Genomic DNA, 144,179 nt, shown 5'->3' on the forward strand with positions numbered 1-144,179 from the left:
TAGAAAATAAAAATGGCTAATAGTACAAATATAATGTGCAAAATGCTTATATTGAGTAATTTAAAGTAGTTCACTATACAAATAATTTAGGCCAACTAAAATATTACAAAATGTATTTATAGTTTAAACTTTCAATTATTTAATGTAAAAATTATATTTGATTTATGGAATTTGAACAGTTGCATTTTGCAGAATTAATTCCATTTCATAGTCACAAATGTTCTGCTGTTGTTTATGTTCTTTCACATCGCTTTCAGCTTGAGTTCTTTTCAATGTGTTGCTCTGGTTACCAATAAGTTTACACACCTGTTCCCTGTTTTTGTTAAAAACCTGTTTTCAGTGTATTTAAACTGTTTTCTCAGATCAGTATTCTGCATTAACCCTTTAACTGGGATTGTAACCACTTACTTAATCTTTGGTCCATAGGTTAAATTCAATTCAATTCAATTCAGTTCAGTTCAATTCAATTCAATTCAAGTTTACTTGCATAGTGCTTTCCCCAATAATTTTTGTTCCAAAGCAGCTTTTTAAAAGGTTCAGTTGACTATAGGCTAAATATATATAATTGTACAATATATGGTATGTATTTAAAAAAAAAAAGGTTGTATGTGTGTGTTAAAAAGAATACCAAAATCTGTATTTAGTCAAAGAAACATGATGGAACCTGGTAGTCAATGTGAAGAGTACTTAATAAAGTTCTTTTTCTGTAGAAAACAAGTTCATATGTTCAATATGACCCCCTCTAGACACTCGAGTGACATCAACCCGAAAGTTGTGGTATTCTTATTGAATCACTGTAAGTGATCTGATCATTACAGTAAATAAAAACAGTTTGTGTATTGCTTAAGACTATCCTCAAAATCCTCACAGGGTTGGCATCACCTACATCCTGTTAGGGTTGGCATCATCTCATCAAGGTTAGTTTATCATTAAAACAAAACATAAAAATGCCAAATAGCTTAGAGTGGTTTAAGGAACAATTTTAACAGATATTTTTTTTTTTAAATCGTAGTGGAAGTTAAAGGGTTGGTATCAACAATGTATGCAAATTTGCTTGGTGTCAAAATGCTTCTGTATTCCACATTAGTTCTGCCACAAGCTCCTCTTTAAACTGGAACTTCATATGCTACTTTAGATGTATTTGTCACTTTTCATGGTTGGGGAAATCAATCAATGTAATATTTATTACAAAACCGTAAAACGTGTCCCATTTGTGTCGAAAATGTACAAAAAATGAATATGATTCATGCAAATTAATTTTAAAAACTCTTCATTCACTAGTATACTGAAAGTGATTCGTCGGATTTACTATTTTTAAGGTAATTGGTTGCAAACAATATAGCAAAAATAAACTTGAAAATAATTTAAAGAATAAACGTAAATCAAGTTGCGCGCGCGCACACACACGCACACACACACACACACAGGTGTCCTGTCCGCGCAGGGCGTGACCGTGGGCAGAGCAGCGGTGCAGGTTAGAGAGAGAGAAAATGAGAGTGAGAGAGCATGCGTGAGAGAACAGCTCTTTCAGAACGATTATAACGAGAAAAGAGAGGGAGAGGGAGGAAGACAGATTAAGCAGACTGAACACAACTGTTGTTTTAATCCTCTGAGCGGATAGATTTAGATGAAAAAACTACTGGTTTGGAGGAGAGCAGCCATATTGCATGGACCTTTGGTGGAATAACAAGACTCAGTGTCGGAGCAGGAATCCGCGGAGTTCAGGAGCAAACAGCTAGACTTCGCGAGCCGCTCCGACGCTACTTTCACCGTGTTATTTTCACATTTCCTATTTATTATTTATTTATTTTATTTTCTGGATAGTGTTAAACAACAAACTGAAAGATGAAGGACCGACTGGAACAACTAAAGGCGGTAAGCGTGTATTTGAATTGTCTTGTTTAGTAAACGCGATAGAAACGAGCGTCTATTCATACTCCTCTAAAAGTGTATGGGAATGTCATTACATAATGGAGTTTGAGCAAAACCTTCGTGTCCTGTTATGTGCAGCGATCACTGTGTGAATGAGAAATAGTTATAACTTTTCCGATTCTGCTACTTATAGCAGGAGAAATATGATGATACAGAAGTTGAACAACTCACTAGAGTGTGTGTATGAAATGTTCGACAAGTGTTGCCATAATAAGATGTGGCGTAAGGAGTGAAAGGAGGACAGCAGATAGTGTCGGATGTGGTCATCTGACTCATGGAGGGGGTCACGGTCCTCTGGAGAGATGGGGGATGGGAGATGAGGATGATGATGATGCGGACCGTCATACTTCTATTAAAAAGAAAAAAATAGGCGTACTTTTCTGTTCTGTAGCCACACTGATAAGATCCAATGTTCTGTGTTATTTTTTTTTTTACCTTGATTGTAAGGTTTTTAGGCATGTACCATGGTGCTTTAGTTTTATTTTAGTTTTAGTTTTATTTATTTTTATACATGTGGCATGTGTTTTGTCAAATTCTATGATCAATTAGTCATGAAAGCATATGTTTTGAGGCCTATGTTTGTAACTTATTAAACTAAGTTAATCATATTCTAACTTTAACTTTATAATTCACGCAAGCTGTTTTAAGTCACTTTAATATAATATAAGTTCAATGAACTCATAAGGTTAATTTGATTAAGACAACCAGGATTTTTTTACAGTGTGCCATTGTTTTTGGCCATTTTATTTTGTTATATAATTAAAATTTCCAAGCATTATACATATAACCCAGTACAAAATGTTTTATGTAAATGTAAAACAGTATGACCATTTGACCTGTACACAAAACTCAATATGGTTTCTGGGCGTGAGTCATCATGATACTACCCAATTTCTTGACCTGTATCATGTTTTACAGAAATATAATCAAAGACTCCCTTGGGCATGTATCATTGTAATACAATAGATTTTTTGTATGAGATGTTAATAGACACGTGTTTCAATCTAAAATCATATAATGCAAACCCACCAGCTCTTTGGATATATATAACCTCCTTAATACCCCTTTTCTTGATGTGTTTTAAAACATATGAGTACTATATCTTGGTTTTTGGGGTATGTGTCTGAATGCTGCTATGTTTTTTTTTTGAAAGAATGTATCATGTTTTTCAGTCATATCCCAATGCTGTTATTTTGGGCTAGTGTCATGGTACTACCAGGTTACACATGTTAAACAGTATTTACTGGACATGTATCACCATTATGCCACTGTGGTTCTTGATATGTTTTTAGCATTCACCTGACTAATAATTGCTGGGTTCCACACAATTGCTTCATGTTGTCCCAACTCAAATCAATTAAGACAACCTAAACGTTTTTACAAATTTGATTGGATTAAACACAAAACAATTAAGTTGTCCTCAAAAAACATAAGAAATGTGTTGTTTCCACTCAATTTAAATAAGTAGTTTGAACAAGCAGCAAAATAATTTTATAAATGTACCCAATTTTGTGATATGGCCATATATTTCAGACATTTAACCCAATACTGCCTAGGTTTCTGAGTCCATGTACATTATTTTGGTACCTACCATGTCTTTCATCTCAATATTACATATTATTATGCTGATACCATGGTACTGCCATATTTATTGAACCAGTACTGTGATACTGCCATATTCATTGATTTGTTTTTGAAAGACATAGCCTGTATACAAGCAAATAGCCACAATAAAACATCCATTAAAAAGAATACCAACCATCAACTATTTATAAAACAGTATATTTTAATGCAATCTTACGTGTTTGTGACAGATTTAATTACAATTTTGTGGTTTTAACATTCCACAAAGAGAAGGCCACAAAATACCAGGGGAGATCCAAAAGGACTGATACAGTTTCTTTTTAAACTGATTCAATTCCCATTTAAACTGACAAAATCAGTGTGTTTTCTATAGTTATTTCTTGTATTTCAGACACATATCTTCATCCTGCTATTTATAGCCCTTTTCACAGCATGTTTTCCAGACATTTATTTCAATACTACAATGTTTTGCTCATTCACAATGGTACTACGATGTGTATTGGCCATGACACCTTAGCTGACTTCTTTGATCTGTTTTAACAATTTCTTGTCATATTTTCAGGTTAACCGAAGTATGCACAAAAATATGATATGAGCATTTAATACTATAATACTATGGTATAACCACCTGATGACATTAGCCATTTAACTGCCCTATTAAGAAATAAAATTTGGATTGCATTTCTTAACTCTTAGGGCCCTATCATACACCCGGCGCAAGGCGCGACGCAAATGTTGTTTGCTAGTTTCAGCTTGGCGCAAGAGTCGTTTTGATGTTTGCATTTACGCTCATATGTGCACCCATAGGCGTTCTGATCTAAAAAAGGAGGCGTGTAGAGGCGCATTGCTGCCGCGTTGCTATTTTGAGAAACTTTAAAAGACTGTTCTATAGACCAGAACAAAGCCGGTCTATTGTCCAGGGCAGAGCACGTTAATTAGCGCCTCACTTACACATTGCTTAATACAAAGAGGATGTACAGCAATACTTAAAATATCTTTACATATGAAAAAAAATTAAAATATTAAGGATATATAGGATATAATAAAGATATAATAAAGATATATATATATATATATATATATATATATATATATATATATATATATATATATATATATATATATATATATATATATATATATATATATATGATATGATATAAAGGATTAAAATATTACAAAACATATTATTTTCTAGACTACGTAAATATAAAAACCATACTTCCATGCCTTCATCTTGGGGGGCTTTTTCAGTTTATTCATAACAATGATGTCAGGTTTTAGACCATATGAGGCATAGCATGTGTATTAGGATATAACTCAGTTTTTTTAACACACTTTGTTATTATTGTTCATTTATTCGTTTGCTGGAAACTAAAACTGAATTTAGAAATGGTTTTGAAACAAATCTTTGCGATTAACAAACAAAATTAATTATTTATAGGCTAATGGATGTCTGTGCATACAAGAAGTCCACGAGAGTGAAAGCGAAAGTAAACAATGAGGAGACTCATCTCTCATTCTCACGCTGTAGATGCTCTGTTTAACTGTTTTCTCTCTAGTGAAGGGTTCAGTTTTTACACTTACAAAGCCCGTCATGTAAATAGCAAATGCGCCATGGCGCGACGCAACTGACTCTTAAAGGGAATGGGAGTTGAGACTGATTGGTTTATTCCCAGAATACACCTATTACTCATTAAGAAAATAAGCTCAATGCTTTTAGACCATGCGCCACGGCGCAAAGCGGATTTTTCCGTCCTTATATTAGCAAAAGTGGATTCTGACACGCCCGTAATGCGTTTGCGCCCTGCGCTTTGCACTTTGCGCATGGATTGTCGAAATAGAGCCATTAATGTCACTAGTTAACACACTCAATGCATTTTTTAACATACTCAACACATCCCATAATTTCTAAAATATCAACCTCTACCTAATGGCTGATATGTGGGTTTACTGAAAAAGTACCTGAATTAAAACATATACTATGAAAAATCTGAAAATATGAAGTCTTAAGACCAATTTATTAAAAAAATTATCAAAAGAAAACATTTTTGAACACTAAATCATCTTTATTTTTTGAAGTATGTCATAAAATATTTCAGATTCTCATTTAACAGGTTTTCTGGTTTGTTTTTTCACAATAAAAGTAGTGCAACAAGATTATATTTGATTGATTTTTTTTTTTTTTTTTATATTTTTTATTTATTTATTTATTTTTTTGTAAACCAACAATGCTGTGTGTGTAAGCCATTATTTAAAACAGTCAAAATATGGTCAACCATTTGGTAGAGCAGGCAGTTAAAAGGCTAAGGCACTGGATATATTATGTGATATGTACAGTTGAAGTCTAAATTATTAGCTCCCCTGAATTATTAGCCCCCCTGTTTATTTTTTTCCTAATTTCTGTCAAACGGAGAGAAGATTTTTTCAGCACATTTCTAAACATAATAATAACTAATTTCTAATAATGGATTTATTTTATCTTTGCCATGATGACAGTAAATAATATTTTACTACATATTTTTCAAAACACTTCAAGACACTTCTATTCAGCTTATAGTGACATTTAAAGGCTTAACTAGGTTAATTAGAATAACTAGGCAGGTTAGGATAATTAGGCAAGTTATTGTATAACTATGGTTTGTTCTGTAGACTATCGAAAAAATATATAGCTTAAAGGGGCTAATAATTTTGATCTTAAATGGTTCATAAAAAATTAAAAACTGCTTTTATTCTAGCCGAAATAAAACAAATAAGACTTTCTCCAGAAGAAAAAATATTATCAGACATATTGTGAAAATTTCCTTGCTCTGTTAAACATCATTTGAAAAATATTGAAAAAAGAAAAAAAAACATTCAAAGTAGGGCTAATAATATTGACTTTAACTGTATATATATATATATATATATATATATATATATATATATATATATACATACATACACGCATACATACATGCATACATATACAGTTGGAGTACTGTAGGTAAGGCTGAGTTTATCCGGGTGTGTTGGACAGGGTGTCCGATCTTATGGGCAGGGTCAGAGGTGAGGATTTGTTTCTCTGGCAACTCTGTCCTAGTCCAACATTTCCTTTGTTGACTGTTCCCCGAAGCAGTCTGCCAGGCAAGAGGAACTTGTGTGCGTGTGTTTATAGCCGTACCTTATTTACATTAGTCATTGCTTTGTTTCCGTGCTAGTTTGCATACAGAAAATCTCGCTTGCTCAGTTTTTGTGTAGTCTCTTGTTACTGGTTTCATCTGTCTTCCTTTCTTAGTTAATGTAAAATAATAAAATTTTTACACGTTCTGGTATTTTCTGAAGCAAATCCTGCTGACACAATGCCTAAGTTGGGTGGCTGCCTAGGTGTTGCTATGTGGTTTCTAGGGTGTTGTAAATGTTTTTAGCATACCTTTGCATCAAGATGTGTCTGGGTAGATGCTAGAGTGCTCTGGTAGGATTACATTATGTCATCTTCGCATTGACCCATTGTTTTATCACTTCTGTTTTTTCATTGGTTCACAGTCACTGCCTTTTTTTCTTTAGTATTCTTTTTGTCATTAGTTATTTTGGTCATCTGTTACTCATAGTTTTGTATTTAAGCAGTTGATTTTTTTTGAGTATTCCAATACTTTTTTTATATTCGACTGTTCCAAATTTATAGTGTTTTTTGTTTTTGCCAAACTGCATTTGGGTTCTTTATACCATTATCTTTTTCTCTGTGCCAACAAATATTACAAAAACAAACAAAAATGAACTGTACATGCAGCTGGTTGTTTAATAAAGTCTGACAGGGTTATGATTCTTTATTATGATTCTTTATTTATTAATAACACTTTTCCATTATCAGTTTTTGCTTAAGAGAAATTCCAGCATTATGGATGTGAGGGTTAGCAGTAAAAACTCCAAACATAAATGCACAGAGAAAGGGTATGTTAACATTATATTAAAACATCTGTTTATATTTTCAAAAACAACTAACCACAGAGTTAAGGGATCAGAAAAATATAAATCTGTAAACATTTTTAATATTTTAAATGAGCAAAATAAACAGGTTATGTATGTGACCAAAAAAGTTTGCAAGATTACAGTATATACAACATACTTTGTAGAAATTCTATGAATTAATCTGCACAACCCAAAAGAAACAATGCTAATGAAAATGATGAGAGTTGGCTCACTATTGAACAAAAATCATTGATTTAATTTTACTTTACATTTGTGCATTTATGAGAGTAAAAGCATGGTTATGGATGTCACAGCTGTGAAATTGCCACTTATGTGACGTTGGTAAATCAAATATAATAGTTTGAAAACATTTATAGAGACATTTTTGAGTATTTTTACAAGCCTACACAAGAAACTTTGGAAGCCTTTCGCTATTTTGGTAAAAACACATTTTTTCATGGCAAGGTTGACATTTGAATGGAATTTCTCTTAACCATTTCATTCTTTGCTGATCCGGGCCAGTCAGCACAGATATGGCTTAATTTTCCATGGTGGTAATAACAATGGAACTCTCTATAAAGTCATTCAAATGCGTCAGTCATCGCATTTGTAACATAAGTGTAGTATAAAAAGCAATATGCATGATGATTAGATATTTCTGTTTTAGGGACTCCTTTTTTAGGGTTGTGCTTAGTTGAATAAGAAATAAAAAATATAAATAAGTAATACAACTGCAACCGTTCCCCAGTGGTTTTCAAACTCTTAAGCCAGCGACCCCCAATGTAAGATCGTCAAGAACTCGCAACCCCCCACTACCAAACAAACAATAAAAATAACTTATTTTAAGCTGTTCACAATATTTTATCTATATTTACTATACATTACAGTGCTCGAAATTAACATTTTGCTTGGTAGCGCTGGTGCTCCTATTTTTAAAAATTTTTGGCGCACCAGCCAAAATTTTGTCGCAACCACCAATTATGAGCACCGTTACTACAAGTTTTGTAAACAGATTTATTGCATTTGAAATCAACGCTAATCAAATCTAACAAGAAAAAAAAAATATGCATGCGTGAGGAAAATATGTCTCAATAAAATCCCGTTATCACAAGAAAATACGGACCGCTCACCGGCCCGGCACGCACTACTTGACATGAATTCATTAATGAATCTGTTAACGATAACTGAGCTGTTCTCACAGGTGGTGTTTGATATTGCACAGATGCTTTTGACATATACCTTATTATTTGCATATGTAATTTTAACAGCAATACCGTTTTTTTTATGAGCTGCAATATTAGTTTAATCTTAGTCAGTGCAAGCCCTTTTGCGATTGTGTACGTGGTTTTAAATTTTACATATAGCTGCCACTTGATTGGCTGACAGCATCTGGCGATTAAATGAAGGATTAAACAGAATCTTTAGATGTGTAGATGTGGCAAACAGTTACCTGAAATGTCCGTCCTACTGACTTTACAGTGAATGCTTTAGTTATTTTCATGGCGGACTTAAAGCCAATGGAAGTCTTTTATCCACTCTTCGAAAAATGTAGATGGTGGATTAACATTCACCACATGATCAGTAATCAGATGTGCCATTATTTGTAGCTTTAGGTGGTTTCTAAAACAAAATCTGTCTGTGTTGTTTTCATTCTCTCATCTTCAGCACGTTACATTTTCACGGTTGTAGCTCTGCTCTCCCTGTCATCTGACTGCAGAAGACGTTGACTGAGTGATTGACAGCCGATTTTAACCAATCCATTCACGTTCAGTTCTAGAGTAGTGGGCCAATAAGAAGTGCGCGAAGACGGGCAAGCATTGCTGGGTATTTTTTACTGCAGCAAGTTGACATGTCAACTGTTTTAAACTGTTCCTGAGCGCTGTTTCAAGTGCAAAGATGCATAATGCCTGAATGTGTCCTAAATACTTTATGAATTTAGTCAAAGTAGACAGTTTCGATGACTCAGGGAAACTGTTCACAGTTTCCCCAACATTTTTAGATTTGCGAATAATACATTTATCCATCTCTGCAGTTGCGGTTTTCACATCCAGATGTGTGCTGCTGACTGCTGTATTGATAACTAGCGAGTTATTCGACTGCACAGTTATGATGTTCCATTCACTTTTTTTTTAAATACTAACTTCAGTAATATATACCCCCCCCCCCCCCCCCCCCCAGTTTGAGAACCACTGCCGTACCCCACTGTTTCTAGAACTGTTTGGCACAATAGTGGAACAGTGGCTAAGATGGTCGCTTTATGGTGTGGCAATGTATTATCCTATAGGGTATTTATTTTGTCTGATTGTGACTTTATTTAATCTGATTGGCTGAGGGACCTTTCTAGCCATATGACTTGTTTAGGCAATGTGGTTGTATAGACTTTGCATTTGCAGTTTATAACTAAATAAAGCTTCTGCAAGAATATTTGTTTTAACAATTTCAAAAATGTGAGCACCAGGACAACAGTGGCAGTTTAGCACTCATGAACCCTTTGAGAGCAACCTTACCACAGACACGACATCTGGAATTTACCACTGAGTTGTTTAACTGCTAAAATACACACTTCATAATCCGTGGTGTAAAGTAGCAAATTATAAATACTCAAATGACTGTAATGGAGTAGTTTTTCTTAGGAATAGTAATTTGCTAAGTACTTTTAAAAATGTGTACTTTTACTTTCCCTTGGGTACGTTTTTAGTGCAGTATTGGTACTATTACTTCACTACCTTCCTTCAACCTGCTACTTTATTTGTCTCTGAGGATTGGCCAAGTAGAAAAATCAGTCCTGCGATTTCTGTCCAATCAAATCGCACATAGAAAGTAAATCGCATCATACTGAACAACCTCAAGACATGGGCGCTTTATAAATGCACAAACCGAAAAGCTGATATGTTTACATGCAATTTGTGTGTGTGTGAAAACGTAAAATTCTGTAGTGCAGGGGTGTCCAAACTCAGTCCCGGAGGGCTGGTGTCCTGCAGATTTTAGCCCCAACTTGCCTCAACTCACCTGCAAGGATGTTTCTAGAAAGCCTAGTAAGAGCTTGATCAGCCAGCCCAGGTGTGTCTGATTTGGGTTGGAACTAAACTTTGCAGGACACCGAACCTCCAGGACCGAGTTTGGACAGCCCTGCACCACAAAATTTTACGTTTTCACACACGCACAAATTGCATGTAAACATATCAGCTTTTCACTGCGTAATACTCACTACTCTTGAGTCCTTTTAAAAGGTCTTTTCACTCATACTTTCAGTAATATGATTTTTCAGTATTCTTTCCAACACTGTTCATAACATATACTAGTGTTTAGTCTCATGAATCAATTGTTTGTTCCAGGGCAAAATGTTATGTGTAAGTTTGTAATCCTGTGAACCCAGAACGTGATAACGTGTTTCACATTATCATCCACATTCTCAATCTTATATTTATATCTATATGTGGAATCCTCATAACTGCTTTGCAATATCCACTTTGCTGCAGAATTTAGCGTTTAACCCTGCTCAAACTAACACTAGATACAGATGGGGTAAAGGTGGCTTTTTGACAGCTAGACAGTGACTACATTTACATACACATCAGTAATCGAATTATTTGCTTTAATCTAAGACAATAATATATGATTAAGGTGTTTATAAGTTTCTTTCTGAATGTTGCTTTCATGATCCTGTTTTACATGTTATAGCACATTGATCGATTAACGGCATTGCATCACCATGCTATCCACATTTCCTCTGGAGTTTCATGCAATTTCGGGTGTTTCATTTAAAATTGTTCGACTTTAACTGCAGTTTGGCACTTTCACTTTCATTTAGGAACATTTCATGCATGCCCCCATGACAAACGAGTTATTGGATGCAAGTATGAACTGTATTTTAATGAAATTTGATGCCACACGCCATATGGGAAAAAAACCTTTGCATATGCGATGCAGTTGCCTGTGGTCCTTCACCTTCACTTGGTAGGTGCAGAGAATAGCGTCAATATCCTATAATAGGTCTCAAAATGCGCCAAAAATCCTACACGACGGTAATAGTTTGGTAGGGTGTTTACATGTCTGTACTCTACTTCAATAATGCGATCGGCCTACTCCACATATCTTAATTTTCTTAAAGTTCAATTATGACCTTAGTCGGATTAAATTGATCAAAAATCACTGATTACATGGTAGACTCTTAATCTGAGTATATTGTCTTAATCGTATTAAAATCTGATTATTGTTGTCTATGTAAATGTACTCACTGATAAACAATGTGCAGACACAAACTTTCTAGCACTCGCACACTGTCCATTTTAACGTGCAAGATGCTGTAAAGAGCATACACTAGTTTTAGTGGCCAAAAACTATTTACAAAATGACTTTTGGATTAATTTCCTTTAAAAACTTAGAGATGTGGATTTGAACGGCAGTAAAATTGCCAGACGGCCATGGTGTTTTCAGAAAACCAGTAGGTAATTCAGTCGAGATTATTACCTTGGTGGTGAAAGAAAAAAACACTCTGGATTTGGACAGATATTAGGGCTGCACAAAATATCATTTTAGCATAGATATCGCAATGTGTACATTCACAATAGTCACATTGCAGGATCTGCAATGTTGAGTTGGGTTTATAGTTGATCATAGTTTATAGATGAAGACTGTACAGTGTTATTTAACATTTTACATGTACATTTGATTATTCAATTACTGTACCTGAAAATCTGACTTCTGTTTGACTCGGAAAGTCATAAAGCACTGCATTTTTCACCTTTCTCTTTGCTCTTTGATCATATTTATTCATCCTTGCAATATGTTTGATTCACTCCGCTACGAAATTATTCCAATCAATGTAAATGATAGAGCTCGTGATCGCATTCATACACTGTAAAACTCAACAGTCAACTTTGTCAAATGAAATGAGTGTAGTTAACTTAAAATTGACTGAAAGTTAATTCTACTCATTTGAAAGGAGTTTTGAACTCAGTGTCGAAGGTAATGAGTTAATAAATACCTGCAGTTTTATACAGTTTGTTAAAATCTGTTTCCTCAAACAGCTTGAGTTACCTTAACTTATTGGGTTTTACAGTGTATCGCAATATATTGCAGAAAAATAAAATATCGTAATGTCTGATTTTTCCAGTATTGGCCAGACCTAATGGATATACATTAAAATCACAAAAAAAGATGTATGTATGTGTCTGTGTTTGTATGGATTAATGTATGTATGGATGATGGACGGATGTAAATAAGATAAGATTTATAAGATGATAAAATATTTAAGTTAAGAATTTTTAAGTTTAATTAATTGTTTAATCATTAACATTGCTGCTGCTACAGCTCAAATCCTTCTCTCTCAGCAAACTGAATGGAACTAAAGCATGGCCCCTATTCTGTGAACCAAAATGAACCATGGCATTGGTGCATCATTGCACCTCTACTCCCCACATTATCTTCATTTTATCCAGTTTTTTGTTAGTTCCCTTTTAGTCTTGACTGTAATCAAAGGAAAATCCCTTTCAAAGAAAGTCTGTTCACTCCGCAACCATATTTGTGATGCCTCTGGGCAATTCATCTAAAACTAAAGTATATATGAATGGGAGAATCCTGAAATCTTTCAAACTGTTCAGGGAACTCAGAGTTAAATGATATACTTCGAATCTGCACCAAAATCTAAAGTGACTTGTCCCATTATTGTTGTTGCTTAAAACTTAATTAGATTTCAAGAGTTCATACTTAGATATTGCTTGATAATAATAGCAGGTTTGGCATGCTGTCCCGGGAGAGTACCATGAGCTCAGAGATAATTGAGCCCAGGGCTCCCGCCTGGTCAATGAGCATGTGAGGGGGTTTGAGATCAGGAAGTTCTCGAGAGCTCCCCGTGGTATAGGAGGAGATGGGGTGGATAGGGGGGATTCTACAAAAAAACGAAGATGAGGGAGTAATGCTTGTCAGGCTTTTTATAGTGAGTTTGGAATGATCTGATTAGCTTGCTAATGATTACAGATGAGAGACCAGCTGCAATCAATCATATCACATGCTCCTCTCGAAATTAGTTTGTGAAACTTCACTTAAAACATGCTCCAGCTACTATGTGTGCACAAATATTGCCACGACACCAATCTCCTTTACTGCTGTTTCAATAGTAACCAGAGGACTAGGTTACAAACACTGGAAGAACAAAGACACAACTCAGAGCAAAGACTAGAGGATGACACTAGGACACAATGTGGATGTGATTTGGTGTTCTTTCTCCTGTCAAATTCAACACAGACACACAGTATACGCCAAATGACAGTGCACCTGTATAATAAAAACTCAACCAAAGATAGGCTACAGTTTTTTTGACACAAGAACATTACCACTACCATCTACCCATCCTCAAAATCAAATACAACAGCCCACAAGATAGCAGCCTTAAGTAAAATATGTGTGTAAGGCTGCTTCTGATGTTAAATACATGGGAAGTTTGTATTTAATGCATGGGAAGTTTGTGTGTATGTGTGTGTGTGTGTATATGTGTGTATATATATATATATATATATATATATATATATATATATATATATATATATATATATATATATATATATATATATATATATATATATATATAGCCAAGAGCATGAAGTGACTGTAAAGCACATTCATTTAACTAACATATAAATCACTAGGATTAATCTTAGCCCAGTTGATCGCCTGCTCTGGAGCAGCAATGAATAAATCTCTATAGTAGCTTAATTTAGCTTAATTTATCCTGCTTTCATGCAACTGAGTCAAAAATTCAGCCAGGATTCAGCCAGGATAGCCTCAAGATTCCAACTTAATCCCTTATTTTGTGCAATACCCCTCTGGCTGTTATGTTCTGTTTGGGATCTTAGTGTATTGTTCTAATAACTGAATAACTCCATATATATTGGTTTGTTTCGAGTCAGAGGGGGTATCAGGCATGTTAAAAAACAAGTTGTTTGTGGATAAGTGCTTAATGTTACGGGAGTTGCGAATTGTTTCAAATGATTCAGTTCGATTTGGCGATCAATTTGAGTTAGAAGATCTGGTTAAAAAGAACGATTCATTCATGATCGCGATCACTAATACAGAAATAAAACTCATGATTGGGCACATGTTAAATTAATACTTTTAAGTGTGTGCTCGGGTCGTATTTAAAATCCCCTAGAAATCAAAACTAACCCTTGATTTTGTTAGCTCACATTGCTAGTTTTGTGGTGAACAATTCATCTGTGCATGTCATTAAAAAAATTGTTTGCCCTTCTTATCTTTAATTGAAATCTGCACTTCCTGTTTGTTTTCAGTTAAATTATCAGATTACTTGATTTTGAGGTAATGGGCAGGGCTAACATATTTAACCATACTGGTTCAACTGTGACAAACAGAAATGGTGAGCAGGAGGTGTTTGTTAGGTTGTAATAACTCTTCTAAAACCCCTTTCCCAATCTTTCTGAATGAAATGCCTATTTTACTTCGTTCATTCAGCCTGTGGTAGAAAAACAAGCCACACCAACTGTTTGCTCATATAAAATTCTGTTTCTCTAGGAACTGCTTCACAATATGAAAAAAACGACGCAGCTTGCGGTTCATTGGGACATTAATGTTGTCACTGTGCTGCTGTCATGTCCAGTCTTTGTTTTTGTCGTGGTAGAAACAGAGAGGATGACTGGAGGAGGACCGGCTTGATCTGGGCAATGGCATCAGGAATACAGAATCTGAGGTGCCGTCAAACACCTGGCGTAAAACTGGTAGCACAAAGATTTACTTCTAAAAGGCTTATATTAAATACATTTACAAAGACTAAAAGGAAAGATGTTTTTGTATTATGTATGTACACAATACAGTTTCAGTTAGTTTTTATTTTGGTTTCAGTTAACGAAAATGTTTTTCAATTCTAGTTTTCGTTCGTTTTTGTTAACTATAATAACCCTGACCCCTTTCCCAGGGAATCACGTGGCTGATTCAGAGCTTGCTATTTTAACTAGAAAGTGGGACTTCCTTTGCTATAGCGGCGATACTGAGTGTTTGCTGTCTTCGAATTGTTTTTAGGTGCGTCCTAAATCGCATAATTATGCTCTATTCTATGACATTTTCTAGTATAAATAGTATAAGTAGTACGTTCACACTGAAAACTCTTAAAAATAATAAGTGCACTTTAAATACCCGGATGATGCACTTATACAACCGTTAAATTGAAATGTTGAACACATCATGCGCTCAACGACTGCTGCTTTGCTCACATAGCGGAAGGGGCGGAGCTTTCGAGCACTAATATTGGATAACTTCATTTATTTTGGATTGTGAAAGCAAAATTCTCCCTTGAGAGTGATTATAGCGCCTCCTGATGGTGAATGCGGTTATACTCATGGCAGGTGTTAGGTCATTTATTTCACTAATTTGGCAACCGTTAAACAACATCTGGGAAACGGTTTAAATTTCCACTCAGTAAAAAACCCATTACTGTTCCATTTGGGATGACACTACATTCATATACTATACTGTTGCTTACATAGTGAATAAGAGCATAGTGTATAGTGTGCCATTTGGGACGCAGCTTTTGTATATCTAACATCTTGGGTTTTATACAGTCTGACAATGATGACATTTGAGATGCCACAGTGTAACGGCTTAGGGATCATGTTCTTACAGTCTGACAAGAAACAATCATAAAGAACCAGCTTAACACAATGAAGCTTAATTTTAATGACATAGCAACGTTTAATTCCCAGCGCTAAGTACCTGTTCAAATCTTTAACCCTAAGTGTGAGGAAAGGTGTTAGCGATGTTTGTCTTAGCAAACACCAGCACTAACAGCTGTATGGGGATGACTGTGTGTGACCCTCTGTGCTATAGGAAATCCTGTGAGAGACAAACATCTTCAGTACTAATCTCTAAATGCAAGAGTTTGTCTTTCTGTGTTTCTCTGTAATGTTTAACTTGGTGTGGCTGCGCTGTTCTTCTCTTATTTGTGCAAATAAGGCTATGCTAGGCTAGGCACACACACTGGTTTTCTTCTTGGAGGAAAGGAACAGGAACACTGTTAACAATTATTGTAATTTCTTTTCTGTCCTTCCTGGAAACTGCCTCATGTTAAGAGTGTTAGTACGATGACGACGGAAAAACACTGTATAACAGACTTTACACTTATGGGACAACTTTACTATACTCTCTATCCATTAACTTAGCAAGAAACTAGTTTCTCTGTACTGATCGCTCAGCAGGAAGTCTCTTGTGGGCTTATCTTTATACTTCAGTTCACTGCTTTTCCAGCACATTGCGTTCGTGTATGTGTGAGTGTTTGACCTTCAGAAAAACTTGCTGGGTTAGCAACACATTGTTAATACTACAAATATACTTGAAAAGAGAGCAGAACTCTTTGTCAGCAGGATAGATAATATTACATATTGTCATGGGAATAGTTTCACTGAATTTCTTTAGCACAACCTCAGTAAGTGCTTGTTTCTATAGTATTGCTGTTTTTTGTGCTTAGTAAGTTTGCACATACAAAAAGTATGATGGTAAATATGGCTGTGCGTTTGGGGAAAATATCTAATTGTGAATTTTTTATTTATTTTTATTTTTTTTTATTTATTTATTTATTTTTATTATTATTAATTTATTTAATTAAATAAATTTTTTTGACAGATATTGCTATTGCGATTTTTGATTTACGAATTAATTTTTTAGTCATACTCCAGCTCAATAATCTGTAATCCATGTCAACAACTCTGCGACAGCTCTTAAAAATTACCTGTTTTTGTTCTGTGTTTGTGACGTTGATACCAAAATATTCTCATATTACCAATACCGTTTTTCTTTGATATTAATTAATCTATTGATGCTTCTGAAGCAACAGATGCCACAGTCAGCACTTGTCAGCGATTTACTGTTTGTTTTCTTTTTTTATTGTGGCCATAGTTCGATTGCGCAATTCTTATTGGGCAGAAGGAAAGTGTGCTCACTCAGTTGGCTAGTAAGTCTGTCATACACAGCCTGCTGTCACGCATTGGCTCTGGATGGGGGAAATTAAATATATATATTTCATATTGCAGCTTCCTGCGATTTAACTAATCACAACATTTCAAATTGCGTTTGCATTCATCGATTTAACAATAGGCAATACCAATAATAAATGCTAATTATACAAATAAAATGTGGGTGCTCAAAGAATTAAGAGCTAGAGTAAGGATGGAGGAGGGGATTTTAAACTCGTTTTTATTTATTTTTTATAAAAATAAATGCCTGTAATGTGCAGATTCAGTATGCCAGTCTGGATTGTTGCATATAATCATGTTTAGTACAGCAGCTTTGTTTCAATCCACCTATTTTTATCCACATTTTGGATATGCACATATAAAAAAACTGTTGATGGAAACAGCAAGATGCGCATAAATGTTGAAAATGCACATAAAAAAACGTATGCGCATAACTGAGTAGGATAAACTTCTTAATATATAAGAAAAGATGCGCATAAACTATGATGGAAACACTTTTACCGAACGAATTCCAGTATGCGCATTAAAGTCATAAGAGATCATGTTATGATGAAAAAAATGTGTGCGAATGGATAAACCAGCAGGCTGAGCACATTGTAAAATATCTGAAATGTTGTTTTGGTCATTCTAAAACGCCTTAACCATTTCAGTATTAGTGTTATTATATTATTAACCACCTCCAGAACTGTCAAGAGCGTCTGTGCTCCGCGTCTTATGCCTTTAAACTCCACCATGCATTCTTTGCGCGTCGGCAGACTGTCTTCTGAGCTGCAAGTCATTTATTAAATAAAGAAAAGATTGATGTAGCTTCTCCTACCACAGCAAATTCTGTTTTTACTGTTGATATTTGGCGCCAGTTAATCAGGAAGTGGCAATTTTGTTCTCTTTGACTTAATGGATGGAAACGCTGTTTTATGCGCTTGTCTTATATGGAATATTCCTGTTTTGCACATAAATTTAATTTGCATCTTTGGAAGAAAATGTAGCTAATGACAATAAATTCACACTTGAGCTGATGCTGTTTGCTTACAGGGAAGAGGGAGGACCTGTGTGTTATTTTGTTCATCAAATCAATTCTTTTTTTTTTAATGCTGTAACCTTTGGTTGTTGGTCTCAACAGGGAAGATTGACTTTTGACAGATTCCCAACATTTGATATGCACCATTAGAACATCTACAGAATGAGTTGGATTCACCAAAGCTCTCTGAGGTGAAGAAGGTGGTGGAGGTAGCGGTTTTTAAAGTTACAGTATGTACCCAATAATAATCTTTTAACAATTGAATCCTTTAATTAACCTTTATTACCAATATTTGTTTGCTGCTGTGAATCCCTACATGTGTAATAAGCAATGTGTACGTGTGTTTCAGGCCAGTCTTTCACTAATGCGGTATTTGTATGGTAAAAATAAAAATGCGTAATTGACGTTAGAGCAGCTTTCAGTTGGTCAATGGTACAGTCTATTTTAGTTCACCTCAAAATAGCAATGCACCAACAATTCCCCTTACCACACTTCCTTTTCAGACTAGCCTGTGGCCACACAAATAGAGGCAAATGCATTTGCTATTTAAACAACCTGGTGCAGGATGTGAAAATGAAACCTGTACCTGGCCTTGCATTGTGCTGATTGTGTATGATAGGCCCCAAAAGTGTGATATTTGTAGTAACCGATTTGAACTGGTTGAAGTTCTTTATAAGCATATTTCTACTCAGAAATAATATGGGATTGAAACACTGCTTACAAACTAGACAGTCATCTAATCAAAGTCAATAATTTTCCTGATAAGTGTACACATTTGCTGGTTGATGGGTCCTCTGTGTCTCTTTGACCTTGTCCATTTCTAGACTATTGTCCAAGAAGCACCTATAACCAAAAGGGCAGAGAAACTGTGAGTTTCATTCATGAAGATGATGTCCGTTCCAAATTACCACCATCATTGGGTCACTACTCCTGCACAAGAGAGTAAAATTACTATTAGCTCAGTTTGAACATGGTGACAATACTTCAGCCCAGTTAAACCATGTAAACAAAAGCCACTGAAAAACATTTCCATCACAAACACAAAATCAAGAACAGTCCAACAACAAATTAGTGGTTTTGATTTACCCAGGTAAGGCATCTCAAAACTCCTGATATAGTTTACATCTTCTCTTTACGGAGTATAATCAAATGATGGGTTCACAATTAAAGGTGCAGTAGGTAATCTGCCTAAATGATAATAGGTTAGCATAATATCTTTGAAAACACAGTCTTTTCCCTACCGTCTAAAGCCACGTCACCTGAAATCACAAACGTTCCCATTAAAGATGGCAGTAGACAACCCACTAGATCATGTCATTTGCCAGTTGGATAACTTTATAATACTTTATAATACTCCAGTTACCAATGAAAAGCTGTATTATATCTAGCACGTTTTCAGCTGTGTAGCAAGCAAAACTTGCAATGATGTGCAATATTTCATGTCTGCAAGGATCACTGGTCTCACTCTCTCATGTGCTTTGTCCTAAAGAGACTACTGTATGCTTAGTGGTTGGCTGGCAGCGTGCAGGAATTATATTTATTACTGAGCCATACTTGCATGCTATTTCAGAGCGAATATTCAAAGTAGCATGGTAAACAATATTGGGAGTGTGTCAGAGGTTGTTATTGTTCAAAAAAATGAACCAATGTCAATATAAAACCAACTTCAACTCAGTAAAGCAGGGAAATAGTGCTATTTACTTATGTTTTGTTGTTAAACTAAATAAAAATCTACATCATTGATGCTGTAAAAGGTCATTTATGAAACTGTAAATAGTCATATCAATCTATCGCCGGAAGATTTCAGTGGCTGAACAACACTTCTGTGTATATAACCCATTCGTAAAACAACACAATGTACATCAGCTTTGGGTGACTAAAAAAGTTTTGAAACCGAACATTAGCTGTCTAAAAGAAATACTTCAGCCATGCTGTCATCCTTCCTCCAGCGTGCAAAAGTCACTGCAATATTGATTCAGGATTTTAAAGTTTTGATTCAGCATTTGTTTTTACCGCTGTCTCTCTCTCGTATGCAGGTAAACGTTGCGCACGTGTACGCGCAAACAACAGATCTGTGTGAACAGGGGTGCAGATGTACAAATCTACATTTGTTGACAGACAGTTTGGGCTACTTATCAGAATTATGGGAATTATTGGCCTGACAAATTTTCATTGAATGAACATTTTTTTAAAGCCTTATGCCTTACCCAGAATATAAAAAACATATAAATACATTTAGATCATTTACTTTAATCATTACTATTGAAATGTGAAGAGACTATCAACCAGCACAACAACAAATTTTTCTCAAGACAATCACCTACTGGATCTTTAAGGCAAAGTGGACATGTGCATCACGTCACTTGCTCTTGATTACACGCAGGATGTTTCTTGCCTCTAGCTAATTTTCCACTAGAGTTTGATATTTGGAACTCCCACACATTCACAAATGTGTTTTGCAATTGACTTTATTTGTTCATCCCATACAAATTCCCCAGTATTTATGCGCTTGCAATGACTTGTATGTAATCACTAACCTGAACACTAGAGTTAGCATGTGATATGAATCCAGCAAAAGATTATTTCAGTGCCATATATTCCTTTAGAAATCCCTTTGGTCACTTGTGTCAATCCCAAAGGTCGCTTTGTGCCAGCAATGCAAAATCTTGGGCTGTGGACAATGTGAAACATGTATTGTTCTCTGGTGAGTCCACCCTCACTTTCTTTCACACATCTGGGAGAGTTACGGTGTGGAGAAGCCCCAAAGAAGCGTACCACCCAGACTGTTGCATGCCCAGAGTGAAGCATGGGGGTGGATTAGTGACTAAAAATCCCTCTGGCCATTGTGCAGGGCTTGTATCTCTCATTCCCAAGACGAATTGATGCTGTATTGGCCGCAAAAGGAGGCCTTACACCATACTAATGAATTATTGTCATCTAAAACCAGGCCTTGCAGTTTCATTATCCAACCCCCATTTATGTATGTAGATATATAATAGAAAAAAAATTGTTAATGTAGTATTATTTTAGCCAAAAAAGCTAAATGTGTCATTTGATCCATTGGAAATGCTGAATATATAGTTTCACTGTATTCAGTTCACTGAAATTTGTGTGTGTGTGTGCGCCGTTTCTGCGGTGGAGTCACAGAGCCACAAGTTGATGACTGCAGAGAAATCCTTGAGTGGTGTCATAAAGAAGGTGTGATTTTACTCAGACTTCAACCCTCTTGTCTCCTGACTCGCATTCAAGTTATAATGCTGTCATGTGCAGAGCTCAGCTCTATGACACTGTTAATGGGTTTAATTGCTGTTGTGTCATTTGAAAGCTTTTAAAATAGAAAACAATACTGGTCTCCACCTGCTACTCATAAAACGTCACAAGGCACACCTTTCTTTGCTTGTGATATAAAAAGTGCTGTGCAAGTCACATTGGTAGATGGCAATCTACTTTAAAGTCCACATAAATTTTACAATATACACAACTTGCTTGCTTATTTTGTTAGGATTTTGTGCAGATTGATGTCCTCCATTTACTTGACTTTACAGGCAATACAGATCTTGATTTAACAGTTTTCTAATGCAGCGGCATCTGTTGTTTCATGGCAGCTTACATTTGTGTTTTGTCAGCAGAGGCCTGTAACACCGGATGTTCATGAAACAATATTTTTAAAAATCATATTCTTAAAAGAGCAGTTTAATAATAAAAAACGTAACAACTGTAAACAGTTGAATGGGTATTTGCTTGTTTCCATGGTGGTGGAAGTTATAAAGTTACAGTTCAGATTTTACTGTAGTTTTATGTCATAATTTTGGTTGATAAGTTAACAAAAAAGCTTTTGTACACTTTAAGAATTTGATTCTTTAATACTGAAATAAGCCATTTGAAATGTACACTAATAGTGCTGCGCTGTTGTTTATCATTTTTGTTAATATTTAGATCTGCATAGAGCAGCATTAATATATGTTCTGCATCTTTGTTTATAACTCTATCCTTATCTATAGACATAAGGATTTCCTTCTCATTTGCATGAAAATTCCTCAAAGTGTTGTGTTATAAAACTAGAAAACAGAATCGTGCGCACATCTGAGATTCTCAAAGGCAGGTGCTCAATCAAAAACAAGCACAGTGGAAAAAGTCAAAAGAAAATCGGCACACTGCCACTTTAGCTCTCACATTTTTTTTTATTGTAACAACGTTTCGACCTACTTGGCCTTCAAACTTGAAAGACATTCATTTATATTGTTTACTGTTATCCTCTCTACATGTCCTATCTGCAGTCTTTAGCAGGGAATTTCTGCTGCTCAGAGGCTCGCTTACCTCTTGAGAAGAAACGTTCCCAATCCCAATTGACCTTTCACAAACCTTGCTCCACTTATCAATGTCCAACAAGTCAAGATCAGCTTTGTGCTCTCCTATCAATTTGTTCTCTCTCTGGAGAAATAGTGAATAATTTCTGCACAAACTACATACTGAATTCAGACAAAAGTAGACATAAAAGTCTGCAATATGCATATGAGGGAAATATTCAGGATGTGAGCATATTTAATAAAGACTGAAGTTATAGCCTACAAGTATTATAATGGTCAGGTTTGGATCATTTTAATATACTTCAAGTGTTACAAATTAATTCCCTAACACATGCAGGTTAATGGCACGCAAATGGTGGCATCTAAAACAAGACAGTAATGCATCTATGAAATTCTATGAGACAGAAAAGATTGATTAATTGTTTATCTGGATTTCTAGGCTATCTAGTTTAGGTTAGCTCATCTACTTTTTTTTAGTATAGACTAACTTTCATATATATTTCATTCATAAGACTTGCCAAACAGTCAAAAACCATGCTCTGACAGATCAGCAGGCACATTTGAATGTGGATGTAAATATGTGCATTTGAGCGTATTCACTGATGGTGAAGGTGATTCGAAGTTACCGGATGAGTCTAATTTATCGTTTTGGATGAGTCGATTTTAGTGATCATTATTTGATGGTTGTTGTCTCGGGAGAACATACAACATACAATAAGGGTACTTATTAGAAATGCTTCAACTGATCAGCCGGTGATTGGTATCGGACGATAATCACATTTCATGACTCGATTGGTACTCGCTAATCTGGCCGATCCCATGAACTGATCACAAGTGTCTGTTCACGTGTTTACAAGCAGAGGATTGCTTTTCTGGAATCTTTGTACATATAAGAACTGAAAGTTCTGTGTTTTCAACAATATTGCAAGTTCATTAAAACCTGGCTGGAAATATTAGGAAAAAATATATATTTATGAATATTTAATAATATAACTTACCATAATACACTTATTGTAATAAATGTTTAAATAAAAAGTAGTTTATTGGCCTGTCTTCTTTTATTAAAAATGTAATGGATTTCTAAGTGTGCATTTTAATTTCTTATGCATCAAATATGGGCTCCAAACTTCCAAATTGTTTTGTTAGTGATTTTTCTTACCAATTTTTGTTTTATCTGTTTTATCTATTATTTTCTATATGCTGCTTCTGATCCTGACATGTCCACACTTAATGGTTATAAGACACATGTTTTAGGAATTATATGCAACAACTTTAATTTATTCTCTCAGGTAATGCATGATCTCCACTTGAGTATCATACTTTGAGTGAAAATGTGCTTTATGCATTATAAAGCTTAGGCCGATCTGACAAGGAATAGGTATGCGTATCAGTTGCATCCCTAGTACTTACAAATCCTTGACCATTTTACACTTATATTCCCACTCCATTTTTAATGTTTTAAGTTTGATCTAGTACAAATTTATGATGATGTTTTTACTGCATGTTTAAGTGGACTTTTTATTTTTGGTTATTATTTGTATTAAAATGATCACAGAATGTATACAAGAAATGTTTTGTTTCAGGGTGTCTGCGGGGTCTTAAAGTATTAAAGTCTGATAAATCAATGTAGAGAAATTTAAGGCCCTTAAAAGTATTAAAAAGTCTCAAATGCTATTTTGCTAGGTATTAAATGTTATATCATTTTTGATTATGCAAAGTATGGTTTTATGCTTAAGTTTGCCCAAAGAGCATAGAATCACCAAGAGGCGACACTCGCTATTTTGTTGCTATTTGGGAAACAGATGCTAGTGTCACGCGGTGGCCATTTCGGAATGAAAATTCCAATAGGAAAACAGCACGGATAACTAACATTAGACCAAATGAATTAAAATATTGAGTTAAATATGAGTTAAAATGAGCACATTCCCTTTGAAAAGTAACATTTTAAAACATTTTAAAACAATATCCCAATGAAAAATTTTCCAAAATGTTGACGACTAAGTTTAATACATCTGATATCTAAAATATCTGTTTCACATATAACATAAAAATAAGGTTAACAAAATAACTTAATTACTATTTTTTGTGTTTGTTTGTTTTAAGCAAATTAAGCAAAAACTAGTATACACAACAACAACTATATTATCTGGTAGTTTGTATGGCCTCCATGATTTGTAATGACAGCACTAAAATCATAAATAAAAATAAATGAAAATTTGAAGAAAGTAGCTTTTTAAAATAAAAACTTTATTAGTCTTTTTAACAGACATGTACTATTATAATATATATTCCAACATGTTAATCTGTTATCAACATCCCATTTTGAAAGTCATGTTAATTTAATTTAACACGTCCGTATTAATATATGTTATGCCAGTGCTTAAACTATTAAATTAAAGTCATTTAAAGTAATTTCACCTAAAAGTGACAGTTTCAAGAAAACAAGTATAGTTAATATATTAAACATCTGTAAAATAAACTATTAAAAGTGCTGATAATTACCAGTCTATGATTGTAAGTGTTGTATTGTCGTCTTTCAGGTTGTATTTCAACTTTGATGCACTTTTTAAATGAATAAATAAAAAACAAAGCAGCTGCTTGCCATCGCGAGATCCAACGGCCGGCCGATCGCTTTCACTCCAGAATGGCGGAATCGCTGGGCACTGTAGTTGCAATGGAACGTTCTATTGAGTGTCGCCTCTTGGTGATTCTAAGCTCTTTGGTTTGCCTGAGGCAAAACTGCGAATCTCTCTTAAGTTTATCGTCTTTTTTTATATTTATTTTGTGTTGTCACTTGTCACTTTGTGTACACTGGAAGCTTCTGTGGCCAAAACAAATTCTTGTGTGTGTGAAGCACACTTGGTAATAAAACTGATTCTGAATATCAGGATGCTGTGTAGTTTACGAAATCAATGAAATCCTTCTAGATTTGACATCATGCTGCATGATTGTTTACTGCAGTAACCAAGGCAACACTATTATTTCTGCAGTTCTATAGACGCCAACCTGATTTTTATTCAGTATATGAATAATGTTTTAGCTTTGGATTAGTTTCTTACATTAATATTTAGTAAATATACTGTAAGTTAATCTCTCCAGTGTTTCTGGTTGAAAAGTGGTTATAAGGTCTTAAAATGTATTGAAAGAGTCTTTAAAAAGGTCTTAAAAGGCATTGGATTTCAATCTCTGATTCTGGTATACTCTGTGTTTTGTGCTTCTAAAAAATGTTAGAATTAACAAAAATATATAATAAGTAAAAGCTGATGAGTGGTTATGTCAAGAGAAGGGTGTAAAGATGGCATGAGATCATTAAATGCAAAAATAACATTTCCTTGTGGGTTTACATGGTATTTCCTGATGTTCTTACTCATCATTTCCCTTAACAGCCTATATATATATTTTTTATTGCCAATGTGTGAACAGCTTCTCATGAAACTTAAAAAATGAGACTGATTTTTAATGTGACTCAGGATGAATTAGCTAGTATAATCTGAAGAAAACTGTGACACACAAAATGAAGGCTCAATGTACAGAATAATGCAGAATGAGCTGTTCTGTATTGTAATGTCTGTATAATGAAGAGACGATTGATTCATTCAAAATGTATTTGCCGCTTGTTAAGTCATGACCTATGAAAAACTGTTTCCGGGTTTAAGCTGCCACTCATTTGAATAGAGAAAATATTCATTTATGACCACTTTTTAGTCATATTACACATTAAAGCGAATTTTTATAATAAAATAACAGTAATAAATAGTAATAAGTAGATAGTAAAATAAAACTGCTTTTATTCTAGCTGAAATAAAACAAATAAGACTTTCTCCAGAAGAAAAAAAATATTATCTGACATATTGTGAAAATTTCTTTGCTCTGTTAAACATTGTTTGGGAAATATTAAAAAAGCAAAAAAAAATCCAACGGGGGCTAATCATTCTGACTTCACTACATCACTTTGTAAACATTTATTATTTCCATTTGTTTAGTCTCCCCATTCAGTTTAATAGAGTGTTTGGACCCGGAAGCTGCTCTACGTGACGTCACAAACGGATAGAATTATTTATACCATGATTATAATAGCGTAATTTGAATGAAGATATGCAAAATATTTTATTCATCCAAGTCACTCCCAGTAGCCTGGGTGGCATCTGAATGTTCGTTAACTGGATATTTATTTATTTGTTTTTACTTTTATCCAATTAAAGATTGAAGCTCATTCAGTCTCATGTGTGTTTGTGATTAAAGTAAAAACTCATGGCTGCTGTTCAAATAATGGCCACCGGTGTCGCTAGTAACAAGGGTTTCTCAATTCTGCTTTAAATAAATAAATTCTCATCTCTGTTAAAGCTTATGTTTCTGGCCTGTGCACACACCACTTAGGCTTCCTCTGTTCAATAATTCTTTCCTTTTTGTATGTTTCAGACGTGCGATCATGATGACGAAGATGTTGAGATCGCCGTGGACAATGCTGCTTTTATGGATGAGTTTTTTTCCCAGGTCTGAACTTCTGTATATTTTACAGCTGTATTTGTGTATATACACGTCTCTTTAAATGCTTTAAATTTAAACAAGCTTTAAATGTGTGTCACTGGGGTGTTGTGCATTTTAAGGGATCTTGTTTTTTTTTTTTTTTTAGATTGAAGACATCAGAAACAGCATTGATAAGATCGATGAGAATGTGGCCGAAGTGAAGAAACTTTACTCCGTTATTCTTTCTGCGCCAACGTCAGACCAGAGTAAGACACACACACACACAAACACACACTCAATGTGGGCATTTTGACCAGTTTTACACTTACGACCTATACGTTACCAATAATTAATAAACAAGATAGACAAGAATTTACAGACGCTTGTTTTCACCACAGGAAACAGAAATGGCATTTCTGAGTTTTATCTTAGATTAATTCAGATTACTGAGACTGTGTTTTTCTTAGAATTGTGAATTAACACCCCACATTTATGGCTAGTTTAGGTTTATCTTGCTGTTTTGAAAAAAAAAAAGTCAGAAATGCAAGATGTCAATCAGAATTGGAAATGCATTCTCTTATTTTTTTACCTGTGGTGGAAAAAGACTTGCATAAGTTGAATAATCATCCTTAGTGTCCCACCAGTGACAATTAACCGACAATATAAACAAGCGATATTGCGTTATACAACAGTTCGACAACATTATCGTTTATATAAAAAAGAAAAGCAAACACAGAGAGTCTAAAAATGCTTTTGTGTATGGTTTCTCCACCATTCCTTCACATCTGCAGCTGACGTCAGAACAGCAGAAGCCGTTACTAATTCACCAATGTCACTTTAGAGCTAGTATTTTGAATGATTCTCTGGCGTAATATCTGAAGTAATGACAAAACAGGTGATTTTGCTCACATTTTAAGATTATAAGGCTAAACAGCATGACATGCTATCAGTCTAGAAACATTTCTCAGCATTTCTCTTTTGCAATTGGGATATCACAATAATTTTACCCAAAAAAAGCCAAAGTAGCGCAAACACTAGCAGATTGCTGTTGTGTTTGCAATAAGGAAAAAATCTAAACACATGCAGGCAGTTCTCCTTTTAGTTGATGTAGGGATTGTTAGGATATGAGTTAGGTTGGGTTAGAGTTTGAATTATTTTGGTTTACAAGTGTTGTTAGCAATATTGTCTGAATTGATGAAATTGTGAATGTTGAAAAGTAGAGGTTTTAATCCGTTATGCCATTCCTTCTGGAAAGGACCTCAATGGTGATAGTTTTGATTTTCAGCATGATAATGATCTGCAAATTGCAGTGAAATCCTATTTGGAGAAAGAAAACTGTTGATGAAACACAGAGAGTCATGAAATGACCTCCACAAAGTCCTGAATATTATAGAGGCTGTATGAGATCATCTGGATAGAAATAGAAAGATTACACACTCTAAACCTAAAGAAGAACCCTGGAAAGTGCTAAAAGAAGCCTGATATAATGGTGCAACCTCTGAGCAATAAGATATTCCTCTAGGAATGTTTAACAATGACAAAATCTACACAAAACTATGATTAGTCTTAGCTTTTTACCTTCCACCATTCATATACCTACATTCTAACATCTGCTTTCTTCTCCCTGAACAGAAACGCAGGATGATTTGGAGGCGTTAACTAATGATATCAAGAAAATGGCCAACAATGCTCGGAACAAACTGAAGAGTAAGTGCTCTTACACGTATTCTGGCCTACTTTGTGGTTTTCTCATTAGATCAGAGAACTAGGGCACGCAGTCCTAGGCTTGGCTTTGTAAACAGTTCTGACCCAGAAGTATATGAGTCATTTATCCACCTTTACAAAAGCAGTGTTTACCCTGTGTCCGCGTTATTGTAGTACAGAGAAACTGTTATAGTTTCGTTTAATATATCATATTGGTTGTTATTTCTGTATTTTAATTATATTTGTAAAGTTTTATTATTAATTTTAAATGTAATTTTCATAAGATTTCTGTGTTTATGTAGTTTTTATTATTTCTTTTTAGAATTTAAATGTAAGGCTGCGTGCGAAATCGCCTTCTACTCAGTAGGTACTGCATTTGAATTTAAACATACTACTCGGCCATTAGAAAAGTGTGTTCTATACAGTATGAATGTGAGCAGTGTAAATGGAACTCGGACGTACTACATCTGCCATTTAGGTCACATGACCTAGCCACGTCAGTGGCGTCACTTCACTCCTATTAATGAATTCTCTCGCGATGCATCATAGGATAGCGTAGCGTCCATTGGATGCACACTTAAGAATCTCACCGGAAATAGTAGGTTATCCGGGTACTTCCCACTTACTGTTCGGACGTATTACTCTATACTGTAGTATGGGAGTGTTTGATTTTGGACGCAGCTTTAGTTTTAGTTCTTTTAGCACTTCAAGTTTAAAACCTTTGACTTTGACAGTGGCGTGGAGGAAGCTATCCCAGAACATTTGGTAAAGTTCTAAAAGCTTGAAGTTTAAAGGTGCATTGTTTGATTTATTTTAATTTGTTGGGATGTGTTAACATATTGCTAGTATTTTTATTAACATGTTGCTAGTGGGATTTTATGTTGTAGATTATTGTTAACTTAACCACATAACTTGTTTCTAACTTGTCGATAGCATGTTTTAGGGCATTGACAGCATGTTTCAGAACATTACTATGACGTTTTAGAATGCTAAAATGTTTCCAGCAGAAGGTTGTTAGCATGTTGTACCACATTGTTGTCTTGTTTTACCACATCAGTAGCATGCTTAACATGTTGCTGAAATCTTTTAACATTGTTCAAAGGCCCAAGTTACTTTTTATGTTTTGCTAATGTCTGATATTGTCAGACTGAAGGCCAAGTTTTTCTCTGTGTGAATGAATTCTCCAGGCAGCTGATGTTGTTATGTTGTCACATTAAGTGTGGCACAAAAGACTGAATTAGATTTTAGCTCTGATCAGCCATAGCATCCAGTCTGAGATGCATTTGTAAAAATGATTACACTATGTGATTTAATGTGGATTGAGTCATGTATGAAAAAATGTATTTTTCTGCTGTTCAGACTTTCCTATGCAGTAACGTCAGCTGCAAAAATCAGTGTTCATATTTTTTCATCATTAATTTTTTACTATGTGTCTTTAGTATATATTGACAGTAGTTTTTATGACCCCATGTGGTGAAAATCCTGCTCTTGATGTAGTATATATGTCTGCTTGGTGTTTTTGCTAAGTGCAAAGTCATCCAGCAGCAGCATTTCAATGTATTTTCTTGTTGAAACTGCCAAAGACCAGATTTGTGTACTTTTGTGCAACTCTAATCTGCTTTTAACTATAAAATATGCAAGTAGTGTGTTCATATAGAAAATTCCAGTAAGAAAAAGAAAAACTTACTCAAGTGATGCAGCTTTTATTACATAGTGGAAGGGGCAAGATTTTAGACAATAAATGACAAATTAACCTTATAAACTTATGGTTCAAATACTTGACGGTTTAGTTTATAAGTGCATAGTGCATAATCAGGAGCAGCCGTAACCTAAGTGGTTTGATAGTTGGAGGTTTACAGGTTCAAGTCCAGGCACTAACAGGGTTTGAATGTGGGCCGAGTGAATAACAAGCACTCTCTTCCACACTTAATACCTTGGCTGAGGTGAGTCCCTCGAGCAAGGCACAAGGGTTGCCAGGTTTTAGCAGCGACCCTAGCTTAGTGGCCCAAAACCAAGTACAATAATATCAAAAATAGCCCAATAACATCAAAACTCAAAATATACCTTAGCCTATTCACAAAATACATATTTTACATCTACATTTATTTGCTTAATATATATAAATTGCAACTTGCCGTTGTGTAAAGTTTACTTCTGCTAACTCGGTGAAAGTGGAACAGGTAGAGCTGGTGTAATTGGGTTCAGATGAGGGCTAATTTGCATATACATGGTTCCACATATACTTAATGAGGTAAGGCACAGTGTTATATCCAAACCATTTTAAAACAAAGAAATTCACAGAATAAAAGCATAAAAAATATGTAATTTGGTTATTTTTTGTATTTGTTTCTGGTCAGCAATGATGATTTTTTATGCTTTTAATATGAACTATAATTGTCCTGCCCTGTGTGTATGTGCCCGCACAGCCATTGAAAGGAATCTTGAGACAGAAGAAGTGGAAAGAGTATCAGCCGACATGAGAATACGTAAATCACAGGTGAGTCAACATCCTGCTCAAATATCACACACAAAAGCACATTTCCCATTAACTCTGCCCTCATGTTTCTCCTCCAGCACGCTGTTCTTTCCAGAAAGTTTGTTGATGTCATGACCAAATACAATGAAGCTCAGGTGGACTTCAGAGAGAAAAGCAAAGGTCGCATTCAGAGACAACTAGAGATCAGTAAGGGAGCTCACTCGTGTCTGACTAAACACCAGCACACAAGACTATGCTTCAATACAACACGTGGTTGAACCCTGTCAAACTGACACTGTGTTATTCCCCTTTTCTGCCTTTGACTTGCTTTTGTTCTGCTTCTCGCTCTAGCCGGTAAAGCCACAACTGATGAGGAGCTGGAGGAGATGCTGGAGGGAGGAAATGCAGCTGTTTTTACAGCAGGGGTAATGAATGCACCAAGACCGACCATTCATAACTTCTCTGGTCTTCATAACACACTCTCATTGACACTGTGTGGGATATGTAATCTAATAAAGGGGTGTTTGTGACACCCTTGTCAGCTAAAAACAAATACATTTGATCTGTTTTGGCTTTTAAATGGAAAATTTCAAACGAAAATGTAATTTTATTTACTCATCATCCACTTGTTTGAGTTTGTTGAACACAAAACAAGATAATGCTGGAAAAACAAGCCATTGACATCCATAATCGGAAAAAAAGTATGGAAATCAATAGCTGTAGAGTGTAATGAACACATTTAACATGTTATTTAAAGGCACAGTTCACCCAAAATCTGAATTTCCTCACTCAAGTGGTTCTAAACTTGAATTTTGACAGAACAAATTAATTCATAAAAGTTTAGAACCACTTAAATGTGAGGATATTTTCATTTTTGGATGAACTGTCCCTTTAAATGACACGATCATTACTCTCTCCCGTAATACTTTATTTAAATTAATCTGAATATGTATATAGGCTAATCTTACGAGCTACTACAAACCATAGATTTAAAAAAAGAAAAAATAGGCTACTATTTTAACAGGGTTTAGTCAAATTTTGCACCCCAAACATCCATGACAGATTTGAATGGGCTAAATGCACAGCTAGTGTTTTTCAGCCAATGATGAACTTCCTTTGTAAGCTTTATGTGACTATTTTCAACTTCATAAGGTTCTTTTTACAGCAAAATCATTACAAATATAATCAGTTAAATAGGGCGACGCAGTGGCGCAGTAGGTAGTGCTGTCGCCTCACAGCAAGAAGGTCGCTGGTTCGAGCCTCGACTGGGTCAGTTGGCGTTTCTGTGTGGAGTTTGCATGTTCTCCCTGCGTTCGCATAGGTTTCCTCCGGGTGCTTCAGTTTCCCCCACAGTCCAAAGACATGCGCTATAGGTGAATTGGGTAAGCTAAAATTGTCCGTAGTGTATGAGTGTGAATGAGTGTGTATGGATATTTCCCAGAGATGGATTGCAGCTGGAAGGGCATCCGCTGCGTAAAACATGTGCTGGATAAAATGGCGGTTCATTCTGCTGTGGCGATCCCGGATTAATAAAGGGACTAAGCCTAAAAGAAAATGAATGAATCAGTTAAGTAGACTTAAGCTTCCACTTGGTTAAACTGTAAAAAGAGATGACCGTTTAAACGCAGATGCCATCGCTAGCGCAGAAACTCCACTGAAAATACTGGGGTAAAATTATTTTCCATATTTTAAAGACATGGCGCGAAAAAATATAATTGAATGCTGTGCTTCTAGTTTGGTCTGATACCCACTTTATATCGTATCTCAGCCAGGCAGTGACGAACGCTGTTTTTAAAGAAATCAGATCTAATCGCAGCGATTTTGTATAGGACGAGAATTAACCGGAAGCCCTGGGGCTGGCTGGCTGAAATTAAAAGTCTATGTGCATATACCCCATTGAACAATGTTGGCAAGTAATCATGGAACCAACCTATGTGAATTAAATAAATAAATCATTTTAAAAGCACAGCCATTCAAAACGAAGGTCATCCATGCTTATAGTAAAGCAATCCTCAACAGAATAGTTTGAATAGTCAGGTGGAGATTAATCTAAACACAGATGTTGGATAGCAGTCATGCAGTGAATGTAAATAGTTGAGACAAAAATTAATAATGACATTTGCTGAAATGTGCACCACTTAACATAAAAGGAGCTTTTTATCCACCCAAATCACAAGCTATAGGAAAAGACAAATGATTTGGTTAAATATTAGGGAATGCTCAAAATTAGACTTTGTTCACCACTAAATCATAATGTTCACCACTAAATCGTTTTTACTTAGAAATGTTGACTCTGGTTGACCTGTGAATTCTCACAACATTCAGTATACTGCCATAAATGAAACATTTGGGGGATTAATTGTTTCCTGTGATTGTGGTTACTGTGTAAATACACTCTTATCTCATAGTCTAAATGCAGCTTCAGCAGAACTAACTGACCCACAAACTTCTTAATGCACACACCATATTTATTTTCATATAAAGTAACAATCCAATGCTAATAGTTGCTTTTCATTTAGATATTGTTGTAATAACTATCACTCTAAGGCAATCACTAGTTAACTGGGATTAGAAACAGTGCAAATTATATGGGGGCTTGGTGGGTAACAATTGTACTAAAGTTTGTACAAGTGTACAGTATCTTTTTAAAAGTTTTCATTTGTATGTAAAAGGTCTATATTAAAGTATATTACATAAAGTATATATTAGTATCTGGAGTATACATCTTACTCCTAGAAATATAAAATAAATGTCATCTTTGAATTCCTTTGAAAATGTACCTTCTGTGTAAAATGAAAAAAATGTAACCTTCCATTTAGAGTTATATAATTACATTTAGATTTTAAAAAATATATTAAAAAAAATAAATAATTATATACACATTATATAAATATGTATGTATATATATATATATATATATATATATATATATATATATATATATATATATATATATATATATATATATATATATAAACACATGTTTACAAAATAACTACTAATGCGTTAGTTAATGCACTCTCAGCCACATGAACTAATTTTCATTAACTAACCTTGACAAGGATGAATAAATGCAATAATAAATGTATTGTGCATTGTTTGATCATGTTAATAAATACATTAACTCTGTGTTCTCTTTTCTAAAGTGTTACGGTAAATATCAGAAGTTGATACATGCTTTCAGTATCACCTTTGCTTAAAATGACTGTATCAATGTAAATGTTGGCAGTCTGCTACAACAAGAACAAGCTCTGAGGGAGTAGAGTAGTATCATGGTCTAAACATAGACTTGAGAAACACTCTTTACTTGATTTAAACACCCCCCCCCCCTTTTTTTTGTAATTTTTTTTTATTTTGTTGTTTTTTAGGAAACGGGTTGATGTGAGGGAGAATAGTGTGTAAAATGTTTCCTGTGTCTACATGATCGTTATTCTATAACTGTGTAATCTTTTGTAACATGTGAACTGAAAAAAGTAATAAATATATTGTACAAAAAAAGTCTTTGTATGAAACAACCCTACTCCCAAAAAAGTTTGAGCTTACAGGCATATTGCAATGACAACATGAATTTTAAGCTATTATGGGTCATGTCAAACCATCAACAGTTAAACCCAGCTAACTAATAACTGTACACTGTAGAAAATGCTGGGTTTCACACAATCAGTTTGTGTTGGGGCAACTTGAAGGAATTAAGTTTACTTATTAGTTTTTACAAATGTAAGTGGACAATTAAGTTGTCCCAAAAAATTCTCAAGAATTGTGTTGTTTCAGCTCATATTAAATATAGTAAAGTAGTTGTAAAAGTAGTTTGAACGAACAGCAAACATTATTTTTTGAGTGTACGAAGAATAACCCCCTGAATGGTCTGCTGTTTGTGTTATAGATTGTGGATTCAGGGATCTCCAAACAAGCGCTTAGCGAGATCGAAGCACGTCACAAAGACATCGTGCGTCTGGAGAGCAGCATAAAAGAGCTGCACGACATGTTTGTGGACATCGCCATGCTGGTGGAAAGCCAGGTAAACTCCATCTTTCATCACAAGCACCATCTCCATCCTTTCATACTCCCAGTGTTTTTCGACTTCCCTTTCATCATCACACATTTCTTTCTCTTCCTCTTCCTCTCTGTCTCTAGCACCTTTTTCTCCTTTCTTCCTTGTTCGAACTCGCTCTGTTGCTTGCTAAGTCATATGCAACTGGTTGGAGTGACTTCCCATCAGCCCCTTCTTTCACACGTGAGTGCTCTCTGTGTTTACAATGACTTTTTCTTCCCTTCACTTTTCCTCTCATTCATTTACATGATTCGATGACAAACAAGATTCACCCATTACATCATAATGCATCATTTGTTTAAAATAACTCAAGTCTATGGCTCTTCTAAAAACCCTGTGAGCTGCCCATCTGGTTGACATTTTAAGCATCATTGGTAGAATGAAAGCTGCTCCAAAAAAGTTTAAATTATATTGCTATGATTTGGTCAAAGCTAATTCAGTATTGCATTTGTTATTTAAGGATAAAGGTTGGCAGTGTTAATTGTGGTGGTTTGAGAAAGCCAACATACTTTTATACTACATAAACTTATTCTTCCGTCTTCTTTTTCTTCTTAGCCTATTTTAAGAACATTGATTAGACGTACAAGTGTGTGGTTGGAAGCTTGATTCCGAGGCCCCGCCTCTGTTGCCTCTGGCTCCATCAGGCAGTCCTTCTGCGCATGCCCAGGCTCTAATTTCAACAGTGTTTTGTGACAGTTTGTGACCGTCATGAGACGTTTTGCCTTCAAAGCATTCAATGGGCAAAGGCGCTGTTGCGTCGTCCATATTTTTTAAAGTCATTGGTTTAAACTTTTGATGTTGACAGAACACTTTTCTAGTGTTATTCAGTGTAAATACACTAGATGGATGTGCATAAGGAGTTCATGAGTAGTTAAGAATGGGTTAATGATTATGTGCCCCTCCCAAGTACAGTCATGACATAATTATATATTAACAGCTCATGAGTTCATGATGGTTAAATGAAGCATAAACTTATGTGGTAATCAATGCATTAATTAACAAACAATCATGTAACAAGTAATTAATAGTAATATTCACACATGAATTCATGTGACGCATGTTGTAGTTAAAGTCAGCGATTGGTGCACGCCTTAACTCATCATTAATTTATAATAAAGTAATGTTTAGTTTACATATGAATGCATCATTATTCATGTACTGTTATTGTAAAGTGTTACCCGTGATTCTTTACTTAATGTTAAAAAGAACAGCACTTATTGACAAGTAGGGTTGCACGGTTTACCGGTACTATGGTAGTATCGTGGTACTATTGCTCCAAAATACTGGCGATGTCAGTGTAGTTTGTAAACTGTAGTATCGTCATTAATGGTTTATCTTCAATACATAATGTTGCATGATGTGGAAAAGTCACTAAAATGCTCACGCGCTTGTGCAACAATAGACCATTTGATTTTAATAGTCTGTGGAGCACTTTAAGGTTGTAAAACTGTGTAGAATTCACACCTTTTATGGTAGCCTATTGCACGTTTTCTGACGCTTTAGTTCGAACGCACATCTGAATCGGTTCATTTCTGTTCCTGTCAATTTAGTTGCTACAACAACTGCAACAATCTCTTAAAAAGAACAACTCACAAAGTGAAATTTTTAGGTACATTGGATTCTTACCTGATAAGACTATTAAAAAAACAACAACAACAACAAAAACAACAGAAAAAAACCCCAAAAGAGCAACAAGAAACATTGAAACAATTTTTGCCCACTTCATACAGCCTAATTTGCCCTTTTTGTAACGATTTCGTTTGGTATAATTTGTATCTTTATTTTAATGTATTTTTTGTTGGTCAGTTATCTACAAAATAAACAAACAGACCTAAATGCATTTTAGGTGATGTGCAAATACTATTTTCAATAATCTGGGAATTATGAATCCAATTCAAGTAGGCCTATTATAACATAAAATATATTATTTCTGACCATTTTCTTTATTTCACATAGTTGAGTTACGAAATACAGTACCGCAATACTACTTGGTATCACAATACTTCGGCTGGTAAAGTATCCTTATATGAATTAATGGTATCGCAACAACCCTATTGACAAGGATTATGATCACTTATGAATCATTCCTGAATGTATGTGATAATATCATACAAAAGACAAGGGAAAATAAAAAAAATTCAAGCATAAGTGACCATTAACTAACTAGGTTGCTGCTCATGAGGTGTATTTCAAATCAATCACTTATTATGTCAGTGTCAGCTGGGTTTCTCTCTATGTAGACTGTAACCACTGAAGCAGTTCACTAGGTTTTGGAAAAGAGCTAAAATAATATAATAAATCCACATGATTTTTAAAGGTCTGATACCGTGTTGACCAAATTATTTTGCTTATTAACTGCTTGCTATGGAGACAAACTGAAAGGTAAGACATGTGGCTGTTTGTCGCAAATAGTCAACAAGCTTTCTTTGAACATAGTTCATTGCTGTGCACCGTCATTGTGTTATTATTAAAAATGGCATTTCCTGTGTTGTCCTGCATGCTCTGGTGACATTTTCTGTTGACCAATAGCATTCAGCAGTGAGTCTAACTTCACCCTTTTAGTGCCGAACTGTTGTATCAGGAACTCTTACGAAAAAGGTTGCCAAAAAAGTGGTATGGATCTGTTCACTATTTTTGTAGCTTTGGACAGTGGAAATGAAAATAAATGTGCATCTGATATAAGTGAAAATTATTCTGACTACTGACCTCACAGAAAACATCAAAAGATCAGAAACAGGGTGTCCGCAGGGTCTTAAAAAGTATTAAAAGTTGATAAATGAATGTAGAGAAATTTAAGGTCCTTAAAAAGTATTAAAAAGTCTTAAATGCTATTTTGCTATTTTGCATTGCTATCATTTTTGATTTTGCAATGTATTTTTCTATGCTAAAGTTTGCCTGAGTCAAATCTGCGAATATCAGGATGCTGTGTAGTTTATAAAATCAATGAAATCCTTCTAGATTTGACATCATGCTGCTTTGTTTACTGCAGTAACCAAGGCAACACCATTATTTCTGCTGCTTTATTGGCGCCAACCTGCTGAATTAGCTAGATTTAATAGATTTTTATTCAGTATATGAATGATTTTTTAGTTTTGGATTCGTTTCTTACATTTATATTTAATAAATATATTTTTTATAAATATAAATAAATATATTTTTTGTAAATTAAAATTTTGCCAGTGTTTCCAGTTGAAAAGTGGTTATAAGTTCTTGTATGGCTTAAAAAAAGGTCTTAACCTATTGAATTTCACTCTCTGATTCCTGTATATACTCTGAGTAAACAAACAGCCATACACCCACCCATAGACTTTCTAATGAAAGCATTTAGACTAGTGGTTGAATGTTGTATAGAAGAGAAGAATGAAAGCACCACAAATAAATGTGTACGTCCTCCTTGTTTACTAGAGATCCAAATGACCAGAAACTTTAAAACAAAGTAAAAAGGGAACAATCAAAATTGTAACCATCTGTTTTCATACAGCTAAAGTCAAGTATTTATAAACATTTCGTCAGTTATTACTAGGCCAACGCAGAATCTGCGCGTGCAGAAGTCCACAGATTTCCGCAGATTTTTAGCCCATCATTGAGTCTATGTATTTACTTGTGTAAATGTGTGTAAATTTATATTTATTCAGTTTTTAAAGTAATTTCACTAATATTATTGTGATTATAATAATAGTAATATTAAAATGTTTATATTATTTATTTACAACACAGTTTGTAAAGTAATATGTTCCGTCTTTTAGTAGATATATTATATGAGAGACTTGTTTTGTTTACCAAATAAGTGGATCTAATTGGATTTGCATTGTAAACATTAAATAAATGTTAAAAAGGTATTATTTTGTATTTCATATATTAAGTTTTTAGTTACGAAACTCAAAATCTAAATCCACTGATTTTGTAAAAAATTCTCAAACAATGTCTGCAGATTCTGTCTGGCCCATGTTATGACCCGGCTAAAATACAATTGGACTTTTTAATATTGGATCAAGTTGTCACAATATATGGGTTGTCCTGCTGTTTAACTTGTTATTGTAAAAATACCATTTTTGACTATTAAAGCAGTTAAGCAAATTAGCCCTGTGCTATGGGTGTACATCTTCTTTCAGGGTACAGAAGCCCAGTCTTTGTGTTTTCATCATTGTGTTTGCTTTTATGTTTCAGGGCAACATGGTTGATAACATTGAGGTGAATGTGGGTAAAGCAGTCGATCACGTTGAAGCAGCAAGGGATGAAACCAAGAAAGCAGTCAGGTATCAGAGTAAAGCGCGGAAGGTACGAACCACACCTGATGCTCTGTCTGACATTAGTCTTTGTGGCTTCTGCTGTTTTCTCTCTTCCTTTTTTCTCCCCCCCCGTTTCCTCTTTTCGCTTCTCTCTTCATCACCCAAAATCATACAAAGGGTGGCATGATTGAAAGGATCGAGAGCAACATGGACCAGTCAGTGGGTTTCGTGGAGCGAGCCGTTGCTGACACTAAAAAAGCAGCTAAATTTCAGCAGGAGGCTCGGCGTGTGAGTTCAAGATAAATATGAGGCCTCGTCCTTCTGTCCCACCCTTTCCCAAAGCCTCTCCTTACTGTGTCTGAACACACTGACGTCACACACAAACAAACAAAGTGATTATTACTAATCCTGATACGCCCTGAAACTTCCCATTACAGGATTTCAGAGAATCTCAGCAGGTGATTTCAAAACAAGCCACATATCTTCCCTTTTCAGGACATATTAATAGCAAGAATAATGTTCGACAAACTTGACGCGGATACTCTGTGGTGAACTGTGTGGAAAAACTGTGATGGTATCTAGTGCTGTTACTATAGTAAGAAGTTTAACTTGTATTGATACAGATATACAGTAAACACATGATGCATAGTTGGGTGAACAGAAGAACCTGGAAGTTTTCCAACACTAATAAGAGCTGGATTTATTCATAGGCATGTGCTTATGCTTGCATATTCAGGGGCCAGTTACAACGAGGACACACAAACATTGAATTATTATTAATAATAAATACCTAAATAAATAAAACAACTTAAAAATGCTTTCAGGGTAGAACATATTGTCATGGATCGGTGGATGTGGGATTTGTCAATTTATCAAAACTCCAAGGCACTCCAAAATGTAGTATTAAAAAGTCTTTATAATTACATGGTTTTACATTTTTTTAAATCTATGCCTATGTCACAAAAAATATGAAACTGGTACTTCTTATGAGTACTAGAGGTGTAACAGATCACGGTTGATCTGTGATTCGTACGGATCACAACCCATGGTTTGGAACACACATGATCCACGGATTAATAATTTTTTTTACTTGTAGATTAATCCTTAATTTGTAACAATCGTATGTATGAAAGCATTTAAGCTTTTCTTTAAAATATGATGATGGAAGAAGTTGTGGTAGCTTATGTGGTAGGCTGTGGTAGATGGTGATTTGCATATATTTATTAATCCTTCAAATCGCTGCATTCAAATCTGTGTTTGAAAAACGCAAAAATCAAGAAAGAGATTGAGTCTTTAGTGTTTTTAATTAGTTATGAAGTTACAGTCAAATAACACAGAAGTACTGGGATGACAGTTTATAGTTTAGATAAAACCACTGATGTTTATGGTAAAGATTACAATCACCGTCATGTGAATTTAACGACGCTCAAAAATGAAAGTTGTAGGCAACAATTACATTTATGTAAGCAATAAATGGCAACAAGCAGACATCAAAAATATGTCACTAAATAATCCTCCAAAAATGATCCATCTGGCAATGAAACATGACATTTTATGAGTGAAGAACTGAATCATTTATTGAAAATTAGACTAAAAATAAATATGGTTTGTACAAATTATAATGCTAGATTTCTACATTTAGCGTTATCAGCAACAGTAGTAGTAAAAGTTTTTTACAATTTATTTTATTTAGATGATTATTTCTTCATTTTATCTTTAATATTTTTTAAATATGTAATGGAAAGCTAATGACATTGGCTGATCCGAAAATGGTCCGATCCATGGCTAAAAACAACATAATGTGATCCGAACTGTGAGATTTGTAACTACTAATGAGTACCACACAAGAGCATAAAACATTAATATCTAAACCAACCTCAATTGCTTAATTCACAGTAATTTATTGTGAAAGCCTCATCTGGGTACATTTGTGCATAATAATCTAAATCTTGCTTTGGCTTTGAAGCTACTGAGGATGAATTTGAATTGGCATAACTGAGTTTTATGTACTCCTTTATGTTTCGTATTACATTTTAAGTCTCTGATTTATCAGAGCAGCCAACTATTCTAGCATATGTTTTACGCTGTGGATGCGCAATCTAACACTGGGAAATACTCATCATTTACTCATTATTTAATATATAGTGATCATTTACTCAGACTTGTGTTGTTGCAACCCTGTAGAGTGCCAAAAAACCTGATGAAATGTGTAAAGTATTTAAAGCAGTGCAAAGTATTTCCTTTATTTGCTTCTTTCTTGCTTTCCTTCTTTCTTTCTGTGCTTGCTTGTAATGAATGTCATTGAAGATTTTCCATCAGAGATAGTTTTTTGGTCCAGATTTGTGTCTGTATTAATTGTTTGTTACTTAAATAGTCAAAGTAGATGCTCTAACAGTGTGTTATCTGTGTGTTTCTTCACAGAAAATTATTATAATAGTGTCTGTGGTTTTGGTGATTTTGGCCATTATTGCGTTGATAGTGGGTTTATCTGTAGGTCTGAAAAGATGATACTGGTGAGTACATTTTAGAGGAACGTGTGTAACATCTGGGAAATGGGTCTGGTGTTAGTGTATTATCCAGACATGGAGCTCTGGATATTAGTTGGTTTTCTCCAGTCTTCCTCTCAGATGTTAAAGATGCCGGGCTTTGGGGTCTCTTTGGGATACAGCCAAACCAAATCTGTTGTGGGTTTTTTTGTTTTGTTTATTTCCAGTTTTCTGTGGCTACATACACGAGGTAAAGTTTCACGAGTGACAACCGCATTTAAAAATAGGATTGAATCTCTTAGATGATCATTTTGGTTGTGCACGTAAAAAAAGACTTTCTCCTAAAATTGCAGTGATTGAAACATGGTTAACAATAGCTATATTCTGGAATTTGTGCATTTTATATAATTTTTTTTTATCATCAAGAAATATTACATTGACCAAAGACTTTTTGTGTTTTATGTTTAAATGGATTCTTCCTCTAAGGGCAGTCTTAAACGGATAGTTCACCCCAAAATTAAAATGTACTCTTTATTTACACACCCTTGAGTGGTTCCAATCCATTATGAGTTTCTTTCTTCTGTTGAACACTAAAAAAAAGAAAAGATATTTGAAGAAAGCTAAAAACTTCAAACTCAAACCATTGACTTCCATAGTAGGAAAAATACTATGGAAATCTAAATAGTTACAGGTTTTCATCTTTCTTCAAATGTTCTTCTTTTGTGTTCAACTGAAGAAAGTCAGTCAAACAGGTTGGGAACAAATGAGAGGTTTGTGTAAAGTATCCCTTTAAAGCGGGGGTGCCCAAACTTGATTGGGTTTTGGGCCAAAGGTACAAAATTGTATTCACTAATGGCATTATTATTTTTACATTTTATAATAAACTTATTGCTATGAAAACATAAACAATTCCATTTATAACACAAAAAAAGTTCAATGCTGAAAACACTAGTGAATCTGCTCCTGTTTTGATTTTTTTCGTCGATGTCTTCTGAATTACGTTTTATCCATTGAGTGACAATGTTCATTTAAAATAAAAATCTTTTAAACTTTTAATTAAAACATTTAATTTGAGTAAAAAAAAGTTTGTAGCTAAACTATATGACAAACAAATAATTACATACATTACATTAAAGTATAAATGGCAATTTCTATTAAAAGCATTCTGTCCAACCCATCCCCATCATTCTCCCTCGCTTCTCAGATGGAAAGATTGGTTAAATCAAAGATTACCATGGGCCAACTTTGGCCCACGGGCCCTAGTTTGGGCATCTCTGCTTTAAAGTGTTGTCATGAAATGTAAATCAGATTACAGTTAAACTTTTATGGATTATATGATTAATTACATATGACTATATGATTAAATACAATGACAATAAATGATTAAAATTCTCCATTTATATTTCTCCTTTTCATTTTCCTCTCTAAAAGGCTGATTGTATCATATAAAGTAGCTTCGAATATATTTGCAATTTAGATTGGCCATGTAAATGCCATGTAAATTTATTTTGTATCCGTGCTTCAGAATTTAAATAAGGGGAAGGAAAACGCCTTGAAACTAATGAAAATAAACCAATATGAAATGAATAATTACATATAAACGCATAATTAGGACATTACTGAACATTGTTGATAAACAGATGTCTTAATAATATCCACTGACATTCAAGTACACAAGTTTTTTTTCTGTTTTTGTCTGCCCCTTGTGTTTAATGGTAAGTTAAAAGAAAGGTTACATAAAAAGTAATCTAAAAGTAATCCAAAATTACATTTTCTAAAATTTGGGTAACCTACAGCAGTCAACATTTGAAGTGGATCAAAAAAGACAAGACAAAGACAAGAAGAGTGGGTGTTGTTCAATAGTTTTAGGACTACTTTGAGAAGAAAAGTTGTGATTACATCAAATGTCGACTACTATAGATTACATTACTAATTACAGTTTGTAATCTATCATTAGTAATGGACTACAATTGATGAATACTCCATAACACTGGCCTAAACTTACCTCCTCCTGTGTAATTCCTTACACTTTTTATGTGCCTACACATGTTATTAAGAATTATTTGACCGGTTTGGCTCTAATACGCACTTCCTTTAATGTTTGTCTTTTCATCGAAGAGTTAATCTGAGTGTTGAATGCGGTTGTCACAGTGTACGTGGCCTGTGTGTTATGGTTCAGCTAGGCTCTGCTGGTGAAGGATTTAAGTCTTCAGATGTTTGCTGTTGGATTAACAGATCCCGTTTTGTTTGGTTTTCTTGTAGAAGATGATCATAGTGGGTGTGGTTGTTGCTGTGGTGCTCGTCATCATCCTCATCATCATCCTCACGCAGGTCTTATGATAACCTCTCCCTCAGCGGCTCACCATTTTTAAAGCTTATCACCTCCACTTTTCATCCTCCCTGTTTGTCCTTGGAGTTATGAATGAAAATGGCCGCCCATTCACATATGGACTCTCCCTTCATCAGCACAGACCAATGGGAAACGAGTTTCTCTTCTTCTCCTTTTCATCCTCCATTTTACCTTAATGTTTTAAATGCCCTGCCCACTCCACACATGGCTCCTCCTCTCTTCAGCACAGACCAATGGGGAACAGGATCATCTCCTTTTCATCCTCCCTGTTTTACCTCAGGGTTTTAAATGCAAATGCCCCGCCCCCTCCACATGTGGCTCCTCCCCTAATCAGCACAGAACAATGGGAAACGAGTTTGCTGGAACTCTAGTGATGGTCAAGGAAGTAGTTTTTTTTATTATGTTATGACGTGATGGGATCTGTTTAAGGAACTTCCACTACACGCCAGGAATGGCTCTTCAAGGAAGCTTATTTTATTGGACAAATCACAAAGCAAAGAATAAGGGATTTTATAAGACTTGCATAGAAAACGTAACTTCCATTTCAAGCCTAAATGTTTGTTGTTGTATAGTGTGTTCATCAATAGCTGTATTTAGTGAAATGTTCATGATCAAAAGGGCTCAGAGATGATTTTAGCTTCTGTGACCTTGTGAAATGAACTTAAGCTAAACATTGATGGGTCATCCAGAGTGGAAGAAACACACAAATGTATGGATTTTTAAATAATGTTAAAGTTATGTATGGGAGATAAAAACAGACGTAAACAAATGAATAAATAACATTATATATTTTCTAAATATGTGATATGGATTCGTGGAGATTTTTGTCTGAAAAAATGTTGTTTTGCATGTTGATGTAATTTTTTAAAGGGGTGGTCCACTATAATATCATATTTCAAACTTTAGTTCATGTCTAATGTAGATGTGTGAACATAAACAACATCTCTGAATGTAATATGCTAAAAATTCGATGCTAAGGGAGACATTGGCTTTTACAGAGTTAGCTTAGCAAAGTCTACAGCGAACGAAATTTGGGGACTACAAAAAAATACATCCGGGTTAGTGAGATCACAAACGTTTCAGGTTACGCCCATTCCCAATGCACATGTACCAGAGAAGAGCAGAGGAGCTCCAGAGGAGCAGTAGTGCTGTGATGTAGCAGGGAAAACCAAATGCTCCTACTTGCACAGAGCTTGTTCTGTTTCTGTATTTGGGCTTCCAAAGGACACAACACAAAGAGAGAAGTGCTTACAATTTGGTTTTAAGTATGTTAATTAAAGAGAATTTAAAAAAAAATATAGCTAGCATTTGACAAAGGAGAGCTCCCAGTTCAGTGCTGAATTTGGCTAAAAACTCCTCCAACCGATGAAGCTGTTGATTGTGAGCCACAACCTGTAAGTATTTTATTTGTTAAAATGTATCTATTACACGCACAGTTTCCAGTGTTAATAGTATGTTGTAGCAAGGATGTAAACAGCAAGAAATGCTGTTTGACACAGCTAACAATTTAGCTACAAATTCATATTTATCTGTCAAACCGCTGTAAACACCCACAATCTTCAGCAGCGCTGCAGTGTCTCTCTATGTGGGGCTTCTATGGAGCTAATAATAAGCGAAAACAATCTGAATTTCAATTGTGTTAATTTGAATTATTGACAATTGTAATTTAATAAATCAGAATTTTTATATGCTGTTAAAAATGGTTTTGCATTTGAATTTCCTAATTTGAATTTCATAACTTGAATACTGAACATCTGAAATTTAAGACAACTGAATTTTTCAAGGCTGAATTTTTATAGATGTATTTTTAAACTTCAGATTTTTTTTTGCTATTTTTAGTTTTTATTTATTTATTTATTTATTTTTCTTTAGTTTTTTTAGTAATTTGTTTTGCGTTCTGAATTGATAGACTGCAGATATTTCACGATCTGAATTTCTGGTTTTGAATTTTAGGATATTGAATTTGATGTTCAGAATTTTTTTTTTTAATTTGAAAACTGGATATCTGCAGCCTGAATTTCAGAACATAAAATAATATGAAGTTTAAAAATACATCTATAAAAATTTAACCTTGAAAAATTCAGTTTTCTTAAATTTCAGATGTTCAATATTCAAGTTATGAAATTCAAATTAGGAAATTCAAACGCAAAACCCTTTTTAACAGCATATAAAAATTCAGATTTATTAAATTACAATTGTCAATAATTCAAATTAACACAATTGAACTTCAGATTGTTTTCACATATTATTAGCTCTATATTCTTCAGCGTCAACACTTGAAAGAGGGTGTGTCTGAAGTTGGGGCTGACGTGATAGTCATATCAGCATCAGCCAATAAAATTAGTCTGAAATCGACTATTGTCTGAGCTGGAGTATTTGCATAAAGCTATCTGATTGGCTGATGCATCCATTGGCACATGAAAAGAGAAATTACCAACTTCTGCAGCGAGCAATGCCACTGAAGCGGCACAGAGGGATCCACAATGCAGTTTGGCAACGCGTGCTTGAATGTGTGTGATGCTTCTCCTGGTGACGTGGAGCCGATCTGTGAATCACAGCACATCCTGTTAGCTGACCAATCAGAGCCTCTTGAAGGCCCTTCGGAGGAACAAGGAAATATGACAGTCGTTTTTATGTTAACTAAGTAGCTGTCTATAATCAAAGTAAGATATATGAAAAAATAACAGGATTTTTTACAAATGAAGCATGAGAACACATTGCTTTGCATATTATAAACACAACCAAGCCTTAAAATACACTTTAGACCAGCCCTTTAAGTGTGCTTTAATTTTTGTAAAGGTTAAAAATGCTTAAACTATTATCCTCAGATAGATAGATAGATAGATAGATAGATAGATAGATAGATAGATAGATAGATAGATAGATAGATAGATAGATAGATAGATAGATAGATAGATAGATAGATAGATAGATAGATAGATAGATAGATAGATAGATAGATTTTATTTATTTTATGTTCAGAAGTACATTTTAGTTTCAATAAAAGCATAATTTATGATGTGTAGGGTATATACTATTTAAAGTTTTATACATTAAAGTTATAAAGTGTTTAAAGTTAATAGTTAAACCACTCTATACTGAGTGACAGAGGCAGTTTAAAAAACTTTGTATCTTCAGCTGTCTCAAGACATTATAGCAGTTTTAGTCTGAACTGAGGCGATTTCAACAGGTTAGTGATTTTTTTAAATTTAATTTTTATGTATGCTCTTTCAGCAGAATCATGCTATTAGGAAGCACTAACAGTATAACTTCTTGTTCTTGGTTTGTAATATGTCAGTGACACACATGCTGACAAACTGTTTAAGTAAATTCTTGTTGATATGCTGTACATCTAATGGTAAGTGACTATTTGCACACACACACACAGGTCTTAGAGGGATAGTTCACCCAAAACTGAGAATATGCTGTTGATTTACTCCCCATAAAACCATTTCAGGATGTTGGTGATTTTTTTTTCTTTAGTAAAACATTTAAAGAACAATTTTAGCAGAGAATGGTGCTTGATGATTCATAAAATGCAGGTCAACAGCTACTGGAGCTTTGCTGAAAAAACATACATATGAAGCATAATTGATACCTCAAGCTCCTGTCAATACATTGAAGTCTGCTGAAGCCAAGCAATGAGAAGCAAGTATTATTTGCTCCATGTGAACCGGAAGTTGCTGAAATTTTTATTTTAGTATGTTGATGTACTTCCAGCTGAAAAGGAATATTAACTAATTTGAGTGGATTAACCTGTTCTGATTAATTGTTCACCTAAAAAATAAATAGCAATGTGCGCTAACAGAAAGAACATTGACAATTTTGATTTCAGAATGATATTTGACATTAGCATACTGTCCTGAACACTTTCGCCACAGTCAGATCCTTTCAGTTTGGACGAACTACCCCTTTAAATCTAAACTTCTCCTTTGTTTTATTCCTTTCTCCTTCCTCCAGTTTAAAATGACTTCAGACATGTGCTGTGAGAAGTTTTGTATTGAGGTTTATGAATGTATTTCTCTATCCTGTGTGCTATTTCTAACTTTCTCTTGTATTTGTTTTTGCCTCCTCATAAATATCCATCGTTCTCTCCGTAGAAGAAAATGATGATCATGCTTTGCTGTGTGATTCTGGGGATTGTTGTGTTTTCTTACCTTTACAGCTTCTTTTCATAATGGTAAGCATTCAGTTTGAACCGTTTTACCCCCTTACAGTAGAGGACAAAAGTTATGCTTTTAATTAAACTGTCAAAATATATGGAAGATATTCTTTTGAGAAGACAAAAATACTAAACTGACATAAATAACTGAAATCAAATTATTTGGTCAAACAAATAAAGCAAAGTACACTAGCTGACAAAAGTTTTGTCGTCTATCCAATTTTTAGGAACAACAAATAATAACTTGACTTCTAGTTGATCATTTAATATCAGAAGTGGCTAATATGAAAGGCAAAGGCCTCCAGATTACGCTTATTTTACCAAAATAAAATATGATCATGCCTTGATTTTTAATTATTTAATTAGGACAGTAAGGTCTGACTTTGCTAAGTCAAAAGTCTTGTTATTTAAAAGAAATAATGCACAGTATAGAACATTAAAAGAATTAATATTGTGTATGACTCCCATTAGCTTGGAGGACTGGATCCATACATCTTTGCAATGACTCAAATAACTTATAAATAAAGTCATCTGGAATGGCAAAGAAAGCCTTCTTGCAGGACTCCCAGAGATCATCAAGATTCTTTGGATTCATCTTCAATGCCTCCTCCTCCATCTTACCTCAGACATGCTCAATAAGGTTTATGTCTGGTGACTGGGCTGGCCGATCCTAGAGCACCTTGACTTTTTTGATTTCAGGATCTTTGATGTGGAGGCTGAAGTATGAGAAGGAGCGCTATCCTGCTGAAGTATTTGCCCTCTCCTGTGGTTTGTAATGTAATGGGCAGCACAAATGTCTTGATACCTCAGGCTGTTGATGTACCACTCTGCAGATCTCTCACATGCCCCATACTGAATGTAACCCCAAACCATGATTTTTTTCCTTCACCAAACTTGACTGATTTCTATGAGAATCTTGGGTTCTTGTGGGTTCCCATAGGTTTTTTGTAGGATTTGTGATGATTGGGATGCAGTTTAACAGATGATTCATCTGAAAATCTACCTTCTGCTACTTTCTGCTACTTTCTATTTGATCCAAATGATCAAATAGAAGTTAAGTAATTATTTGTTGCTCTTACAACTGAGATCAACGACAAGACTTTTGTCAGGTAGTGTACAGCTTATCATGGAATACAAAATAAGATAAAGAGGAAATACAAATAAAAAATAAGCCTTACATAAATATAATATTTCATTAATGTTCCCTTGCATTTTGCAAAGCACTCTGTGCACTCTTCAGTAAGCACGTTTCATTGCTTTGTCAGAAATTAACCATTTGAGCACATTCAGATGCATTATGTTTTCAAGCACAATATGAAATATGCTAGAAAATCAACATAGCATTCGTATGTTTGAATACAGATTTAAAATTTCCTTGACCAGACAGCACTTATGGGCACTGGAGTGGAGCAAATTGTCAAATGTGACTAAGTTGTCAATGATCCAAATCCAATTATGCATGTGTTAATATGTGTAAATTAGAATAATTTAGAGCACTGTCCTAAATTCAATTTCAAAGGTCTATTTCTTCAATATATGCATACAGTGGGTGACACTTTAAAGGGACCATTACTGTTGCGGTGTGTTTTTAATCACACTATACCGCCAGATGGCACAAAGGGACAGGATGCAAAAGGACAGAAATATACAGTAGCTGTAAATACCCTGCTACTTGTAAACGAAGATGAAATAATGAAACAAAGCATAATTCCTTCATTAATCATTAAAAACTTGTTAAAAAGCTTTATCATCATTGTAAACTTTTTAAGTGAAATGGATTCATTTTTTAATTATTGAATAATAAAATAGGCCTAAATAATTATTTATTTGAAGACATGCGAAACAGAAACGGTCCGGTGCATGGTCTAAAGGGCTCTTAAATTGAATGCTACTTCATCAAAAGCATAAAAATAAATTGACCTACCTCAAGCAGATCACTAAAATTATAATAAAAAATCATTTTGCAGCAGGACATAAATTAAGTCCCACAAGTTTATTTTTAATACCTTAGTTTTAGTTCAGTTCAGTTTTCAAAATGTTCTCCTGTACATAATATTATAAACAGATGAAAATGAAACATATAATATATATATATACATAGAGAGAGAGAGAGAGAGGTGCCATTTATTCATGTAATGGCAAAAATATTAATGTAGCCTAATAGTTTTCAGTCACGTAATCATGACGTTTCGACGATTTACGATTAAATTCTCATTCGACGATTTACTGCTCCAGAAACAGATGCAGCTTCATTTTTTTTTTTTTTGTATAAACTATGATTCACTTTTTTCCAGGGTTATTTTAAGAAAGGAAACCAAAATCTGTACTGGGTCCGTGTAAATCGCTGTTCCTCAAATTGTCACTACAATTTTCTAGGCTGATATGACCACAAGGACCACAACTCGTGAGCTCACCTTGTAACTCCTGCCCTTCCTCTCACATCCATGTTTCGAAGAGATGCGTTTACTGTGTAGTGTGCTTCAACCAAACGAACCCTCTCACCCTAACGAGTGACTGAAGACCAGCGCCCTCTGCTGTTCAACGACTTCATCAAACAAGGACAATTACTTTTAAAAGGAGCCCGAGGGAGAGACATGTCTATTTTTTCGATGTTTGTTCTAGTTAGTTTTAGTATGTCTGATGTAATTTCGTCTCATAGTCTAATATAAATAAAACTATTGTTGTTTGTATGTTTTGCTCTGTAAGGAGTGTTTTTAACGGTAGTATTTACACGTAGCCTATTTTGAATACTTCAGTATGGTATGGTTGTCTTTAATGTTATGACATCTAATAAAACGCGACCTCAAGAAAAAAGTGTTTAGTTATAATTTATGCGAGACGTCTTATTTTTGCATCAGGTTAAAGCAGAGATATCCAAAATAGTGCTCGGGGCCAAAGTTGGCCCATGGTAACCTCTGATTTGGCCCACCATTCCATCTGAGAAGAGAGGAAGAATGATGGAGATGATTTCCAAATGTCAATTCAAATTTATTGTAACTTTTTTGTTTGTTTTATTGTTAAAAGCTGGCTGAAATGAAATGTTACAATTAAATGATGTAAGTGAATCAGAGTTTGTTTAAATGTACATACTGTCACCCGACAATACAGAGACTTTGGTGAGCAAATCAAGTCAAAGGCAGATTCTGCTTGACTAGTGTATTCAGCATTGTGTAATAAATGTGATTGTTTATTGTTTTTATTGCAATGACTTGTCATTTAACAAGTTATACTGCATTAGTTAATACTGTTTAAAGTAAGGTTTTCTATTTACTTTGAAATATTCTGAAATAAATTAGGCAATCACGCATGACAACGTTTATGTAATATACTGTAGTTTGGTATATTTACCTTCAGCCCACAGCTATCAATGAAATTTAGTTTGGGCACCCATGGGTCAAAGGGTTCACCCAAAACTGAAAATCGTCATTATTTACTCTCTGCCTTCACTTGTCACAAATCCGTTTGAGTTTCTTTCCTCTATTAAACACAAAATAAGATATTTTGAAAAATGTTGGAAACTGGTAACCATTGGCTTCCATAGTATTTGTTTTTTCAATGGAGTCATTAGTTACAGCGTGGGTCGGGTGGCATTTCTGTGTGGAGTTTGCATGTCCTCTGGGTGCTCCGGTTTCCCCCACAAATCCAAAGACGTGTGGTATAGGTGAACTGGGTAACCTAAATTGTCCGCAGTGTAGGTGTGTAAATGAGAGTACATGGGTGTTTCCCAGTGATAGGTTGCAGCTGGAAAGGCACTGTGGCGACCCCTGATTAATAAAGGGACTAAGCCGAAAAGAAAATGAATGAAAGTCAGTAGTAACCAGTTTTTGATAGTGTTCAACAGAAAAAAAGGAAGCATATAAATGAAAAAAGAAATGTTCATTGTTGGGTGAACCATGCTTTTAAATTCACAAAAAAAGATTCTGCATACATCGAAAGCATTATAAATGTATTAACACTTTTGATTTGATGAGCCAAATAACCTTTAAATGATTCCACGTGCTGAGCTGACAAATAGATACATTTGCCTAAGTATTTGAAAAGTATGCTATTAATATATATTTAATTTTATTTCAATTAATTTTTATTAAGCTGCACTGTTGTTTATGTTATCAAATCATTTTGTTCCTGCCAAGATTATTTGGTTTATGAGCTATTATGCTATTGTTCTAAAAGAAACATCATTACATTACATTACATTATTAACATCATAATTAAGACATTCTAAAGTAAGATGATGTCCTGTAAAAAAATCCTGGTTGCCTTAAATGTTTAAGCTGAATCAAATGAACCTTATGAGTCCATTGATTTATATTACGTTAGCCTGATTTAAAACAGCTTGCGTAACTTCTAAAATTAAGTTAGAACATGATTAACTCATTTTCATAAGTTATAAAGAACTAAAAACATGCGTTGTCATGACTAATTGATCATATAATTTTTTTACAGTGTACATGTTTGTTTGGATACTTGATAATCTGTTTTTGTCTTTGACCCCATATGATCAATTGTTTTTTATTCAACACTACAAGAAGGAGGTTATTAGCCTTCATAAGCCTGACATTATTGGGTAAATTATTAAATTAAATTGTGTTTTTAAAACGTTGTTTGCTTTGTTACAGAAAATCTATAGCCTATAAAGATATTTATATAATATTGCTAACAAAAAGCCACTTTCCTAGGCTATTGGGCAATATAGTTCAACTGATACAAAAGTCTATTCTAGACCTTATTTATCAGATAATATAGATTTCTAATTGTTTTCATAACAATCATTCAGAGGTTCGGTGATTTAGATTTAATCCCCAACAGTAAACCAATCAGTGAACAGACATTGTTGGACGATGCTGAATGATGGCAGGTGGCTTTTGACTTAGCTGTTTTACAAGACAAAAACTATTATAATGCCTCGGTTTTAATCCTCTTACGAAATGCGGTTGCCAAAAACCGACCAATGAGTTTTCGTAGATCATATATAAGTGTGCGTTGATAGGTTTATATTTCAACAAAAATATCCTCACCACTTATAGGCTGCAGCAGTGACCCGATTTTCTCAATTCGAACATTAATTGGCTCCCGTTATATATGAACGAGCAAGGGGCGTTACCAATCTGAAGCTCCTTTATGAATGGCGTCGCTTTCACCCAATCGTCTTTCGTCTAATTTGCATTAAGATTTGCATCTCATTGGCTGTTGCTTCTAGGGGGCGTGTCGTATGAGTAGCTAGTAGTGGTGTGTGTGTGTATCATGACAATCTGAAAATGGCGGATGAAAACGGATTGATTTAACTTTATCGAACAAAAATAAGAATATCAAGTGAAGAACGACACCATCGCACAGGATGAGTTTGCAGCTCCGCAGGGATTTTTAAGCATCCTTCTACACAGCGGCTCCACACTATAGGCGGAAAGCGAAAGTTGAAGGCTAGGTATTGTTTAAAGGTCTTTTTTGTTTTGTTTCTAGCAGGCTAACGGGCTAGCTTGGTTTGTCAATGGAAATGCTAGTGGGTTAGCCGGTTAGCCTCCACTGTCAGGGGCTCGACTCTGCTACTTTAAACCCACCATATATTTTTCAATAAAAGAGCAGTTACAACCGAGCCTTGTGACGAACCCAAGTCCATTTATGTGGGGAATTATATTAACGTTATCGGCCTTCGGTCAACAGTAACGTTAGTGAAGCGCTCCTTCAAGCTAACAGCTTCAGACTAACTGCAATAAATGTCAGTTATCTGTCACAGTTCTTCGCTATTTCAGGAGTAACATGTTTACGACTGTTTGACATTTTAAGCGTGCTGTTACGTTCTCACATATAGTCTCAAAACGGGATGGGGCGTTTAAACGGGCTCTGTTGAGTGTGTCTCATAGCCGAGTAAGCAGCCTACTTAGGCAGCATTTAACTCCTTTTTAATACACAGAATGCTGTGAGGAGGGCAGCTTTGAGAAACATAAACCAGCTAATGTTTTTATTGTTAAAAAATTAAGAAGTACTTTTATATTGTCGAGTTTTAAGGTCTGTGATTGTTTAACGTTAGTCATTTTCTGCCTTAGTTTCAAACGGATTCATTCATTGTATTGTATAACAGTATTCGCTGCAACTGATGCAATTTATTTATCAGCACCTGTAAGTGAATGTATAATTGCCAACGTGTATCTTCATTTTTCAGAACATGGCAGAGGATAAATCCCGTTATAGCAAACGCCTGGTAAGTTTCTCATTTACTCAACAGCTATTATGCAAACCAAATTGCTGTCTGGGGAACGTTTATAAGCAGTTTTTTTTAAACGAGCTGTAATCCTATTATATCGCCGACAGCTGGCGCTCGAACCCTGCCGTCACACCCTGCCTATGGGTTTTGTTGACTTTACAGTGAACACGCCCTAGGGAAGATACTGTCAAAACCTCATTCTCATGTGTTTATGCTCTCGTATCATGGAGGGACTGTGCCACAGCAGCTGTAAAATAATAAACTAACTTTTTCATTGTTTACTTTAATTGTCCCTGATATGAACATGGCCCACAAACATGAATTTTAATAAAAGGAAGATGGATCCTTAATTATTCAGAAAAAGCTGCATTTGGAGTTAAAATTTGAGGTAAAAGTGGTTTTTCAAAAGTGTTAGTGCTTTTAAAAATGATATTTTATCTGATTTTCTAGTTATCCAAATGCAAATTAAGCGGTCACACTTTACAATAAGGTTTAATGAGTTCATGTATTTACTAATATAAACTAATTATGAACAATATAGCGTTGTCGCAATGCCATTAATTCTCATTACGATACTATACCAGCTGAAGTATCGTGATACCAAGTAGTACTGTATTTCATAACGCAACTATGTGAAATAAAGAAAATTGTCAGAAATACTATATTTTATCTTATTATAGGTCTACTTGAATTGAATTCATAATTCCCATTTTATTGAAAATAGTATTTGCACATCACTTCACCTGAAACGCATTTAGTTCTGTTTGTTTATTTTGTAGATAACTGACCAACAAAAAATACATTAAAATAAATATACAAATTATACCAAATGAAATTCGTTACAAAAAGAGCCAATTAGGCTGTATGAAGTGGCCAAAAATTGTTTCAGTGTTTCTTGTTGCTCTTTGGGTTTTTTTTTTAATCTGTTTTTTTTAACTTAAATTTTTTTTTTTAATAAATAGTCTCATCAGGTAAGAATCCAATGTAAATCAAAATTTCACGTAGTGAGTTGTTCTTTTAAAGAGATTGTTGCGGTTGTTGTAGCAACTAAATCATATTAACAGGAACAGAAATGAACTGATTCAGATGTGCGTTCGAACTGAAGCGTCAGAAAATGTGCAATAGGCTACCATGAAAGGTGTGAATTCTACACTGTTTTACAACCTTAAAGTGCTCCACAGACTATTCAAATCAAATGGTCTATTGTTGCACAAGCGCATGAGCATTTTAGTGACTTTTCCACATCATGCAACATTATCTATTGAAGATAAACCATTAATGACGATACTACAGTTTACAAACTACAATGGCATCGCCAGTATTTTAGAGCCATAGTATCACGATACTACCATAGTACAGGTAAACCGTGCAACCCTAGAACGATACTTGTACAGTATGTATTAATTTTTGTTCAACATGAACTAATGCCTTATTTGCATCCAGATGTATGCTTGTTAACATTAATGCACCTTGAGTTAACATGAACAAACAATGAACATCTGTATTTTCTGTACATACATCTGTATCTGTATGTATAACTTGAACAAATACTGTAATAAATGTATTGTTCATTGTTTGTTCATGTCAGTAAATCATTAACTAATGCAACCGTATTGTAAAGTGTAACCAGTTAAGCAGAAATGGCTTCTGTAGTGTATTCTGAAAATAAATCTTATACATTTGTACATTGTTTTCAGCGGTCTGGCACACGACGGCGGTACCAGGATGATGGCATTTCAGATGATGAGATTGAAGGGAAGAGGTCTTTTGACCTTGATGAGAAACTCCAAAGTGACCGATATAACTCTAATTTGGTCAAAATTATGGATGGCAAAGGTATGTGCTAAACCTGTTCTATACAGCACTGACTTTGTTTTCTGGTATCTTGGTATTATAAAACTAACAATGGCTGGAAACTTCAGAAAATGTGAAATTTATCAAGGTAGAATCTCTGCAAAATTCTCATCAAATTACTCTGTCCATGCATGTTTTACTGCAATGCAATACTTCTAGGGCCTTGACAAACTAGTAAAATTTGCAGTGTTTAGTTTTTGTTATTAAAATTCATCATAACCTTTCATCATAATCTTAAACCTTTTTTTTTTTTATTCAAATTGGTTTCTTTAATGATTATTACAATAAAAGCTGCGGTGCTGTTTAAGAAAAAAAATCTAGAAAAATCTAAATGTGTGTGAATTATTTCAGTAAACATGGCAAGCAAATTAAGAGCACATCTAGTTGCATTTGTTATTCTTTTATACAGTAATACTATAAAACAGCAGTCAATTTACTGTGCTAATATTAAATGGTTGTTTGCTTTTAAATGTTGAACTACAGAGCTTTTATTTGGACCGAGAACTTCAATGACATGCTTTCCTTTTTATTGATCAAAAATGAAACCATTTATTCTCGTTACAAACTAGGGATGCTCCGGTCAGGGTTTTTGCAGCCGATACCGAGTACCGATTCCTTGTCATAGTGATCGGCTGATACTAAGTACCGATTCTGATGCTTCACGCTTTAATTCATAAAGCACATTTTCCCTCTAAGTATGATAAGATCTCGCTTTACCTAAGAGAATAAATAAAGGATGTTGCACATAATCCATTAAACATGTCACTTATAACCATTTAATGATGAAATGTCATGGTAAGAAGGAGCTTTACAGAAAAAAAAAGATAAAACATGATTGACAATGCTATTTAAAAACATTACAAATGATGGAAGAATTCAACATGTCTCAATGAAGAAAGGTTTGGAGCACATATTTGATGCATAAGAAGTTAAAATGCACACCTGTAAGTATATTGCTTCTTTACTAAAAGGAAACAAACCCATAAACTACTGTTCATTGCAAGAAGTATATTACAAAAGTTTTTTTATTAAATATGTATATTTTTTATTTCCCTAATTTTATATATGTAAAAATGCCTAAATGCGTGCAAGGCCTTTCAAATGTTTTGCTCATCTCCCATTTGCATTCATGATGTCTTTACTGCTCTATTAATTTAACCTAACACCTGTAATTCTTAGAACATCACTGCATGCCTCTCCGATCTTTTCTCTTAGTCATTCACTCTCGTCGCCATGATTTGCGGCCATCATTGAGGCAATATGAATATGCGGGAAACTCGCAGAGCTTCCTGGAGAGGTCATATGTTTGAATGAGACACTAGATAGGGGCGATCACTCGTATCACAACAGCTCAAAACACTGGATATACAGTGGTTGCAACAAAGAGAACATTATTTGAGCGAGTCACACCAATAAACTGTAAAAACAAAAGTCGTACCGCATCTGTATATATTTGAACTACTGTGATGTGATCGCTCACACCCCCCCACACATCATTTACCTCCTTACATGTTGCTGTGCTGCTGATGCATGATATACAGGTGCATAAATGCCTTTTTTTCTGTAAATTCATAAACAAACACCTGCGATCGGTTCATGAGAACGGCCAGATCAGTGAGTATCAATCGAGTCATTAAATGTGATTATCGGCCGATATCGATCAGAGCATCCCTTTTACAAACATTTATTGTGTAAGGAATTATATGTGGTGCATGTTGCAATTTCACACACAGTGCATCATATTAAATCTAATACAATACAATACACCCTTTGTGATTTAATAATATGATAATAAAACATTGACTTTCTATTGGTTTAAAAGTGATTCCGGCAAGCTGATGATTAAAACTATTTCATAAACTTGCAATTACTCTGATTTACTGTCATTTGAGTGTTAATTTTAGGCTTCAGATGCCTCTAATCCTAGATAGCCATATTGTGACTTTTTTTTGCCACTTCCACCTTTGGATTTTGATTGAGGCAGCAAATTCTTTTTGAAATACTTGGCACTGCTATTGAAAAAATGTTTTGACTGATGTATACAGCATGTTTAGAGTTCAGAGTTAACCGTAAATTGTGTTTTCTGCAGACTTCACCTTGGAGTACATCCAGCGGGAGGGTCTCCGAGACCCCATTATCTTCAAGAAAGCAGATGGTCTTGGCATAAAGTATGGCTCATTCCATCATGCTGTTCTCTTCTCTTTATCAGTCAGTAATGAATTCATTAAAAAAAAAAAAAATTGCCTCTTTGTGTGTGTGTGTGTGTGTGTGTGTGTGTGTGTGTGTGTGTGTGTGTGTGTGTGTGTGTGTGTGTGTGTGTGTGTGTGTGTGTGTGTGTGTGTGTGTGTGTGTGTGTGTGTGTGTGTGTGTGTGTGTGTGTGTGTGTGTGTGTGTGTGTGTGTGTGTGTTTTGTAGGATGCCTGACCCAGACTTTAGCGTCAGTGATGTGAAATTATTTGTGGGTAAGTAGAAAAGTTTTTGTTCTCTCACACTTTGAAGAGTTTTGTTATGAGTATTGGTAATGTTTTCCTGTTGTTTGTCCTGTAGGCAGTCGAAGGATGATTGATGTAATGGATGCAGCCACTCAAAAAGGCATCGAGATGTCAATGGGGCAGTGGAGGAGATACTACGAGACGCCGGCATCTCAGCGCGAGAAGCTGTACAATGTCATCAGCCTTGAGTTCAGCCACACAAAATTAGAGCATCTTGTTAAGAGACCAACCTCGGTACTTGAACACAAAAATATTGGCCAACTGATATCATTTTAGTTTATTATTCAGTGGCAACTATTGGAAATTGGTAATAGTTATGTAATAATGCATTTTACATGTACATTTATGCCTGTCACGATATCCATTTTTTTTGTTGTATGATATATTACACTAAATTTTATTGCGATAAACAATATTATTATCATTTTATGCCATTTTATATATAAAATAACATCATAATGCAAGTACACTCTCCCAAAGAACACAATGTTTTGTTCTTGAGTATATTTCATTTAATTATAGTCATTTTAACTATTTAATAATTAGGCATTGAATCAGAATTTGAAAACGTATTTGCTAAACCTATAAATACCAGTACCAGATCTATTTTCAGTTATCAGACACACATGAAAATTTACTGTAGTGATTTGTAGTAAATACTATAATTTAAGCATACTGAAGACTGACACCTCCAATCGAGATAGAGATATTGCACAATCAGCTAAAATGTTGCTATAATTGTTTATGTATGGACGATATATATTGCATCCCCAAAAATTATTGACATGTCCATGTGTTGTGGTTATTGTGACAGGCCTATGTACGTTTATTGATTTTGCTGATCAATTGATTTTGCTGTACGTTCAAGGGACTTGCAGATGAGTACAGAAGTAGTCAAAGCAAAGGAACAAAAAACCTGCATATTAATAAGACGTTAACTTTTATCAGCACTTCTAATGTATGATTTTTATATCTTTAATCCTACTCTATACCTATATCCTTCAGATAGTAAATACTAATTCTACCACTACCTTACTAATAATTAATAAGCAGCTAATTAGTAATTTATTGAATTAAGTGTCTTAATGTTTTATTAAGGGTTTGTTAATAGCTGGAATTGTACATTATAATAAAGTGTGACAAATTATACATAGCGATCAAGGATAAAACTATTACTACTAGTTTTTTTGTAAATATAATAAAATTATTATTAGTAATAATAATTATATTGGTGACAGTTGTTTTTAATAAAATAATAATTACAATTAAATAAAACACATTTTAAATGTTTGGTTTAAAATGGTACATAATTAGTGATTCATACAGAAAGATGGGTCATTGTTGAAAGCTTCAAGTAAATAAATTAAACTTTTATAAGAGATGTTATAATTTCATTCAGAACTAATGATATAAAACAGTTTATAGTTAACCTTGAATCATATGTTTTAATTCTACAACAAATCCACTTTTATATCTCAGCAAAGACTGTATTTTAATGCAATTATTGATATTTGTTATATCAGCAAAATGTGTTTTTCTGGTTGACCTCTACACAGACATGCATGCCCTGTTTTCTAATTTGAGTTTGTTTCTATGTTCATTAGGTTGATATGATTGACTGGGTGGACAATATGTGGCCGCGGCATCTTAAAGAAAGACAAAGAGACTCCACTAATGCCATTACTGACATGCAGTACCCCAAAGTACAGAAGTGAGTAGTTTCCTTGTATTCAGTTCCATTTAAGATGATTTTGCTTGAGGGCTAGGTTGCAATGATTTTGTGCTATGAAGATCATTCATACAATATACATGTGTTTTTCAGGTATTGTCTGATGAGCGTCGAGGGATGCTTTACAGATTTCCATATAGACTTTGGAGGCACATCAGTCTGGTATCACATCCACAAGGGAGGAAAGGTGAGCACTGTCTTAAAGGCAAAACTCTCTGTAGTGTGTCTCTGATGAAGAGACTTGCATCACAGTTAAATACTAGCTGACAAGTACCATTCTGAGTTTTGCAGTACCATTTGAATCGAGTATATTTAAAAGTGCATCTTTTCATGCACTTTTAAATAGACTAACTATACAAATAAAAATCACTTAGAAATTATTTAAAATATAAGAATTATAATTCCCTCTGGTGTCTCTGCTTGACCTTGTCCTGTATAATCTCAGGTTTTCTGGCTGATCCCTCCCACACCTCAGAACCTGGAGCTTTATGAGAACTGGGTGTTGTCTGCAAAACAGGGTGACATCTTTCTTGGGGATAAAGCCTCTATGTGCCAACGGATTGAACTGAAACAAGGCTACACCTTCATGATCCCCTCAGGTACACTGTGTACCTAAAAAAAATGCAGGGTTCTACACAATTCATTCATGCTTTCCCAACACAAATCATTTAAGTTAACTTGACACTTTTAACAAATTTATGTGGATTGAACATAAATAAATTAAGTTGTCCCAATGAAATCTGAAGAATTGTGTTGATTCGGCTTATTTTTATTAAGTAGTTTGAACAAGTAAAAAAATATATTTTTTGAGTGTACGCATATTCTGTATCCGATGACATTCACTATAAAGTTTAAATACTGAAATATTTTATACAATACATAATCACTTTTACCTTCCACGTTATTTCTCTGACTGTGGCACTCACTCAGTCATACTCATTCAGCCTGGTTTTAGCAGATTGTTATAGTGTTAGAGCCTTCAACACTCTAGTCTGTCCTGCCACTTTTATTCCAAATTTATAGTGGCTCATTTTACGGATGATGCTCAGACTTCCTGTAGGTTTCAGGTGTTGTCAGTTTAAACTCACAAATGGATCAAATGCAAAGCACAGTAGAGAGTTCAAACATGCTGATCAGTGCTAATGCAAAATTCTCATTTTCATAGAATTTAATGGATAGGCTCAATATGATAAATGTCAAAATATTCATGTTTAAAACAAACAATCATCATTTATATTTGTTGTATATTAATCTACATGGTTCAAAACAACAAAAACAACTAATATTTATATTTTTTTCTTTAGTTGGCCAGTAAAATTTAGTTAGGCCATATGAAACTTTGTACCAGTAGTAAAAATCCTTGCAAAAAAAAGAAAGAAACTGTACAGAAATTTAAGGAATTTATATTCATATACCAGCAGAAATAAACACAGTAAAGTTTAAGAAAGCTACATATAGAAAATATTACATTTTAATTTACATTTACATAAAGCTCAAGATTGTTTACTAATATATAATTTTTATGTTTTAATGTTATTTAAAAATTCTTTTAGTGTAAAAGGCTTTAATTTGGAGTGAAAAAAAGGCAGGCACCTGGAGTGGCTTTATTGCATTAGGCAAGTTAACATGGCAACAAAGCGGGATCTAAACCAACCAATGATCTTGAGCCTGAAAACTCAGTTTAATCAAACTTAACCTAAACTAACCTGGGTAAAAACCCAAACTGGCTTTGTTTACAGGCCTCGGGTATCAAACCAATGTGTTTTTCTTTATGTAGGCTGGATCCACGCAGTGTACACTCCGATGGATACTCTGGTGTTTGGGGGGAATTTTCTTCACAGCTTCAACATTCCCATGCAGCTCAACATTTTCAACATTGAGGACCGGACACGAGTGAGTAATCCTACAGTCAAACATTTGATTATCCCACTGTTGTGTGAACTTTATTGTAACCCTCTCTATGGCTAATGTTTTACAGGTCCCTTCTAAGTTTCGCTACCCTTTCTATTTTGAGATGTGCTGGTACGTCTTGGAGCGATACTTGTACTGTTTGACCAACACCTCTCACCTCACACCTGAGTTTCAGAAGCACTCACTCGGCATTGGTCAGTGCAATCCGTTTTGAATACACATGCAAATCAGTACAATAACATAACAGTTATACAGGTAACTGTACACCATAATGAAGTTCAGTTTGAATGTCATAGTTTGGTATGTTGAAGTCTAACAGACCTGCATGCTTTCAGTTTAAGTCTTGAAAAAAGGAAAAACTGCTTCCTTTTTTGGGGGGGGCTTTTCAACTTTTTATAGATTTTTCTTATTTCAAATAATGCAGATGGATATTAAATACAGAGCATTAACATAATTACAGATCATAAAAACAGAACAATACAAAATAAATAAATACAATAAATAAATAACCTAATATAAATTTAGTAAGTAAACCAAACCTAACACATACAAGAAAAATAAAAAAGGTGGTAGAGGGTTGCTAATATCATAGCCATAATTATTATTTTGTGCATTTAGCATTGTGGATCGCAAAAATTCAGAAATTTTCCCCATTTGTCAAAATAAATTTCAATCTATCCATGTAAACTGTAGGAGAGTTTTTCAAAAGCTGTAACTTGTCCTAACTCTGAGATCCACTCGACGATCGGAGGTCTACTGGAAGATTTCCAGTTTTGACAATCACCCGTCTGCCTAGTATGATAAAGCTCTGTATCGACTGCGTTTCAGCTGAACTATCCCTTTAATAAAACGACACGTTTGATATATGTTTGTGCTTCAAAGTAAAATTTGAACAAGGCTGATCGTTTATCCATTTGTGCAAACCCTTGAGTTTCAGTTTGTTCACATGCGGAGACTAGACTAGACATAATATTTATAAATAGGCATGAAACTTAAGGTTTTATAACAAAAATGCATTAGGTTAAATAGAAGTTATAGTCAATTGGGACCAAAAGCTAACATATATATTTTTTATTATTTATGTGATTGCTCAATAAATATACTTTTAACAATGTTAAACTTATCCTTTAAAAAAGCCTTAAACAGCTAGTTTTTTGTTTTGTCGCTAAGAAATTTAATTACATTTTTTTTCTCTTTTTTTTTTTTTTTTTTTTTTTTTGTGGCAAGCAAAAAAAAAAAAATAATTATTGGCCCAACTGGGCCATTAGAAATGACCATTAGTGTTTAGCCCTGTATAATTTGGAAATTTCATTTTTATTAGTCTTAAAAGTGTCTTAAAGACTTAGATTTGACTTGATGAAACCTGCAGAAACCCTGAACATAGATTTACATCTGATTCTATCCTCATAGTCAGGGAATTAAAACCAGTTTCAATGTTTGAAGTTTGCAAGAACTTAATTTCGCTCTGATTTTTATTTTATTTTTTGCCATTTTGTTAAATTTGTAAAATCAATCATTTGACTTGCTTTTTCACACCTCAGCATCAATATGACTGTGATAACTTTGGCTTATCATATTAGGGCTGAAAAAGGAGGATGTTATTAAACCAGCAAAACCTGACGGGGATTCTGAAAATGAAGATGAGGAGGTGCTAAAGGAGGAGCCGGAAGAAGAGGTGGCAGTCACTCCTCCTGCCCGTCCTGGGGTGAAAGTTCATCTCACACCCTTTGAGTTGGAGGGTCTTTGGGCATTACTGCATAAGTTGGAGGATTTGCCAGCACACAAGAAATGTGTTCCAGCAGGCATCAGAAACGCCCCAGCACTGCTCAGCGACATGAGGGTACATGCATAAATGCCAAATGATCATCCAAATACTGTTGTTACTAATTCGTTTTTGTAAGCTCAACATAATTTGTTTTCTCAACAGAAACTGCTAGAAGAACACGCCAATGATAGCCCCAAACTGTCTTACACTGGAAAACCAATAGTAAAATGGCCCAAAAGGGTATGTTGTAATGATGCATGACATTTTCAGAACATTTGATAAATCAGCTGATTGAATTGGCCAGATTTGGACAATTGTGTTGACATGCCTTGCTGATAAGATCCTGTTTTGTTTATGAGCCTACAATAACTTGTCTGTCAGGAGAGCTAGCAGTCAGAACAGGTCAGCAGCCTGACATTATTAAAGTGGCTTTTTGCCTAATAGGGTGATTTTTACGTTCACTGTTTCACAGATTCTCCAGGGCCAATTGGCCACTCAATAACATTTATATTGATTTATATGGGGTGCATATAAATAAACACATAACTTAATAGCAAATCTGATTTGATGATCAGAATATCTTGTGGATTCTGGTAGTCAGTATAAGCTATTTGTGAATTTTTATTTTTATTTATTTATTATTATTATTTTATTATATCTTTGCTCTCAAGCAGCCTCCTCGCAGGTCTGCCCTTTAGGAAATGATTTATTCAGGGAGGCTCGGCCTTACACTGATAAACATTTAAGTGAAATATGAAAATATTAAGTTTAGTAATGAAAGGGCACCTATTTTACCCCTTTTACAAGATGTAAGACAAGCCTTTGGTGTCTCCAGAATGTCTCTGTAAAGTTTCAGCTCAAAATACCCATCAGATTAGTTTATTATAGCCTCCAGAGTCTGCCTATTTTTATGTCTGAGGACAGTGTAGCTGTTTTTGTAGCCTGTGGCTTTAAACTCAAATGAGCTGCTTCTCCCCGCCCACCTTTATCACGTGCGTGTCTGCTTTTTCTGCGTCATGTTAGATAAACAGCAGTCAGTGATAAAAACAGACACAGATGAAGCTGAAACACAGCTCATAAGTCAAAAATACCAAGTAAGTTTATATCATGTATTTGTGGTGGAGTTTATGCAAACCTTTCTTAAATGAGTCTCACACAAATGCTGTTTGCTGTACACGCATATTAGCTTTTTATATGATTATAGCAGTTATAGGTGATTATAGCGGTTAAGAATTACATGGCTATTTTACAGGATTTTTTACAGTCTTTATTACAAACATGCTCTGTTTTAAAAACATTTTAAACTTCTAAAATTCACAGAGAGTTGTAACAAATAGTTTAATCCCAGTTTATTTGCAAAACAATGTTCTGTCAATCAGTACTGTGGGCGGGTAAAATCACACTTCTACATCACAGATTTGGGTCCCATTTTACGTCAAGAAATGTTGAAAAGAGACTTGTTGCTCCAATAGGACAGTGGACACACTATACAAACATACAGTTCTGTCCAAGCTTAGGAAAGTTGATTTTCATCATAGGTCATGTCATAAAATCACGTCTAACTATATTTAATGGTCAGAAGCTACAGCTTGTTGGGAATAAAAATCACAATCCTGCCATTTAACATTTGGAAATGAACATTTTCCAAAAACACAAACAATGTTTGTGCATCAGCTATTGGCACAAATCTTTTTCTGTTGGCACTATTGTTATAGCACAGATTCACAGTTTGAAGTAAGAAACCTACTTCTGTCTGCAGCCGTCATGGTATCAGCCGCCGCCGCCGCCACCACCTCCTCTGTCTCATCTGTACCGGCCACGAACCCCCGGTTCAGGCTCAACGTTGGCGCCAGTTCCTCGGCCTGTGAAGCCGTCTTCCTCCATCTCGGCTCTGAGACGTAGACGCGTGCGCTGCAAACGCTGCGAGGCCTGCCTGCGCACTGAGTGTGGCGATTGCAACTACTGTAGGGACATGAGGAAGTTTGGAGGACCAGGCAGACTGAAGAAGAGCTGTGTTCTCCGACAGTGTCTTGCAGTGAGTTGCTGTTCATTCATAATGTCATCAGTGAAACTACTGTTTTGTTTTTTTTATTAGATTTTTTTTTTTTGTTGTTTATTTTTTTATTTAAATGTAATACCTCTACTTTAGGAAGTCATTTATAATATTAGAAAATTCAGTCAGTCCAGATGTGCGGTGACTGCTAGATAGAAAAGACCACGGCAGTGCAACAACTGAGGACCAATTCACAAAGAATATGTCTTTGTGTCTGAAAACATAACTCAGGAGAGATTCTGCCATTTTACCGCTGCCATACCACTTGCTACCCTGTAAACACAAGCTTGCAGCATTAGTTTGAGTTCTTCTGATTGGTCCACTGCTCTGAGGCTGGCAGTATTCATGACAGATGAATGCTTCAGTGGGAGATGGTCGACATTGTTTAACCTTCACATGGTGACGGTGTCTAAAAAAAACATGGTTCTCCAAAAGACGAGTAAATAACAGTCATGTTGACCTCCGTCAAACATACATAAGAGTTGGTGTCCACTGCACCTGTTGTTTAGATGGACACAGTGCTCCATTTTCATTAAAACAGATTTCAGTTTTGAAGCTTACTGAATTTGAAATTTAAAACACAATTATTGTTTTTCTGGAGTTCAATGAGAGGCATTTTACAACAGCACACAAAATAAATCTTCATTTAAATGTACTTTATTATTATTATTATTACTTTTTAAATCATCTGTTAATGAATGAATATGTGAAAAACCTAAACTTAAAAGATGCTTTCATCAAGAAAAGGTGTCTAAAATGAATGGTTTTGTGTGTTTGTGTGTCTTGTATCTGACACTTGTGCTCTGTTTCTAGCCAGCGCTACCTCTTACTGCAGTATGTGTCATATGTAAGGAAGGCAACCAGGACTCTGAAGACACAGAGTCCGTCCAGATGCTCATGGAATGCTCCGAATGCGCTCACATCACTCATCCAGAATGTATAAAGGTATGTGCGCAAATCTGTTTTGCTCACATAGAATTAGTTGTTTAAGCTGTTCTGTTAATGCCCCGTCTGTATTCCAGGTTCCAGGTGAGGGTGTTATCAATAAGGACCTTCCCAGTTGTTGGGAATGTCCCAAATGCGTCCAGGGCAAAAAAACTGAGGTATGCTTTCCATTTTTGATCACCCTTTTTTAGCAGTCACTTTTGGAGCTGAAGAATAATTTATTTATTTATTTATATTTCCCTATAAGTCTTCGAGTAGCAGTGAAGAGGAGACAGACAGCAGTGTATCCAACAGCAGTCGCTTGTCTGGTCCTCCAACTAAGCGAGCATACAGAGAAGGCATTGGGGTGGAGGGTTTGCGTATCGCTCGCAGAGGTCGTTCCTCAATCTCCCCCTCGTCTCTGCCAATGACCCGCTCCAGACGCCAGCCGCCCCCTTCTCAGAGACTACTGCTGCAGCACCAGCAGAATCGGAAGAGGGCAGGAGCGCTGGAGTTACAGCTCAGGAAAAGGGTAATCATTCACATTGACATGAATTTCACAGTTATAATATAAAGTTGCTTTCTATAGACTGATTTCACGCGGCCCCCATTTTTAAAAGCAAAATCGAGGCTGCGGTGGGAAGAAACCCGGAAGTATCGTTGGGAGTTACATAGGAACGTTGTGTACCTGGCTGTTTATCTTATCAGCGAAGATAAAGTGACACAAATTTATCATTTCAGAATGATATATTGAATGTTTCTCTCGCGACAAGTAAGCTTAAGTAAAAAAGTAATGCAAAAATGCATATGATTAACAAACGACATCTTTAGAAATCTAAAGCCGAATCCTGGACATTTGAGTAGATTTGGAAACCCCAGCCAGTTGAATTTTTAAGGCAGGTCTCTGTGGGTCTACAGAGCACTTGGGACTGTCTGTGTGAGTGCTGATAGGTCTCACGCACACAGAACGAAATGGGTCAATCCCGGATGTTTGGTTATATTGGGGGGGATACAAAATAGTGTAAAAGGATGATGATAATAATAATAGTAAAAAAATGTGTCACTAAATATACTTGGGCGGCCGCTAATATACCTGGGCGGTGCACCCAAGTAAAATCTATGTGTGGGAAGCACTGGGGTGTGATGAGATCTTGGGCATATTATAGATATATGCTGATATTAAACCATTGCGCTTCAGGGATTTGTGTTTGAGTCCCAGCTTACAGACTTTTTAAAATCCAGCTTCTCTCTCTCTCTTTCTCTCCAACTTCGTTTTCTATCTACATATTGTCATTCCTAGATCAAAGTCAAAAGCTTCTAATGGATGACTGCCACCTAAAAAGAAACCAAAACCAAACATAGTGTTCCAGACTTGGTACACTCAAAGATATTTTTGAAGAAAGCTGAAAATCTGTAAGGATTGACATTCATAGTAGGAAAAAACAAATACTATGGAAGTCAGTAGTTACAGGTTTCCAGCAAAATATCTATTTTTTTTTTTTTTTTTCGACAGAAGAAATATACTCAAACAGGTTTTGAACAAATGAAAGTAAATGTCAGAATTTACATTTTTGGTGAATCATCCCTTTAAAATGTCATTTGCCTTTGGCTTATATTATTATGCAATTACTTGCCTGTCAGTTGGGTTTGTTGGAATGTTTTTGCAGTGTTTTAGATGTTTATTACTGCATTTCATTTATTCAAGTAGAGGTTTAATTTCATAAAATCTTTTAAAAGTCAAGTTAATTTCAAATAGCTCCTACTGTACATGTGGTGCATTGCAATTTTTCAGTTAAATAATGGCCCGTTTCCACTGAGTGGTATAGTTCGGTACACCTTTATGGCCGTTTCTACTGTCAAAAGGTACCTTAAAGCGAACCATAACGTACCACTTTTTTGGTACCCTTTCGAAAGGGTACTTAGCACAACAAAAGGGTACCAAAAGGCGAGTAAGACGCGCAGCTGAATGCTATTGGTTTACAGAGAAATGTCACTAGCTCGTGCACAAGCCAGGAGAATGAAATCAAAGGAAGCGCCATTTTTAAATACACAGCCGAGACATTACATCATAACAATATATACATATAATAACGAGCCATGGTTGACCAGAGCTTAAACAAACCTTGTTGTCATCTTGATGAACAGCCAAAAAGAGGAGCAGAATCTACCCTGTGCCCTGTTGTTGTTTACAAGACCTTCTAAATTGTGAGTGGTTTCACTTGTGAGAGAGAGCTCGCATGCTCGTCGATATTTGAAATAATGAACTTCTTACTTGAGCTGCTGATAATAACGTGCACGTGATTATTGAAGTGCTTTCTGACCGATCCGATCCTTTCAGAAACGCTTGAAAACTGCAAGAGTGACATGTGAAAAAACAAAGGAGAAACCTAAAAAAACAAAGGAGAAATTATTCTTTCAGCAACCTAAAACATGAACAAACTGCTATTATCATCATCTTTTAGACTATTATAAACTCGGAAAGACGGATTTACTATTATAGTTATGATATATTAAGTTATAATCAAATTATGTTAATAGTAAGGTTAGTAATGAACATTTAAGTATTTGTGTATAAAGCATCTGTTTTGTGAAAAGTGCTTCTCATGATACGTGAACAACATGTACAGCTTTACTTTGACATATCCTTGACAATTCTTTAAAGTCTAAAAAATCTCAAGATATGGGTCTTGTCACTAGGAACATCCCTAGTTCCTGACCAAAATGCACTTCATAATGATAGTCAAACATTTGGGTAAGTCCATCTAATGTAATTCTGCTTGTCTGATTTCTTTCGTTTACTGTTGCAGATCAAATTGGAAAGGAACAAAATCCTCCATTCGGTGAGTGTTATGAGCTCATAGCATCCGCTTCCCATCATCCCAGCGCATCCATAATCCTGCTCTTACCATTCTCACATATTTTCTCTGTCATTCCTGGCTTCTGCTTTTTTTTTTCGTTCCTCCTGTTTCTGTCCATTTCTCAGACCCGTTCGCCTGTCTCTCTTTCTCCAAAGCTCCTGCGTCAGCGGAGTCTGGAGAGAAGGGGTTTAGTCAGAGCAGGACCTGGACAAAGCCTTTCCCGCGGCCGAGGGTCATCCGCCTGCCGCGGCCGAGGGTTACGAGTGCGAGGTGGCGGAAGGGGTGCAGGTCTAAGAGAAAGAATGGAGATGGTGGTTGAAAGAGCCGATTCTGCAGAAGAAGAGCAGCAGGAGAGGAAAGAGAACGGACAGTATAATGGGAAAGAGAATCGCCCTCAGAGACTAAGTGGAAAAGCGGGCGAAGACGAGAACGGCGACAGTCATCAAAATGGAGAGAGCGAGAGAAGCAGTGAAGGAGGAGAGCCCACTGCGTCTGACACTTCTGCAGCGCTCACCGATGATGTCAGAGGCCAGGAGTCTTGCGTCACGGTCAAGTTACAGCCATCAAGAGGTAAACGTGATCCTAGCACCATCGTTCCCAAATTGGAAGCCAACTTGTCTTCAAGAAGCCTTCCGCAAAACCACAAAGCCCTCCTTCGTCCCCCGCTCCGAAACGGCGCTCGTTGTTCAGACGCTCCTCATTCTCCTGCAGACAGATTGCATGTAAACAAATCACGCGCTCTTTCGTCATCATCACACACCCTCACGAGGCGCGCATCCAAAAACTCACAGTCGGTACAGGGTCTGAGATCAAACTTTGAAGATTCCAGTCACCGCCTGACTCGAGAGAGAATCCAGAAAAATGCTCGATCGGAAAGAGCCAAGTCCTCTGACTCCTGTGCCAGTTCCACCTTCCGGCTCTCAGCGGAGCACTCTAGAGGAGGGAACGAGCCAGGCTGGGAGAAAGAGGTGTGGGTGTCCGTCTTTCGCTATTTGACTCGTGCAGAGCTCTGCGTTTGCATGGCTGTTTGCAAGAGTTGGTACAAATGGTGAGTACATGATTTCCACTCATCTAACGCATCAGAATTTTTCTAACACGTCACCATGTTTCTCAGAAAACCTATTTCTAAAAGTGCTGTTGACTTGAAATTTTCACCGGATTTTGATAACCGAAGAAATCTATACATGCGAAGTAATCAAATTTAATTAATTTACAAAAGAAGTTATGTGTAATAAAATGAATTTTTTTCAGATTTTTTTTTTTTTTTTTTTTTTGTCATATTTTTATGTTTGTATTGTTTGGGTTTTTTCTAAAATCTGCTTCAATTGTATGTCAACAACTCCTTTAGATATATAATTCCCAGAAAAAAAATGTGTTGAATAGTTATTTTCCCCCTGTGTGTGTGTATTAGTCATACATATAAAATTCAAGCTACATGTACTGACTTATAATTTGTCACATGATGATGTGTGGCCAATATAATTGTCACAGCATAACTGTTTTAATATTATTTTAAAAAGTATAAAATACAATAAAGATAAAAAATATAAAGCAATTAAGATTTTTTTTTAATATTTAATTTTTTCTTTTCAAATAAATTAAACTTGCAAAAACAACATAATCCTCAGTGGTAGTGTCATGATTACCGGTTTCAAGGTACACCACGGTATAAAATAAAATTCTGGCGGTTAGTATTACTGTTTTAAATTTTCATTATCCTAAGAAGCCTGATTGATTGTGTTTTAACAACTCATTGTAAATCCTGTAGCATTGCAATTAGCTGATTGCAAAAGGCCCCTATGTAAATGCATATTTATTTAAACAGTTAATGAATTTATATTTATATATGGAGTTATATATGTTGTATTCCTTTCATTTAAGTGTGCTGCAGACTATTGAGAAAGCTGAACTGAAACTTTGAATATCGAACCCCCTATTAATTTAGAAAAATCCAAATTAAATATTTTTGTATATTTTTTGAAAAACAATGTAAACATTGATCCGTGTGAGGTAGTTTTCTTAGTCCAAGTTAGGTTTATGTAGTTTGTAGCAACTGCATAAAGCTGCAAATTTAATGTTGTTCATGTTCAGATACAATACTTGCTGGAAAACCTTAAGTGTGTGTGTGACATTTTTATTTTTGAGCATTTTGAAGGTCATTTTGACTAAAACTGAACATTTTGGTCACTCAATAATTATAAAATTACATTTTCTACTATTAAATCTCTACTCCTCTGTAAATATTAGCGTTTTTGAGGGACTACAATGAGTTTGTGACATTGTAAACACATTTGAAACAAACCGTTATTCTTGCTATGCTACTCCAAACTGTTGTTAAAGGGTTTTAGTCATTTTTGAACGGCACACTTGCAAAAACTGGAAAATTTGGCTGCAAGTTAAGCAGGGTTTTAAAAAATATTATTTATTTTAAATGCTCCTCACGACGTAGTTTTTCCAATAGTATTTTCCAGTAGCATTGTAAATACCCACAGCCCTGACTCATGTTTATTCAGATGAATACTGTCGTGTTGTTATAGGGGCTGTGACAAACGTCTCTGGACACGGATCAGTCTGAGCCGAAGCCGTTCAATGAGTCCGCAGGTCCTGACGGGTATCATCAAGCGGCAGCCCGTCACACTGGATCTCTCCTGGGCAAGTATCTCCAAGAAGCAGCTCAGCTGGCTCATCAACCGCCTGCCAGGTTTGCATTCGTTCTCATTACCACTCCAGCTGATTTAATACACTGCAATGTAAATGTTACTCACAGGCAGCTTTCTCATAGGCCTTAAAGATCTGGTGCTATCAGGGTGTAACTGGTCATCAGTTTCAGCACTGAGCTCTCCAAGCTGTCCTTTACTGCGCTCTTTAGACCTGAGCTGGGCCGATGGCATCAAAGACGCACAAATCAGGGAGCTGCTGAACCCACCAGGTAATGAGAGCTAAGACGTTTATGGAACTTTCGTTCTTTGCTGTTTTTTCTGTTTGAAGGATTATTGGCCCCCCCACAAAATTTATTTACTCGCCCTTGTAGTGGCTGTTTTCTTTAATGAGGCTCTCTCAGTTGTCAAGAAGGCAAATTCTTACCCAATATATCTTTTAAAGCTTTAACAATGCAGGTTTCTGCAGAGTGTTAGACACAGAACCAGAGTGTGTTCTCTTTTTATCTAGTTTGTCATGCCCACAAGGTCATCAGTGACATACAGGATGAATCACAGTTACATCAACGTTCAAACTTCATTTTTGACCATCTATATTTCAATCTTACCTCCCACCCGAACATATAGCATGTTAAATCACCATGTACTTATCCAGATCTTGTGGTCACACTTGGTTTAACTTAAACAGTACATCCATGGAAGAATAAAAGAACAGACATTTAAAATGTGTATATAAAATGAATATAAGATGAATACAATGAATTTTCCACCACACACTCAACTGTTTCCAACCTTTGAGTTTCCTTTTTCTGTTGAACACAAGATATTTTGAAGAAAGCTGTAAACCTGTAAGCTTTGACTACCATAGTATAAAACAAATACTGTGCAGACCCCCTAGTTTTTCGAGGTTTTTTTTTGTGTAAATTCTTTATTTTTATTTTATTTTATTTTTTTTGTCAATTTAAAAAATGTGGTTGTAACTCCCAGAAATTTGTGGACAATTTTGCAATTTAAAAAAATATAAAAATATCAGGTATGTTAGGTGTGCAATCTGACACAATGACACATCATGAATATAAAGCTTCTTTTTTTGCTCTCTTGTCAAGACAAGATCTAAAACAGATCTAAATGTTAGGGATTAATCCAAAGGAAGATTGTTTAACTCTTATTTTATCCACGATCTTAGTTTCTCTCAGATTTCACTCCTCACAGCATCTGACATCAGGTGGGCTTCCTCACTCAGGATGTGCGTTAAGGATTCCCCTACTGTAATACACCTAAAACACGGATTGCCGTAATCGTTTCATCTCGTTAACTGCAGGGAAAAATTTCAACGAAAACATTTATCGATTTTACACAGATCATAATACATGGCATATGACATCTGTAAGTCATGTAAAATAATTAATTGCAAAGTGAAATAAAAATTGTGATTTATTTTAAGAATTAATAATTATAAGAATTTTGCAGGATCACAAAAATTTTCGACTTTTTGTTGATTTTGCGTTGGATTCAGCGATCGTGGAATCGTGAAAAACTAGTGATTCTGACTATGAAAGTCAGTGGTTACCGGTTTCTAAGAAAATCTTCTTTTGTGTTTAACAAAAGAAAGAGACTCCTAAAGGTTTGGAACGAGTAAACGGAGAGTACATTTTTAATTTTTAGATGAGTTATCCTTTTCATTAGAACAAGGAGTTTGTGACTATTGAGACTTTTTTTACAAATATTTTTAAATATAGCTGATTTAAATTCAATTTTTGATTGGGCTAGTGGATTTTTTTTTCTAACTGGGATTTTTAAAATTAAATCCTTAGCATTTAGCACTGTAAAAGTCTCATTTTAATTCTTAATGATCTTAAGAATGTCTTTAAGTCTTAAATTTTACTTGGAGAAACCTATTAAACCCTGTGATGAGAGACTAACATAAAGACATACAAAAACAGCAGAGCTTTTATTATGCCACAGTTTACTGCTCCCAGTTCTTCCTGTCATGATCCCGTGGTGTTTAAACAGTGCTGTTTTATCAATACTTTTTGGGGTTTTGTTATCTTAATAAAACACAACATATTAAAGCATCTTTGGTGTTTTCTATAAAACTAAATTGTAAATCAAGGGTGTGTGTCATAATTATCATGAGGACAGAGGACACTAGTTATTAAAACTTCTTTCTCTGCATTTGAACATTCTTAGTAGGGCTGCACAATATATTGTTTCAACATTGATATGGCAATAGTCACATCGCAGGTTATGCAATGTTGATTTTGTATTATAATATGTAATTTGCATGTGTTTTGAGGCCTGTGATGCTATGATGATTTTAAAAGCATTCATGTATAAGAAATTGTACCATTTGTAACTTTAATAACACTTTAATAGTTTTATTTTTGTTATAATTTAATTACTGTACCTGAATTCTGTTAGACTTGGAAAACAAGATAAAATATTGTTTAATTCAATTGTATCTTTTCCTTTATTGTATTTATAGATTATTTATTAAATTGTATGGAGATGCACTTCCACTGCAGAATCAACCCAATCAGTCTAACATAATGCATTTTTTCTAAATAGAGATCTATTTAGTTATCTGGCAAAAATGTATTCATATCACAATATATATCGCATAATAAAATAATAATATAACGTTGGATTTTTCTAATATCGTGCAGTCCTAATTCTTAGAAACAGTTGGGTTCATGAATGTACATAAGCAAAATGTATAACTATTATATTGGTTTTTAAAAATTATAATTAAGAAATCCAGCATAATCTGCTTGTAATGCAGTTCAGATGTAGCTTGCGTGCATTTGTGGTACATAAACAACTGAACAAATTTTAGCTGCATGTAAATTTGTTAGAAATGTGTTTATGCTAGACAATGTCAGCTTGCACATTTGTTAAACATTATGAATTTCCTCCCCTTTAAAAAAAAAAAAAAAAACCTCTTCTCTATGCCTTTGCAGGCAGTGACAACCGTTCCCAGATGAAGAACATGCAGTGTTTGTGGCTGTGTGGTCTGGAGGTGACTGAAGCAACGCTGAGGCTGATCATCAGACACATGCCTCTGCTCACACGCCTGGAGCTCTCACGTTGTCCAATCACAGATGGTGCTCTTAACCTCCTCAGTGCTGTGGGCTCCTCCACACGCAACACACTCACACACCTCAACTTGGCTGGTAAGTAAATGCACACCGGCCTGTTCACTTGAATGCTGCAGCCAATGATTTTCATTTATTTATCTTTTTTTTTTGTGTAGCAGCATAACCAATACACACAATACAGCATAACCAATATATTCCAGCTTAAAAGGGGATACAATTTCCTCTGCCAATCATTTTTTTCCTTCATACAGAAAGTAACAAAACACAATGTAAGAAACTTTAAACATTTAATTAATAAAACTTTAAAACTTTTTATTTAATAAAATTCCAATAAAAGTAAATAATAACAATAACAACAAAATAATAATGAAAACAATATAATGACAAAATTTACATAATTCAGGGATTCAGGTCAAATACATATCTAATAGTTAAACTCTGTGTTAAGTAATATTAAATCTTTGTTTTTAGTGTGAAGAGGAGACTGTAAGAGAAAGCTTGCTGGTTATTAAATTAGAAAATGTGTACCTTGCAGATTAAAACCAAGTAGCAATTATTTTGTGCTGTTACAAAATCTGGAAAGAGCAACCTTACACATTCAGTAGGGCTGTCAAAAAAAATTTTCGGTGCACCACAATGCAGATGGAGACAGTTCTGTGTTGGTTCAGTAATAGATCATAACCAGTCATAATGTACTGATGTCATTTATCTCATATGTGCAGTGTCGCAGTAGAATACTATGGCAAAGGAGGCGAGGGCGAGTAAATAAAATACTCCTACTACTTAAAAGGTAGATGCACAATTTCACTGCTAGTGAGTTTGCTGGAAAGTCTTTCATTGACACTGAAGAAGGCACAGCACGAGCCGCTATTTCACTACTAGGGAGAAATGCTGTTAAAATCCACCTCTGCCTCTCTCTCTCTCACTTTGGACATTTGACCTGCTGGCGTGTTCGTGAGGTAACTTTTCCTCTCCTCTTGGCTGTTAAAGCGATACTTGTGGATCCAGAGATGAGCGTGCCTGAGGTGCGAATTTTCTCCACTGTGTCTATATTATAGATTACCTGTGATAACCGCGTATTATGTGCATATAGACTGTAACCGCGGCTGTTTTTCCCGCATCACTCATCGCTGAACAGAGCTTTCATTTCTAAAGCCCTTTCTGTTGAGCGGGTGAAGACAATGACCAATCATAGGGGTATAAACCTGGCTTGACGGCGCTCAAAAAGCAAATGGGATTATATTTACATTCGTTTATTTGCTATAAATACTCATGCTGTCTTCTGTGCATGTATTGGAGTTTTGTTTGAAACATTCAAAAAGAGTGTTTTCTTTGAGCAGGTAAAATTAAAGGTACAGTTCATATATCTTACTGCTTATATTAAAGAACGAAATTGTATTACAAATAATATATACATATAAATATACTTAGATTTAATTTTTTAAAAATTCCATCTACTTTTGGGTTGTAGGGGTTTCAGGAAGTAGCCAATGCCTTGTGATCGCTTTTTGGCTGCAGTTATCAATATGTCAATAGATATTTCTCTGACCGACTCAGAAATTCCTAAAAATAAAGCTTTAAAGTGAAAAAGTAGTGTAATATGAAATATTCTTTCAGTTACTTTATGTACGTCCACCCAGAAATGAGCCAATGATTTTTGAAAGTACAATCTACTCCTTTGCTTCTTTTTATAAGATACACCTTACCAGTACCATGCCGGACCCCTTTTGTTTTACAAAACTGTCTTTCGTTTGGCACAGATTTGGATCTGTATCGACATGATTGGATCCCACAGTTATTTGACATTTATATCTGCATGATGTGAATTAAATTGAGAGGTTTTCTTGTTTTCTCTAAGTGTTAAAATCCATGTAGATGAACAGTTTCTAAATATTCAGATCAAGCTGTTCAAAGTAGTTTATCAAAACATTGAAGACCAATCTGCTTTTAAAGAAATATTGTAGTATTGTGCTACAACACACATTGGGTCAGTTGCAGTTCTAGTGGCTCTGTCTCAATGTACTGTACAATGTGACATAGAATCATCATAAATATTAACTCAGTCCTAGAGTTACACTCATGGGGCAAGGCGCATTCATGATGACCAAAGTATGTTAGTTTCGTGCATTTAAAGATCCCGTGAAGTGCTTTGAAATGTGCATTTTATTTGGTGTTTGACGTCATTTCGATCTAAACACAAGAAGAGGGTGGGACATAGTGTAGCTCCTTCCCTTTTTAAAAACCAATAGCGTTTGTCATCACTTTGCCAGTGAGAGTGGTTAAGATCAAGTGCATCAAATAAGAGGCGTCTTGAAGGAGGTGGGGCATGTCAAATACTAGAGCATTTGATTGGTTATGATGTGATGAGAAACTGTAGTATGGGTTGACGGGAATAAAACCGTTGATCTGTTAAGGCGGAAGTGACAAACCACAAGCTTCTCTTGTTGATATCAGTTTGGGGCACACGAGCTTATATATATCTTAAAACGAATAATACTGATACTAACAACAAAAAAAACTTTATTTTACTTTCATGGGTCCTTTTAAAAAATGATTAAGCTGATTGTTCAAACTAATTTAAAATGAGTTGAAATGACACAATTCTTGAGATTTTTTTTTTGGGGGGGGGACTTGTGTTATTTTCAAATCATATCTACATTTGTTAAGTTAACTTAATGGAGTTGAGTACACAGACTAGGTTATCTTTCACATTTATTTGCACTAAAAAGGTCAAAACCTATAAAATATCAAGACTTTTGGTTTTGTCTAAAGTAAAAGGTAAACTTAAGAGAAAAACAGAGTGACACTAAGTTGGTTGTGTGCAGGTCTTAATGTGGCAGCAGACTAATAGACTTAACATGCTGCTGTTTGTCATTAAGGGATGATTGTAATTCTGCCAATATTTCTTCACTCTGATGTCCCAAATCTGTATACGTTTCTTTCTTTCACAAAAGAGGATACATTGAAGGTTGTGTGTGTTCAAACAGTTTCCAACAGAAAGAAAATACGTTCGTGTGGACTTGGCAACTGTTGGATTACCCACATCTGTCAAAATATCTTGTTTACCAGAAGAAAGAAACTTATTTAGGCTTAAATAAACATTCTGTGATCATTTACTCACTCTCAAGTTGCTTTATCTCGTTGGTGTTACTAAATATTAGTCATCCATATATTAAAGTTAAATTCCAGTAAAACTTAAGCCCTCCTGGTTTGCTCGAAGTCTGTTTAATCCAAAGCTCAATCTTTTACCCTGTTCATTGATAACTCCCTAGTCAATTTCTTAAATCATGTGAAAAGTCTTGGGATTATACTGGATGGTATGCTCTCATTTGGTTCTCATATTAGTAATATCTCACGTTCTGCCTTTTTTCATTTGCATAACATTGCAAGACTTGGCTCTCAACAAAGTACTGAAGTGCTTGTTCATGCTTTAGTTACATCACGGATTGATTACTGTAACTCTCTCCTTTCTGGCATCCATGATAAGCAACTTCATAGACAGCAGTTAATTCAGAATTTAGCAGCTAAGGTAGTTACCTGCTCGCATGCTTCAATAACTCCATTTCTCTTTCGCTTGCACTGGCTCCCTGTTCACTATCGTATACTATACAAAAACCTCCTATTAACATACAAAGCATTTCATAACTTGGCACCTCACTATCTTTCTGATCTTCTTCATTTGTACACTCCTGTGCGCTCACTGAGATCATCTTCTGCTGAATTGCTATAGGTTCCAAATTTTGAAGTCATTTGGTGGCAGGGCTTAGTTGTGTAGCACCAAAGTTATGGAACTCCCTGCACATTCACCAGATGGACACCATTTCCAATTTGAACTTTTTTTGTTTAGCATAGCTTTTAATGATTTGTTGGTTTGAAGTCAAGGTCTCAAACTCAATTCCTGGAGGGCCACAGCTCTGCATGGTTTAGCTCCAACTCGCACCTGCTTAATAGTCTTGAACACCTTGATTAGTTGGATCAGCTGTGTTTGATTAGGGTTGAAGCAAAACTGTGCAGAGCTGAGGCCCTTGAGGAATCCAATTTGAGACCTATGCTTTAAGGTGTCCTTGAGTGCTTTGAAAGGCACCTATAAATAAAAGGCATTATTATTATTATTATTATATAATTATTATATAATTATGTAACTCTGTTACTATTTGTGAGAAGTACCTAGTAACTATAATTACTCTTGCCCAGAGTACTTGGCCAACACTGCTTATCATAAACATCTTGCCTGCAGCCCTCTATAGCTCCCAAGCAATGAATAAATTGTTCTCCATTTGTTGTCATTATCAGGTTGCACCCAGCTGACAGACAGATGTCTGGTGTACCTGCGGCGTCTCTCCTGTCTCTCCATACTGGACCTCCGCGACTGCAAAGGAGTCTCGGTGCAGGCATGCCAAAGCTTTATCTCTGAGCTGTCTGTCAATGCCCTCTACTACCTATCAGATGACAAACTCATCGAGAGGATATCATAAAAGCCGTGCTCCTCAGGGAGAGAGAGAGAGAGACTTTGTGAATATTGGTGCGTCTCAGAAGGAACTATAAAAGCGTGCTCATGTGCGTGTGGCTTCGGTAGGTCTGTAAGGAGCTTCTGTGTTGGACAGAGAACCAGGGTTCATGTATAGCAGCTTTAGGAGGGAGGAGCTCCAAGCATTCTGGGCGGGGCTTATGTATAAATGGGTGTGGGCGAGGAGGATCCTTTTGTAGTTAAAACTGTTTCCTTTTGTTTCTGTGTTCACACTGCAAGCGGCAATCAGATTGGTTCTCAGGCCTGTCATGCCATGGGCTCTTCAATTCAAGAGATCAACAGGTGCTATTCCTCGACAGCTTGTTTTCTATTTTTGAGAAGTCTGCTTATAAAAACTTGTACTTTTACTCTAATCCAGTGCTTTTCGATCCTGCTACTTGAGACTTGGCGCTCTGCACATTTTGTGTTTCTCTTTTCTTATCTGATCATAATGGAGGGCTGTTTCCACCACAGGAGAATCTCATTTTAAAAGGTAATTGCAACTTTCTCACAATTGTGACTGTTGTTTTCTCTCAAAAAAGATATTTCTTAGAGTTACAAGGTAAAAAGCGAAATGCTTTGATTTCTTGCAGATTTGATTTTCATGCAGTTATGAGTTTATATTTCACAGTTTTTAAGACCACAATTCAGTTTTTTTAAACCTTCTCAGAAATGCAAAGGAAGAAGTTTGAATTCTAGTTTATTTCTCATCATTTTCCACAGTTAACATATCTCTAATTAAAATACTGCAGTTCTAACTTTTCTTCTAAGATATGAGTATTTCAGTAGAGCACATTTTATTTTATATCTGGGGTTTCAGATTTATTTGTTGCCAGAATTGAGAAGCATACAATTGCCTTTATTTAATTTTTTTAACCTGTGGTGAAAACAGGCTCCTGTTCTCAGTTCGGTTCATGGAGCTCTCACTTAAAGAGCTAATGATCTGAATGGGGTTTGGTAAGTAAAGGATGCTATATGAAATTTGCAGAGTGCTGGATCCTTATGACTAGGACTAAAAGCACTGCCTTGTCCAGATCCTGTCACCTAGACGCATTCATTTATCCTAAGTAGTGTGGAAACATTTTTTTGTTTTTTTGTTTTCTCCGTTCATCCCCTTACTTTAAGCATCGTTTTACTTGAGGAATAACTTCTTTTCTGTAAAATTCCTCTCCCTCCTTAACACCTGAGAGTATAGAGATATATAAATATACTATAAGCACCCTTGTGTAAATGTATTCCTCTCCTGTAGTAAGAGAAAAGTCTGTAGCATTATAATTTTCAAAACTTTTTCACATTTGTTTTTTTTTTCTTTTTCAAGCCAATAAAAAATGATACAAATGTGACCTTGAATTGATTTGAGATGCTGAAATATGAAGTTGTTTTGTTGAATTTGTTTGCAGTTGGTTATTAGTCCCTTAACCAAATAAAAGATGTGTGATTGGTTCCTAGTTGACTTGCAATACTGGATTTAAATGAATTGTTGCATGGCCTCTCTGCCATGTGGTAATACACGTATGTTAATGACACGACACAACTGAATTATCTGTGATATTTTTGCTTCACGTTGCTGCAGACATTGTGTAAATTGTGCTCACATTCATAGATTGTACATTGGATAAGTAAGGCTATTTTGGTAGACTGTTTGTCTCCAGGCATCAATATGAACCCATTCATTGTTACTGACTGGTGTGTTAAGTCTGATTTTAAAAGTTTTTATACACTATATGATCACCTCAATTTGATGCTGTTTCTATTAGGTTTAGTATGTCATAATCTGATCTCAAATTAGTTTTCAATTCAGCAATATGCCTTTCTGATTCTGTTTGATTACAAAAATGATCTGATCTCCCAAAGAGTATAAATTCCTCATCCCAGCTATTACGCTGTTTGTTCTCAGATGGGTTTCATAATTTAGTATATCCATGATACTGTCTGATCTGGTATGATTTTTAAACTACTGTATATGTCACCGTCTGATAACAATAATCTTTATAAATTCAGTACATCCCAATCGGATGTAGACTAATCACAAATGAGCTTAAATCCATTCTGATTACATCCAGTCTTTAAGTACCACGTTTATAAATATACTATTATGCTTTGTACGCATTGCTGTCTGATCTCATGAGTATGCATTCAAAATGCAGTGCTGTCAGTCTGATCTCACTTGAATTAAGACTGTTTACATACTGTATGTCTGATCTCAGAAGTGTTTATTTATTCACCTGCCTGTCTGATTATTAGATGTCTGATATTGGCTGATATCAGAGTTTATAAATTAATCCTAAGGTGCAGTCTGATCTCAGATCCGTTTATAAATAGTCATGCTACTTGGATTTTAGTCAACTATAAATTTGGTATGTTTATTTTTAATCGGTTGAGTTTATAAGTCTGATCTCAGATGGGTCTTTGAATTCACATATGCTTGTCTGATGTTTTTTGTGAGACACTTTTTTTTTTGAGCAATATATAAATTCAGTGCATTTTAATGGATGCAGTCTGATTACAAAGGAGTATAAATACAGCAACATGCCATTCTTATGTTTGTGCATTTGTAGTTAATAGATTCTAAATGCAAATAAGAGTATAAACTTAGCAAATGACCCTGTCTGATCTCAGAAGGGTTTATGGATTCACCACATGCTTGTCTAAAACTTTGATCTCCGACAAATATCAACATCTGATGCCTGGTGTGGTTTCAGGCGCGTTTGAATGAATTTCAAGGTGCTATCTGATCTCAGACGTCTATACATTTACATTATTGCAGTCTGATTTTAGTTAGCCAAACTAAATTTAGTGAGTGTTGCTATCTGATCTCAATTCAGTTTATAAACTCTGTAAACTATGCTGTTTGATACCATTATCTCTGAGTTTATTAATTCAGTACATCTCAATCTGATTGTCTGATTTCAAAATTAGTAAATTCCGGAACATGAGATTCTGATTAACTCTGAATTTTTATTCAGAACAATGTGTTGTCTGATCTCAGGTTTATGAATATACAACATCTGTCAGATGTTATTTGCTTTCACATTGCTACATATGTCTGATGTGGTCTGATCTCAGTTAAAGGGGTAGTTCACCCTTCACTTGCTACCAAACCTGTACAAGTTTTCTTTCTTCTGTTGAACACATTTTGAAGAAAGCTGGAAACCTGTAACCACTGACTTCCATAATAGAAATAAATAACTCAACGTTTAAAGGTTTCCAACTTTCTTCAAAGTATCTTCTTTAGTGTTCATCAGAATATATATAAAAACTCAAACAGGTTTGGAACTGCTTGGGGTTAAGTAAATATTGAGTACATTATAATTTTGTGGTAAACTGTACAAGTAAAATAAAATGTAAAAAAAAAAAAATATATATATATATATATATATATATATATATATATATATATATATATATATATATATATATATATATTCATTCTCCATTTAATTTTTGTCAGCTGAGTTTATACATTGTACACATGACTTTATCCGCCCACAGGTGAGTTTATTAATTCCGTTCATGCTGCTGACTGTCTGATCTCAGAGTTGACTGAGAGCCTCCATACTGAATGCGCGTGAGGGGGGAATCCGCACAGCCAAGCCTGCATCCGATGCGCTTTTCACATGGACATGGATGGAAATTAGGCCTCCGTTTGCTTTCGGCGCCGGGGTTACATCTGCATTTCCCCACCAGATCCCCGCAGCCCTGTCGGAATACAATGGGAATAAGCGCTTTCCTCCATCAGACTACAGTGAGAACATCATGTGTCAGCGGACTCCAGCAGCACTAGCCTGAGATGAGGAGGATGGTGATGATGGGAAGCTATCTGCTAACTCAAGGATGCTTTACCGCAAATAAACCTCCATGTCATCTCTGCTCTCGGTTTTACTTCATTTAATTGAACGCTTCTCAGTTTTACTTATACATTTACAATCGTTTTAGCGTTGGAGAGATTTTTTTTTATAAAGACCTGCAGTTATTTTGGACTTAAGTTAGCTTCGCTAGCTAAGCAGCTGTTGGTTTGACTGTCAGTGGATATTTTCAGGAAACGGAGGGATTTACAGCCAAACACCGCACTGATCAGGCCGGTAAAGAGTGTAAACGAGACATCTGGAGTCCCGAGGGAATGAATTCGCTGAGCAGATTAAACGACACGTCTTGTCAAATGAAATGAACGGTCCGTAAATAAACGCTCGTGGATTTGTTTGTGTAGATGCAAAGGTGGCCGCTGCCCAAACAAACATTTCATAAAAACCGACCTAAATTTTAAACTTCATCCCTTGACACACAATCTAAACGGTTTTAACACAGAATAGCAGAAATGGCTGAAGAGGCGTTTCCTTTACATTATCTGGTCTGGAACAATCAATATCTGGAACTGGACCGAGAGCTTCAGAAAAAGCAGGTGTGGTGTGTATAGTTTTGGCTGTTTGTTGTGTTAAATCGTTTACTTTTGTCTGTATTAGGTGGTTGTGTGTGTGCATGTGTTCCAGCATGACATGGAGCGGCTCGATCCGCGCGGCCGCTCGGCGCTCGAGCTGTCAGTGTGTCTCGGGCACCTGGAGTCCACGCGCGTCCTGCTCAGACACAACGCAGATCCCACACACAGCAACACACAGGGCTGGACAGGTACTCCAACATCTCTCACACACACCCACCAATTGTTTACTCTTGCATTTACAAAAGCATGTGGCTTTACCACACACAAACTTTGGACATGTAATCAGGGGTGGGAATGTTTTGAAATGTGTTCTATACAGATAACAAACTAACGTTGCTTTAAAAAGTAACGTGTAACGTAATTGGGTAGATTACTTTAGTTACTTACATACTTTGAAAATCATTTACTCACACTTGGTTTATGGGAAAAAATATAACCCCCCCCCCCACCCCCATTTTAAAGCATGTTGAGAATCGGTAGTGATTTTTTTTCTTGTGGTGTACTTTTCATTATTTTCTTCATTGTTAATTCATTTTTATTTATTTATTTTCTTATGGCAAACTATCTCTTTAACTAACACAAACAGCCTGTAACTTAGGAATTGGTTTTCCTTTCAAGAAGGCAGCACAAATGAATTGAGAGCCAGAGTGTGTATGTGGTATAATAAAGGCGCCGGAGCCTTTATTAATCTGTGTAAGCTCTAGGAAACTGATCATCAGAAATGTTGATAACCAACTCGCAAAATATGCTCAAAAATATTTGCGAAAAGGTAGCTAACACATACTACTATGGTTGCACGATATTATAAAAATATTTTTTTAAATATTATAAAAACATTGCAATTTTTTTTTTATTATGCAATATTTATTGCAATATGAATACAATTTCACTAGATTAGTTGACTATTTAAAAATAATAAAGTTAAACAATTTGCAAAAATGTATTATGAATATTCTGTAAGGCAGTGCATTTGCAGGAATCTACAAGCATAGATAAAAATCAATAAAGAAAAAGATACAAATTAAATAGTGTTTTATTGACTTCTGAGGAGTTGAACTGTATTCAGATATACATTAATTGAGTAATTAAATGTACAAACAATTAAATAAAATGAATCATTATTATTATTATTCTTTAATTTGTTTAATTTTTAAGTTACAAATGGTAAATTTTTTTTAAGCCTAAATGCTTTTAAAATCCTCACAGGGTCACAGGCCTCAATAAACACTTGAAATGATAAATTATAATTTTGACCCAACATTGCGTATATTCGCGTTGTGACTATTGCGAATTATCACATTATGATATACATGCTGAAATGATATATTTTGCAGCCCTACGTGTTACTATGAGCTATTCGATATACCTGTGTCATTTACATATGCAATCAATCTCTCTCTCTCTCGTGCGCTCCATTGCTGTCTGCCTGTAACTGATTCAATGTGGGGTCTGGGAGATCTATCATGTCATAACAGACAAAAACTCAGTCAAAAATGTTTTAACTTCTGGATAACTTGGCAAACGACCACAGATGACTTCTTTGGTTCTACATCGTGCATTTAAAATCCTTTATCAGATCCAATTCATTGATTACCTCTTGCTAGAACTGCATAATAAATCATTTCAGCATCGATATTGCAATGTGATAATTCGCAATGGTCACATTGCAGGATATGCAATGCTGAGTTTGTGTTATAATTCATCATTTGCATGTGTTTTTGGTGCCTGTAATGGTATAATGACCTTGAAAGCTTTCAGGTATAAAAAATTATGCCATTTGTGACTTTAACAGTAATTAATTTTATTGAATTGTTTTTATTTTTATCTTTCAGTTACTGTACTTGAATACTGTTAGACTCGGGAAACGCTAAAACACTTTTTGAATTGAATTGAATTGTATCTTGATTGTATTTGTAGATTGTTATGCATGAAAATACTCACAACACATGCAAATACAGAAATGTAATGCAAATAGCACAGACCACAACGAAAATGTGTCGGGGGACCCCAAAAAGTTTATAGGAGATGCACCCCCACTGCAGAATCATCCCAATTGGTCTAAAATAATATCAATTCTGGTATAAATTCTTCCCAAATCCACATATTAAGTTGTCTGGTGAAATTGTATTCATATCGCTATATATATATATATATATATATATATATATATATATATATATATATATATATATATATATATATATATATATATATATATATATATATATATACATATATATACATATATATATATATATATATATATATATACATATACATATATATATATATATATATATATATATATATATCGCAAAATACATACTATAATATATAATAATCACAGTGCTAGATTTTTCCAATATTTTGCAGCCCTACCTCTTACATATGTGTGTATTCTTGGGGATCAACTTAACTTTTTTATGTGGAATACAAATTAAGTTGTAAAGTGTTGGAAAGGTGACTTCAAATTATAATAGGTACTTTTTATATATTAATATAAAATGTTAATTAATTATAAATTAATATATTAATTAATAGTGTAATTAGTGTTATAGAATGTAATTTCATTAGATTACTCAAGTTAGTTAACTTAAATTCTTCTAAAAGTTTATGAAAATGCTAAGGTGCATGACACAAAGGGCCTTCCAGAGAGAAAAGTTACATGGACCAAACAAAAGTCTTGTTTTCCCTCTGCATATCATATTTAACAACATCAGTTTTCCACAGTGTTCCTTGAAGGGATAAACAGTCTTAAAACATAATTTACTGTTGCTCAAGAAGGCATCATATCCAATGGATTAAAAGCTTGGGCATGTCAACTTTTCGAATTAGACAATCTAAGTGAACGGTCCTTTTTCTGGAAGGCATTAACGTACTACCTAATTTGGGTGAATGTAAACACTGCTACTGTGGTAGGCCTGTATTTTGGAATATATTTTACTTTATTCCAAAGTAAAGTATATACGCCACTTTATTACGTATACCTGTCCAACTTCTCGTTAATGCAAATTTCTAGTCAGCAAATCACTTGACAGCGACTCAGTGCATTTAGGCATGCAGACATGGTCAAGACAATCTGCTGCAGGTCAAACTGACCATCAGAATGGGAAAGAAAGGTGATTTAAGTCACTTTGAAGTTGGCATGGTTGTTGGTGCCAGACGGGCTGGTCTGAGTATTTCAGAAACTGCTGATCTACTGGGAATGTCACGCACAACCATCTCTAGGGTTTACAGAGAATGGTCCGAAAAAGAGAAAATATCCAGTGAGCGGCAGTTCTGTGGGTGCAAATGCCTTGTTGATGCTGGATACCAGAGGAGAATAGCCAGACTGGTTCGAGCTGATAGAAAGGCAACCGTAACTCAAATAACCACTCATTAAAACTGAGGTATACAGAGAGCATCTCTGAATGCACAACATGTTGATTATTGAAGCGGATGGGCTACAGCAGCAGTAGACCACACCAGCTGCCACTCCTTTGAGCTAGGAACAGGAAACTGAGGCTGCAATTCACACAGGTTCACCAAAATTGGACAATAGAAGATTGGAAAAATGTTGTCTGGTCTGATGAGTCTCGGTTTCTGCTGCGTCATTCGGATGGTAGGGTCAGAATTTGGCGTCAACAACAGGAAAGCTTGGATTCATCCTGCCTTATCAATGGTTCAGGCTGGTGGTGGTGGTGTAACATTGTGGGGGATATTTTCTTGGCACAATTTTGTGCCCATTAGTACCAATTGAGCATCATGTCAACGCCACAGCCTACCTGAGTATTGTTGCTGACCATGTCCATCCCTTTATGACCTCAGTGTACCCATCTTCTGATGGCTACTTCCAGCAGGATAACATGCCATGTCATAAAGCGTGAATCATCTCAGACTGGTTTCTTGAACATGACAATGGGTTCACTTCACTCAAATGGCCTCAAAAGTCACCAGTTCTCAATCCAATAGAGCACTCTTGGGATGTGGTGGAACGGGAGATTCGCATCATGGATGTGCAGCTGACAAATCTGCAACAACTGCGTGACGCTATCATGTCAATATGGACCATATCTTGAGCAATATTTCCAGTACCTTGTTGAATCTATGCCAAAAAGCATTAAGGTAGTTCTGAAAGCAAAAGGGGGTCCAACCTGGTATTAGTAAGGTGTACCTAATAAAGTGGCCAGTGAGTGTATATTTGAAATATATATGAAGTGCGACTTTTAAGTTGTTGTTTTCATGAGGAAAAATGATAGAAAATAATAACAGGTAGGGAATCAACAAAATTACAAAAATCTGCCACAGTAATTAAGTGTTGCATTAAATATTTTCAATTTATTTAAAGTATTTGTATTATGAATAAGTAATACTTGCTTGTCTAATGTATTTAATTGAAATACAGGTGTAATAAATAAAATTCTGTTCATTTCTCTTTATTTTTTTTTTAAATGAAAGATAAAAGCAGTATGTACATTTATTCAGTCTATTATTTGATTCTTCACCCAGAAGCTTATGTTCACTTGAGACCTAATTGACTGCGTTTATGTGAATATTTGCCATGACTGGCATTTTGACATCATTCTGTGTGTGTTTGACATTTAAAGTGCAGTAAAGCTGAAGAGAACTGAATAAAGGAGTGCATGCTGAGTGAGGGGGTTTTGGGTGTGTGCCAGACTGTGCAAATTCCCAAACACAGAACCGCAGTGTTATACGTTATACAGCAGTTTCAGGGCAGCAGCTCTGCAAAAAAAACTGCCATTGACATCTATATTAGGAACAAAACACACAATAGAAGTAATTGGCTATTTTTCCCAACATCCTTCAGTAATTTCTGTCTTTGTGAAATTCCAACAGGTTTAAATTTAGTTGAGGAAGAGTAAATGATGACAGAATGATAATTTTTGGTAAACTATCCCCTTATCTTTACTGAAGAGTTCATGTTATTATGATGTATGGTGATATAATCTCCACTATAACTTCTGGTCTGAGACCGCTGTCCTCCAACTCCTGCGATAGTCTAGCTCTACAGTTTTGCATTTGGTTGTTATTGGTGGCTTTTACAGTTCTTTTTCAGTGGTAATTTCAAGTAAAAATTGGCATTAACTGACATAAAATGTCAAAATAAAATGTTCCAACACAAATTGTGATTTGTGATTAAGCCTAACTCTTAAATTGTCACAACAAACTATACAAAACAAAAATAATTGTTTTTTTTTTTTTTTACAAATTTAAGTCAATTGAGCATAAAAAAATTAAATTTTCCCCCCTAAAATACTGAAGAATTGTGTTGATTCAGCTTATTTTAAATAAGTAGTTTAAACAAGCAGCAAAATCATTTTTTGAGCGTGTATACAATATATTTTACTACTTCAAATCAAGTTTTCAACATAATAACAACATGAATGATATGAGTTATATAATGCTGATAAGTCATAAGGTAATGAAATTTAGATTATGGATAAAATTTAATTTTAATGGCAATACTTTTGATTAGATATAAATACAGGGAACAGTGTATTATCGAGCGCCACCATGTTCTATGGTAAGTGAAAGAAGAAAAGGACAGAACTGGCTCTTCCTGTTGATGAAAGTGAGGCTGAGTGGGGTTTTAGTGACCATGAGAATGACGCAGATTGAACAGTTGTTGAGAATAGTGATGGAGACAGTTCATGTAAGTTAGCTCAGAGGCAGATAATACAGGTGTAGTATAGTATATACTGTAGTATAGTATATAAATATTGTTAGCTTGTAGCTACATTATTCTGATGCATCTGGATATATTAGATGTGCTATTTATTTGTTATAATATTTACTGGAAAAAATATTTATATTCACTGTATGTTGTATACATGATAATACAATATTATGTTTGATTTCAATAATATTCAGCTAAAAATAATGGAATAAATGAAAGCTGTTGGAATTTCAGTTGTTGCAAAGTGTGTATAAGGTGTCATTTATGAGTCCAGTGTTAAAGCTTATAATACTGCAACACCAATTAAATCATTTCAAACAACAAAATGATTAAATGTAAGGAAAGTTCTAGATTTGAAATTTCCAAGTTAGATCCACTGTTGGACGTTGTTGCCATATGGCAACATATCATAAAGTACCTTAAAAATGTTTTTACAGCACTTTAAGTTAAGTCAATCTAAGACAAGAAAAACAGTCAAATATTTTTTATATATATTTATCATAATGCGTGCAATAGAGGGTTAATTACAATACTGAAAACATCCCATCTCTTCATATGGTATGTAATATAGCTGTGAAAAGGTCTATGAAAATTCATACTTCAATAAATGCTGAATATATTAAAAAGAGATTTTAACTTTCAAAAGAAAGAAACAAATCATACTCCTGAAATTCCAGTCTTACTTTCTGTGCAAACCTGCACACATTTGGACAGAATTTGCATAATATGTCTGTGGTCTTCATCAGCTAGTTCTGGATTGTGGTTTTGACTTGTGAAAGACAGTTTTCTGTGTTGTGAGAGCAGAATCCACTTTGCATGCACTGCAATGCAATGCTTGACTCAGGTTTAAACTGACACAGTCAAATTAATGACACTTTTATTGTTTATATTCCAGTTATTCCATTCAAGTGCTGAGGAAACCATCAGAGCTGAAATTTAAATATCATAAATGGTGCATTTAATTTTTTAACACACGATGTATGCAAAATCAAAAAACTCAAAAATTGTTTGATGTTTGTTCAAACTACTTATTTATAATAAGCTGAAACAACATGATTAAGTTTTTTTTCCAGCGGCCACAACTTAATTGTTTTATGTTCAATCCACTTCAATTTGTAAAACTAATAAGCTAACTTAATTCCTCCATGTTCTCCCAACACAATATAGTTGTGTGGACCCTAATTTTTTTGTTTTTTATTTTTTTACAGTGTGTCTCAATTTTTTTACAGTGTCTCACAACCCTGCTCCTGGAGGCACACCAACAGTACATATTTTAGATGTCTCCCTTGTCTGACTTATTCATTTCAGGTTTTGGAGTCTTTTCTAATGTTCTGATGAGTGGATTCAGGGGCGTTTGATTAGGAATAGGTTGAATATGTTTACTATCGGTGTGCCTTCAAGAATAGGGTTGGAAAACACTGGTGTAGACCAATCACTTCATTGTATTTTGATCTTGAATGCATGTATGGTGGGAGACCTCTAGTACAAAAAGAACCATTTTAAAATGGCATAATATGGTCACCATAACATTTTCTGCTTCTCCAGCTTCTGCTTCGCATTCATTGTGAATGGTATTATGTGCATAGTTTTACAGGAGGCCGTGAGCACTGGAGACCCTGAACTGGTGCAGCTGGTCCTTCAGTACAGAGACTTCAGAAGAGCCACAGAGAGACTGGCTGGTATTCCTGAGCTACTGAGCAAACTGAGACAGGTGACCCTTACACAGACACTTATTAATTCAATCATTAAATGAAGCCATCAGCCCTTTTATAACAGGCTTCATCGTTTTCATTGTTACCACATAACAAATCAATACATTTTTCAACTGCTCTTAAGTATATGTAACCTTACTTCGATATGTACAGTGTGCTTGGAGTATACATGTGCTAAGCAGTGTACTATATTGCAAGACCCGAGTGCTTGATGGTTATAGCATCCAAAATGTAACCAATATAATTCCCAGTGATATATTAATTAATAGTTGGGTTTATTGGACATCCTAATTGACCATCATATTTACATGATATAGTATATACTACATAGTAAATCATGTATGCAGAGATGAGTGATTTTATATGTAAAAAGTGTATTAAATGCAACAATAAAGTCTAATGTTTTAATCAGCATTTGTGAAAAGAACATTTCAAAATATGGGTGAAAGAATTTTCCATCCTCATTTAGCATAAGATGTATTTCTTTATTCTGAGCTATACTTATTGCTATATTTACACTATAAAATGCTGACTAATGTTTTAAGTTACTTTAACGTATTTTTTAAATGAATTTGATCAGGTTTAAACAACTTTTTTTAAGGTAAACGCACTTTATCTTAATATTTTTAGTCAGTTTGAATTGAAAATTTAAGGCAGCAAGAATTATTTACAGTGATCATGTGCATTTTTATTATATTTTAACTGATTAAATTATTATGTTGTCAAACGGGTAAAACTTAGGCAATTTACGTATAGATTTAATATTTCGTTTAACAATTAATGGTATTTTAGAGGTGAATTTTAAAATGTCATCAAAGATTGTTGTTCTGAATATGACAAGATCTTTGGAATATAAACTCTTGTTACTCTGGATAACATTTTAGTTTGTGTCTTCTGTACATCATGGTTAAAATATATTAAAATCTTTATATCTAATAATTCATATTTTACTGAATATGTTTTGAAGTTTGGAAACCCCACATATGCTATACCGTGGAGTCCACGATATATTATCAACCCTATCGTTATCTGTTCACATTAAAATTAGGCCGATATCTTTAAGCCGATAGATTACGTAATTGTACAGAACCGCCTGCCTAGCACATTGGTGGGTCGAACATGTTTAGACTTGTCCGGTGCACTATAACAGAGCTTTCTCACATTGTTTATTCTTTCAATGTGCGTTCTTTCTTCATGTGGTATTGCTGTGCGTTAACAACTCAGTAGCTATATTCCTTATCCTTGTAGATATGATTGATAGTGTCATTGTGTATTTTGGCTTAAATCGCCTCAGGAAAAATATTACATGTGTAAACATCACAGCAGCGATGCACACGTGCTAAACAACTCCTTGGGTTGTTTGTAATCTGATATGATTATTTGTTATTATCAACTATGGCTATCACCCAGGGGTGCCACTAGGGGGGTAATGTTAGGACTATTCTAAGGGCCTACACTATTTTGGAGCCCTCAGAGTTACAACCGCCTCCACCACTGCCTCCCCACTCTTCACTTTCGTCCGCAACCCCATCACCCACACCAACTGGTCTTCTAAATGCGACTATAATAATGCCTTAATAATGCTAAAAGCTTCATCTATATAGTTTTTCATCAAGCTGCTTTGAAACTATTTTGAAAGTTATTTGTTTTGGTCAAAAATCAGGTGCAGTTTTGGTTAAAAAGGCCATCTTCTCCAAGAAAGCATTTCAAAAGTGTTGTCTTTTATTTGCAGGCACGTGACTTCTATGTGGAGATGAAATGGGAATTTACTAGCTGGGGTAAGTTCAAGAGCTATTAAGAACTGTTAAGAAGGACTTGATATGGTTTGCAGGTTTGACCGTTTCAGCACCACAGAGATGGACAGCTCCTGTGATTGATTGCTCCTGACAGTCAGTTGTTATTCTGTCTGACTGCTCAGTTCCTCTAGTGTCAAAAGTTTGTCCAAGCGATGTTTATCGGGTCTGGAAAAGCGGTTCATGTTTGAGGGTCGACACCACTTTACTGGGCTTTGAGCACATGACTTGGCTAAAGGGCAGGCGCAGCTACATCTTTAAAGGTGGAGGTGAGTCGTTAAAGTCTAAATTAAATATTGAAGTATATATTATAAATGTGTACATGCACATTTGTTTTAAGTCCTTCATTTTAAATCATATTTTCATTTTGATGTATTTACTGCTGGTGAGAACAGTTTGTTACTACATGATATCCACCAATAGCTAACAACAACTATCCAATAGAGCACAACAACTGATAAAAGTGATTATAAACTTAGTTTTATGAATAAAAAGTGATTAAAAACTGCAAAAGAAAATGCTGGGTGGAAATCTGAGATGCATAAAATATCTATCCATTAATCTTTCATTGCAGTATTCCACTTATTCATAGATGGGGTTGTACTGAATAAGCCAAATACAAGTCTTCCTGATTACAAACACACACACACACACACACATGTTTGTTTTTGTAAATTGTGAGGATATTCCATGACCGTAATGCTTATAAAACTATATTTTCATTAGCCCTGCACCAATACACCTAACCCTACCCCTTATAGGAAACTTTATGCACTTTTACTTTCGCAAATAATCCTAATTCTGTATAATTTCTAAGCCTTTTGAAAAAAATGGGAACATGGGGCACTGTCCTCATAAATTTACTATAATCTTCTATGTGAAGCTTCTTTGACAAAATCTACATTGTAAAAGCGCTATACAAATAAAGGTGAATTGAATTTAATTGAAAAATCACCTTCTTATTAAACCCTTGTCGTAACATAACCATGTAATTATACAAATTTGTATATTTATGTGACACACGCTAATTCAGTCATTACGAAGCTGTTAGCCCTTTTTATAATCTTACAGGCGTCAGAATTCTGAATGTTATCACAAAACAAATCAATACCAACATTTGAAACTGCTCTTAAGCATATGCAACCTAATTTTTTATCAGATATATATATATATATATATACTGTATATATATATATGTATGTGTATATATATATATATATATATATATATATATATATATATATATATATATATATATATATATATATATATATATATATATATATATATATATATATATATATATATATATATATATATATATATATATAAATATATATATATATCAGAATAGTAAAGGAAAGACTATGGCAGCTTTTTGGCATTAAAACAAGTAAGCAGGTATTCTGACTAAAAGTTTTATTGAAGGAGAGTATCTAAAAGAATAATTTAATGTGAAAGCACATCTCAAATTACAGGTATTTGCCTTTTTAGGCATTAAATAATGCAGCATGTCTTAAATGTAGCAGTGGAAATTGCAGCAGTGGTTGTTGCCAGGAGGTGACACTTTAGAGAGTGTGTGGTATTAGGTAGAGGAATGTTTTCCGCACAAATTTATTTATTTATTTTAATAATTATTTTTAGGGGTTTTAACCTTTTATTTTAAAATTTTTATTATTTTTTTTTATTAGTCGTCTGTTATTTTGATACATCAGCTCATACAAGTACAATCTCGGTCATACAGTAGAAGTAAAAAATAGTAAAAGGGGGAAATATACAAACAGGTTAACATGGTAATACAGTCAAGCTAGGAGCAAAAAATATATACCATAGAATAGAAAATCAGGAGAAATGATTGATGTAATGCCAAAAAGGTGTCCATAGCTGCCAGAAGTCATCTGACTTTTGATGTATATCATAGGTGAGTTTCTCAAGTGGAAATAACGCACACACTTGGGACAACCACTTTTTAAAGGAGGGTACCTGAGATGACCACAATAAAAGTATACATTTCTTTGCCAGATAGACCAAAATTAAAAACAAATGTTTGGTGTGGGACTCCATTACATTCTTAACCTTTAATTTTATAAGACAGTGTAGTGGAGACAGGAAAGCATTGGGAGCAGAAAGAGGGGGGAAGAATCGGTAAAAGACCACAAGTAGGGAGTCAAACTAGCATATAACCACAAGGCTATTGATGCTGACACAAATTGTTTGCCAAATATGTTGTTTTTAGTTTGCATTAGGATTTAAAAGATGACTTTGAACAAACAACTAGGGTGAGTCACGTAATACCAGGTTTCAAACACAGCTGCTGGAGGGCCGCAACCCTGCACAGTTTAATTCCAACCCTGCTTCAACACACTTACCTGTAGGGTTTAAACAAAACTGTCAATTAGTCAGGTGTGTTTAATTAGGGTTCAAACTAAACTGTGCAGAGCTGCGGCTCTCCAGGAACTGAGTTTGACACCTGTGCTGAAAGTAAACATAAAAATGCATTCATGTCTGGGTGTAAGATGAATTCAGTGAATCTTGACAAACTCTGGGAGTCCTGCAAGAACGCTTTCTTTGCCATTCCAGATGACTTTATTTATAAGTTATTTGAGTCATTGCAGAGATGTATGGATGCAGTCGTCCAAGCTAATGGGAGTCATACACAATATTAATTATTTTTTTACTCCACCATGATTTAATATTCTATACTGTACATTATTTTTATTAAGTGACAAGACCTTACTGTCTTAATTAAATAATTAAAAATCAAGGCATGATCATATTTTATTTTGGTAAAATAAGCGTAATCTAGAGGCCTTTGCCTTTCATATTAGCCACTTGTGATGCCAAATGATCAACTAGAAGTCAAGTTATTATTTGTTGTTCCTAAAACTTGAATATGCGACAAGACTTTTGTCAGGTAGTGTAAATGAGATGTTACATCCGTGTGTGGGTGATTTACTGCCAATGCCCAAATTAAAGAACAAATTTCTTTGTCTCTCAGTGCTGTTTTGGAATTGCCCCGTTTGGTAAATCTATCCCAGTGATAAGTTAATTCAAAATAGTAATTAATCACTTTTCTAATTACTTTGTCTGAAAAGAAACTTAGTTACTCAATAGGTTATTGAATTACTTAACTAAATGCTAATCCACATAAATCTCAATTTATAAACAATATAAACCAAACTCTTAATTCTTTAAATTTGAGTCAAACAAGGCTTTTTAATTTTGTTTTTGAAAATTAACAATTGAAATATAAACAATATATCAAAACACAAATAACTGAAGTAATGGTATCATATTTCTTACACATCATATTTTGGCATAACTTTAAATTGCATTGTTTCCTAAGCATGTTCAGTTGTTGGACAAATAAAACCTTCTTTAGTTGAAAAATTTAGTTAATATTCAAAATATCTGAATAACAAGAGCATACATTTACAATTACTCTGCTTCTCTGAAATCATAATATATATATAGTTGTGAACAAATTCCTCACATATTTTTTTTCGGCCGCTAGTTCGAGTCCCAGCTGGGTCAGTTTGCATTTCTGTGCGGAGTTTGCATGTTCTCCCTGTGTTCATGTGGGTTTCCTCTGGGTGCTCCAGTTCCCCCACAGTCCAAAGACATGAGATACAGGTGAATTGGGTAAGCCAAATTGGCTGTAGTGTTTGAGTGTGTGTGTGAATGTGAGAGTGTATGGGTGTTTCCCAGTACTGGGTTACGGCTGGAAGGGCATCCGCTCTGTAAAACATATGCTGGAATAGTTGGCGGTTCATTCCACTGTGGTGACCCCTGATAAATAAGGAGTAGGCCGAAGGAAGATTAATGAATTTAAGGCTAGTATAATATAAGTAACAACAATTAGATGACCTAAAAATTAAAAGTAATCCCCTACTTTAGTTTTTTAGCAGAAATGTAAATGAATTACTTTGTAACTAATCACATCCAAAAAAGTCTGGACTCACAAGCAGAGTTGAGTCAAATAAAGTGTGCTGTATGTTTTGCAGAGAGTGGAGCAATGGTGATGGAGGTGGACCACGAGAAGCAGGTGGTTTATACGGAGCCACTGTCTCTTTCTCCACGTGACGCTCCATCTCTGCTCGCCGCCATGTTGCCCTCACAAGAAAACACAGCTCAGAGACTGACCTCTCCGATAGTGTCCACTCATCTGAACACACGCAACATCGCCTTCGAGAGGTACGGGACCAGCGTACATTAATTACTCTCAGTCTGAATGCAAGCACACTTCTAATTCCCTCTTCTGTCTCTAGAAATAAGTCTGGGATTTGGGGATGGCGCTCAGAGAAGACAGAGGTTGTCAGCGGATATGAAGCAAAGGTGGAACTGCTTCTGTTTTTAAAAAAGCTCTTCAAGAGGCATCTAAGAAACCTGTGCAATAGGGGCTTTAGTAACAGTTTTTATGTTTAATTGTAGGTTTACAGTGCTAGTAATGTGGAGTTAGTGACCCGTTCTAGGACTGAACATCTTTCTGATCAGGACAAGTCTAGAAGTAAAGGTACATAAACACATTATTATTATTATTATTATTTTTATTATTATTATTGTTGTTGTTGTTGTTGTTGTTATTACTATTACTATTATTATTGTTGTTGTTATTATTATTTTTTTTATTGTTGTTGTTGTTGTTGTTGTTGTTGTTGTTGTTATTATTATTATTATTATTATTATTATTATTATTATTGTTTAATTGTTATTATTGTTTATTTGTTGTTATTGTTATTATTATTGTTATTATTATTATAACTATTACCATTATTATTATTATTATTGCATTTACATTTACATTTAGTCATTTAGCAGATGCTTTTATCCAAAGCGACTTACAAATGAGGACAAGGAAGCAATTTACACAACTATAAGAGCAGCAGTGAACAAGTGCTATAGACAAGTTTCAGGTGTGTAAAGTCTAAGAAGCTAAGCATTAGTAAAAAATTTTTATTTTTTTTTTTTTTTTTTGAGAGAGAGAGAGAGAGAGCATAGTTAGTGGTATAGCCAGAGAGGCAGTTGCAGATTAGGAAGGAAAGTGGAGACTAAACAGTTGCGTTTTTAGTCGTTTCTTGAAGACAGCAAGTGACTCTGCTGTTCTGATGTAGTTAGGGAGTTCATTCCACCAACTGGGCAGATTGAATGTGAGAGTTCGGGAAAGTGATTTCTTCCCTCTTCGGGATGGAACAACGACGCGACGTTCATTTACAGACCGCAAGTTTCTGGAGGGCACATATATCTGCAGAAGTGAGAGCAGATACGAAGGAGCAAAGCCAGAGGTCGCTTTGTAAGCAAACATCAGAGCTTTGAATTTGATGCAGGCAGCAACTGGCAGCCAGTGCAAACGGGTGAGTAGCGGAGTGACATGTGCTCTTTTGGGTTCATCATAGACCACTCGTGCCACTGCGTTCTGAAGCAGCTGAAGAGGTTTGATAGAACTAGCTGGTAGCCCGGCTAGCAGAGAGTTGCAATAGTCCAGTTTGGAGAGAACAAGAGCTTGAACAATGAGTTGAGCTGTATGTTCTGATAGGAAGGGTCGGACCTTTCTGATGTTATACAGTGTGAATCTGCAAGATCGAGCAGTTCTAGAAATGTGGTCAGAGAAGTTCAGTTGGTCATCAATCGTTACGCAAGGCTTTTTACCATTTTGGATGCAGTGATGGTTGCTCCATCCATCTGGATTGAAAAGTTATGGTGAAGAGTCGGGTTGGCAGAAACTTCAAGCATTTCCGTTTTCGTGAGGTTAAGCTGAAGATGATGATCTTTCATCCAGTGTGAAATGTCTGACAGGCAGGCTGAAATGCGAGCGAGGGATCATCAGGGTGAAAAGAGAGGTATATCTGGGTGTCATCAGCATAGCAGTGGTAGGAAAAACCATGTTTCTGGATGACTGTTCCTAAAGATGCCGTGTAGATAGAGAAGAGAAGTGGCCCAAGAACAGAGCCCTGAGGTACCCCAGTGTTTAGATGCTGTAGGTTGGACACCTCTCCCCTCCACGACACCCTGAAGGGGAGTTGTTGTTATTGTTGTTATTGTTATTGTTGTTATTATTATTATTATTATTATTATTGTTATTATTATTATTATTATTATAACTATTACTATTATTATTGTTGTTGTTGTTGTTGTTGTTGTTGTTGTTGTTGTTGTTATTTTTATTATTTGTTATTATTATTATTATTATTATTATTACTATTATTATTGTTGTTGTTTTTATTAATATTTGTTGTTGTTGTTGTTATTATTGTTATTATTATTGTTATTATGGTTACACATCTATATGATAATATTATTCGGTCAATTACCCCTCTTTTCTCAAACCTGTTTGAGTTTCTTCCTTCTGTTAAACACAGATGAAGATATTCAGAAAAGGTTATTCTGAAAAATGTTGGTAAAAAGCAGCCATTGCCATTCATATTAAAAACATAAATAATGGAAGTCAATTGCTACGTTTCCATCCACCTATTTTATGCTCATTTTGAATATGTGATATATGATAAGAAAAGATGCGCATAAACTACAGCGGAAACACTTTTACCGAACAAATTCCAGTATGGACGTTCAAAAAAATCATGTGATTTTGTTATAACAAATCATGTGATGGTAAAAATGTGTGTAAATGGATAAACCAGCAGGCTAAGCTTTAAAACCCTCACACAGTCACAGGCCTCAAAAATCTCTTGCGAAATTATCAATTATAAGCCAGACTCAACATTGCGTATAGTCGTGATGTGTCTATTGTGAATGATCACATTACAATATCAATGCTGAAACCATAGACTGTAAAAGATATGTATTATCCATGATCGTATGACGTAGTATTCGTGACGTCGCCCATAGGTTTCTGAAGAAATGCAACTACAAGTAGGTGTGGCCAATTGTAGCCATTTTGTTAGCATGTTACTGCACCGACCGGGGAATACCAAAAAGGACAAAGAGGCGGAGCGTTAGTGGAGCTACAGATGCCTGCTAACATTTTCCTTAGACAGGCTTTTCTTTGGAGGAAACGATTGACACTTCATTACCTGTGATTGGTTTGTGTTCTGACCACATGTGCTTGGTTGTGCACTATATCAATCAAATGTTTAGTCTTTTAAAAACACTGTTGTAATACGTTGAGCCACTAAGCATTGTTCTTATGATGTTTTTCTACAGGAGGAAAACATGAATTACACATAACACTGTATGACAATGTTTCAGACGACTGTTTTATAGCCTACAGCTAATCAATCTGTCAGATTCTGGAGTGCATTACAGGTCTAAAGAAAAAAATAAAGGATAAATTATCTTAAGTAAAACAAATACATTTATAGATATGGTATATAAGTATATAACTTTACTCACCTGGGAAATGGAGGCCACGTGAATGGTTTGTGAGTACAATTAAGTGCACACAGCATGCCATATCATCTGATAATTGTAAGAAATAATTCCAAAAGGCAGCTGACTGTGTAAAGCCACAAAAAACAACACAAAAATACGATGTATATGCCGAGTTCAGCGGCTAATCAGCCGGAATCAGCTGAGGTGAAGTAACTGCAACCAGCGAGACTTAGCTGTCACTCAAGTGACCACGCCCTTAATTATGCAAACTTAATATAACTTAATATAAACAAAACGGATGAGTTATAAAAAAATTCATCCCCTCACAGTTGTCATGAAGGGTAATATAAGCTATTTGCACTAAAACCATCTTTTGTACCAGGCTGTAAACATGTTTTTTATCAGCTTCAATATTGGCCAATTTAGCATTGCAGTCAGTGAACATCTAGAGTTAATGGAGCAAACCCCCAAAAATGAGTCGATGAATTGCAGTTTCAGTTACTTCAGGATTGGCTTCACAAGGGAGAGCGGGATGTTGCCACTTGGCTGAAACGATTCCCATAAGATTTTCATTCATCCTCAGAAAATAAAACAAAGGTATTTTAACACAACCTGAAAGATTTCTGGCCTTTTGATGAAACTGTGTTCACTGAAAGGTCCTACAAATATAAAGTAATCCATGTGACTCCAGTGGTTTAATTTCAACTGTATGAAGCAACGGTAATGCTATTTGTGTGCTAAAAATCTCAAAATAAGTCTCTATTGACTAAATACTTTCACTTCCGCATAGGAGCATGAAAGGACCATACCGCATGCAGGTTTTGTTAATGTTAATTGCTAATAATCACTCTCCTCTTAAGTTTTTTTCGTAAGGTTCTTATATCCTGGAACACTTTAAATATCAAGTCCTGCAAAATCCGTCAGCAAAAAATAAATTTTTCTTTAAGTTGACTTTATGTGAGCAGAAATCTTTTAGGCTTCATTTATATGAATGAAAATCAGTTTGGAGTGACGTGATGGTGAAGAGACAGAATTTTAGTTTTTGGTGTGACCTAAAACTTTAAAGGTTTCAATGCTTAAAGAGCAAAATATAAGTTTAGCAGAACAACATAAATACAACAAGTACACTGTACCCTCGTTTTGAATGTAAGTATATAGTTATTAAAGACGTCTAAAATAAAGTGGAGCCAGTTTATATATATACAGTATGAGAGTGTTTCTGTAATGTATTTCCATGTTTTTACTGTCACCTACAACACACTTTACCTCTTCTCTTGTGTTTTCAGGGTCTAGAACTCCTTTACAGTCGTTTCTGGGTATTGCTGAGCAACACATCTCCAGTACTGGGGTCAGTCACAGCACATATATATATATATATATGATATATAATCATTTTGTTCTTGACTATATATATATAGTCGGGAACAAAATGATTAGCCATTCTGTGAAAGTGTTTTTTTTATATCTCTCATATGATGTTTAGCAGATTAAGGAATTCTTTCACAGTATTTCCTATTATATTTTCCCTCTGCGGTATGTCCTATTTCTTTTAGTTTAGTTGGAAAAACATAATAATTTGTAACCCTAATGTCAATATCATTATCCCATTTAATTGATACTTAAAACCTGCGACCAGAAGGATGGAGCTGAAACTCTGAGTGTAGGGGATGAGCAGTGTCACTTAGAATTTCAGCTCCAGCCTTCTGGTCGCAGGTTTTTAGTATTAAGCTGTAGAACTAAACAATACAAAAATCGTTTCATACCAGCAGCCATTAGACATTTAAATAAGGCATATACTAAAGCGGAGGTGCTTCTGTGACTTGTGTATTTTAGATTTTATAGATTTGTTTTAAATATTATTTATTAGAGGGGGGAGGGGCTGGACACTTGAAGAGGTTATTTATTTATTCTTTATTGTTTTATTTATTTATTTTTTGGAAGAGAGTGTTTTGTATGTTTATGTTTTGTCTTTATGTCCATTTGTTGTTGTCACTTTGTGAGTTTTTTATGTGGCAATTTTATGAAATGAAAAATCTTGACTACCAACCAAATCTACTTTCAGCTATAAATAAAGTAACTTAACCTAACCTAATTTTTTAGCTTTTAAAAAACATCTAATTAACCTAGTCAAGCATTTAAATGACATTAAAAGCTGAATACTAATGATTTAAATAACTAGTAAAATATTATGTATTGTCCCCATGGCAAAGAAGAAGAAATAAGTTATTAGAAATGAGTTATTAAAACTGTTGTGTTTAGAAATGTGCTAAAAAACAATCTCCTCTGTTAAACAGGATTTTCAAAAGGAGGCTAATAATAATAATTTTGCCTTCAACTCTATGTGTGTGTCTGTATATTAAATTAATAACAATTATTACATATTTTTAAAATATTTACGAAATAAATTACCAAAGTAATAATAAAAAGTATAAATACAAATTGGGTGACTTATGGCGCAGTAGGAAGAGCTGTCGACTCACAGCAAGAAGGTCGCTGGTTCGAGCCTCGGCTGGATCAGTTGGCTTTTCTGTGTGGAGTTTGCATGTTCTCCCCGCGTTCACGTGGGTTTCCTCCAGGTGCTCCGGTTTCCCCCACAAGTTCAAAGACATGCAGTACAGGTGAATTGCGTAAGCTAAATTGTCGATAGTGTATGTATGTAAATGAGCGTGAATGGATGTTTCCCAGTGATGGGTTGCGGCTGGCAGGGAATCCACTGTGGCGACAACAGATTAATAAAGGGACTAAGCCAAAAAGAAAATGAATGAATGAATAAATACAAATTATTAGAATAATTAATCATTCAAAAAATCATAGAAACATAAATTACTGTTCAGAAGCCTGGGGTTAGTCTAAGAAGACAAAAAATAAATAAATAAATGAATGCTTTTATTCATCAATGTCACATTAAAGGGATAGTTCAGGCAAAAATGAAAGTTGTCATCATCCTCTCTCCCTTCGTTTGTCACCAGCCTGTTTTACTTTCTTTTTTTTCTGTATAACACATAATAAGTTTCAAAACCAGTAACCATAGATAGATAGATAGATAGATAGATAGATAGATAGATAGATAGATAGATAGATAGATAGATAGATAGATAGATAGATAGATAGATAGATAGATAGATAGATAGATAGATAGATAGATAGATAGATAGATAGATAGATAGATAGATAGATAGATAGATTGATTGATTGATTGATTGATTGATTGATTGATTGATTGTTTTAATTTTAGGTGAACAATGCCTTTAAATTAACCCAAAAATTCGGAATGAAATATATTTTAAATATCACGGTTATTTAAAATTGTAATTTGTAATAATATCATTGTTTTACTATGTGCAGCCTTAGATACTTAAAAAAATAAAAATAAATCAAATCATACAGTCATTGTATTCTGTATTGTGTGTGTTGTTTTTGTAGAGTCAGGTTTCTCAGTGCGCGAGTCCTCATAATCCAACAGCAATCACAGCAGAGGAGTACTTCGATGCAGAGTTTAACCTAAACGGCAGAGATATCGGCCGGCCTATTGAACTGACCAGCAAAGTGCAGAAGTACAGTTTGTATAACAGCTCTGAAGATCATTGATTTGAGCCGTGTCTGTGCAGAAGTAAAGAGTATGTCATCTGTCTGTTGTTTCTCTTTAAGGTTTAAGGCCACTTTATGGTTGAGTGAAGCTCACCCTCTCTCTCTGGCGGAGCAGGTGACGCCCATCATTGACCTCATGGCCATTTCTAATGCCCACTTCGCCAAACTGAGAGACTTCATCACTCTCCGTCTGCCACCTGGATTTCCTGTGAAGATAGGTGATCAGATCTTCCACAATGAGACTTCAGACAAAAATGAAAAAAAAAAAAAAAAGTACTCCCCCTCAAGTAGTTTCTCTGTCCAGATCCATCATTTAAATCATGTTAGTTATAACGTAAAACGCCCATAATGATGCTCTAAATGGGATGGAGCAACAAATTCCTTAGAGAAAATTACCATAGCCTTTTTGTGCAAATTGTATTACACACTCATTTAAAAAAAATCCAATATTAGTTTTGATAAAAACAAGCACTCGTTTTCCATATTAATTAAATATATGTACATGTAGGGCCTGTGTTCCATTTACAAATATTATTGAGAATATTCCATATTCTATTCTAAAACTTAACACCACTTAAAAAAAAGCTAACACATATTCTAATATCATATATAAATCATTACGTTAATGGTTTTAATTTATAGTATGCTATTTATTAAGACATAAAAAATACAATATCCTACTTATAAGGATATATATACAGTCAGGTCTATAAATAGTGGGACATCAACACAATTCAAACATTTTTGGCTCTATACACCATCACAATGGATGTAAAATGAAACAAAAAAAATGAAAATGAAACCCAGCGTCTGGTGATGTCTATGCATTTCAGACTTCACGCTGTAATTGACTGCAAAGGATTTGCAACCAAGTATTAAAAAGTGAAAGTTTGATTTATGACTATTATTCTGTCCAATTACTTTTGGTCCCTTAACAAGTGGGAGGCACATATGCAAATTGTTGTAATTCCTACAGCGTTCACCTAATTTGGATGTAAATGCCCACAAATTAAAGCCAATAGTCTGCAGTTACTGTAAAGCACATTTTGTTTGTTTCATTCTAAATCCATTGTGTTGGTGTATAGAGCCAAAATTGTAAGAATTGTGTTGATGTCCCAATATTTATCGACCTTATTTATAGATATATATTTATGTAGTCTTTTTTAATTTTTATGCCAACTTTTACAAGGTTGACACATTCAAACCACTGCAGAAATGTTCTATTATATAGGCCTAAGTCAGTACATATACATTTCTTAATAAATAACCTAGGCCACTATAATTTTAAGCCGTTACCCTAACCTATGTATTTTTGTTTTCACAAGCTTTGGAGACGTAATGTAGATTCTGCTCTCCATGGGTCACCTATAGCTTTCGTCATGAGCAACGGTTGTGTTGAAAATGGCATAAATGATTTCAAAGTGCACTATGAAGGGAGCGCAATTGTCATTTGGAACTTGCAACCTTAGTTGGCTAACGATGGTTTTTAAAAACAGCCCAGGTTAGGAACAACTGAAGGGTGAGAAAATTCAGACACAATTACTTTCTTTTATTTTTTATTCAGTGGCAGAAACGCAACATAAAAATGAGCTGTGATCTTGCAGCCTGAGAAAATTATTAACATTTTTACAGTTCTGCATTTTTTTTTTTTTGTTATTTGATGAACACAGAATTGCAAGATGGGCACTCGAAACGATGTAAGATGAAATACTTGCAGTTCTGAAAAAAAAAGTAAAAAATTATCAAATAAAATATCTAAAACAAAAAATCCTTTCAAACATTGATACTACATACTTTACTTTTTATTTTGGGGCAGTACAGAAAGCTGAGATGTAAACGAAAAAAGTCTGAATTTTAAGATTTATATTCGGAGTTAAGTCATTTTAAAATGTTCTTTTGACAGGATCAAAAAACTATATTGCAAGACACTCAGAGTTAAACCTAGGTAAACTTAGATATAAAAAAGTAAAATAAAAGGTCACAATTACTTTTTAAATGTTGTTTTTTGACAGAGAAAAAAGTTGTAGGTAAAAACTAAAATTGTTATTAAATTACAGTTCTGAAGTCTTTTAAAAATATATATTTTTACCATGGTGGAACAAAACAGCAACAAAACATGAAACAGAATTGAAGTATATAAGTATTTAAAAGTAGCAGCTTTTAGTTTGTTTCAATTCTGTGACAGAAACAAGAAAAACAAACTGTGCAAGATATATTCACTCAAAATTATAAGATATAATCCGTTTAAGCAGTATTAAGAAAATTTTCTGAAAAGCTGAGAATTTTTATAAAGTATATATGAGACACAATTTATGTTTTATTTTGTGGTAGGGAAAAAAGTTGGAGGATTTAAACAAAAAAAAAATGTACATATTTGTTCAAAAAATAATTACATATTAAAGAAAAAAATAGAAAATATTCCAAAATATTTTTGAACAGAATATCCTGTTTTAATAAGAAAATGTTTTGAATGTCAGTTTGGTTGACTTAAGTGCTTTTTCTTTCTCTTAGAAATCCCCCTCTTCCATGTGTTGAACGCTCGAGTGACGTTCAGCAATCTTTGTGGCTGCGATGAACCCGTCAGTTCTGTTACTGTACAATCTCCACAAGGAGCCACAGAGGCTGGTATGAATATCATCTGAACTTCTTCTTCCTGTAAAGCTCGATTTCTACTTTCGCTTACTGCATGCACACCTTTACAAACAGATGAGGGTCTTATACTTTTGATACTTTTATACACACTCATTGTTGTAGTATTATAAGCTGAATGGATTTTGGATATGTAAAAATCTTCATTTTTTGAACAGTTCTCCAAACAAAAACTACAAAGCAATCGAAGAATCACAAAATAGCCAATAATAAGGCCTCCTTTTATTAATTGTGATGTTTGAGGAAACTACATGGAAACTGAAGAACAATATAATATTTTTCAATAAACACTTTCATTTATTTCCATTATCTCAGTCAGGTTCACCTTCATCATAAGTATGAATATATATAGATGTATTAAGCATGCAGTTAGTGTTATCAGGATTGTTCTGTTCTGGGAAAAACTCTGCATGGATGGACACCATGAGGGAGCAGCAGCAAGTAAACCCCCCATGGGGTAATAGAACCCAAATGCGTTCATAAGCAGTTTATATTAGTTATGAATTCAAGTAAATGTCAAAGACATAAGGCAGATTACCATATAGTTGGCTAATACTATGAACAGATATCAGAAATGATCTATAAGGAGTTGGGGATAGAGGAGGCAGTGTAAAATTGGCAAGCAGCAAAAAGCTGAAGTGAGACCGGCTGTTAGATTTAAAAAGACCGCTGTGACAGATGTCTGAACCGGATCGGTACACATCACGAACAGCTGATGCAAGCTTGACTTACATGACTTATGACTAAATTAATGCCATGTTCCATATTAAGCATGGACATTCACCTTCATTAAATATGCTACTATTGTAGGCTCGTTTTCTAAATGTAGGCAATTAATTTATGTATCTTGAGGTATAAAGTTATACGTTTGCAAATAATCCATATACATGGTGAAAGCTAAGTGAGGGGTTTGGATTTTTGCTTAAATTTTTTATTCTTCATAAAACAAAAACATTACGCTTGATGTTTTATGATGTTAAGTTTTGAATACTTTAGTTGATCCATAAATATGATTTCTGCTGGAGTTCTGTAGGATATAATGAAGATGAAAACTCCTTCTCCTATCATTTCACTGTCATAGCGTCATCAAAATACACCTTTGTTAGTTGTAAATTTGCTCCCTCTAGTGGCAAATGACGTATTGTGTCTTTAACCAAAGTCCCTTCAAGGCAAGTCATTTCACTCGGCGGCCATTTTTGAAACACCTCTCAGGCAGTATGCTCGGGCATTCTGTCTGAATGGGGAAGCATCAAATTCTCCAAAACTGCCTGCCAAGCTTACGATTGAATTTCATGTTAGGTAACACCAATAAAATTAAACTACAACTATCTCTTTAGTTTCATTTCTAAATCACAGAAAATCTGCAGAAACTCACGTCTGGTCTAAGCCCCTCTCCCAGAGTATCGTCAGTCTATAGCGATCGATGATTGGCTCCTGTACTAGAAGGCGGGCTTTATTCACTCTATATTGATTGATGATTGGCTCCTGTACTAGCAGGCGGGGCTTTATTCACCATATTGACCGTTAGACTTTTCCCCATTCAAAACTATATGAGTGACACGTCTTGTGTATTCTATAGTCTTTGCTTTAACTGAGGTGTTTTTCTCCCCTTCACCTCACTGTTTTCAGGTGAGACTCCTCCGCCACTGCAGTGTGAAGTGGACCCATCCGTGTTTGAGCCTCCTCCAGAATACACTACACTTGGACCGGGCCGCAGTGAACCAATGAGAGACGAGGATGACAATTTACTCCAGTTCGCCATTCAACAGAGCCTGCTGGATGCCGGAACAGAGAGTGACCAGGTATTCACATATTTAACTGATGTGTATTGAACGCCTAATATTTCATCTACTTTCTTGATTTGTCAAGCTCTTTTCTGATTGGCTGGTATTATAAAAATTCTGAAAGTCATTGGATATTTTAATCAGTCTGTCTGGAAGAAGCTAAATTGTTTCTCCATGGTGTTGGGTTTCTTTAGAAATTTGTTTATTTATCTTATTTAACATTAAATATTCAATTTAAATTATAAAAATGTATGTAAAAGAAAGATATTCTGAATTTTCAGAAAAGCTACCCTAAAACTAAGCTTTAATTGTTGATTTAAAAACACCCAGAGGTTTCCAATGTTTTCGAATGTCAAAGGTAATCATAAACATGACACATGCACGACGCAAACCAAACCACAACACAGAAGCAATGGAGGCTACCTGTGGACTAGTGAACAGTGGCTGCTACTGACTATTTAAATATAGTGAGTTTGCTGTCTCGTGTCGCAAATCTGGTGATGCTTGTAGTGACGTTTCTCTTGGATCAATCAGTGATCAGCAGTGTGTAGTAACAGAATGGCTTGCAAGTTGAACCTTGGTGAAATAGGGTGGACCCCAGTGCCTATTTTTAAATTAAGTGTATAATAACAACGACTTTCTTAAATCTGTCAATTCTGATAATATAGTAATTGATTTAATGAGGTGTGAGCTGATATGTTTGAGTAAATAGATATTAGCTAGCTGGAGCAATTGTTTATTTAAATTAGATTGTAAAATCTCACAATATGAGGTAAAAACATAAATCGAAATTACGCTGCATAAAGCACACGTGCTGAAAACAGTTGAGAGAACAAAATAGATAATTGATTCTCTGCTCGTAGATGGCGCTTACAGATCAGTAATAACTCCATCATAAAAAACGAGCTGCTCTGCAGGAGTTGATTTACATGGCAAAATGCAACCACGTAATTTACACATTAACGTGAAATAAGCTGAAGCACAAGTATATTGAAATAACCCTATTTATATACATACAGTTTAGATATTTAACAACTAAGATCATCAACGTCTTGCAAATATATGCAGATACAAATGATCGCCGAAACTCACTAAATAAGAGTTTTAATTTAATACTCAAAACAACTTAAACGTGATTATAATAGCCTATTATCTTACCTCGCACACTTCTCCTTTTATTACTTATAATTTGATTTCTTGATCACCAAAACAGAATAGTCAGGACAGCACTTCTAGTTTGGTTTTTTAGAGCTGTTGTGCTTCGGCCAAATCTAACCTAACCCTAATCCAAATTTAAAAATTTTTTAAAAGTGCTCATCAGCACAAAGTGCAGAGCAATTGTTGGACATTTCCGTTTTCATGTGCTTTGGAGGTGGACTTAAAATTTTATTGACAATCAATGACTAATGGATGCTGTTAATCATCATAATTTGGCCAATATTGATTACATGCTTTCTATTTAGGATTATTCATAATCAAAACATTTTTTCTGGGTGGGCCAACCTTCAGTTTGAGTGGGCCAGTGCCACCCTGGCCCTTATGTAGTTGTGATAACAATATGTACTAGATAGAAAATCCAGTGGTAAAGCCCCCAAAAGTGAGCCGTACCGAACCAAACTGGACCTTAAAATGCAGTGGAAAAATACCCTTTGAGAGTAAAGAAAAAAACAGATTATAAAAATAGGCGAAACTCAATTAATGCCTGTGGCTCCTGGAGATAAATTGACGTATTATACTATAAAAGCAGATTTAACCAATAAGTGAGTTAAGTGGCCCCAGGAAATTTGGGGGCCCCAATAAATACCTAAAAGTTTCTATAAATGATATATAGCAAAGTTTTCTCTCATATTTTATATGGTGATGGACTATATGCAGATACATGCTTTTTTCAATTTTATTTTTGCATAAATCTCTTAATCAATCTCAGTCCTGATCAAAACTACTAAATTTTTTAGAAAATTACAGGATTTGAAGTCTTTAATTGCAAAGTTCATAAATGATGTCACTGATTTGGTGAAAAAAAAAACACAAAATAATGTATTTTTCAATATAAAAAGTAATTGTGGACTGGTTTTTTAGCCTTTTATCACAATCTTGGACATGTGAACGATTAGTAACAGGATTGGCTTTAATGCATTGTTTCATTTTTTTCTCACTAATTTACTGTTGGTGGCTGTTTTTGCCTCATTGACTTCCATTATAGCCACATTTTATGGTGCATAAATACACAGTCTTTGTTTTTATTTACCCCATGTAGTTCTGAGAGCTGAGATACATATATTGATTTTCTCAAACACATCAAGATAAGTGGTTAAAGGTCACAGACACGCATACACACACTTTAATTTGCTGTTACACTCCATATAAAATGTCTTTTTTTATGCATATGCATATTGCATATCTAAAGGGTTAATGGTGCCAACTGATGATCAACTGTAAAAATGACTACTTTTACCTCTTCCCAACAGGGAAAACCACCAACAATCAAAAATGCATGATTTTATGGTGTCATGGCTTTATAATTAAAAAAGTGGCTATAATGGAAGTCAATGGGGCAAAAACAGCCACTAACGGTAAATTAGAAAGAACAAAAATAAAATGAATCAAAAACAATTCATCAAAGGCAATGCTGTTTCACATGTCCAAGACTGTGATAAAAGCGTTAAAAAATCCAGCCCAGAATGTACTGTTGAGTTTTTCTTTAATTCAAAGCATTTTCTAAAATATGTGTCAATCTAAGATTTGTCACCAAAAATCATTTCGCTACCTGAAACACAGAGAAAGCTGTGGCCAATTTAAGACTTAAAATCACCCCAGAGTGGTTGTTAAGAATTGTTTTTAATGTAGAGCGTTCAGATACAAATGTAGAAAAGACGACTGAGTAATATAAGAAAAAGACAGCAAAATAAAAATATATATATAAAAAATACATGCATGTATTAGAACTGTTAGGCCTCATGGCTGGAATAGTTTAGGGCACCCAAATCAATAAATCCGCCCCTGACTATAAATCAGCATTTTTTAAGTTTTCTGCAAGCGACACTTTTCATCAAGATAATGTATTTATGAAAGCTATGATATTTTTCATGAGTAGTTTAGTGGTACATAGTAGTACATTTACATTTAGTCATTTAGCAGATGCTTTCGCTAGTGATTTTAAGAACATGTTTGGTGCAAATGTGCAAAAAGTAGTGCAAGAGTCGGTTAAAGTCAGAGAAATGAAGTTGTTTTTTACAGGTTCAAGCCCACTCACCCAGAATTAAGAGTAGTTGTCAATACTAAAGTCAATACTAAACAATTATCACACATCAACATTTCGTTCTCTCCACTGTTGTCCACCCACAGCCTCATTCCTCTTTCTTGTCCTGCGTTTTTCTGTAGGTGACCATATGGGAGGCTCTCACTAACACTCGTCCAGTTTCTCAGCCTCCGCTTTATGAGGAGGACTCTCAGCTGGAGAGGTGTGTGTGAGTATTTATGTGTAATCCTGGTATTCACTACGGTGTGAGGACCAATTGTCCACAGAAGTACGTCAATACCAGTCATTTTTTTCCATTGTGGAGACATTTTATGAGGAAAATGACTCTTAAATCATACAAAATGAAGTATTTTGAAAATGTGAAACTGCAGAATATTTACTGTGAGGTTTGGGGCAAGGGGACCGAATGTGCAGTCTGTACAGTCTAAATGAAATTATTATGTCTATGGGAAGTCCCCATTAAACTAAACTTAAGATGTGTGGTCGCATGTTGAGTTTAGAAGGTCAGTGGTTGGAGTCCCAACTGCGCCAGTTGGCATTTCTGTGTGGAGTTTGCATGTTCTCCTCGTGTTCCAGGTGCTCCGGTTTCCCCCACAGTCCAAAGACATGCGGCATAGGTGGATTGGATGAAATAAAATGGCCATAGTATATGAGTGTGTGTGAATGTGAGAGTGTATGGGTGTTTCCCAAAACTAGATTGCGGCTGGAAGGGTTTTCACCGTGTAACAGTTGGCGGTTCATTCCACTGTAGTGACCCCTGGTAAATAAGTGACTAAGCCAAAGGAAAATGAATGAATGAATGAGTAACTAGTGAATCTGAAATAATAAAATGACTGAAAAATAGTCCAAACACTCTTAAATCAAAAAGACACAAGCAAAACAAAGTGTTATAGGTCATATGCTGAGGGAAATTTAAAAATGAGGTAGATGTTTCGGTCACCTGTTGGCTGTTGTCGATTCCAAGCTAACAATCGAATATTGACAACTGACAATAGTCAACATGTGAACCTTTGCCTTGTTTTTTTATTCAGTAAATCATCTATACCAAGTCATCTCACTTGGGTCATTTTGATTTCATTCATTCTGATTTTTGGTCTTAATGGAGTCTTTGGTTGTTTCCAATTAATGAATCCGAACATTTGATTTACATGAATGCTGAATAAAGTAATTAGTTTGATCATCGTATTCATGTCAACAGCTTCAAATCAGATTTAATTTTCTGATATGTGCAAACTGACTACACTTATATAGAGTTAGTCGCTGTTTTAAGATCTGCAAATACTAGAGAGTCCTCCTTCTGTTTTGACTTTGACTTGATATTTATGTATTTAGGGAGACGACAGGCTTTGTGCTGCTGCCTGAATTTAAAATTCCTCATCCCCCAAACAAAACAAGACGTCTGTATATGAATGTCTGAAGCAACAATGTCTTGCAGCACTTCTCTGACATTTAAATCCTAATGAATATATTACAGTTTCCCAGTGCTGGGTTCTGGCTGGAAGGGTATCCGCTGCGTAAAACACATGCTGGATAAGTTGGCGGTTCATTCCCCTGTGGTGACCTCTGATTAATAAAGGGAGTAAGCTGAAAAGAAAGAAATGAATCTAATACAATTACACCGACACCACAGAACCAGCTATTGAAGCTAATTACAGATACAAATTCAAATAGAGCATTTATCTTACAGTTTCTTTGTAAAATAAAAACCAAACAACTAGTAAAAGCCTTTATAGACATGTGAAAACATAAAAGCAGCTTGTTATAATGCGTCTGTTTGACCCTTTTGAAATTATAAAAACATCCAACAAAACATTTTTACACAGCTGATAGTATCAGAGCTCTTCCAAAATATGCACAGCTGTGACTGCATGAGAATTATTGGAGCAGCGAGTTTTTCCTAACAGTGAAATGCCTTGGTTGATTCAGAATATCTGCAGTGCTAATAACTGATTTCACATCTGGTTTTTCTCCAGACGTTTTTCTTGGCATAATGTAGAGAAATAGTGAATTCTCCATGTTTTCCCTTTGCTGTGTTGATGTAGTAACAGGCAGTCTGTGTGGTATCCCGCTCCTTCTCCACTGTGATTGGATGTCTGGTTCAAAAGTGCCGCATTACGCCTTCTTCACTATTTTGCAATTAAATAATAATCTAATAACAACAAACCATATAATTAGAAAGGTCTAAGACTCCTTAATACATATTTCACCACCATTTTTTGGTACTCAAGTAATAGATTAAAACACATTTACTGACCACCGTCTAACCTGTGGTAGCCTTTGCACTTACATATTCATTCATTCATTTTCGTTCGGTTTACTCCCTTTATTCATCAGGGGTTGCCACAGCAGAATGAACCGCCAACTCATCCAGCATATGTTTTACACAGCGGATGCCCTTCCAGCTGCAACCCAGTACTGGGAAACATCCATGCACACTCATTCACACACATACACTATTATTTGGATACATGTAAAAGGTGTGAGGATGTGTGTGTATTAGCTGTTGGGCTGTTTATAAATGCGAATGTGTCTCTGACAGGGCAATTCAAGAGTCTCTGTCTCTGTCGTTGGCTGGAGGGGAGAGTGGAGAGTCAGACTCGGGTCCACCATTATCCCCATCTGATCCCGCTCTCAGTTCACCTCCATGTTACAGCTCTCTGACGGAGCCTCGGGCACCTGGAGCGTTTGCGGTGGCCAGCAGTTTTGACGAACAGCTACGCCTCGCTATGGAGCTTTCATGCAGAGAACAAGAGGAGATAGACAGGTACAGAAGATGATAAAGGACGTGAGCTCTGATTCCAAACCTGGAGCTAATTTCAAAATAGGATTTCAATGGATTCTCGGCTGAAAATTTACCTCGCCTTAAAATTGGTCTTCAGTTTTTTTCATGGGCAATTCAGATTGGTTCTGATCAAAGTTATTTTAGTAAATAAAACCTAAGACTAAAACTATTTGTCAAAAAACATTTTCATTAACTAAAATAAAGTTTAAAAAATCATTTAAAAAACCCTGAAACAACTAACAAGAGTCACTGGAAAGCTAACTGATATAAAATGATAAATGGATTAGAAAATTAAAAGATTTGAAAATGATTAGAAAAATAACAATCGTTTTCAGAATTAATAATCACTCAATCTGTGGAGGATAATCTGACCTGCGGCTGTTTATAGAAACACCAGTAGATGTGCTTTTAAAAGGTCATAAAACCCCCCTCTTTCAGTTCAACTCTACCTCAGAATTTAAAAAAAAAAAGTTCCGAGATGGGCGTGGAGTGCTGCGAGCAGAGGGACGAATATCTGCTCAAACAATTGTTTTAATTGGATTACAGAAAGAAAACTTTGCGTATGTAAAAAATGTAACTACACGTCGCAATGATGCGTAGCGCAAGCTCTGTGATTGGTCGGCTTGATAGCGCTGATGATTGTGGGCGGAGGTGAGAGCTGCGCAAGCCTGTTAGAGCGAGTGTTTACAAGTGTCAAGTCCCATAAAGGACCTCTAGATGGAAAGTTTTGTTTTGTGTATACCTTATGATTAAAGTTGTTGCACATTTGCCAGTTCCTGCCTCAAAATGAGCGAGTTTAAAAAACAAAACACCAGCGAAGAAACTCAACACAGAGGAACAAAAAACCTACTGCCAGCTAGCATTTTGGAAGTGTTCTTGCAGAGCAACAGAAACAGCACGCAGAAATATAAATGCACGGCAACGTGCAAGGCATGCGCTGTGGGTCACGCTGCTCACTCAACGCAGAAGTATAAACCAGGCTTTAAAAACAGTCAGGAAAATGGGTGTGTCCTGCTTTGTTTAGGTGGGAGTGACGAAAGAGGGAAGGGTTTACATGAAAAGGGGAGTTTCAGTTCGCGCACGCTCTGATTTTCACAGAGGCAAAACAGCACAGACGCACAGGGAGGAAGAGGTTTACATGGACATCAGTTATCGAATTATTTGCCAAATCATTAATTTGTTGACTTTAACTTGCAGTTTGGCACTTTCGCTTTCATTCAGGAACATTTCATGCATGCCCCCCCATGACAAACAAGATATTGGATGCGAGGAACTGCTGGAAGAGTGTAGTTTTAATGGAATGTTTGATACCGTACACTGAATGGGAGACAAAAAAAAACTCTGCATTTCTCTGTAACTTAGATGCGCTCAGTAGGTGCAGAGAATAGCATCAGAAAGCCGTAAGTGTATAGACTATCTTGTCACAAAATGTGGCAAAATCCTACACAACGGTAATGGTTTGATTAAGGTGTTTACATGTTTACATTCGGAGAGCAGCATTTACAGTGGATCTTTCAGTCCATAATATTGCAGTGATATTAACATACTGTAAACTTAGTAACTAAATCATTTTGACTAAGGTATGTCTTTGAAACCTGAAAGAGTACTGCTGACGATATGCCATCTGAATAAACATAAATAACATTGATCGCTCACTTACCAAATCTGTAGAGACAGGACAATCAACACCAACTTGAACTGCGTCTTTTTTAAAAGGAGACGAGTGGCAAATGCGGAATTCTCCATTTCCAGATCCGAAAAGCTCTCTATGTATTTTTGTCGCATGTTAGCTGACCACTTTAATCCACAAGTGAGTCCAGCTGCGCTCTCATAGCCGGGAAATGAGAACAAAACCTTCATTGCAGCACATTAATAAACGCAACACTGTTGACCCATATCTCCAAACAATTCTTCTTCTTTCACTTGTTTTACGGTTGGCAACACAATGTGGCATCTCTCTCTGCCATCTGAACATTGTAACAGGTAAAAAGAGTCTTCGAAGCTATCATGCATATTAATGAAGTTGCATCTCGTTCACAATAGAGCACGCTGATTGGTTCGAATCAAGTCTTTCTCTTAAATTACTGATGAAAACTCAAAGAAGTCACGTTACCCACCGGTACAGACAGCCATTCTACATGCTAAAATTTACACAAGGATCTAATTGTTGTGACGTAGCGTAAAAATTTATTTTCAAACCAGAAGAATGAATTTGCTCGAAAAAATGCGAAAACAACCAATTTTCACTTTTTTTTTGTGAAATATATTAGTGGCCTAATAGTGTTTTTAGCAGATTGGGACAGTTGAAGTCAGAATTATTAATTTTTTAATTTTATATTTCCCAAATGATGTTTAACAGAGCAAGGAAATTTTCACAGTATGTCTGATAATATTTTTTCTCCTTCAGAAAGTCTTATTTGTTTTATTTCAGCTAGAATAAAAGCAGTTTTTAATTTTATGAACATTATCTTAAGGTCAAAATTATTAGCCCCTTTAAGCTATATATTTTTTGATAGTCTACAGAACAAACCATCATTATACAATAACTTGCCTAATTACCCTAACCTGCCTAGTTACCCTAATTAACCTAGTTAAGCCTTTAAATGTCAGTTTAAGCTGTATAGAAGTGTCTTAAAAATATCTAGTAAAATATTATTTACAGTCATCATGGCGAAGATCAAATAAATCAGTTATTAGAAATGAGTTATTAAAACTATTGTGTTTAGAAATGTGTTGAAAAAAATCTTCTCTCCGTTAAATAAAAATTGGGGGAAAAAACAGGGGGCTAATAATTCTGACTTCAACTGTACATGGCTGTCAACATCTCAGAAAATGTATTTTGGTGTTTCGTGACCCTTTAAATCAACCGGATGTAAATGTATAAAAAGAACAATTAAAATGCTCATAAAAATAAAAACTAAACTAAAACATTTATGAAACAAACAAAACTGAATCTCACAGCAGATTCTAAAACATATCTAAAAGTAAGTCTAATTTTTAAAAAGAAATTTATATTAACCTTGGCTCTGATGTGATTTTAAAAAGTAAAGTGATAATTTGTCCTTAGCTTTGTAAAATTATGCTACGTATTAATGTGTAAAAAAAACTTCATAAGTTGAATAAAATGCGATTTCAAACAGGTCTTTGAGAAACTTTATGTCCCAAAACTATCTTGGAATTTTGTTCTTTGATTTAATTTGAGAAATATTCCACAAAGTACACACCACTGCATGATTTAAATAGAGAATAAATATTACAAATAATAAAAAAGTTGATGGGTTTTCTCACTTTTAGCTTTTGTTTTGAATTTGTTTGAAAAATAAAACAGGTTTTGTTAGTAAAATAGTTCATCTTTTTTGTAAAATGTCATTCTGTACATTGTGAATATTTTTTTGAGAAAACTGTGAAAGAATATAAAAATAAATGGCAGCAGATTTGAAGATTTAACTTATTTGTTACATACGATTCTCTCTTTTTTTTTCCCTAAAGGAAGAGAAGGGAAGAGGAGGAAGAGCTGGAGAGAATTTTACAGCTGTCTCTCACAGAGAAATAACTCCAGTACTGCTACATGTGGGATTTAAAGGAATTATTTATTGGTTGTGTTATTATTTTATTTTGTGCAATGTTAAATTATTCTTCTTCGCTCTTCATTTCTTTTACAAAAATAATAAAGATGGACTAGAAAGAGGAACCAAGAGAGAGTGTGCGCCAAGAATGAATTCAAAGAGCACGGCATGAAAACGTGAATGAGATCCTCTCGGTTCCGCTGTCTTCTGAGTGATGAAGGTCAGCTTCATTGTACAATGATACAGATGAAAATGTGAATATTATTTATGGATACTGACGATTATGATAATGCATAAAGTACTGCAATTACTATTGCATAAAATGAGTTTACTTATGATGGATGATAACTACATCAAAGTATTAAATGTTGCTCAAACACTTTCACAACAGTGATGTCTGTTTTGACGTTTATTTCTGTGCATGTGCTCTTGAAATATATGTAAGAATGAGTGACTTCAGGAAAAGTGACTTAACAAAAGAACATCACAGTGAATGTGATTTATTCTGCAGATCCAGACTGTAATACAGAGTTTCTATTATTGTAGCAGCATCCTGCTGTCATAATGTTACTTAAGACAGTTGAATAATCTCTTACATATGCAGTGAATCATTAGTTAGTTCTCAATGGGGATGGAGTTAAAGTGATCTATCTACACGCACAGGCCACTTTATTAGGTACAACTTACTAGTACCGGGTTGGACTCACTTTTGCCTTCAAAACTGCCTTAATCATTCATGGCATAGATTCAACAAGGTACTGGAAATATTGCTCAGAGATTTTGGTCTATGTTAACATCATAGCATCAGGCAGTTGCTGCAGATTTGTCGGCTGCACATTCATAATGCGAATCTCCCATTCCACCACATCCCAAAGGTGCTCTATTGGATTGAGTTCTGGTGACTGTGGAGGCCATTTGAGTATAATGAACTTATTGTCATGTTCAAGAAACCAATCTGAGATGATTCGCGCTTTATGACAAGGCACGTTATCCTGCTGGAAGTAGCCATCAGAAGATGGGTACACTGAGGTCATAAAGGGATGGACATGGTCAGCAACAATACTCAGGTAGGCTGTAGCGTTGACACGATGATCAATTGGTACCAAAAGTGTGCCAAGAAAATATCCCCCACACCATTACACCACCACCAGCCTAAACTGTTGATACAAGGCAGGATGGATCCATGCTTTCCTGTAGTTGATGCCAAATTCTGACCCTACCATCTGAATGCTGCAGCAGAAATCGAGACTCATCAGACCAGGCAACGTTTTTCCAATCTTTTATTGTCCAATTTTGGTGAGCCTGTGAATTGTAGCCTCATTTTCCTGTTCTTAGCTGTCAGGAGTGGCACCCGGTGTGGTCTTCTGCTGCTGTAGCCTACTCGCCTCAAGGTTGGACGTGTTGTGCGTTCAGAGATGCTCCTCTGCATACCTTGGTTGTAACGATCAGCTGGAACCAGTCTGACCTCTGGCATCAAGAAGGAACTGTCGCTCACTGCATATTTTCTCTTTTTCAGAACATTCTCTGTTAAACCTAGAGATGGTTGTGTGTGAAAATCCCAGTAGATCAGCAGTTTTTGAAATACTCAGACCAGCCCGTCTGGCACCACCAAACATGCCATGTTTAAAGTCTCTTAAATCACCTTTCTTCCCCATTCTGATGCTCGGTTTGAACTGCAGCAGATCGTCTTGACCATGTCTACATGCCTAAATGCATTGAATTGCTGCCATGTGATTGGCTGATTAGAAATTTGCGTTAACGAGTAGTTGGACAGGTGTACCTAATATAGTGGCCAGTGAATCTATCTATCTGTCTGTCCCTAACTTTTTTACCTTTCGTCATTCATTGTGTTTTTACTATACTAGAAATATTTTTATTTATTATTTTAAAAAGCCAGTGATTAACACAATGACTGTAGCACAAAGGATTACAACTAAATTGTCTTCAAGGAGTGCTTTAGCTGTTTTTGCTGTGTGATGGTCTTCATTGTCCTGCACAAAAGCTGCTGTGTAGTTGAGTCGGTGAACTGAGGGAAAGAACCACATGTTGCTGAAGGAGCTCCTGATGAACATTTGCGTTCTCTTGGCATTTCGTTTTATAAGAGATTTAACTCCTGCTGAAGAAAGCATCCCAAAACCATCACTCTTCACCTCCACCTTTCACTGACTTCAATGCACACGCTTTGGCTTCAGTCTTTCCCCAGTTTGATGCTTCCCAGCAGACCCAAATAAATTAAACTTCCTTCATCATTAAAGTGAACTTTGGGCCAGTTCTCTGTCCACACAACATGCTCCTCAGCAAATATTAGTGTAGTCTTTTGATGAGGTTTGGTCACTGCAGAGTAAACATTTGATTCACTTGTTTTAAAAAAAGGACGACCAGCCTTTTTGAGGGACATAATGGGGGTTGGCATTTTAACCCTCAAGATTTCATAAGCATATTCATTAATTCATTAATTCACTCATTAATTCATTCATTCATTTTCCTTCGACCTAGTCCCTTATTTGTCAGGGGTAGCCACAGCGGAATGAACCACCAACTAAGGACATTTTTGGGAAAAATCATTTATTTTAATTTTGTTTTAAAATAGTTTCCTTAATCTGAGCTGTTCAGTTTGTCTTAGTTCACCGTCTGAACACAAACTAAATTCAACAATATTAAGCAGTTGATAAAAATCCTTAATCTTTCCCAAAAATGGGAACCCATACTTAAAGAATAGGTAATACAAAATTCTAAGCATTTTCTTTTTATTTGTCCAATAAAATCAAATAAATCTAACATGATGGCGATCAATCACGTACCTAAATTAAGGTCTGAGTCTATAGGGGACTCAAAAAAAACAACTCCTGTCCCTTACAGTCAAATAGTGGCATTGAAGTGTTTTTGAAGTATATTTTGATATTTTTATGCCATCATGAGCCACTTGATATATAAGTTTAATTGATATAAGTTTAAGTTTTGGTTGGTCTGAACTGACTGCAGTGATATTTTTGTTAAAGTAAAAAAGATATTATCTATGAAATAAAGAATAAGCATATTTTTACATAAACATCCAATTGAAAAAGTTGGGTAAATCTTTTTTTAAACAGTTTATTTTATCTGAATGGTTCAAGACATGGCTAGGATTTATAAGTTTGCCACTTGAGCAAACAAAACAAGAGGACATTATTCAACACAGTTAAGTTCTCTTTGTGTCCTGCATAATATTTCCCACAGGAAATTAATGAAAAATACTAAAACTAAAAGCATTTTTAAACTTTTAGAGGGTTATAAATAAATAAAAAACAATTAAAAAATACATCAATTTATAGAGTTTTGTTTGTTTTTTAAGGCCATTGATATGCCATTTGTCTAAAAAATATTAGGTTAAATGTCAGCATAAATGGTCCAGGAACTGCATAAAAACGACTTTCACAACCACAGCATTATATAAAAGCTTTCTAAATAGCTACTACATGACCACGTGGCAGATAATGTAGACTTAGAGTGCGACACATCTTACTCTGTTCGCTGTGTGTCAAATATGTCCAACTTAATCAGACGTATGTCGAATTTAAACCGAGCGAGCGCAGTCCCTCAACATCCCGCTTGAGGGCCCCGCAGTACCACAGACCGTCCTGCGGGAGGCGCTCGCCCGCGCGGAGCTCATGTTTCCACTCTGAATATTCGCTCTTTCACAGCACGTTGTCTGTGCGGCCTCGACTTCCTTTTCTGTGCAGATTTCATGGCGAGTGATAGCGGAGAAGAGTTGATTCACCTACCGTGACCACACTGACCCGTACATCAACCTCCAGAGACGCCTTTTTTCGGGTGAGTGGGGCGCGTTACTCTGTTTCTGGGTCATCTTTGACACATTACTCACATCGGACTCTCGATTGTGTGCGCTTAGAGACTGCGGTGTGTTATTATTATTACTGTGTACCTCTCATACTATGTGTATGTGTGAGTGTGTTTAATGTTTGGTAGCTCAGTTAGCAACCACAGTCAAAGCGCCTTTCTCAATGCGTATTTTACAGCAAGTAGAGCAACGCTGCTAACGACGAATGTAGTTCTAGTTCCTAATTTAAAACAAAAAATAAGTTCGTAAGACTTCCGTGAACTGTTTTGTCCACTGGTTTTGGGGTTAATTGTGTAGTCAGTTGCATTGTGTCTTGCTGCATGTGCTAATTAGCTAGCGCAACGCTAACTGAAGAACTTGCTGCGAGCGGGCGACGCGACAAAACTAGGACGCTTCCGTTGTGAATGACCGCAAACGCAGTTTTGTGCCGTTTAACGTGAGTATTTGAGCCTGCAACCGTTGGTCTAGCGCTCGCCGAGTGTCCGCGCGCGGAGTTCAGCGGTCCCGCGATCATTCCCGGCGGAGAGACTCGGCGATAGCGATATCCTCGCAGGATTCATCAATATTTCACTTCATATAGTTTTCCTGCGCTGGACTACACTACACAGACCTGTTTAGGGAGAGGTTTGAAGAAATTGTAACTTTGTGATTCTTTACTTGTCTCATACTTTAAATAAGCCGTCAAACAAACCCACTAATTAATACTGTTTGTAAAACACGTTTATTTACCTCATTCAATCACTTTATTTGAATGTTTAATTGTGCAGAATGTACCTTGAATGGTTTTAAAAACTTGTTTTAAACGGTCGTTTAGAGTATTTGAGGTGGTACAAGATCAATGCTTGTGAAATGGGCGTCATTTCTGTTGAAAACACACAAGGCTGTGTTATAAATGTCTGGGAGTTCTAATGTTTTTATATTATACTTACTAATTGTATCTTCATGTTCTGTTCTCTTTCATAAATAATGTTTTAATTTTCTCCTTCAGCTGCCATTATAAAGACTGTGACGTCAGCTGAGTGGTTGATCGGCTTTGACATCAAGTAGGTGGTTATTATTATTATTATTATTATTATTATTATCATTATTATTTTCAATCATCTCTATTTTTATGTGCGCAAACGAGCCTCACAGTGTAGCTTTTCACATACAGGTAGTTGTGTTTTACACCAGATGAAAATGTACAAGGTATTTTTACATGATTATTAGATCAGAGTAGGCATGACCTGGTATAAGATAACAGTATGATAACCTTGGATAAAAATAACAGTTTCACGGTATTGTGATTGTTGCTCTAAAATATATGAGCAATCCCAGTGTTATGGATGTGACATTTTGCAGTAAAAACTCAAAACATAAATTCACATAGAAAGTATATGTTAACATTATATTGAAACAACTGTTTATATTTTCCAAAACAACTAACCACTGAGTTATACGAGCAGAAAAGGATCAATCTGTAAACACTTTGTTTTAAAATCGGAAAATGAACAGGCGTTATGGATGTGACAAAAAAGTATACGAGTTTACAGTACACCATATACTTTGTAGAAATTCTGTGAATTAAATTGCACAACCCAAAAGAAATAATGCTAATCAAATGAAGAACTATTTTTTTTATTTAGTATTTTTGCGTTTGAAGAACAAGTATTGTTATGGATGTGACACTTCCGTTATGGATGTAACACATGTGAAATTGCCATTTGTGTGATTTTGGTAAATCAAATATAATTGTTTGTAAACACTGACAGAGACATTTGAGTATTTCCAAATTACTGTGAAATACTTGGTTAAATGTAGAAACTGTTTTTCTATTTTGGTTAACTTTTTTTTCACGGCAAGGTTGACATTTGCATGGAATTGCTCATATTCTTTTTAATTGTCTGGGTAAGAACAACTTTTTCCCCATTTGAACATAAAATATTTTATTTTAGGATGCATTTATATTATTTTGGAGCAGTAAACATGTCAGGCTAAAGAACTCAAATGAATCATCGACTTCTGCTGTCCATTAGTTTCAAAAACACAGATTTTATTACAATTTACAGGGTTCATACGGTCATGAAAAACCTGTAAAAGTCATGGAATTTTGACATGGCATTTTTTCAGGCCTGGAAAAATTTTGGAAAAACAGAAAACCCCACCAAGTTTTGGAAAAGTCATGGAAAACAAATATCTGTATTCTTGAGTATAGGTTAGTTGTCTTGACTTATCTGTCCTTGGCCAATCACATACTCTCACATTATTAGTGTGGTGTAAGCATTATCTAAATCAATTTTAAATAGATATAAATTGAAACTCAATAGATTGCTGCATGTTTTACGTTATGCTGTAATAAATTTGAGCATGCATTGTTTTTCTTTTACCACGTGTATGTAGACATTGCATAAAACATTAGGTCATAAAAATTTACTTGAAAGGCTTGGTAAAATCATGGAAAAGCCATGGAATTTTTGTAGTAAAAAATGTGTATGAACCCTGAATTTAAAACGGCATCTTGGATCTATTTTCTGCTGGAAATACTGTTGTTTAAAACTTAAAACATAAAAAAAATGGTGTATATAAATACCCTAGGAATGGTATAGCAGAAAATTTTGCCGCTTTTTTTTTTTTTTTTTTTAATCGTAACTTCCAAACTGCGATATACCTTGAAAACGGTTCTCGTCCCATGCCTAGGTCAGAGTTGGACATAATTCTTTTTCTCTTATTCTTAACATGTAAATTTAATCTTTGCAGCTGTTTTAAGTATTCGGGTGGTTTCTTGACTGAACGGTCTTGTCGCGTTGTGGACGTAGCTGGTCTTATCAAAGAACTGCCAGTCGATGGCTCTGATGGACAAACACAAAGTGAAGCGGCAGAGATTGGACCGCATCTGTGAAGGTGAGAAGATGCAACCTTATTAAACGGATAAAATGATAGACTTTCAACTGCACACATCTCCTAGGCCTTGTTTGTGCATGGTGTTAAGGTGTATTTTTATTAATCGTAAGTGCTAGTGAATACAGACTCGAATGGTGTGTGAAATATTTTTAGCTTGTCCTCTTTTGACCACACGGTGAATGTTTAAAAGGTCTCTAAAAACCACCTTCTCTTGAACTACTTACTTAGTTCTGAATCTGTTGTTAAAACAGGTTTTTAAACTTGGATGTCAGAAATTGTAAGCTTATTTTGAAAGCAGAAAAACATCTTAACAGTTCTGTTTTTTTTTTTTTTTTATGAACTCTCTCTTAAGGACTTTCTTAGCAAAGTGACATCAGGAAAACTTTTAGAATTTTTATTATGTATTTGTGCTAAATCTTATTTAATTTAAGTATTCATTTGTTTGTTGATATTTAATTTTTAATAATTTTTTTATTGTATATTTATTATTAAAATGAAAATAGCCTTTGCTTGCTGACATGGCATTAAAAAATAAAATGCATACATAAAAGTTCTGGGGTCTCGTTGATAATTTGGCATATAAATTGAACGTAGACTAAAAAATGATGTTAAATTAAATTCTTGTTTATTTCAATAGCACTTTTACAATGAAGATTGTGTCAAAGCAGCTTAACATAGAAGTTCTAGTAAATTGAAGCTGTCAGTTCAGTTTTCAGAGTTGAAGTTTAGTGTGGTTTATTTTCAGTGCTGAAAGTCCGAATACTGAAGAACAAATCCATCAATGTTTTAAGGATTATTGCTCGCGTGATTTAATGTGATATGCTAAATGTTTACTTGTAGTTTACGTCCATTCTCTTGTCATGTTTGTTCTTTATAGATCAAAACCTTTGTATGAAGAGTGGCACACGCAATTTTCTGACCCTTTTGTTTGTCACATTTCTAAATGAGACCCCTGATTATAACAAACACAAACTCTACAAGCATGTCAATAACATGTCATTTCTTATGTTTACATGGAATTTGCATAGACTTTAACCTTTGGAAAAACTAGATTGAAAGATCTAAGAAGCCCATTAGTACACCTGTCTGTAGACCCACATTTGAAGAAAAGGAAGGTGGTTGAAAGTGGTTTTAAAAATGATTCAACACACTAGGTGTAAGCATGAATGTTATTTGTAGTATATTTGACATAAACACATCATCATTACAGTTGTAATTAAGTGGGGCATTATTGCCAGCATGAAATGATATTTGCGTCTACTGTACAATGGGACAGTTCAAGCACAGAAATGATTTGCTAATTGATTTGATCGGGAATTGATTGGATCAGCGACCCCCAACCCGACACCTGCTGGTTAATTTTTAGATTAGTAATTATTTCATTGTGATGAAAGACTTGGTCATTGGTATGTTGTGCACTACTGAATCCTTCACTGTTTGATCAAGTAGTCTAAATGGACCCATGTTTACTTAAGTTTCACTTAAAGCAGTGATTTGTACACATTAATCAGATGCAAAGGCCTGAAGCATTTTGTTTTGAGTTGAACTTTCAGTCTTGGATTTGTTATTGTAATTGGGGAGATTTGTATTTTAATTTACACTTTTTTTAAATATTTTTTCTCAAATGTTTCTATTTAACGTGTTAGATATGAAACATGCAGTACAAATAGTTTTTTTCTTTTTTGACAACAAAGTAAACCTGTCGCACACATTATATAAAATTATATTTTTATATTTTACACATTATATAAAATTACATTATATATTTTTATATAAAAGGAAAGAAAAGGGGGAAAAGAAAATAATAAAAAATGTTAAGGAAAGGTTCTACTCTTCTAAAATAACTGAAGGGTCCATCTTTTTTATGTGGTCTAAAACAGGTTGTCAAGTGAGAAAAAACACATCAGGACAACTTTTTTTTTTTTCCATTTCATTTTTCCATTCATTTGAGCAATATTAAAGTTCTAGCTAAAAGCGTAGCAAAGGCGATCACATTTATCTTTTATTAAAACATGGTGTAATACAAAATATTGCCTCAGGTTCAATATAGGTGTTTAATGCATCAGAGAGAAATTAGCTACCAATAATGCTTTAATTTTGAACAAGACCAAAACGTATGAGATGGTGTGAGTATGAGTAGTGTAGCTGGCTCAGTATTACATCGGTCACAATGTTTGCAAATAATTTTGCATTATTTTATGGATCATTGCTGCTGAATGAACCTAACTCTTGTCCAACTTAATGAAATCAAAGCAAACCTTGTTCTCATTAGATTTAGAGAATATTCTCTCATCTGCTCTTTTAGAGGAGTGTAATAATCACATTAAAGGGAACAGGCTGTATATTAATGAATCAGCATGCTGTATATTGTAGCCCCTTTTATGTTTTTGGCTCCACATCAAAGAGGTCATGTAGATGTTATTGATTTCTAAATTTGCCAAGTCAAATTATAATGGATACTATTTTGTGGTCACTGTGTTGTGAAGCAGTTGCGCGATTGCCTTTTTGAAATGTGCAGTTAGGGCTGCTCGTTTATGAGAAATCATAATCATGATTATTTGGGTCAGTGTTGTAATAATAATTATTTAAAAAGCTTATGGTCCATATGACTTATACAAAATGTATATTTAATAAGGTTGCAATCACAGATATATATTTTGTTGTCATAAAACAGCAGAATTGGTAAATAATATCAAAGTATATAGCAAGTCCTCAGTTATAAAGCTACAAATGTCCTTTAGTCAAGAATAGTAAGTGATTTTGTCTTTGTCTTTTGTTATTTGATTGATAATGAGCACAATCTGCAGTAGGAATATAGCAACTTTAAGATCTGGTTTACTGTTACAATTTCTTTTTCATTCTCAACACTTTGCTTTCATTTATTACATAACAAATGAGATTGTGAATAATCACCAAGTGCCACATTTTGACACATTTTTGCATGCTTGATCATTTAGGTAGATATCTTGAGCAAAAAATACGGTATCTGCAGGGTCTTGAAGTCTTAAATATATCAAAAACTAAATTTTAGGCCTTTAAAAGTCTTAAATCCACTGAAATATTGTGTTGGAGGTCTTGAATCATTTTAAACGGGCCTTTTTCCATGTTCATGTAAAGCTATACCCAATTGGGCCAACACCTACCCAATCACAAATAATACATTTCAATAAGTTAAGAAACATTTATTTATTAACTCTTATTAAGATGGTTTATTTATCTTCCTTACAATTGCATTTGTTTTTAAGGTTTTAACTTGGTCAGTAAAAACATCTTTAGCAGTTAGCCTTGTTTAAGTCTAAAATTTATTTCATTATAGTCTTAAAATGGTCTTAAAAAGGTCTTAAGTTTGACTTGATAAAACCTGTAAAAATCCTGAAGTTGACTCTGAGGCTGAGCATACGCACAGAACAGTTCTTTTTATTGCAACATGAAAAAAATGAATACACTTTAATAACTCCAGCTTCCCATGCTGCAAACGTTATAGTGCAGGATTTTACTGATTTGCACGTATAATTAGGCTTTGTGGAGGAACAAATGCAGACTTCTGTAAATGTGGCATGATATGATGCAATTTTATCTTTCTTTTTTTTGTTGTTGTTGTTGGAGGCCAGAATCAAATTGAATATTGATGTATTGCACAGCTCTGTGTGCAGTATCTATTTGCCGTTAAATCACTATATACATGTCTATGAAATGAAGAGTGTATACAAATTCATATTTGTATGCATTTTCGATTGAATAACCAGACAAATTGAGAACCCTCTTCATACACTGCATGTGGTCATTTTTCAAGCTTTGGTCTCTGTTTGATTGCACAATTGCAGTTCACAGTGCATTTCTGGGCTGTATGTTTTATGTGTGCAGTTTATTATAAGGAATAAAGATGTCATAATTTTGAATGACTATGCCACTACTGCATTTCCTAGTATTAATACACAAGAAAACATTCTGCTGATGTTTGTTTTGGAGTATTGGAGATTTAATTTGTGCTCCTCACATTTTTCTAATAACTATTTTTGTCATGCTGCCATAGAGATGGTGCTTTATTTACAGATGATAATAGATTGTTAATCATTTACTGATACTAGTTTCTTGAATATTTTTTTACAATAATTCGATTTTGTCCAAAGGCAGTCATTCCAGAACAAAATCTGAAATGCTTTGCTGTTTGAGAAATGGTTCTCAATTTACAACCTCAGCTCATGTTGTGCCCTTTGCTTGACAGTATTAAATATACATTGCCACCTCTTGTGTTTTACTGCTTAATTGTGGCATTTTAAATGCTAATTCAGATAGGGAGAGTGTCTTACGCCTTTATGCAATTTACATAGTGATTGTAAGTGGCAGCTTGAGCCTGTGCTGTGAATCTCATCAGCAGTTGCCTCCGGTCAAACCTTTCTATTTAAGCAAAGCGAGTCATTTTCCCCCGCAGACAAAATACTATATATAATTTTGAAAGCCATCTGTTTTGGCAGAGCAATTTCGATTTGCAAAAACGGTAGCCATAAAAAGGAGAAAAAAAAAAAACGCAGATCATTTTCCTGATATTTAAACCCAGTATACTGCTACAGCTGCAGATGGCAGTGATATTTATCCAAGTGACAGGGAAAAAGAGAGCGTGGGGGCGGGTGGAGAGGATAACGGAGGCGTTTCTTTGGAAGAGCGGGGGTCATGTAGATGCGAGCAGAACAAGACTCTGTCTCTTTAAAAAACAACAACTGCCTAACTGCCTCTAGTGCTGCTTGTCAATGGCGTGGAGGCTTGTGCTGGTTGGCCGGCACTCAGAGCCCAGGCATCTGATTGGACCGCAGCTGTGGTGGACGGGGCCAGTGTGGATGACATGGGAGATGGGTGTCTGCCAGGCAAAAACAGCCTGACACTGATTGTAAAGGGTGGAGAGAGAGCGATAGAAGGAGAGGAGGGGAGAGAAGACAGGCGTGTGGATTTCATGATGCAAGGTTTGGTCTTACATGTACCTGTGTTTTGATGTTATATTTATGTATCCGTGTGTGTGTGTGTCGGCTGGAAGATGAAATGCAAGTAATTCACAATGGGTGTGGTGGCTGAAGTAGGCGTAATTTTCCTTTTGCTGCGTTTTGTGCGTGTCCTTGCAGCTTGAGCAAGAGTGTGTGTGTGTGTGTGTGTGTTGGCCAAGCAGGAGGCAGGGTGTGGTGCAGCTGTATTATCATCCACCCACCCTTCCCCCCCCTCTCCTTGAGACCGTGTGTGCGTGGAAGGACCATGTGGGGGGTGTAATGGCGAGGGAGGGAGAGCGAGAGAAGGTTTGGGAGGGGGGTGAAGTGGAGGAGAAATGAGCGCTGAATGAATGGCATTGTTTGCATGGCCATGCTTGTGTTGCGGCCCTCTCTCTTTCTCATGCAGTCTGGCGCGGGCTCAACGCACGGCATCTGTGCTCTCAGCGGCGTTCTCACCGTGACCCTACAGCAAGAAGTATTTGCATTGTTCCTTGCTAGAACGCTGGAGCACTGCTTGGCCATTTTAGTCTTCACCGCTGTGCCTGTTTTATATATCATGTTTATTCTGCCCCCAGAATGCTTTGTGCCGCAGTGTGTTTCCACAGAGCATTGATTTCTTTTTTTTTTCTTTTTTTTTTTTTTTGGAGGGAAAGAGCAAATATTTGTCTTCTAAGGCCTCGTTATTGCACGCTCCTTAATCATTAGCTGTGCACAGGAGTGTATTAGCTTGAGTGTAAATGTTAGCAAGCATCTCTGAGGCGGCTTTCCCCACCCCCATTAATATGGCAGCAAATTGGTCTCAATTATAATTCATGCAATAGATGTAATGCACGCATGCTTCGCCAGATTCACAAGCATGAACCTTACAAGTGCTCAGAACGAAGACCCTCGAATCAGCTCTGCACATTTGAATGTTTTATGTACACGCTTATCTAATTTTACTTAACGTCGTTGATGTGTGAATCACCCTTTGTGTGTATATGAAATATTTATTTGGAGAGACTTATTGTCTTATTGAATTATGAAGTTCTCTAATGTTTTCCTTATTAGTCTTGATATGAAATTCAACATAACTTTCTGATGTGACTATAAATACATAGAATTTGACCAGACACATTTGGTATCATACATTTGAATGTCATATAGGTTTAGCTTTTTTTGTTGCTGAGATCAGATCATTTAGCTTCCTTGCATTTCAGCTGCTAGTGCATCAACACCTGTCTGTGCTGCAGAGGGGGTGTTGGGTTATAAAATCGTAGAATGTAACATGGCTGTTCAGATGGCCATCAGATGTGCTTTACACAAGTATCATTATTTGGTAATGGGCATATAAGACTCTGACTTTGATAACCTTGGATAGCAATATCATGGTTTTACGGTATTGTAAATACTGCTCTAAAATATATTATTTTTAATTGTCTAAGTAAAAAACAAAACTTATTTCCCTTTTGAGCACAAAATATTTTATTTTAAGAAAGATTTAAAATATTTTGGAGCAGTAATCATGTCAGGCTAAATAATTCAAATCAAACCGTTTCAAAAACACTGATTTCTTTACAATTTATAAGAGCGTCTTTGGATATCTTTTCTGCTGGAGATACTATTTTCTTAAAACACTTAAAACAAAACGTAAAAAACCTTACACATACCGACGGAACGGTATAGCAGAATATTTTGGCTGTTTAAAACCTTGACTTTCAAAGTGCGGTTTACCTTGAAAACTGTTATCGTCCCATGCCTATTTGGTAATTAGTTTTAGGCTTTTGTTTGTTCTTAGATGAACAGTTCTGCACATTTTTCATCAATGCTATTCTTAGACAAGTGTGATGATGAGATCATTATATGGCAGGCAAAATTCACACTGCTGGCTTGTGCTTTGCATCTCTTGAGCTGAATCTTTTAGTTCTACTTAAATGAACTGATTTGGTGGTTGTGATTAATTTCAGGTGTTTTTGATATGTAATGGTTATTAATCGTGGTGCGTCCTTGATGCATGACGGAAGTCTGATGATACAATCAATTGCGTTCTCGTCTTGCATCCTCTCGTGTCTCATCCCAGGAGTCCTGTTGTGTTGTACATTTCGGAAATTCGTCCCAAGCTGGATTTTGTTTATTTTTTTGCATTTATAAAGAAATGTCTTTCCTGTTCTTTTTTTTTTTTTTCTTCTGTGTACGGCTGTAACTGACAGACGTTCCTCATTGTCTGATATATCATCTTTTTAACCCACTGATTTGAAAAAAATGTGCAGCTCTGGTATAAAAATGCCAGCGCTTTTTTTTTTTTTTTTCTCCCCCTCAGTCAATTGTGACTGTGTACTAAGACTCTTTCATACAGTCAGCATTCATAGTTTCTAAATTGCTTTGTGAAAAGACAAGATTGTCTCTGTCATGTGCCTTATATGGTCAATTTAGCATTTTAAGCAGGTTTATTAATTATTGGAAAGCTTTTAAGACTACACAATATTTTTGCTGCTTGTTGAGATTAATATTTAAGCTGAATTGACTGTTTTTTTTTTTTTTTGACAGACAGCTTGTTAAACGGATGTTAAATCTATTATAATTTGTAAAAACAATTAAGCTAACTTTGTGTTGGGACAACGTAAAGGAATTTTTGCAGTGTACATTATGCATACTTGTGCCCGGCATTATTTTATGTAACCTGCATCTAATTTTTATTTTTTTTTATATATATATAAGAAGTTATATTTCTTATAATGGACAAATATTACTTGTGTATGCTTAATCATTTGTGATGGGCTTTTTCCAGGCATCTTCTATTGTACAAGTACTAAAATGGACAGCTTGACACCCGATTAAACATGTTTCTTAAGGACAAGACACATGTGCGTTATTCTGAATTTCCTGGATCTCTACATAGGGCTGTGCTAAATAAATTTCAGTGTGATGGAATATAATGCAACAGAACAATGCAGAACTCCAAATGTTCATGTTACCTTTTAGAAAACCACTTTCAAAGGTATAAAGTTGAAAGTGATTTTCGTCATGTTTTTTCAAAGTAGTGTTTAAAAAAATCATTTGTGTAAATAAAGTGTAATAAATTTTGTTTCACAAATAAGTTTAACGTGTATTTGTACATGCTTTGGAAGTCAATGGTCACACTCTTTTGCTCCCAATATTTTTAATAATATTAATTAGGGCTGGGTGATAAGTATCATATCCTGATAACAATATATAATACTATTATATTAGGCTGTACGATATTAACGTTCTTTTAACCTTGAATTGTTTATTATTTATTATAATCTATTATTATTATTATTATTATTATTATTATTATTATTATTATAAATGGCAATATAATGTCACCAGATGACTTGAATACCTTTATTTGCAAAGTCATTACATGGGATGATTTTGTAAGGGAGTAAAATAAATATATTTTAATGTAATTTATTATATACATAAAGTACAGTCATAAACACAATAGGGCAAATATTGAAGTTAAATAAACCGTGCTTTCTGGAGAGAGCAACAGTATTCAGGTACAGAAATGGAATAATCAAATGTAAAAAAAAATCACTGTATAGTCTTCACCAAACCAATAATTTAATCAAATTAATATATTTTTTTAATCTTTATGCACTACTGAAATGCTTTAAACTCTCTTTGAATGCTCACACAGTCAGTCACAGGCCCTAAAACACATGCAGATGGTTAACATTCTCTATAACGATTCAATTCTGCAGTGTCTCCACAAATCTTGTGTGTTTTTGACCTGTGTTTTCTGGTCGTCTATAATCCTAACTCGATATTGCATGTCTTGCGATGTGACTTGCAGACGCACGCATTGCATTATCGATGTTCAAACGATATATTGTGCAAACCTACTACCAATTTTATGTAAATTATTAGATAATAAATATATTGACCACATTACTCAGATTTACTCGTGTGATCCTATTTCTCATTTTAATTTTAATTACAGGGCAATTATTAGATTAATGTAGAAATACAAAAAATAAATATTAATACAGTGTAAATCACCTGTAATCAACAAATCCGGCAAAAATATTGCTTAATAAAATGCATAATATAAACATTTAATTTTCAAGATTGGCTTTTACTTTCAACTTTTACACAATGCTGTTATTCATATTTCTGTTTACATCCCTTTAATGGCGTGCAATATTGCTCTCGTTAAATTTCTTAAAATTCTGTAAATGTATTTTTTTACTGAATAAATGCTAGAGACTTAATTTTGTCCATACGATTTGAATATTGTCATATTGAATAGTATTATTATTTATGATCATAAAAGAAGCTTGGGAATTACATTATAGTGAATAAATGTGGATTTTCAGGTGTCATTAAACGTGTATGGCTCCTTGCGGGCTTTATCATCGAACTGCTGAATAAAATGGCTTGTTTACTCTACTAATAAGTTCATATTTGCTGTATTAGACCAGAAGTAGGTACTTTTGAAGGATGGAGACAAAGATAATGTAGCTTCCAGTCTGCTGAATGTAGGTCATTATGAGTCATGTGAAGACTCCCTGCCCCCTTTCCTCATCTTTTTCCCTCTCTCAATCCCTCCATCCCCTGCTCACACTTTCGTTTGTCAGGTTGGGGGGGTGGGGATGGACCCTGAGGTTGTTAGGGGCTGTTGTCTTGCCTCATAATGGCAACAATCATAAAATGCATTCCAGGAATTTGTCAGGCCATTAACATTGAAAATATAAGGTATTTTCTTGGAGGAGGGGGGAGGGTGTAATAGTTCTGTGTCATTTAATATAGATATTTGTTGATTCAAGTCATCGATAGCATCTGTTTTGTAAAGAAATTGATAGTCTTGAAATACTGGGGAATATTTGGTTTTGTGTCTTATTATGCTTTAGGCTTTTTACAGAAATGTGTTTAATGCTGCTTAACTATTGGCTAAGTGCTAATGAAAGAGAATTAGAAGGCCTTTAGAATCGGTGAACCGATCATGTGTTTATACCTCATCTGATTTAATGATGCTTGTGGTAAATGTCATCTTGGTTGGAGATGCTATGGTTGTTTAAAGAATAGTTCACCCTAGAAAATGGAATTTGTCATTTACTCTCACTTGTTCCAAACATGTTTGAGTTTTTCTTTTGTTGATTGCAAAACAGGATATTTTAAAGAGAGCTGGAAACCTGTAACCATTGACTGCCATAGTAGGAACAACAAATAGCTTCCAGCTTTCTTCAAAATATCTGCTTTTGCGTTCAACAGTAGAAAAACTCAGTTTATAACCAATTGAGGATGAACAAATAAAATTTGGGGGTGAACTATCCCTTTAACATTGCTAGTGTACAAAGCTTCTGGTTTACTGCTGTGATTTTAAGTAAATGTTTGCTTGTAGGTATATGCAAACGGGTTAATTTTGTGTTTTGGGATGTCACTAGAACTGTAGTTAATTGATAAGCTGTTTGAGTTTCCGGTAAATTAAAGAAATCTTGCTTTTGGTGTCCTGCAGGCATTCGACCACCCATCCTCAATGGCCCCATGCACCCTCGTCCTCTGGTGGCACTGCTGGATGGACGGGACTGTACAGTGGAGATGCCCATCCTGAAGGACGTGGCCACTGTGGCCTTCTGCGATGCCCAGTCCACCCAAGAGATCCACGAGAAGGTATCGTCATAGGGATTTTTCCATGTTCATTACAGTCAATACAGTGAGTTTCATGAGACTTTTGTGCTGTAGGTCCTAAATGAGGCTGTTGCTGCTCTGCTCTACCACACCATTACACTCTCACGAGACGATCTGGACAAATTCAAAGGCCTCAGGGTCATTGTGAGGATCGGTAGTGGGTTTGACAACGTTGATATTAAAGCTGCAGCAGAGCTTGGTGAGTTTTGTTCCTGCATTGTGAAGGATCTTGTTGGATTGAATGCGTTTTAGTCCAACTGGATCTGTGTCTTCAACAGGTATAGCAGTGTGTAATGTGCCAGCTGCATCTGTGGAGGAGACGGCAGACACTGCCATGTGTCTAATTCTGAATCTGTACCGCCGCGTCACTTGGATGCATCAGGCACTGCGTGAGGGCACCCGAGCCTCCAGCGTAGAGCAGATCCGGGAGGTAGCCGGAGGCGCAGCGCGTATTCGAGGAGAAACGCTGGGCATCATTGGACTGGGTGAGTCCTGATGTGATTTAATCAGAGGGCAACATGAATCAGTGCTGGAAGGAGAATTAGACCAGTTAAGTAGACAGCTGACAGCCCTTTTACACTCTGCAAATGTAAAATTACTGGAGTATAAGTTTATTAACTTGGTATAAAATTGTATCCAGAATATTTCACTATATAAAGGAGATTTAAGACGCATAATTTTTCTTTTCTTTCTATCCTGATTCATTGAGTTTTTGTCGTTTTAACACTAAATTGTTTAACTTATTCCATGTTATCTGTTTATGCCTTCAGGTTAGTTTGAATTAATTGAGGTTAATCCGTTTAAAATGCCAGTTTTTCTAGTTTTACTTCATAGTCCGCCAGAAATCTGTTTTACCACTTCAAAGTCACCAAAATGTTACAGTTTTATTTCTTTCATATTTCTGGAGTTTTTACTAAGCGTTTGTTCATATATTGGTTACCAAATGTGACGTTGTTTTTAAAAACATGGTAAAATAAAAAGTATAACTCTGCTGTTAATAGCCTGTAAAATGTAAGTACAAGAAAAACTGGTCATTGTGACCTGGCAAACATTTTTACTGGAATATTTACATGTATGTTTTTAATGCAAGCTATTGCAATGCTTCTAAGCCCATAGCATGTATGTATTTTTTTTTTTTATTTCAATAATTTTTTATTAATCAACTACATGTAGTCATTTACCAGACACTCATATCCAAAGCAACTTACAAATGAGTGGGTATTAAGGGATTGAAGAAGCAATATACACACCGGAACTGATAACTGCTTGGAGAAATAAGAGTTAGAGTAAGAAGAGAAGTGATCTTTTTTCCCCAAACTGAGGAAGTATAATTTTAAATTTTATAAATTCTTTCCTCTATTTATTAGTGAGTCTTATTTAGATTTTTTCCTTGAAATTTCTGGGTTTTGTGAGTAGTAATGTGATTTTAAAAACCTGATCTGATGCCATTTGTTTTCTAAATGCTGATTTTAGGACGTGTGGGGCAGGCAGTGGCTCTGAGGGCAAAAGCCTTTGGTTTTGGAGTGATTTTCTATGACCCGTACCTGCCTGATGGAGTGGAGCGATCACTAGGGCTCCAGCGCATGGCGACACTACAGGACCTGCTCATGCACTCGGACTGTGTCTCGCTACACTGCAGCCTAAACGAACACAACCACCACCTTATCAATGACTTCACCATCAAACAGGTAAGAATGAAGACATATGAGTTTGAGTCATGTGCTTTATATGAGAGCTGAATAGATCTTGAAAATTGAGCATTGGATTATGGATTGTTTGGATTCCAGAATGGACTTGAATTCCTAGTTATGAGCACAATCTGCCTCAATTTTTCATACGGAGTTCCCAAAATAAATTGCTAGAGGTCAAGTATTGTTTTATTTAAACAAAAGTACTTGAGTGTTGTTGTTGTTGTTGTTGTTTTTAAAATATTCAATTACTGTGGATGCTGCTGTTCGGTGAACACATTTGAATGTAAAATAATGTGCTGTGAAAAAAGGTGGAAGTATTCTAGAAACATGTTTAAATGATCACATGAACAGTTGAATGATTTAAAGCACTTGCACTTGGTTTTTAGTTTCTAATTCACAGTGGAGATCTGGTGAATTGACAATAAGGGGCTTGTCAAACTACTACTTGTTAAATTAGTGATTTGCATTCTGAGTGCATTGCGCCACCTGCTGGGCAGTTATGCAATTTGTTTAATGCTCTAAATGAGTAGTGATGCTAAATAGATCAAGCAGAACAGTGTTTTTGTTAAATATGGCTGTACATTTATTTTTTCCCATATTTGATGCATCTCTTTGTGTTTATTATTATGGCATAAATTTTATAGAATCACATTCAGTAATGAAGTTTGCGCTGTGCGCTTGCACTTTGTAAATTTTTTTTTGGTGTGCTAATCTAGTTAATCATATTATTCAGAAGGTCATGATTTGCACTCCATTAAACAATTACTTTGTATAGCTTTTCTTTTACATTCTTAGGGGATCTAAACACAGGCGTTTCGGTACAGTGGGTCACGCACTGAGAAATGCATTGTAAGGAAACGTCTGTGTTTTGTATCCCCTAAGAATGTAAAATAAAGTACAAAGTAATTATTTAATGAGTGCAAATCATGACTTTCTGAAAAAAAAATGTTATAGAAAAAACGTTTGAATGCAGATGTAGAACTGTGTGCAAGATAAAAAATGTATAATTTAAATAAATTACATTACGCATTATTGTAGAGATTTCATTTCTAAAAGGACGTGCATGTGCCTGTTATACCTCGTTTTTCGCAATGGAAGGTGCTCTGGAGCTATGTTTAGAAAAAAAGCTTCTTTGGTTTGCCTTGTTGTTGTTTTTTGTTTTTTTTTTAATCACAATTAACAACACTAGTGCATTTTTGTGCACATCTTTGAATTGAGATTTGGCATAATTTTAATATAAATCATTGCTTTCGTATAGATGCGTCAAGGCGCCTTCCTTGTGAACACTGCGCGTGGTGGTCTTGTGGATGAGAAAGCTCTGGCTCAGGCTCTGAAAGAGGGCAGAATACGAGGAGCAGCACTGGACGTCCACGAGACAGAGCCCTTCAGGTGAGGGGAAGCACATCGTCTAACTTTCACATTTCTGACATTTATTTTACTGACACAGTATTGGTCTCAGGACTTCTTACTATAAAAAATGTTGGGTTTCACACAATTCCTTCATGTTGTCAACACAAATCGATTAAGGTAACTTAATGGTTTTTTACTAATTTAGGTGGTTTGAACATAAAACGATTAAGTTGCCAAAAAAAGAGGAGAATAGCGTTGGTTCAACTAATTTTAAACAAGCAGTGAAAGTCATTTTAAGAATGTGCTACAAAATTTAAATTGAACAGCAGGTCTTTGAGAGGCCCCATGTTGGATGTTGTTTTTATTTTTGTTGTGACAATCTAAGTTTTCCTCCTTCAACAGTTTCTCTCAGGGCCCACTGAAGGATGCCCCTAATCTTATCTGTACCCCACACACATCCTGGTACAGTGAACAGGCCTCTATTGAGGCCCGAGAGGAGGCGGCGCGGGAGGTGCGCAGAGCCATCACAGGTCAGACAACCCCAGGTGTTCACTATCTGCTTCTGCCTGTTCCCAGGGTCTGCTCAGGAAAGGAATACACACTTGTTTACTCATTCACTGTTCATTTCTCACAGAAATCTATAATATTTAAATAATCATTATCTGCCAGTACATAACAGCAGGCTTCGAGTGAGTTAAATGACTTGTGACAAAGTCAAAAAATGTAGGAATATGGTTTTAAAGTGCAATTTTACTATTATTGTCTCGATTTGAGTCTATACACATGACAGAGTAGTTGACATGCAAAAGAACAATGGTGGACTACTGGATTGGATGTGCACATGCACTTGGTGTTTCTTTTGCAAAGTAACATCACCAACTACTGATAAGGCGTTAATAAAGAGGGTTGATTTATTTATGTATCTTTTACCATCTGTTTGTCGTCTTTGCTGTCCACAATTTAAAAGTTATATGTAGTCCGTAATTGTGTAAAGTAAATAAGCCTAAGACCTGTAGTGAGGCCAGAGTTTTTGCTTTTTATTTATAAGAATATTATTGTGGTCCAGCTTTTCTTGAACTTTCAAACCGCATGTTTAAACACTTATTGATGGCTTTAAATAAGAACTTGGTAGAAAGCAAAAAAAGTAACCATTTTGCTACATTTTGTATTGGCAGTTTGGCATATATTTTGCATGATTTTTAATATTAAGTTATATTAAAAACTTGCTGTAGATTCTTAATGTGAAATTCATGCAAATATATGGTTAAACTGCCAAAGTTCTCAGTGTGGCTGCTGTCGTCTTCTGAATTATTTTTTTGTCCATAAGTTTCAGAGCTTACTGATACTTCATGTGTGTGATATTATAACAGGTGGTCGCACCAGGATATAAAAACACTTTTCTTATAACTTGTTAAAGAGCATATGGAAACAATATAGCACCACTGATATAAATAAATTGGCAAGAATCTGTCAGTTTTCTAAATGCTATTCCAGAATCCATGACTATATATTAATTTTGATAATCCACACACAAGTCTTTCTTTATACACATGTTAGAAAAGGGGCAATTTAGCATATTTTAATGATTGAACCTTCATGTCTTTGGCTGTTGGGGGAAACTGGAATAGCCAGAGTGAGGTGACACAGGGAGAACATGCAAACTCCACACAGAAAGTCTTCCTGTTTCATATAGAAAGTAGTTGTTTATTTTCGTAACAAAGAAACATTTTTTGTTATACCATGGTATATTGTTTCCATATGCTCCAACAATGTATTAAAATAGTTGTTCTTGCTGAGATAAATTAGTTTTCTTTAATATCCCAGTGTTTTTGGCTTGACCTCCTTGAGAAGTCATTTCCGAAATCTATACACTCTGAAATTTACGGAGCTTAAAATTCTTCCACTGTAGTTCATCTAACAGCATAAATAGCCCACAATTCCCTAACTGTTTCTTTGGTTAATGCATAAATGATTGATTAACCACAGCCTGTGTTTTCTGATAGGAGGTCTTCACCTTTAACCCCATGCTCTCTTGTGCAGGTCGTATCCCAGACAGTCTGAAGAACTGTGTGAATAAGGAGTATTTGATGGCAGCCTCTCAGTGGCCATCTATGGAGGCCACCACTGTGCACTCTGAACTTAATGGAGCTGCAGCCTATAGGTGACTATACCTGCACCTGACTGCCTTTAGTCTGTCTGCAGTTTGGCTGTGTGTTTCTAAGCACGACTCCCTTTGTTGTAGGTTCCCTGCAGGGCTGATTGGCGTAGCAGCGGGTGGGCTGCCCGGAGCCGGGGCAGGAGTGGAGGGCATTGTGGCTGGATCTCTACCCCTGGCCCACGCCATCGCCCCGGTCTCACACCCACCTCATACCCCTTCCCCCGGGCAACCCTCCAAGGCCGAGGCAGACAGAGACATCCCTTCCGACCAATAGCATCCCAGCACATTCCATCTTCGCCCTGATCGGTGCCCTTTCAGTGGGACTTACACCCCTGCTTTTGATGTGACCTCGGGTCACCCCAGTCCAACAGAACACGTGTACAACCCAGGAGTGACACCCTCTACCCCAAACGTACCCTCATTTCCACTCGCTGTATTCTCTGTTGTTCACTTTGGCAGAAAGCAATAACTTCTCTCAAGGATTCAATAATTGGGTTGATACACACTTATTTCTAAACTTCGAAATCCCAGTTCCTTTGCTTTGTATCTACTCTGGACTAGTTGGAGTTTGTTTTCCGAGTAGTGTTTCTTACATTTCTGTTCTATTCTTATCTGTTTTAACAGCGTGGAAATAAACGCATGGACCTTGTTTTCTTTCCTTCATCCCCTGCCCATCCTCCACTTAGCATACATTTGTAAAACCTTCTTAACTCGTCCCATCTCAGCAACGTTTGATCGTCAAAACAGAGTTACAGCTGGCTCACACCGTTAAATTCAACAGCCATCAGTGTTTGTTTCCCAGCTGGTGTTCAATAACGGAGATCAAGGCTAATGGTGATGGCCTGTAGCTGAGAGTAACTCGGCCCACGGGAAGAGCTCAGATGTTTCACGTTCCTCTCACTCTCTCTTCATGTGGAAGGCATCTTCTAGAAATGCCCATCCTTTTTGTCTCTTAACAGAAAACAAGAGATTGACCTCCAGAGCTGTTGGGGATTTCATCGTGTGCTCCACTTTAGGGTTTACAGCGTTTGCATAACCGTGTCATTGAAATCCCATTGTGTCCCTCTTTGAGAACAGCTTGATAACGATGGGAGTCAACTTCATACAGTTTCAAACAAAGCCATATTCGTTTGACAAAGTGTATAGCATAAGATATATCTGTGAGATTTGAGACACCTTAAAACTTCCCACAAAACAAAAACTGGAGATGCTCTTATCACAACATTGACCTCCGCTTGACTCGTACTGAGATCCACCATAGCTAAGCTGAAAATATTGGCACCTTTTTTTATTCTTAGCCATTTGAAGAATATTTGCCTTGTTTTCCATATCTTCTCTCTGTCCTGGATTATATCTTGCTGTACTTCCTCCTTGTGCCTCCTTTTTCCGATTAGGCCTTCTCTTTGTGACGCAGCGAGGCATGTCCACCCTTCATATCTCCGCTCGTGTCTTCAGCTCTCATGAAATCACTGTGTAGCGCATCCGCCCGGCCCTTCCTACTTCCAACAAGGCACTTAAACTCTGAACACGATTTCTTAAACTCACAAACACATTTTCGTACAAACCTGATATAAACCGTTTCATCCACCTTCCCTGGGAGGTTTAAGTGAGCTATGGAGGCGGTAGTACCGTTGATGACCAGCAGGTGTCGATAACTTGCTTTTTTTCCCCCCTCAGGTTCACAGATAATTAATCCTCGCTCAGCTGATGCTTGCACAGTGAAAGTTTAGCAGACCTGTCGTGGGCTCTTCCATCCGTCGCTCATTGTCACTCTTCCAGAAAACTCAGGATGGGCCGCACCGAATTAAAAGCTGCTCATACTCTGAGCTTGACGTTTGCATGGGCATCGATAATATCAGCCCTCTCCACGTATTCACCATTTAGAGCACAGAAGATAAGGTGGAAAGAATGTAAAAGCTAGGTCACTGAAACGCTGGTTGCTTTCCAAAGAAGGTAGGAGAGTGTCTCGATTAGCGTTCTGTCTGAAGAGAAAGGCCTTTCTAGTACCTCAGTAACAGATATTGAATGTAAGCTCAAATCTTTCTCGCTTTGTACAGCTTTTTTTTTTTTTTTAAGCTCATGAGAGGGTGTGTATGCGTCTGCATGTATGCGAAAGTGTGTGACTGCTTATCCAGAACATCAGTTTTTCATTCACAGATGTCGAAATAAAGCTTTGTTTCCTTTTCTCCATGCATAGGATGTCTATATTGGTTCGTTAGATGTAGTTTGAATCTCAGGCTTTAGCTCTAGATAGTTCTCGATCTGTGATTTTTGTATTTTTCTGTATAAAGGAGCACAGTTTCATGTCTCGGTCAAGATGTATGCTAATATATGAAACAA

The 144,179-nt window shown here is 35.3% G+C and overlaps 4 protein-coding genes across 6 annotated transcripts in view; all 4 read left to right on the top strand.

Annotated features, from left to right (window-relative positions):
* The first annotated feature begins 1,464 nt into the window (after nt 1-1,464).
* On the top strand, nt 1,465-45,338 carry stx3b (syntaxin 3b). Of its 2 annotated transcripts, XM_056472220.1 has the most exons (11): nt 1,465-1,875; nt 27,186-27,260; nt 27,400-27,499; nt 28,866-28,940; nt 31,364-31,434; nt 31,512-31,620; nt 31,765-31,838; nt 35,297-35,431; nt 39,632-39,742; nt 42,115-42,206; nt 44,442-44,532. In XM_056472220.1, exons 1-10 carry the CDS (start codon nt 1,846-1,848, stop codon nt 42,199-42,201), a joined length of 867 nt encoding a protein of 288 aa, XP_056328195.1. In that variant the 5' UTR covers nt 1,465-1,845; the 3' UTR covers nt 42,202-42,206; nt 44,442-44,532. The 2 variants fall into 2 exon arrangements, with proteins under 2 accessions (XP_056328195.1, XP_056328196.1); XM_056472221.1 differs by lacking the exon at nt 42,115-42,206 and having other exon boundaries at nt 44,442-45,338.
* An 8,592-nt stretch (nt 45,339-53,930) lies between these two features.
* On the top strand, nt 53,931-82,084 carry kdm2ab (lysine (K)-specific demethylase 2Ab). Its single transcript, XM_056471886.1, has 23 exons — nt 53,931-54,116; nt 54,852-54,890; nt 56,591-56,729; nt 58,837-58,915; nt 59,163-59,209; nt 59,295-59,473; nt 60,844-60,950; nt 61,062-61,155; nt 61,414-61,567; nt 62,746-62,861; nt 62,947-63,073; nt 64,460-64,719; nt 64,807-64,884; nt 66,404-66,679; nt 67,511-67,642; nt 67,720-67,800; nt 67,890-68,153; nt 70,429-70,461; nt 70,605-71,527; nt 73,017-73,180; nt 73,262-73,408; nt 76,097-76,309; nt 80,528-82,084. Exons 2-23 carry the CDS (start codon nt 54,855-54,857, stop codon nt 80,707-80,709), a joined length of 3,831 nt encoding a protein of 1,276 aa, XP_056327861.1. The 5' UTR covers nt 53,931-54,116; nt 54,852-54,854; the 3' UTR covers nt 80,710-82,084.
* Nucleotides 82,085-84,295: 2,211 nt separating this feature from the next.
* On the top strand, nt 84,296-119,692 carry ankrd13d (ankyrin repeat domain 13 family, member D). Of its 2 annotated transcripts, none has more exons than XM_056472817.1 (16): nt 84,296-85,140; nt 85,229-85,364; nt 92,440-92,564; nt 94,298-94,343; nt 94,484-94,627; nt 98,363-98,552; nt 98,627-98,693; nt 98,790-98,871; nt 102,971-103,032; nt 105,108-105,238; nt 105,333-105,490; nt 107,784-107,897; nt 109,551-109,723; nt 113,087-113,172; nt 115,504-115,728; nt 119,236-119,692. In XM_056472817.1, the coding sequence occupies exons 1-16, from the start codon at nt 85,057-85,059 to the stop codon at nt 119,297-119,299; spliced, it is 1,887 nt and encodes a 628-aa protein (XP_056328792.1). In that variant the 5' UTR covers nt 84,296-85,056; the 3' UTR covers nt 119,300-119,692. The 2 variants fall into 2 exon arrangements, with proteins under 2 accessions (XP_056328792.1, XP_056328793.1); XM_056472818.1 differs by having other exon boundaries at nt 113,087-113,166.
* A 3,312-nt stretch (nt 119,693-123,004) lies between these two features.
* The window catches only part of LOC130240341 (C-terminal binding protein 1), a 22,442-nt gene continuing 1,267 nt past the window's right edge, over nt 123,005-144,179 (top strand). The window contains exons 1-11 of the mRNA XM_056471815.1: nt 123,005-123,122; nt 124,139-124,193; nt 125,887-126,030; nt 136,468-136,622; nt 136,695-136,839; nt 136,919-137,125; nt 138,114-138,328; nt 139,590-139,720; nt 140,084-140,211; nt 141,722-141,842; nt 141,924-144,179. The exon at nt 141,924-144,179 is cut by the window's right edge and continues 1,267 nt beyond it. Coding sequence (XP_056327790.1) covers nt 125,973-126,030; nt 136,468-136,622; nt 136,695-136,839; nt 136,919-137,125; nt 138,114-138,328; nt 139,590-139,720; nt 140,084-140,211; nt 141,722-141,842; nt 141,924-142,113 — 1,350 coding nt within the window. The 5' untranslated portion in view covers nt 123,005-123,122; nt 124,139-124,193; nt 125,887-125,972 and the 3' untranslated portion in view covers nt 142,114-144,179. The remainder of the gene's footprint in view (nt 123,123-124,138; nt 124,194-125,886; nt 126,031-136,467; nt 136,623-136,694; nt 136,840-136,918; nt 137,126-138,113; nt 138,329-139,589; nt 139,721-140,083; nt 140,212-141,721; nt 141,843-141,923) is intronic.

The sequence above is a fragment of the Danio aesculapii genome, chromosome 14 (assembly GCF_903798145.1).
Source record: "Danio aesculapii chromosome 14, fDanAes4.1, whole genome shotgun sequence".
NCBI lineage: Eukaryota > Metazoa > Chordata > Actinopteri > Cypriniformes > Danionidae > Danio > Danio aesculapii.

Coding starts and splice junctions, on each gene's coding strand:
- kdm2ab (XM_056471886.1), top strand. CDS start 54,855: ATGGCAGAGGATAAATCCCGTTATAGCAAACGCCTG. Junction 62,862..62,946: donor ACATTGAGGACCGGACACGA/GTGAGTAATCCT, acceptor AATGTTTTACAG/GTCCCTTCTAAGTTTCGCTA. Junction 70,462..70,604: donor GGAACAAAATCCTCCATTCG/GTGAGTGTTATG, acceptor TCCATTTCTCAG/ACCCGTTCGCCTGTCTCTCT.
- stx3b (XM_056472220.1), top strand. CDS start 1,846: ATGAAGGACCGACTGGAACAACTAAAGGCG. Junction 31,839..35,296: donor CAGCTGTTTTTACAGCAGGG/GTAATGAATGCA, acceptor TTTGTGTTATAG/ATTGTGGATTCAGGGATCTC. Junction 35,432..39,631: donor CCATGCTGGTGGAAAGCCAG/GTAAACTCCATC, acceptor TTTATGTTTCAG/GGCAACATGGTTGATAACAT.
- ankrd13d (XM_056472817.1), top strand. CDS start 85,057: ATGGCTGAAGAGGCGTTTCCTTTACATTATCTGGTCTGGAACAATCAA. Junction 85,141..85,228: donor GAGAGCTTCAGAAAAAGCAG/GTGTGGTGTGTA, acceptor CATGTGTTCCAG/CATGACATGGAGCGGCTCGA. Junction 107,898..109,550: donor ACAAGGAGCCACAGAGGCTG/GTATGAATATCA, acceptor CACTGTTTTCAG/GTGAGACTCCTCCGCCACTG.